We start from the raw sequence: 144,179 nt of genomic DNA on the forward strand, positions 1-144,179 counted from the left end.
TATTAGGCTATTTTTTTCTAGGAAAATACCTCATTATGGCCACTGGATGGTGCTGGCGACCCATGGGAAATAATTGGTGTAAGTGCTATCGTCAGCTCCATCTAGTGGCCATAAATAAATCCTGCAAAATGCTATCGTGAGCTCCATCTAGTGGCCTTAAATGCTACTCTCAGCCCCATCTAGTAGCCATAAATAAATCCTACAAATGTTATCATCCCCATCTAGTGGCCATAAATAAATCCTTCAAATGCTATCTTCATCTCCATCTAGTGGCCATAAATAAATCCTGCAACATGTTATCCTCATCCCCATCTAGTGGCCATAAATAAATCCTGCAACATGTTATCCTCATCCCCATCTAGTGGCCATAAATAAATCCTGCAAATGCTATCGTCATCCCCATCTAGTGGCCATAAATAAATCCTGCAACATGTTATCCTCATCCCCATCTAGTGGCCATAAATAAATCCTGCAAATGTTATCTTCATCCCCATCTAGTGGCAATAAATAAATCCTGCAACATGTTATCATCATCCCCATCTAGTGGCCATAAATAAATCCAGCAACATGTTATCCTCATCCCCATCTAGTGGCCATAAATAAATCCAGCAACATGTTATCCTCATCCCCATCTAGTGGCCATAAATAAATCCTGCAACATGTTATTGTCATCCCCATCTAGTGGCCATAAATAAATCCTGCAAATGCTATCATCAGCCCCATCTAGTGGCCATAAATATTGTTATTATTATACAGGACTTATATCGCTCCAACAGTTTGCTCAGCGCTTTACAATATAACGGGAGACAATACAGCAACAATACAGTTCAATACAAGAGGGTTAGGAGGGCCCTGATCCTGGGAGCTTACAATCTAAGAGGGAGGGGCTAGTGGTACAAAAGGTAGTAACTGTGGGGGATGGACTGGTTGGAAGAGTAGAAGTTTCCATTATTAGCTGAGGGCAGGATAGGCTTCCCTGGAGAGATAGGTTTTCAGAGATCACCTAAAAGTGGGCAGAGTAGGCGATAGTCAGATAAACTGGGGTATAGAGTTCCAGAGGATGGGGGAAGCTCTGGAGAAGTCCTGGAGATGAGCATGGGAGAGTAGGAGGTTGTGCGAGGAGAGGACAATTTGGGTGATATTTGGAGACAAGATTGGTGATAAAATTTGGGGCGGAGTTATAAATGGCTTTATATGTTATTGTTAATGTTTTGCATTTTATCCATTGGGCAACGGGAAGCCAGTGGAGGGATTGGCAGAGAGGGGTGGAGGACACTGAATGGAGGCCAGTGGAGGGATTGGCAGAGAGGAGTGGAGGACACTGAATGGAGGCCAGTGGAGGGATTGGCAGAGAGGAGTGGAGGACACTGAATGGAGGCCAGTGGAGGGATTGGCAGAGAGGAGTGGAGGCCAGTGGAGGGATTGGCAGAGAGGGATGGAGGCCAGTGGAGGGATTGGCAGAGTGGGTGGAGGCCAGTGGAGGGATTGGCAGAGAGGGGTGGCAGATACAGAATGGTTAGTAAGGTGGATGAGTCTAGCAGCAGCATTCATGATAGACTGAATAGGGGATAGCCTGCGATGAGGTCGGCCAATGAGGAGGGAGTTACAATAGTCAAGGCGAGATATAACAAGGGAGGGAATACGTTTCTCAGTGGTTTCCGAGGTTAAGAACGGGCGTATCTTGGAGATGTTGCGGAGGTGAAGTCTACAAGATTTGGACAGCGATTGGATTTGGGGCTGAAAGGACAGATAGGAGTCTAGGATTACACCTAGTACCCTGGTATGAGGGGAGGGACTGATGGACGTATTATTGATCTTGATGTAGAAGTCAGGGGAGGGGCCACGGGCTGGGGGGGATACTAAGAGCTCAGTTTTGGAAAGATTGAGTTTGAGGAAGTGGAGTGACATCCATGCCGATATGTCACTTAGTAGGATAGTAATGCGAGAGGAGACTGAAGGGGTGAGGTGAGGAGGAGACTGAAGGGGTGAGGTGAGGAGGAGACTGAAGGGGTGAGGTGAGGAGGAGACTGAAGGGGTGAGGTGAGGGGTAGAAAGATAGATTTGTGTGTCATCAGCATGGAGATGGTACTTAAGGCCATGGGAGTTTATCAAGTGACCAAGGGAGGAGGTGTAGATGTAGAAGAGTAGGGGTCCAAGGACAGAACCTTGAGGGACCCCTACAGAAAGAGGGAGTGGAGAGGAGGAGCCAGAGTTATAGGTAACGCTGAAGGAATGCTGCGATAGGTAGGAGGAGAACCAGGAGAGAGTAGAGTCTCACAGGCCAAGAGAGTGAAGTTTTTTGAGGAGGGGATGGTCAACAGTATCAAAAGCCGCAGAGAGGTCAAGTAGTAAGAGTACAGAGTATTGGCCATTGGTAGGGATGAGAACGGGGTAGTGGCCATTGGTTGGGATGAGTACGGAGTAGTGGCCATTGGTTGGGATGAGTACGGAGTAGTGGCCATTGGATGGGATGAGTACGGAGTAGTGGCCATTGGCTGGGATGAGCATGGAGCAGTGGCCATTGGATGGGATGAGTACGGAGTAGTGGCCATTGGTTGGGATGAGTACGGAGTAGAGGCCATTGGTTGGGATGAGTACGGAGTAGTGGTCATTGGTTGGGATGAGTACGGAGTAGTGGCCATTGGTTGGGATGAGTACCGAGCAGTGGCCATTGGTTGGGATGAGTACGGGGTATTGACCATTGGTTGGGATGAGTACGGAGTAGTGGCCATTGGCTGGGATGAGTACGGAGCAGTGGCCATTGGTTGGGATGAGTACGGAAAAGTGACCATTGGTTGGGATTAGTACGGAGCAGTGGCCATTGGTTGGGATGAGTACGGAGTAGAGGCCATTGGTTGGGATGAGTATGGAGCAGTGACCATTGGTTGGGATTAGTACGGAGTAGAGGCCATTGGTTGGGATTAGTACGGAGTAGTGACCATTGGTTGGGATGAGTACGGAGTAGTGACCATTGGTTGGGATTAGTGCGGAGTAGTGGCCATTGGTTGGGATGAGTACAGAGTAGTCACCATTGGTTGGGATTAGTGCGGAGTAGTGACCATTGGTTGGGATTAGTGCGGAGTAGTGACCATTGGTTGGGATGAGTGCGGAGTAGTGGCCATTGGTTGGGATGAGTACGGAGCAGTGGCCATTGGTTGGGATGAGTACGGAGCAGTGGCCATTGGTTGGGATGAGAACGGAGTAGTGGCCATTGGTTGGGATTAGTACGGAGTAGTGGCCATCGGTTAGGATGAGTACGGAGTAATGGCCATCGGTTGGGATGAGTACGGAGCAGTGGCCATTGGTTGGGATGAGTATGGAATAGTGGCCATTGGTTGGGATGAGTACGGAGCAGTGGCCATTGGTTGGGATTAGTACGGAGTAGTGGCCATCGGTTAGGATGAGTACGGAGTAATGGCCATCGGTTGGGATGAGTACGGAGCAGTGGCCATTGGTTGGGATGAGTATGGAATAGTGGCCATTGGTTGGGATGAGTACGGAGCAGTGGCCATTGGTTGGGATGAGTACGGAGTAGTGGCCATCGGTTAGGATGAGTACGGAGTAATGGCCATCGGTTGGGATGAGTACGGAGCAGTGGCCATTGGTTGGGATGAGTATGGAGTAGTGGCCATTGGTTGGGATGAGTACGGAGCAGTGGCCATCGGTTGGGATGAGTACGGAGCAGTGGCCATCGGTTGGGATGAGTACGGAGCAGTGGCCATCGGTTGGGATGAGTACGGAGTAGTGGCCATCGGTTGTGATGAGTACGGAGCAGTGGCCATTGGTTGGGATGAGTACGGAGCAGTGGCCATTGGTTGGGATGAGTACGGAGTAGTGGCCATTGGTTGGGATGAGTACGGAGTAGTAGCCATTGGTTTTAGCAGTTAGTAGATCATTAGTGAGGTTTAGTAGGGCAATGTCAGTGGTGTGGAGTGGGCGAAAGCCAGACTGTGAAGGGTGAAGAAGGTTGTTGTCGGTGAGGGAGGAGCTCAGGCGATTGTAGACTAAGAGTTCTAAGAGTTTAGAGGTAAATGGCAGCAGGGAGATGGGTCTTCAGTTGTTCAGGTTGGTGGGGTCCAGGGAGGGCTTGTTAAGTATGGGAGTGATGTGTGCGTGCATTAGAGGGGAGGGGAAGGCACCAGTAGAGAGGGAAAGATTGAAAATGTGAGTGAGGAAGCATAGGATGGAAGAGGAGGGTGACCGTAGTAGTTGTGAGGGGACAGGATCCAGGGGGCACATGGTGAGACGGGCCCCATCCAATGGCCATAAATAAATCCTGCAAAATACTATAGTCAGCTCCATCTAGTGGCCATAATGCAGACCACTCTATTTCAATGAAGGAATATCTTCGACCCGCAGAGACGGTAGCCTAATAACATGAAATTTTGCTCCGATTCGCACAGATGGAATGTACATGCAGGACAGACAGCTCTGTATTTTTTTTTATCAATGCACCCCCTATGTTGAGCCTGCGTTCATCAATGCTGATCATTGCAGTTTTACAGACCTGGTGAGAATGAACCCCCAAAAGCTAAGGGCTCGTTCACACAGTTGGCAGTAAATATAGGCAGTTAAACTTTGATTCAACCGCCCCACTTAAGCTGCAAAGGCATCTAGATGGGGTTGTGCACTTGCTGGGGTTGTGGTTCCCTGTTGCAAAAATCACACGCTCTGTCGTATTTGGTGGTGGTGCTGCACGTGTATGGGACCGTGCTGTAGCCCCATGCATTGCCTGCAGTTGTAGCGTGGTGGTGTGGGGTTTTAGGGGTTCCCAGACGCTCTCTGAAAAGCGACCCACCACCCTACCATTTAGGTACATAGTTAGTCTGGCTGAAAAAAGACAAAAGTCCATCCAGTTCAACCATAAAAAAAAGTTATAATCCTACACCCACAGTTGATCCAGAGGAAGGCAAAAAAAAAAAAAAATATGCCATACATAAAATAGATAAACGGTCACAGCAAGGGTCTCAATCTGGGGGCGCACTCTAAAAATCATCCATGCGACTCTACTTATCGACCAGAGCACATCACCACAAGAGCAATGAGGGGGTTACGCTGGTCAGACGCATGTCATGTAGTTTGGATTGGGGACGTGCAACCCCGGGTGACAACTGTGCATCAGTTAAAGGGCCGGTGTCACCCGGGCAAAGGACGCATGGACAGGTGTTGGTATCCAGTCAGGAGGTGTGCAAAGCAGACAGCATTGACTGTAAGGGGTACAGCGGGACAAGAAAACATATTCATGATATACGCTTTAAGAAGCCGCCATATTTCCGTAGGCAATGAGAGGCTCCCTGGCTGTCTGTGCCTTTACACAGCCCCTATCTGCCGGTGCCCCCTAGTGACTGGTAGGGGCATCTCACCCGTGTATAGACCGGCATCCCAGCTATGTGTCACATGATCAGGGTAAATGCCATTCCCTGTGTACAGTAAACACGTTGTATCACCCTGGGGTTTGTGTCCAAACACCGAAACTGCTTCCACCTGTCACAATATTCCACCCGTCACCCAGACCGCCATCACGCTTCTTTATTTACTACTCCTGTCACCAGAAATTGGGACTTTAATGCCAGAGGACCACCCGGGGACCCCACCGAAGGGGAGAGAACGGGAGCCGCCCAGCCACCCGAAATCTGTGCCGGCATCCATAAAAAGGCTTCGTTCTGTATACGGATTACTGCATGAAATTTTATATATATATTTAAAAACTTAAAAAAAACTTTTTTTAAAAAAAATATAAAAAAAGAGTAAAAAAATAAACGAAACAAATATATAATTATAACAAACATATAAACAAATAAAACACAACAATGCAAACGAGTAAATAATACAAAAAAGAAAATAAATGCATAAAATCATTAAGAAAAATAATTAAAAATTAAAAAAATACACAAATAATACAATAAAAAAGAAAAAAACAAATTCATAAATAAATAATATAATAAATAATTCAATGAATAAAATAAAACACGTGCTCTGTATATACAGACACTATATATAATCCATCTCTGTATATACAGACACTACATATAATCCATCTCTGTATATACAGACACTACATATAATCCATCTCTGTATATACAGACACTACATATAATCCATCTCTCTATATACAGACACTACATATAATCCATCTCTGTATATACAGACACTACATATAATCCATCTCTGTATATACAGACACTACATATAATCCATCTCTGTATATACAGACACTACATATAATCCCGGCTCTGTATATACAGACACTACATATAATCCATCTCTGTATATACAGACAATATATATAATCCATCTCTGTATATACAGACACTATATATAATCCCGGCTCTGTATATACAGACACTACATATAATCCATCTCTGTATATACAGACACTACATATAATCCATCTCTGTATATACAGACACTATATATAATCCCGGCTCTGTATATACAGACACTACATATAATCCATCTCTGTATATACAGACACTACATATAATCCATCTCTGTATATACAGACACTATATATAATCCATCTCTGTATATACAGACACTACATATAATCCATCTCTGTATATACAGACACTACATATAATCCCGGCTCTGTATATACAGACACTACATATAATCCATCTCTGTATATACAGACACTACATATAATCCCGGCTCTGTATATACAGACACTATATATAATCCATCTCTGTATATACAGACACTACATATAATCCCGGCTCTGTATATACAGACACTACATATAATCCCGGCTCTGTATATACAGACACTACATATAATCCCGGCTCTGTATATACAGACACTTTATATAATCCATCTCTGTATATACAGACACTACATATAATCCATCTCTGTATATACAGACACTACATATAATCCATCTCTGTATATACAGACACTACATATAATCCATCTCTGTATATACAGACACTACATATAATCCCGACTCTGTATATACAGACACTACATATAATCCCGGCTCTGTATATACAGACACTACATATAATCCATCTCTGTATATACAGACACTACATATAATCCATCTCTCTATATACAGACACTACATATAATCCATCTCTGTATATACAGACACTATATATAATCCATCTCTGTATATACAGACACTACATATAATCCCGACTCTGTATATACAGACACTACATATAATCCATCTCTGTATATACAGACACTATATATAATCCATCTCTGTATATACAGACACTACATATAATCCATCTCTGTATATACAGACACTACATATAATCCATCTCTGTATATACAGACACTATATATAATCCATCTCTGTATATACAGACACTACATATAATCCCGGCTCTGTATATACAGACACTATATATAATCCATCTCTGTATATACAGACACTACATATAATCCCGGCTCTGTATATACAGACACTACATATAATCCCGGCTCTGTATATACAGACACTTTATATAATCCATCTCTGTATATACAGACACTACATATAATCCATCTCTGTATATACAGACACTACATATAATCCATCTCTGTATATACAGACACTACATATAATCCATCTCTGTATATACAGACACTACATATAATCCCGACTCTGTATATACAGACACTACATATAATCCCGGCTCTGTATATACAGACACTACATATAATCCATCTCTGTATATACAGACACTACATATAATCCATCTCTCTATATACAGACACTACATATAATCCATCTCTGTATATACAGACACTACATATAATCCATCTCTCTATATACAGACACTACATATAATCCATCTCTGTATATACAGACACTACATATAATCCATCTCTCTATATACAGACACTACATATAATCCATCTCTGTATATACAGACACTACATATAATCCCGACTCTGTATATACAGACACTACATATAATCCATCTCTGTATATACAGACACTACATATAATCCATCTCTGTATATACAGACACTATATATAATCCATCTCTGTATATACAGACACTACATATAATCCATCTCTGTATATACAGACACTACATATAATCCATCTCTGTATATACAGACACTATATATAATCCATCTCTGTATATACAGACACTACATATAATCCATCTCTGTATATACAGACACTATATATAATCCATCTCTGTATATACAGACACTACATATAATCCATCTCTGTATATACAGACACTATATATAATCCATCTCTGTATATACAGACACTACATATAATCCCGGCTCTGTATATACAGACACTATATATAATCCATCTCTGTATATACAGACACTATATATAATCCATCTCTGTATATACAGACACTACATATAATCCATCTCTGTATATACAGACTCTATATATAATCCATCTCTGTATATACAGACTCTATATATAATCCATCTCTGTATATACAGACACTACATATAATCCATCTCTGTATATACAGACACTACATATAATCCCGGCTCTGTATATACAGACACTATATATAATCCATCTCTGTATATACAGACACTACATATAATCCATCTCTGTATATACAGACACTATATATAATCCATCTCTGTATATACAGACACTACATATAATCCATCTCTGTATATACAGACACTACATATAATCCTGTGTATTAATCTGGATTTGGGATCTCTGATCCCTGCAGTCGATGGCCCGGCATGTTGTTTGTCCGGCTCCTCTCACGCGGTGGGGGAGGGGCCAACGCTCTTATCACGTTTTGTGTTGATAATAAACTTTTCTCTGTTTTACCAACAAAAACTGTTTCTGTTTGAAGTTTATTTTCCTGTAAAAACGTCGATCGCTCAGATCGGATCTTCCATGATCTCCGGTGTCAGTATGAGACAAGTCGGCTGGATTGTTCGCTTCACCTTTGTACGTCTTTATTGTCGGCGGTTTTAGTTTCTTTTTTTTTTTCACCATTTCCTCGAGTGTCAAGAAAAGCAAATATTGTGCGTTTGTGTGAAATCACTCGACCCGAAAGCGTCATTTCTATTGCGGCAAAACAGAAAAAACTGAAAGTAACAAAAAAAATAGAAGCACCCAGTAATGGCGCCGAGGCCTCTGACAGGTCCAGCAGTTCCCCTCTGCTCTGTAGAGCCAATCACATTCATGAGTTCTAGTGCGGTACCTGAACATACGCACCTGTGTTGGTTCAGGGGGCCCATGGGGGCCTCTTCAAACCATCCCACATAGTGACCCATGGGGGCCTCTTCACACCATCCCACATTGTGACCCATGGAGGTCTCTTCACGCCATCCCACATTGTGACCCATGGAGGTCTCTTCACGCCATCCCACATTGTGACCCATGGAGGTCTCTTCACGCCATCCCACATTGTGACCCATGGGGGCCTCTTCACACCATCCCACATTGTGACCCATGGAGGTCTCTTCACACCATCCCACATTGTGACCCATGGAGGTCTCTTCACACCATCCCACATTGTGACCCATGGAGGTCTCTTCACGCCATCCCACATTGTGACCCATGGAGGTCTCTTCACGCCATCCCACATTGTGACCCATGGAGGTCTCTTCACGCCAACCCACATTGTGACCCATGGAGGTCTCTTCACGCCATCCCACATTGTGACCCATGGAGGTCTCTTCACGCCATCCCACATTGTGACCCATGGAGGTCTCTTCACGTCATCCCACATTGTGACCCATGGAGGTCTCTTCACGCCATCCCACATTGTGACCCATGGAGGTCTCTTCACGCCATCCCACATTGTGACCCATGGGGGCCTCTTCACACCATCCCACATTGTGACCCATGGAGGTCTCTTCACGCCATCCCACATTGTGACCCATGGAGGTCTCTTCACGTTAACATCCCACATTGTGACCCATGGAGGTCTCTTCACGCCATCCCACATTGTGACCCATGGAGGTCTCTTCACGCCATCCCACATTGTGACCCATGGAGGTCTCTTCACGCCATCCCACATTCTGACCCATGGGGGCCTCTTCACACCATCCCACATTGTGACCCATGGAGGTCTCTTCACGCCATCCCACATTGTGACCCATGGAGGTCTCTTCACGCCATCCCACATTGTGACCCATGGGGGCCTCTTCACACCATCCCACATTGTGACCCATGGAGGTCTCTTCACACCATCCCACATTGTGACCCATGGAGGTCTCTTCACACCATCCCACATTGTGACCCATGGAGGTCTCTTCACGCCATCCCACATTGTGACCCATGGAGGTCTCTTCACGCCATCCCACATTGTGACCCATGGAGGTCTCTTCACGCCAACCCACATTGTGACCCATGGAGGTCTCTTCATGCCATCCCACATTGTGACCCATGGAGGTCTCTTCACGCCATCCCACATTGTGACCCATGGAGGTCTCTTCACGTCATCCCACATTGTGACCCATGGAGGTCTCTTCACGCCATCCCACATTGTGACCCATGGAGGTCTCCTCACGCCATCCCACATTCTGACCCATGGGGGCCTCTTCACACCATCCCACATTGTGACCCATGGAGGTCTCTTCACGCCATCCCACATTGTGACCCATGGGGCCTCTTCACGCCATCCCACATTGTGACCCATGGAGGTCTCTTCACACCATCCCACATTGTGACCCATGGAGGTCTCTTCACACCATCCCACATTGTGACCCATGGAGGTCTCTTCACACCATCCAACATTGTGACTCATGGAGGTCTCTTCACACCATCCCACATTGTGACCCATGGAGGTCTCTTCACACCATCCCACATTGTGACCCATGGGGGCCTCTTCACGCCATCCCACATTGTGACCCTTGGAGGTCTCTTCACACCATCCCACATTGTGACCCATGGAGGTCTCTTCACACCATCCCACATTGTGGCCCATGGGGGCCTTTCACACCAAGAGCCAAGAAACCGACCAACCACCAACTCTGCTAGAGCCAGGAAACCAACCAACCACCAAATCTGCAAGAGCCAGGAAACCGACCAACCACCAGTTCTGCTAGAGCTAAGAAAATGACTGACCACCATCACTGCTAGAGCCAGGTAACCACCAGACCACCAGCTCTGCTAGAGATAAGATACCAACCAACCACTAACTCTGCCAGAGAACTGACCAATCACTAACTCTGCTATAGCCACGGAACAAACCGGCCACCAACTCTGCTAGAGCCAGGGAACCGACCAACCACCAGCTCTGCTAGAGCCAGGAAAATGACCGATCACCATCACTGCTAGAGCCAGGTAAACAACAGACTACCACCTCTGCTAGAGCTAAGATACCAACCAACAACCAACTCTGCTAAAGCCAGGAAATCAACCAACCAACAACTCTGTTAGAGCTAGGGAACCGACCAACCACCAGCTCTGCTAGTGCCAGGAAAATGACCGACCACCATCACTGCTAGAGCCAGGTAACTGACCAACCACAAACTGCTAGAGCCCAGTAAATTAACAACTGCCAGTGCTTCTGGAACAATGAAACTGACCAATTACCAACTCGGCTAAAGCCAGGAAACCAACTGACCATCAGCTCTGCTAGATACAAGAAACCAAATGACCACCAACACTGCTAGAGCCAGGTAACCGACTGACCACCATCACTGCTAGAGCCAGGTAACCAACCGACCACCAAATCTGCTAGAGATAGGATGCCAACCACCAACACTGCTGGAGCCAGGTAACCGACTGACCACCATCACTGCTATAGCCAGGTAACCAACTGACCACCAACTCTCGTAGAGATGGGATGCCAACCACCAACACTGCTGGAGCCAGGTAACCGACCGACCACCAACTCTGCTAGAGATGGGATGCCAACCACCAACACTACTAGAGACAGATAACCGACCACCAACACTGCTAGAGACAGATAACCGACCACCAACACTGCTAGAGATAAGATACCAACCAACCACCAACTCTGCTAGAGCCAGGAAACCAACAAACCACCAGCTCTGCTAGAGACAAGAAAATTAATGACCATAACCCTGCCAGGGTCAAGAAACCAACCGACCACCAACTCTGCTAGAGCCAAGAAGCCAATTGAGTGCCAACACTAGAACCTGGAAACTGACCAACCACCAGCTCTGCTAGAACCTGGAAAATGAACAACTACCGGCTCTGCTAGAACCAGGGAACCAACCAACCACCAGCTATGCTAGAACCAGGGAACCGACCAACCACCAGCTCTGCTAGCACCAGGGAACCAACCAACCACCCGCTCTGCAAGAACGAGGGAACCGACCAACCACTAGCTCTGCTAGAAACAGGAAACCGACCAACCACCAGCTCTGCAAGAGCCAGGGAACCAATCAACCACCAGCTCTGCTACAATCAGGGAACCGACCAACCACCAGCTCTGCTAGAACACGGAAACCAAACAACCACCAGCTCTGCCAGAACCAGGAAACCCACCAACCACCAGTTATGCTAGATCCAGGCAAATGAATGACTGCCAGCTCTGCTAGAGCCAGGAAATTGACCAACCAGCAACTCTGCTAGAACCAGGGAACCAACCAACTAGCAGCTCTGCTAGGACCAGGGAACCGACCAACCACCAGCTCTGCTAGGAACAGGGAACTGACCAACTACCAGCTCTGCTAGAACCAGGGAACCGACCAACCACCAGCACTGCTAGAACCAGGGAACCAACAAACCACCAGCTCTGCTAGAGCCAAGAAAATAAAAGACCAGAACCCTGCCAGGGTCAAGAAACTGACCAACCACTAAGTCTGCTAGAGCCAAAAAACAATTGAGTGCCAACACTAGAACCTGGAAACTGACCAACCACCAGCTCTGCTAGAACAAGGGAACCGACCAACTACCAGCTTTGCTAGAACGAGGGAACCAACCAACCACCAGCTCTGCTAGAACCAGGGAACCGACCAACCACCAGCACTGCTAGAACCAGGGAACCAACAAACCACCAGCTCTGCTAGAGCCAAGAAAATAAAAGACCAGAACCCTGCCAGGGTCAAGAAACTGACCAACCACTAAGTCTGCTAGAGCCAAAAAAACAATTGAGTGCCAACACTAGAACCTGGAAACTGACCAACCACCAGCTCTGCTAGAACAAGGGAACCGACCAACTACCAGCTTTGCTAGAACGAGGGAACCAACCAACCACCAGCTCTGCTAGAACCAGGGAACCGACCAACCACCAGCTCTGCTAGCACCAGGGAACCAACCAACCACCCGCTCTGCAAGAACGAGGGAACCGACCAACCACTAGCTCTGCTAGAATCAGGAAACCGACCAACCACCAGCTCTGCAAGAGCCAGGGAACCAATCAACCACCAGCTCTGCTACAATCAGGGAACCGACGAACCACCAGTTATGCTAGATCCAGGCAAATGAATGACTGCCAGCTCTGCTAGAGCCAGGAAACTGACCAACCAGCAATTCTGCTAGAACCAGGGAACCAACCAACCACCAGCTCTGCTAGGACCAAGGAACCGACCAACTTCCAGCTCTGCTAGGAAAAGGGAACTGACCAACTACCAGCTCTGCTAGAACCAGGGAACAGACCAACTACCAGCACTGCTAGAACCAGGAAACTGACCAACCACCAGCTCTGATAGAGCCAAGAAAAATAACTGACTACCAATTCTGATAGAGCCAGGTAACCCAACTGACCAACAGCTCTGCTAGACATAAGATACCAACCAACCACCAGCTCTGCTAGAGCCAGGTAACTGACCAACCACAAACTCTGCTAGAGCCAAGTAAATGAACAACTGACAGTGCTTCTGGAACAAAGAAACAGACCAATTACCAACTCTGCTAAAGCCAGGAAACCAACAGATTGTCAGCTCTGCTAGACCCAAGAAACCAACTGATCATCAGCTCTGCTGCAGCCAGGTAATCAACCGACCACCAACTCTGCTAGAGATAGGATGCCAACCACCAACACTGCTGGAGCAAGGTAACCGACCGACCACCAACTCTGCTAGAGATAGGATGCCAACCATCAACACTGCTGGAGCCAGGTAACCGACCGACCACCATCACTGCTAGAGCCAGGTAACCAACTAACCACCAACTTTGCTAGAGATGGGATGCCAAGCACCAACTCTGCTAGAGCCAGATAATCAACTAACCACCAACTTTGCTAGAGATGGGATGCCAACCACCAACACTGCTAGAGACAGATAACCGACCACCAACTCTGCTAGAGATAAGATACCAACCAACCACCAGCTCTGCTAGAGCCAAGAAAATGAATGACCATAACCCTGCCAGGGTCAAGAAACCAACCGACCACCAACTCTGCTAGAGATAGGATGCCAACCACCATCACTGCTAGAGCCAGGTTACCAACCAACAACCAAATCTGCTAGAGATGGGATGTCAACCACCAACACTGCTGGAGCCAGGTAACCGACCGAACACCATCACTGCTAGAGCTAGGTAACTGACCAACCACCATCTCTGCTAGAGATGGGATGCCAACCACCAACACTGCTAGAGCCAGATAACCAACCGACCACCAACTCTGCTAGAGATAACATACCAACCAACCACAAGCTCTGCTAGAGCCAGGAAATCGACCAACCACCAGCTCTGCTAGAGCCAAGAAAATTAATGACCACAACCCTGCCAGGGTCAAGAAACCGACCAACCACTAACTCTGCTAGAGCAAAGAAACCAACTGAGTGCCAACACTAGAGCCTGGAAACTGACCAACCACCAGCTCTGCTAGAACCAGGGAACCGACCAACCACCAGCTCTGCTAGAAATAGGGAACTGACCAACCACCAGCTCTGCTAGAACCAGGGAACCAACCAACCACCAGCTCTGCTAGAACCAGGGAACCGACTAACCACCCGCTCTGCAAGAACGAGGGAACTGACCAACCACAAGCTCTGCTAGGACCAGGAAATCGACCAACCACCAGCTCTGCTAGAACAAGGGAACCGACCAACTACCAGCTTTGCTAGAACGAGGGAACCGACCAACCACCAGCTCTGCTAGGAGCTAGGAAACTGACCAACCACCAGCTCTGCTAGAGCCAGGTAACCAACTGACCAACAGCTCTGCTAGAGATAAGATACCAACCAACCACCAACTCTGCAAGAGGCAGAAAACAGACCAATCACCAGCTCTGCTAGAACCAAGGAAAACGACCAACCACCAGCTCTGCTAGAACCAGGGAACCGACCAACCACCAGCTCTGCTAGAACCAGGGAACCGACCAACCACCAGCTCTGCAAGAGCCAGGGAATCAACCAACCAGCAGCTCTGCTACAATTGGGGAACCGACCAACCACCAGCTCTGCTAGAACCAGGAAACAAACCACCAGTTCTGCTAGAACCAGGAAACCGACCAACCATCAGCTCTGCTAGAACCAGGGAACTGACCAACCACCAGCTCTGCTAGAACCAGGGAACCGACCAACCACCAGCTCTGCTAAAACCAGGGAACCAACGAACCACCAGCTCTGCTAGAACCAGGGAACCGACCAACCACAAGCTCTGCTAGGACCAGGGAATCGACCAACCACCAGCTCTGCTAGAACCAGGGAACCGACCAACCACAAGCTCTGCTAGGACCAGGGAATCGACCAACCACCAGCTCTGCTAGAACAAGGGAATCGACCAACCACCAGCTCTGCTAGAACAAGGGAACCGACCAACTACCAGCTTTGCTAGAACGAGGGAACCGACCAACCACCAGCACTGCTAGAACCAGGGACCGACCAACCACCAGCTCTGCTAGGAGCCAGGAAACTGACCAACCACCAGCTCTGCTAGAGCCAGGTAACCAACTGACCAACAGCTCTGCTGGAGATAAGATACCAACCAACCACCAACTCTGCAAGAGGCAGAAACAGACCAACCACCAGTTCTGCTAGTACCAGGGAACCGACCAAATACCAGCTCTGCTAGAACCAAGGAAAACGACCAACCACCAGCTCTGCTAGAACCAGAAAACCGACCAACCACCAGCTCTGCTAGAACCAGGGAACCGACCAACCACCAGCTCTGCTAGAACCAGGGAACTGACCAACCACCAGCTCTGCTAGAACCAGGGAACCGACCAACCACCAGCACTGCTAGAACCGGGGAACCGATGAACCACCAGCTCTGCTAGAACCAGGGAACCAACCAATCACCAGCTCTGCTAGAATCGGGGAACCGACCAACCACCAGCTCTGCAAGAGCCAGGGAATTGACCAACCACCAGCTCTGCTAGAATCGGGGAACCGACCAACCACCAGCTCTGCTAGAACCAGGGAACCGACCAACCACCAGCTCTGCTAGAATCGGGGAACCGACCAACCACCAGCTCTGCAAGAGCCAGGGAATCGACCAACCACCAGCTCTGCTAGAATCGGGGAACCGACCAACCACCAGCTCTGCTAGAACCAGGAAACCAACCACCAGTTCTGCTAGAACCAGGAAACCAAAAAACCATCAGCTCTGCTAGAACCAGGGAACCGACCAACCACCAGCTCTGCTAGAACCAGGGAACTGACCCACTATCAGCTCTGCTAGAACCATGGAAGGGATCAACCTCCAGCTCTGCTAGAACCAGGGAAGGGGCCAACCACCAGCTCTGCAAGAGCCAGGAAACTGACCAACCATTAGCTCTGCTAGAACCAGGGAACCGACCAACTACCAGCTCTGCTAGAACCAAGGAAAACGACCAACCACCAGCTCTGCTAGAACCAGGGAACCGACCAACCACCAGCTCTGCTAGAACCAGGGAACAGATCAACCACCAGCTCTGCTAGAACCAGGGAACCGACCAACCACCAGCTCTGCAAGAGCCAGGGAATTGACCAACCACCAGCTCTGCTAGAATCGGGGAACCGACCAACCACCAGCTCTGCTAGAACCAGGGAACCGACCAACCACCAGCTCTGCAAGAGCCAGGGAATTGACCAACCACCAGCTCTGCTAGAATCGGGGAACCGACCAACCACCAGCTCTGCTAGAACCAGGGAACCGACCAACCACCAGCTCTGCTAGAATCGGGGAACCGACCAACCACCAGCTCTGCAAGAGCCAGGGAATCGACCAACCACCAGCTCTGCTAGAATCGGGGAACCGACCAACCACCAGCTCTGCTAGAACCAGGAAACCAACCAACCATCAGCTCTGCTAGAACCAGGGAACCGACCAACCACCAGCTCTGCTAGAACCAGGGAACTGACCCACTATCAGCTCTGCTAGAACCATGGAAGGGATCAACCTCCAGCTCTGCTAGAACCAGGGAAGGGGCCAACCACCAGCTCTGCAAGAGCCAGGAAACTGACCAACCATTAGCTCTGCTAGAACCAGGGAACCGACCAACTACCAGCTCTGCTAGAACCAAGGAAAACGACCAACCACCAGCTCTGCTTGAACCAGGGAACCGACCAACCACCAGCTCTGCTAGAACCAGGGAACCGACCAACCAGCAACTCTGCTAGAACCAGGGAATCGACCAACCACCAGCTCTGCTAGGACCAGGGAACCGACCAATCACCAGCACTGCTAGAACCAGGGAACCGACCAACTACCAGCTCTGCTAGAACCAGGGAAGGGATCAACCACCAGCTCTGCAAGTGCCAGGAAACTGACCAACCACCAGCTCTGCTAGGACCAGGGACCTGACCAACTACCAGCTCTGCTAGAACCAGGGAACCGACCAACCACCAGCTCTGCTAGAACCAGAAAACTGACCAACCACCAGCTCTGCTAGGACCAGGGAACCTACCAACTCTGCTAGAACCAGGGAACCAAGCAACCACCAGCTCTGCTAGAATCGGGGAACCGACCAACCACCAGCTCTGCAAGAGCCAGGGAATTGACCAACCACCAGCTCTGCTAGAATCGGGGAACCGACCAACCACCAGCTCTGCTAGAACCAGGGAACCGACCAACCACCAGCTCTGCTAGAATCGGGGAACCGACCAACCACCAGCTCTGCAAGAGCCAGGGAATCGACCAACCACCAGCTCTGCTAGAATCGGGGAACCGACCAACCACCAGCTCTGCTAGAACCAGGAAACCAACCAACCATCAGCTCTGCTAGAACCAGGGAACCGACCAACCACCAGCTCTGCAAGAACCAGGGAACTGACCCACTATCAGCTCTGCTAGAACCATGGAAGGGATCAACCTCCAGCTCTGCTAGAACCAGGGAAGGGGCCAACCACCAGCTCTGCAAGAGCCAGGAAACTGACCAACCATTAGCTCTGCTAGAACCAGGGAACCGACCAACTACCAGCTCTGCTAGAACCAAGGAAAACGACCAACCACCAGCTCTGCTAGAAGCAGGGAACCGACCAACCACCAGCTCTGCTAGAACCAGGGAACCGACCAACCACCAGCTCTGCTAGAACCAGAGAACCGACCAACCACCAGCTCTGCTAGAACCAGGGAACCGACCAACCACCAGCTCTGCTAGAACCAGGAAACCAACCAACCACCAGTTCTGCTAGATCCAGGCAAATGAATGACTGCAAGCTCTGCTAGGGCCAGGAAACTGACCAACCATTAGCTCTGCTAGAACCAGGGAACCGACCAACTACCAGCTCTGCTAGAACCAAGGAAAACGACCAACCACCAGCTCTGCTAGAAGCAGGGAACCGACCAACCACCAGCTCTGCTAGAACCAGGGAACCGACCAACCACCAGCTCTGCTAAAACCAGGGAACCAACGAACCACCAGCTCTGCTAGAACCAGGGAACCGACCAACCACAAGCTCTGCTAGGACCAGGGAATCGACCAACCACCAGCTCTGCTAGAACCAGGGAACCGACCAACCACAAGCTCTGCTAGGACCAGGGAATCGACCAACCACCAGCTCTGCTAGAACAAGGGAATCGACCAACCACCAGCTCTGCTAGAACAAGGGAACCGACCAACTACCAGCTTTGCTAGAACGAGGGAACCGACCAACCACCAGCACTGCTAGAACCAGGGACCGACCAACCACCAGCTCTGCTAGGAGCCAGGAAACTGACCAACCACCAGCTCTGCTAGAGCCAGGTAACCAACTGACCAACAGCTCTGCTGGAGATAAGATACCAACCAACCACCAACTCTGCAAGAGGCAGAAACAGACCAACCACCAGTTCTGCTAGTACCAGGGAACCGACCAAATACCAGCTCTGCTAGAACCAAGGAAAACGACCAACCACCAGCTCTGCTAGAACCAGAAAACCGACCAACCACCAGCTCTGCTAGAACCAGGGAACCGACCAACCACCAGCTCTGCTAGAACCAGGGAACTGACCAACCACCAGCTCTGCTAGAACCAGGGAACCGACCAACCACCAGCACTGCTAGAACCGGGGAACCGATGAACCACCAGCTCTGCTAGAACCAGGGAACCGACCAATCACCAGCTCTGCTAGAATCGGGGAACCGACCAACCACCAGCTCTGCAAGAGCCAGGGAATTGACCAACCACCAGCTCTGCTAGAATCGGGGAACCGACCAACCACCAGCTCTGCTAGAACCAGGGAACTGACCAACCACCAGCTCTGCTAGAATCGGGGAACCGACCAACCACCAGCTCTGCAAGAGCCAGGGAATCGACCAACCACCAGCTCTGCTAGAATCGGGGAACCGACCAACCACCAGCTCTGCTAGAACCAGGAAACCAACCACCAGTTCTGCTAGAACCAGGAAACCAAAAAACCATCAGCTCTGCTAGAACCAGGGAACCGACCAACCACCAGCTCTGCTAGAACCAGGGAACTGACCCACTATCAGCTCTGCTAGAACCATGGAAGGGATCAACCTCCAGCTCTGCTAGAACCAGGGAAGGGGCCAACCACCAGCTCTGCAAGAGCCAGGAAACTGACCAACCATTAGCTCTGCTAGAACCAGGGAACCGACCAACTACCAGCTCTGCTAGAACCAAGGAAAACGACCAACCACCAGCTCTGCTAGAACCAGGGAACCGACCAACCACCAGCTCTGCTAGAACCAGAAAACTGACCAACCACCAGCTCTGCTAGGACCAGGGAACCTACCAACTCTGCTAGAACCAGGGAACCAAGCAACCACCAGCTCTGCTAGAATTGGGGAACCGACCAACCACCAGCTCTGCAAGAGCCAGGGAATTGACCAACCACCAGCTCTGCTAGAATCGGGGAACCGACCAACCACCAGCTCTGCTAGAACCAGGGAACCGACCAACCACCAGCTCTGCTAGAATCGGGGAACCGACCAACCACCAGCTCTACAAGAGCAAGGGAATCGACCAACCACCAGCTCTGCTAGAATCGGGGAACCGACCAACCACCAGCTCTGCTAGAACCAGGAAACCAACCAACCATCAGCTCTGCTGGAACCAGGGAACCGACCAACCACCAGCTCTGCTAGAACCAGGGAACTGACCCACTATCAGCTCTGCTAGAACCATGGAAGGGATCAACCTCCAGCTCTGCTAGAACCAGGGAAGGGGCCAACCACCAGCTCTGCAAGAGCCAGGAAACTGACCAACCATTAGCTCTGCTAGAACTAGGGAACCGACCAACTACCAGCTCTGCTAGAACCAAGGAAAACGACCAACCACCAGCTCTGCTAGAACCAGGGAACCGACCAACCACCAGCTCTGCTAGAACCAGAGAACCGACCAACCACCAGCTCTGCTAGAACCAGGGAACCGACCAACCACCAGCTCTGCTAGAACCAGGGAACCGACCAACCACCAGCTCTGCTAGAATCAGGGAACCGACCAACCACCAGCTCTGCTAGAACCAGGGAACTGACCAACTACCAGCTCTGCTAGAACCATGGAAGGGATCAACCTCCAGCTCTGCTAGAAACAGGGAAGGGACCAACCACCAGCTCTGCAAGAGCCAGGAAACCAACCAACCACCAGCTCTGCTAGAACCAGGGAACCGACCAACCACCAGCTCTGCTAGAACCAGAAAACCGACCAACCACCAGCTCTGCTAGGACCAGGGAACAGATCAACCACCAGCTCTGCTAGAACCAGGGAACCGACCAACCACCAGTTCTGCTAGATCCAGGCAAATGAATGACTGCAAGCTCTGCTAGGGCCAGGAAACCGACCAACCAGCAACTCTGCTAGAACCAGGGAACCGACCAACCACCAGCTCTGCTAGGACCAGGGAACCGACCAATCACCAGCACTGCTAGAACCAGGGAACCGACCAACTACCAGCTCTGCTAGAATCCTTTACACCATTGTGTTTTACATACACTACAACACGTCACAGGTCACTACAACGCCTCACAGGTCACTACAACGCATCACAGGTCACTACAACGCATCACGGCTCACTACAACGCATCACACATCACTACAACGCATCACGGCTCACTACAACGCATCACAGCTCACTACAACGCATCACAGGTCACTACAACGCATCACGGCTCACTACAACGCATCACATATCACTACAACGCATCACACATCATTACAACGCATCACGGCTCACTACAACGCATCACAGGTCACTACAACGCATCGCGGCTCACTACAACGCATCAGAGATAACTACAACGCATCACAGCTCACTACAACGCATCACAGCTCACTACAACGCATCACAGGTCACAACAACGCATCACGGCTCACTACAACACATCAGAGATCACTACAACGCATCGGAGATCACTACAACGCATCACAGCTCACTACAACGCATCACGGCTCACTACAACGCATCGGAGATCACTACAACGCATCACAGCTCACTACAACACATCAGAGATCACTACAATGCATCAGAGATCACTACAATGCATCACAGCTCACTACAACGCATCACGGCTCACTACAACGCATCACACATCACTACAACGCATCGGAGATCACTACAACGCATCACACATCACTACAACGCATCACGGCTCACTACAACGCATCACACATCACTACAACGCATCACACATCACTACAACGCATCACAGCTCACTACAACGCATCACAGCTCACTACAACGCATCACGGCTCACTACAACGCATCAGAGATCACTACAACGCATCACAGCTCACTACAACGCATAACGGCTCACTACAACGCATCACAGATCACTACAACGCATCGCAGATCACTATAATGCATCACGCATCACAAATCACTACAACGCATCACAGCTCACTACAACGCATCACGGCTCACTACAACGCATCACGGCTCACTACAACGCATCACAGCTCACTACAACGCATCACAGCTCACTACAACGCATCAGAGATCACTACAACGCATCACACATCACTACAACGCATCACGGCTCACTACAACGCATCACGGCTCACTACAACGCATCACAGCTCACTACAACGCATCACACATCACTACAACGCATCACGGCTCACTACAACGCATCACGGCTCACTACAACGCATCACGGCTCACTACAACGCATCACAGATCACTACAACGCATCGCAGATCACTATAATGCATCACGCATCACAAATCACTACAACGCATCACAAATCACTACAACGCATCACAGCTCACTACAACGCATCACAGCTCGCTACAACGCATCACAGATCGCTACAACGCATCACAGCTCACTACAACGCATCACAGCTCGCTACAACGCATCACAGATCGCTACAACGCGTCACAGCTCGCTACAACGCATCACAGCTCACTACAACGCATCACGGATCACTACAACGCATCACGGATCACTACAACGCATCACGGATCACTACAACGCATCGCAGATCGCTCGCTACAACGCATCACAGATCACTAGCCTTGCACTCTCTCTGTACAGTGACAGTTGTAGGTCGCTAGCCTTGCACTCTCTCTGTACAGTGAAGGTTGTAGGCCGGTGTTGCACTCTCTCTCTCTGTACAGTGACGGTTGTAGGCCGGTGTTTCACTCTCTCTCTCTGTACAGTGACAATTGTAGGCCGGTTTTGCACTCTCTCTCTGTACAGTGACAGTTGTAGGTCGGTGTTGCACTCTCTCTCTCTGTACAGTGACAGTTGTAGGCCGGTGTTGCACTCTCTCTCTCTGTACAGTGACAGTTGTAGGCCGGTGTTGCACTCTCTCTCTGTACAGTGACAGTTGTAGGCCGGTGTTGCACTCTCTCTCTCTCTGTACAGTGACAGTTGTAGGCCGGTGTTGCACTCTCTCTCTCTGTACAGTGACAGTTGTAGGCCGGTGTTGCACTCTCTCTCTCTGTACAGTGACAGTTGTAGGCCGGTGTTGCACTCTCTCTCTCTCTGTACAGTGACAGTTGTAGGCCGGTGTTGCACTCTCTCTCTCTGTACAGTGACAGTTGTAGGCCGGTGTTGCACTCTCTCTCTCTGTACAGTGACAGTTGTAGGCCGGTGTTGCACTCTCTCTCTGTACAGTGACAGTTGTAGGTCGGTGTTGCACTCTCTCTCTCTGTACAGTGACAGTTGTAGGCCAGTGTTGCACTCTCTCTGTGTACAGTGACGGTTGTAGGTCGGTGTTGCACTCTCTCTGTACAGTGACAGTTGTAGGCCAGTGTTGCACTCTCTCTGTGTACAGTGACGGTTGTAGGCCAGTGTTGCACTCTCTCTGTACAGTGACAGTTGTTTGCAGGCCACAGCCCACTCCCTCTAGGACCCAGGGCTCTCCTGCAGCATTGGTCTGACCATGGGAGGAGATAGAGGGAAGTAGTGGAGGAGTGTGGCTGTGTGCGGCGCCCCCCCTGCACCCATCGCCCCCTAATGTCCCCTCTCACCCCGAATCCAGCTACACCCACCAGAGGACAGCCCCCCTTCTCCTCCTGGGGTCCCCTGCTGCATGAATGAGGAGCGCCCCCCCTCCTCTACACCCAGCCACGCTGCATGCATTGCAACCCAGGTATTTCCTTCCCTCCTGCAAGACCCCCCCCCCCCCCCACCGCCATGTGCCAGCCTGTCCCTCTGCCAGAGCACATGGGCAGGTGGTAATGGTGGCCCCCCTGCACCCACTCCGCTGACTCCTCATCGGGGCCAAAGGACAACGACTGCTATTGCAAAAGCGTGAAAACAGCAAAAAAAAAAATCCAGCAGGAGCCGGAGCGCAAACACGCACGCACACTGCCCGGCATGCACGTCCCGACCGCCCCGGGGGGGTGACTGCCAACCTTTCTCCCCGCAGAGGAAAACAAAAACACACAACAAGCAACACGAGGGCCAATCTGACGCCCGGATCGGGGCCGGTGCAGGAGGAAATCGGCGCAACCGAGGGCTGAAAAATCCATGCCACTATTCACAAGAAGAGTTTTTGCAGGATTTCTCCTTGGTGGAGGGGGGGGGGGGGGGTAGGCCTGCCCTTTAAATGCTGCAAGCAGAGCTACGTTGCAGCAGTAGTGACCTCCCCAGATCCTAAAAACATTGCAAACTTTATTTATTGATTTTTTTTTTCTTTTTTTATTCCGTTGCAGAAAAAATAATAACGAGCAGCTGTTACGTTGCAAAATACTTTGAAAGTTTCTCTATTTTTTGTTTTGTTTTTTTGATTCACATTTACTTTCAGAGAAATACATTTTGCCTTGGAGTTTTTTTTTTGATCCATATTTACTCTCAGAGAAATAAATGTATCCTTGAATTTTTTTTGATCCATATTTAGTCTTGGATTTTTTTTTACCCATATAAATTTATTCTTGACTTTTTTTTTTTTTTGATCCAAATTTACTCTTGGAGAAATAAATTTTAGCTTTGGATTTTCTTTTTCATCCGTATACATTTTTCTGGATTTTTTCTTTTCTTGTAATCCGTATTTACTCTCGGAGAAAGTTATACTTGAATTTTTTTTTGATCCATATTTCCTCTTGGAGAAATACATTTGTCCTTGGATTTTTTTTGTTTTATCAACATAAATTTATTCTTGGATTTTTTTTTTTTTAACCATATTTCCTCTCGGAGAAATAAATGTATTCTTGAATCTTTTTTGATCCATATTTCCTCTTGGAGAAATAAATTGATCCTTGGATTTTTTTTTGTTTTATCAACATAAATTTATCCTTGGATTTTTTTGATCCATATCTACTCTCTGAGAAATAAATTTATCCTTGAAATTTTTTGATCCATATTTACTCTCGGAGAAATAAATTTATCCTTGAAATTTTTTGATCCATATTTACTCTGAGAAATAAATTTATCCTTGAAATTTTTATGATCCATATTTACTCTCGGAGAAATAAATTTATCCTTGAAATTTTTTGATCCATATTTACTCTCGGAGAAATAAATTTATCCTTGAAATTTTTTGTTACATATTTACTCTCTGAGAAATAAATTTATCCTTGAATTTTTTTTGATCCATATTTACTCTCTGAGAAATAAATTTATCCTTGGATTTTTTTTGATCCATATTTACTCTCGGAGAAATAAATTTATCCTTGAAATTTTTTGTTACATATTTACTCTCTGAGAAATAAATTTATCCTTGAATTTTTTTGATCCATATTTACTCTCTGAGAAATAAATTTATCCTTGAATTTTTTTTGATCCATATTTACTCTCTGAGAAATAAATTTATCCTTGAATTTTTTTTGATCCATATTTACTCTCTGAGAAATAAATTTATCCTTGGATTTTTTTCATTTTATCAACATAAATTTATCCTTGAATTTTTTTTTGATCCATATTTACTCTCGGAGAAATAAATGTATCCTTGATATTTTTTTAAGCTAAAGACAAAGTTATTTTTTTTTGTTGCATTTTTTTTCCTCAGGTGCAGAACATATATATTAATCATTAATTTGCTGGTACTTGAATGTCGGTTTGAAAACAAAAAAGGAACACACCCGGTGCTCTTGGACCTGTGGCCTGGAAGTGGACGAGGAAGGCAATCTGAAGTGTGTGGATGTTGGGTGAACAGACCGGTCATTAATGCTCACTTATTTTTGCTGCTGCATGTGGACCTCGCCTTACTTTGCAAATATTTTTTTTTTTGCTGAATGTGCAGATTTTGTGTGACTTTTTTTTTTTTCTTCTTCTTAAAGGGATACTAACCTTTGTTTTTTCATCTTGAGTTGAACAGAGAACATATAATCTGGCAAACACTTTTTTTTTTTTTTTTCGTTTTTTTTTCTTTTTTTTTTCAGCATTTCCAAAGATCGTCTGAGCCTCACACAGCTACGAGTGTATTAATTTTTTTTTTTCCTGAAATCCAAAGAGAGTGACAAGCCTGAATAGCTAAATAGATTGTTCTAAAGTAACGCCGTGCCTTTTCCTAGTCTAAATCCTGTAAGCTTTCTTTTTATCCCCCCCCCCCTCCCCCTTGAGGGGAAAAATTATTTTGCACATAAAAGTATATATATTTTTCTTTGCTGCATTTTATTTTACAGCTGATAAATTAGTATTTTCAGGAAATTTAAAAAAAAATTATATATATATATATCGGATGCACTACAGTTCTGCTGGTCTATTTAAATTATTTTTGTAGCACCCTTAAAAAAGAAAAAAAAGTCACTTTATTTTTTTGCATTATAAAAAAAAAAACTTGAGAAGCCCCAGACCAGTTGTAAACAACAAAAAAAAGTCACTTTATTTTTTTGCATTATAAAAAAAAAAATTGAGAAGCCCCAGACCAGTTGTAAACAACAAAAAAAAAATCACTTTATTTTTTTGCATTATAAAAAAAAAAACTTGAGAAGCCCCAGACCAGTTGTAATCAACAAAAAAAAAAGTCACTTTATTTTTTTGCATTATAAAAAAAAAAAACTTGAGAAGCCCCAGACCAGTTGTAAACAACAACAAAAAAATCACTTTATTTTTTTGCATTATAAAAAAAAAAATTGAGAAGCCCCAGACCAGTTGTAAACAACAACAAAAAAATCACTTTATTTTTTTGCATTATAAAAAAAAAAACTTGAGAAGCCCCAGACCAGTTGTAAACAAAAAAAAAAGAATCACTTTATTTTTTTGCATTATAAAAAAAAAACTTGAGAAGCCCCAAACCAGTTGTAAACAACAAAAAAAAAAGTCACTTTATTTTTTTGCATTATAAAAAAAAAAACTTGAGAAGCCCCAGACCAGTTGTAAACAAAAAAAAAAAAGTTGCTTTATTTTTTTGCATTATAAAAAAAAAAAAAAAACTTGAGAAGCGCCAGACCAGTTGAAAACAAACAAAAAAAAAAGTCACTTTATTTTTTTGCATTATAATAAAAAAATACTTGAGAAGCCCCAGACCAGTTGTAAACAGAAAAAAAAAAAATAAATAAAAAAAACAAATTGAGCTGCTTAAAAATCTACTGAATAGCTTTCCTTTGGATACAAGTGCCAAAAAAAAAAAAAAAAGTTGATTTAAAGGTCTCCATTGTTTAAGGAAGTGGCCTCATTCATTGGCTGTCAGCGGTCTGTTGCACAATCCGATTAGTATAATAAAACCTAGTAATTTGTGCCCTTGAGGCACGCTGAAAGTATTCCTCGGTTTATTTTTATTTTTTTTTTTTGAGCTTTTGTTGTCAAAATATTTTATTTTATTTTTTTTCAGGAATAATATATAATGTGCCAATGAACTCTCTGAACTGGAGCGATGGTGCATTGATCTAAAACAAAATACTTTTTTTTTTTTTTTTTCCTGAATATTTCAGTGTGTGGAAAACTTGAATAGTGTTCATTATCTCAAGAAGCTTCAAGGTACTTATGGGGAAAAAATTGCTGCGTTAGCACTTTTTTTTTTTTTTTTTTTTTTTAAATATATTGCATAATTTCAGACAATTAAGAAAAAAAAAAAAATAGATATTTGAGATTTTGTGAATATTTTTTCTGCATGGCATCATTGAATTCAGGAAGACAGGAACCGGACGATACAGTCCTAGCGGTACTGGAAAATTAAATAGCACTTTTTTTTTTTTTTTTTTGTGGAAAGAAGGGCAAATGAACATTAAGTAATCGGCTTAGCAAATCTCTTGTGAAACCTGGACAGTTCAGCAAATTTTTTTGCTAGCTCATCTAAAATTAAAAAAAAAAACATTTCTCAAATATTTATTCTTGAAATTAAAAAAAAAACAAAAAAAACTTATATTTCAAATACTTGGAGGAACTTTTTTTTTTTTTTTTTTTTTTTTTTTTTGGCCCTGGGGGTAAACCTAAGACGAGGATAATGTAATTTTTTTTTTTTTAAGGAAAAAAAAAAATCCAGCTGAATGTTTTTGAAATTTTTGGATGACTTTTTTTTTTTTTCTTTTTTTTTCTTTTAAGTTCATGGACAGAATGTTTTTGATCATATCCACAGAAATTTAAGGAGGAGATCTCTGAGATGGAGGACATCAAGAAGTCGGGGTATCTGCGCAAGCAGAAGTCCATGAGGAAGAGGTACTTTGTACTACGTGGCCCCGGGCCCCGGGGTGCGGCCCGGCTGGAGTACTACGAGAACGAGAAGAAGTTCAGGCTGGCGGATGGGTCCGGCGAACCCCGCGGTACGGTCAACCTGGAGGAGGCGTTTGGCGTCAACAAGAGGGCGGATGCCAAGAGGAGACACCTGCTGGTCATGTACACGCGTGACGGCGGCCTGTGCGTGTCTGCGGACGGGGAGGAGGAGCAGGAGGCCTGGTACCAAGCCATACTGGAGCTGCAGGCGCAGGGTAATGACCAACGCACAATCGCCACATTGTCTTTACTGTAACTTGTTACATTGTATCGCCTCCAAATAGAACATTTATATTGATACACCAAAAACAAGAGAGCGCCCCCTAGGGAAACTAAATGGGATCTGCACCATGTGTGTGTATAGGCCATGATGGTGACATGGTGTACTGGGTGTGTGAATGTGTGTTTATGCTGTGTCATGGGGGGGGGGGGGGGTGCATGTTACAGTGTGATGGTGTGTGTGTCTGCCAGTCATGGTGTATTGGCTGGTGTGTGACTACCTATGTGTGTGTGTGTTGTGGTGTAGACACATATGTGTGTCATGGTGTGGCAGTGTGTGTTTTGTGGCATAGCAGGCTGTGCGTGTCACCATAGGGTGTGTGTATCTCATGGCATAGCAGGGGGTGTGTGTCAGTGTAGTGGGGTTTGTATGCGTGTCTTATGGTGTAGTGGGGTATGTGTTGCAGTGTGGCGGGTTGTGTGTGTTGCAGGTTGTGTGTCTAGCAGAGTGTGTGTAGCGGGTTGCGTGTCTAGCAGAGTGTGTGTAGCGGGTTGCGTGTCTAGCAGAGTGTGTGTAGCGGGTTGCGTGTCTAGCAGAGTGTGTGTAGCGGGTTGCGTGTCTAGCAGAGTGTGTGTAGCGGGTTGCGTGTGTAGCAGAGTGTGTGTAGCGGGTTGTGTGAGTAGCGGGTTGTGTGTGGGGGGGTTGTGTGTCTAGCAGAGTGTGTGTAGCGGGTTGCGTGTGTAGCAGAGTGTGTGTGTGTGTGTGGGGGGGGGTTGTGTGTCTAGTAGAGTGTGTGTGTGGGGGGGGGGGGTTGTGCTTCTAGCAGAGTGTGTGTAGCGGGTTGCGTGTGTAGCAGAGTGTGTGTGTGTGTGGGGGGGGGGGGGATGTGTGTCTAGTGGGTTGCATGTGTGTGCAGCGGATTGTGTGTGTTTTGGGGGGTTGTGTGTCTAGCAGAGTGTGTGTAGCGGGTTGCGTGTCTAGCAGAGTGTGTGTAGCGGGTTGCGTGTCTAGCAGAGTGTGTGTAGCGGGTTGCGTGTCTAGCAGAGTGTGTGTAGCGGGTTGCGTGTCTAGCAGAGTGTGTGTAGCGGGTTGCGTGTGTAGCAGAGTGTGTGTAGCGGGTTGCGTGTGTAGCAGAGTGTGTGTAGCGGGTTGTGTGAGTAGCGGGTTGTGTGTGGGGGGGTTGTGTGTCTAGCAGAGTGTGTGTGTGTGTGGGGGGGGGGGGGTTGTGCTTCTAGCAGAGTGTGTGTAGCGGGTTGCGTGTGTAGCAGAGTGTGTGTGTGTGTGGGGGGGGGGGGATGTGTGTCTAGTGGGTTGCATGTGTGTGCAGCGGATTGTGTGTGTTTTGGGGGGTTGTGTGTCTAGCAGAGTGTGTGTAGCGGGTTGTGTGTGTGTGTGTGTGTGTGTGTGTGTGTGTGTGTGTGGGGGGGGGGGGTTGTGTGTCTAGTAGAGTGTGTGTGTGTGGGGGGGTTGTGCGTCTAGCAGAGTGTGTGTAGCGGGTTGTGTGTGTGTGGGTGGGGGGGGTTGTGTGTCTGGTTGTGTGTGTGTGGGTGGGGGGGGGTTGTGTGTAGCGGGTTGTGTGTGTGTGGGGGGGGGGTTGTGCGTCTAGCAGACTGTGTGTAGCGGGTTGTGTGCGTGTGTGGGGGGGGTTGTGTGTAGCGGGGTTGTGTGTGTGTGTGGGGGTTGTGCGTCTAGCAGAGTGTGTGTAGCGGGTTGTGTGTGTGTGTGTGGGGGGGGGGTTGTGTGTCTAGTAGAGTGTGTGTGTGTGTGTGTGGGGGGGGTTGTGTGTCTAGCAGAGTGTGTGTGGGGGGGTTGTGTGTCTAGCAGAGTGTGTGTGTGTGTTGGGGGGGGGGGGTTGTGTGTCTAGCAGAGTGTGTGTGTGTGGGGGGGGGTTGTGTGTCTAGCAGAGTGTGTGTGTGTGGGGGGGGTTGTATGTCTAGCAGAGTGTGTGTGAGGGGGGGGGTTGTGTGTTTGTGTAGCGGGTTGTGTGTGGGGGGGTTGTGTGTCTAGCAGAGTGTGTGTGTGTGGGGGGGGGTTGTGTGTCTAGCAGAGTGTGTGTGAGGGGGGGGGGGTTGTGTGTTTGTGTAGTGGGTTGTGTGTGGGGGGTTGTGTGTCTAGCAGAGTGTGTGTGTGTAGGGGGGGGGGGATGTGTGTCTAGTGGGTTGCATGTGTGTGCAGCGGGTTGTGTGTGTTTTTGGGGGGTTGTTTGTCTAGCAGAGTGTGTGTGTGTGGGGGGGGGGGGGGTTGTGCGTCTAGCAGAGCGTGTGTAGCGGGTTGCGTGTGTAGCAGAGTGTGTGTAGGGGGGGGGGGGTGTCTAGTGGGTTGCATGTGTGTGCAGCGGATTGTGTGTATTTTGGGGGGTTGTTTGTCTAGCAGAGTGTGTGTAGTGGGTTGCGTGTGTGTGTGTGTGTGTGTGGGGGGGGGGGGGTTGTGTGTGTGTCTAGCAGAGTGTGTGTAGCGGGTGTGTGTGTGTGTGGGGGGGGGGTTGTGCGTCTAGCAGAGTGTGTGTAGTGGGTTGCGTGTGTGTGTGTGTGTGTGTGGGGGGGGGGGGTTGTGTGTGTGTCTAGCAGAGTGTGTGTAGCGGGTGTGTGTGTGTGTGGGGGGGGGGGGTTGTGCGTCTAGCAGAGTGTGTGTAGCGGGTTGTGTGTGTGTGTGTGTGGGGGTTGTGTGTCTAGTAGAGTGTGTGTGTGTGGGGGGGTTGTACGTCTAGCAGAGTTGTGTTGTGTGTGTGGGGGGGGGGGGGTTGTGCATCTAGCAGAGTGTGTGTAGCGGGTTGTGTGTGTGTGTGGGGGGGGTTTGTGTGTCTAGCAGAGTGTGTGTGGGGGGGGATTGTGTGTCTAGCAGAGTGTTTGTGTGTAACCCCCCCCCCCCCCCACACACACACACACACTCTGATAGACACACAACCCCTCAAAACAACACACACACACAACCCGCTACACACAAACGCTCTGCTAGACACACAACCCCCCCCACACACAACCCGTTAGCACAATCTGCTAGACACATAACCCCCCCCCCCCCGCACACACACTCTGCTGGACACATAAACCCCCCCCCACACACACACTCTGCTGGACACATAACCCCCCCCCCCACACACACACTCTGCTGGACACATAACCCCCCCCCCACACACACACTCTGCTGGACACATAACCCCCCCCCCCACACACACTCTGCTGGACACATAACCCCCCCCCCCCCACACACACACACTCTGCTGGACACATAACCCCCCCCCACACACACACACTCTGCTAGACACACAACCCCCCCACACACACACTCTGCTAGACACACAACCCCCCCACACACACACCCCCGCTAGACACACAACCCCCCCCCCCCGCTAGACACACAACCCCCCCCCCGCTAGACACACAACCCCCCCCCCCGCTAGACACACAACCCCCCCGCTAGACACACAACCCCCCCCCCGCTAGACACACAACCCCCCCCCTACACACACACACACACACACACCCCGCTAGAACACAAACCCCCCCCCCACACACACACCCCGCTAGACACACACCCCCCCCCCCCACACACACACACACTCTGCTTGACACACAACCCCCCCCCACACACACAACTCCCCCCCCCCACAAACACACACCCCGCTACACACAGAGTGTGTGTAGCGGGGTGGTGTGTGTGTGTGTGTGTGGGGGGGTGTGTGTGTGTGTGTGTGTGTGTGTGTGTGGGGGGGGGGGTTGTGTGTCTAGCGGGGTGTGTGTGTGTGTGTGTGGGGGGGGTTGTGTGTCTAGCGGGGTGTGTGTGTGTGTGTGTGTGGGGGGGGTTGTGTGTCTAGCGGGGTGTGTGTGTGTGGGGGGGGGTTGTGTGTCTAGCGGGGTGTGTGTGTGTGTGTGTGGGGGGGGGTGTGTGTCTAGCGGGGTGTGTGTGTGTGTGTGTGGGGGGGGTTGTGTGTCTAGCGGGGTGTGTGTGTGGGGGGGGGGGTTGTGTGTCTAGTGGGGGGGGTTGTGTGTCTAGCGGGGTGTGTGTGTGTGTGGGGGGGGTTGTGTGTCTAGCGGGTTGTGTGTCTAGCGGGGGGGTTGTGTGTGTGTGGGGGGGTGTTGTCAGTCCATTCTCGGTGTGCCCCGGCTGTGTTGTGTTCTGTGGACGTTGTCTCCCCCCGGCCCCAGGAGAACACTGATGACAGAAGTAAAGCCGTCACTGACTGGCTTCTTCAGGATTCGGGCTCCGGGTTGGCCCCGGTCTGCAGTGTGGGCTCCGTATTTCTGCCATCACAGACTGACTCCGACATACAGCCGGCTTTTCTGATTGACAGCCACCCCGTCCACTCAGGACAGACCAGTTGCAGGGAATAGACGGGACAACGATCTTTGTAGAAATGTGGTGGAATGTAGAGGAATAGTGCCCCATCATTGGTGTCAGTGGGAGGAATAGTGCCCCATCATTGGTGTCAGTGGGAGGAATAGTGTCCCATCATTGGTGTCAGTGGGAGGAATAGTGTCCCATCATGGTGTCAGTGGGAGGAATAGTGCCCCATCATTGGTGTCAGTGGGAGGAATAGTGTCCCATCATTGGTGTCAGTGGGAGGAATAGTGTCCCATCATGGTGTCAGTGGGAGGAATAGTGCCCCATCATTGGTGTCAGTGGGAGGAATAGTGCCCCATCATTGGTATCAGTGGGAGGAATAGTGCCCCATCATTGGTGTCAGTGGGAGGAATAGTGTCCCATCATTGGTGTCAGTGGGAGGAATAGTGCCCCATCATTGGTATCAGTGGGAGGAATAGTGCCCCATCATTGGTGTCAGTGGGAGGAATAGTGTCCCATCATTGGTGTCAGTGGGAGGAATAGTGCCCCATCATTGGTGTCAGTGGGGAGGAATAGTGTCCCATCATTGGTGTCAGTGGGAGGAATAGTGTCCCATCATTGGTGTCAGTGGGAAGGAATAGTGCCCATCATTGGTGTCAGTGGGAGGAATAGTGCCCCATCATTGGTGTCAGTGGGAGGAATAGTGTCCCATCATTGGTGTCAGTGGGAGGAATAGTGCCCCATCATTGGTGTCAGTGGGAGGAATAGTGCCCCATCATTGGTGTCAGTGGGAGGAATAGTGCCCCATCATTGTGTCAGTGGGAGGAATAGTGCCCCATCATTGGTGTCAGTGGGAGGAATAGTGCCCCATTATTGGTGTCAGTGGGAGGAATAGTGCCCCATCATTGGTGTCAGTGGGAGGAATAGTGCCCCATCATTGGTGTCAGTGGGAGGAATAGTGCCCCATCATTGGTGTCAGTGGAAGGAATAGTGCCCCATCATTGGTGTCAGTGGAAGGAATAGTGCCCCATCATTGGTATCAGTGGGAGGAATAGTGCCCCATCATTGGTGTCAGTGGGAGGAATAGTGCCCCATCATTGGTGTCAGTGGGAGGAATAGTGCCCCATCATTGGTGTCAGTGGGAGGAATAGTGCCCCATCATTGGTGTCAGTGGAAGGAATAGTGCCCCATCATTGGTGTCAGTGGAAGGAATAGTGCCCCATCATTGGTGTCAGTGGAAGGAATAGTGCCCCATCATTGGTGTCAGTGGAAGGAATAGTGCCCCATCATTGGTGTCAGTGGGAGGAATAGTGCCCCATCATTGGTGTCAGTGGGAGGAAATTGCTAGACCATTGGTGTCAGTGGGCAGAATAACTCCCTTCTTTGGTGTCAGTGGGAGGAATAGTGCCCCATCATTGGTGTCAGTGGGAGGAATAGTGCCCCATCATTGGTGTCAGTGGGAGGAATAGTGCCCCATCATTGGTGTCAGTGGGAGGAAATTGCTAGACCATTGGTGTCAGTGGGCAGAATAACTCCCTTCTTTGGTGTCAGTGGGAGGAATAGTGCCCCATCATTGGTGTCAGTGGGAGGAATAGTGCCCCATCATTGGTGTCAGTGGGAGGAATAGTGCCCCATCATTGGTGTCAGTGGAAGGAATAGTGCCCCATCATTGGTGTCAGTGGGAGGAATAGTGCCCCATCATTGGTGTCAGTGGGAGGAATAGTGCCCCATCATTGGTGTCAGTGGGAGGAATAGTGCCCCATCATTGGTGTCAGTGGGAGGAAATTGCTAGACCATTGGTGTCAGTGGGCAGAATAACTCCCTTCTTTGGTGTCAGTGGAAGGAATAGTGCCCTAAGGACCAGATAAAGGCAAGCAAGTGGCCACATCCGGTCTGTGGGCCGCAGTTTGGAGAACACTGGGCTAGATGATGCTGGATGTCCTCCGGCCAGGAAATGGGGCGGAGCTCTCTCTGACTGCAGCTTCTAGTGCACATTGTGAGACGCTCGCAGTGTGCAGTGACATCAGAGGAAGACGTTCCAGTCCAGGAGAGGAGAGGGTACAACTGGGGGGGGGGGGGGGGGGAGGCCGGGGGCAGCGCTGGGAGTGGTCCTTACATCATCTTACACTCCTCTCCCCTGCAAAGCTGCCATTACCCCCCCCCAAAGTCCGAACGCCTGGCGCAGTGTTGCCACGGTAACCAAAACCAGCATGCGGGAGGAAAAAAAAAAAAGTGCGTTTCTATGGCGATTCTGGCGTCAGCTCTCTTGTTTTTCCTGCGCAGCGTCACACCTTAACCCCTCACCCCCCACACAGCTGCATCCAGACGGTTTAACCCCCGCTGTGCTGCAGGACTACAACGTGGCCCCCGTTTGTTCTACAGCGGCGAAACATGCCGCCATCCGATCGTGCCGTCCGTCGTTTGATCCCCATCCCGGCCGCACGTGTTACGATCATCAATCACAGATCTGAAATCCAGTTGCTCGTGTTCTCCCCTTGCCATGCTGGCGCACTCCACTTTTTTTTTTTTTCTTTCATAAGTTGGAACTTTTCGAAAAGCTTTAAATTACCAGAGAAGGAAAAATCATCCAATGCGTGCGGACTGCCGACGCGAGAATCCCCGAACGGTTGTCCAACTGCGCCACGCACGTCGATATATACTTTCTGACGGAACACAATCACCATGGGAACCGCCGACTTTCTCGTGGCGTGGCCAGAAAGTTTAGTGTAGCCCAGAGGCAGGCTGTAGTGAGACTACAAATCCCATCATGCCCCTGTCTCTGGAAGTCTCATGGGACTTGTAGTTCCACAACACCTGGTGTGCCAAGTCCCCCCCCCCATGGAACATGCAAAACCTCCAACGCCAAATAATGGCTACCGCGTTTGTCATGTGTTTGTACAACTGCGCATTTCCGCTCACGTTTCAACTGCGCTCACGTGTGGACCTGGGACTGTGGCTGTCCTTTAAGTGGAATCGATTGGAATTCAGAAAATTGTATCAAATTGTATCTCTCTAATCTGTGTATATCAAATGTTGCAACTGTCTCATATTTGTTACATGTTACAAGTAGGGAACATTATATAGCTCTGACATATACCGCGGAGCAGGGGCGGACTGACAACTCATGGGGGCCCCCAGGCAATAGGGGATCATGGGGCCCCTGTGTCCTTGCCCAAACTCAAAAATGGCCCCCTACTGACCCCAGGCCCTCGGGCAGTGCCCGAGTTTCCAAATGGTCAGTCCGCCCCTGCCGCTGAGCTGTACAGAGATCACTGAGCCAGTCCCATCAGTCTCTGTACCAGAGGAGCTAACGCTCTAATGTCCCCTCCCCCGCAGTCCCATCAGTCTCTGTACAGAGGAGCTTACGCTCTAATGTCCCCTCCCCCGCAGTCACATCAGTCTCTGTACCAGAGGAGCTTACGCTCTAATGTCCCCTCCCCCGCAGTCACATCAGTCTCTGTACCAGAGGAGCTTACGCTCTAATGTCCCCTCCCCCGCAGTCACATCAGTCTCTGTACCAGAGGAGCTTACGCTCTAATGTCCCCTCCCCCGCAGTCACATCAGTCTCTGTACCAGAGGAGCTTACGCTCTAATGTCCCCTCCCCCGCAGTCACATCAGTCTCTGTACCAGAGGAGCTTACGCTCTAATGTCCCCTCCCCCGCAGTCACATCAGTCTCTGTACCAGAGGAGCTTACGCTCTAATGTCCCCTCCCCCGCAGTCACATCAGTCTCTGTACCAGAGGAGCTTACGCTCTAATGTCCCCTCCCCCGCAGTCACATCAGTCTCTGTACCAGAGGAGCTTACGCTCTAATGTCCCCTCCCCCGCAGTCACATCAGTCTCTGTACCAGAGGAGCTTACGCTCTAATGTCCCCTCCCCCGCAGTCACATCAGTCTCTGTACCAGAGGAGCTTACGCTCTAATGTCCCCTCCCCCGCAGTCACATCAGTCTCTGTACCAGAGGAGCTTACGCTCTAATGTCCCCTCCCCGCAGTCCCATCAGTCTCTGTACCAGAGGAGCTTACGCTCTAATGTCCCCTCCCCCGCAGTCACATCAGTCCTCTGTACCAGAGGAGCTTACGCTCTAATGTCCCCTCCCCCGCAGTCCCATCAGTCTCTGTACCAGAGGAGCTTACGCTCTAATGTACCCTCCCCCACAGTCCCATCAGTCCTCTGTACCAGAGGTGCTTACGCTCTAATGTCTCCTCCCCCACATTCCCATCAGTCTCTGCACCAGAGGAGCTTACACTCTAATGTCTCCTCCCCCACATTCCCATCAGTCTCTGCACCAGAGGTGCTTACGCTCTAATGTCTCCTCCCCCACATTCCCATCAGTCTCTGCACCAGAGGAGCTTACACTCTAATGTCCCCTCCCCCCACAGTCACACTATTATTATTATACATTTATATAGCTCTGACATATACCGCAGTGCTGTACAGGGAACACTGAGCCAGTCCCATCAGTCTCTGTACCTGAGGAGCTCACGCTCTAATGTCCCCTCCCCCACAGTCCCATCAGTCTCTGTACCAGAGGAGCTTACACTCTAATGTCCCCTCCCCCACAGTCCCATCAGTCTCTGTACCAGAGAATCTTACACTGTAATTGCCCCCCTTTCCTGATACATATTTTTTTTGCATATTTGTCACACATAAATGATTCAGATCATCAAACAAATGTTAATCTCACACAAATATAACCCAAATAAATACAAAATGCAGTTTTTAAATAATGATTTCATTTATTAAGGGAAAAAAGCTGTCCAAACCTGTCTGGCCCTGTGTGAAAAACTAATTGCCCCCCCGTTGCTATATCATGAATGAACTGTGATTAACCACATTTTTTTTAAAAGTTAAGTTAAATTTAACTTGCCACACCCAGGCCTGATTACTGCCAGACCTGTTGAATCAAGAAATCCCTTAAATAGAAGCTGTCTGACAAAGTAAAGCCGCTAAAGGATCTAAAAAAACAACACATTGTGCTGCGATCTAAAAAAAATCCAAGATTAGATGAGAAACAAAGTAATTGACATGGAAAGGGTTTCAAAGCCATTTCTAAGGTTTGGGACTCCAGCGAACCACGGTGAGAGCCATTATCCACAAATGGAGAAAACTTGGAACAGTGGTGAACCTTCCCAGGAGTGGCCAGAATGACTCCAAGAGCACAACAACGACTCATCCAGGAGGTCAAAAAGAACCGAGAACAACATCTAAAGGACTGCAGGCCTCACTTGCCTCAGGTAAGGTCCGTAATCATGACTCAACAAGAAGAAAGAGACCGGGCAAAAATGGCCTCCATGGGAGAGTTCCAAGGCCAAAGCCACTGCTGACCAAAGAGAACACAAAGGCTCGTCTCACATTTGCCAAAAACATCTGGATTATCCCCAAGACTTCTGGGCGAATATTCTGTGGACTGAGACAAAAGTTGAACTTTTTGGAAGGTGTACATCCGGCATAAAACAAACACAGCAGTTCATAAAAAGAACATCATACCAACAGTGAGACATGGTGGTGGTAGTGTGATGGTCTGGGTTCAGGATCTGGATGACTTGCCATAATTGATGGAACTATGCGCTCTACCAGAAAGTCCTGAAGGAGAATGTCCGGCCAACAGTTCTTGACCTCAAGCGCACTTGGGTTAGGCAGCAGGGCAATGATCCAAAACGCGCCAGCAAGTCCACCTCTAAATGACTCAAACCCCCCCCCCCCTCCAAAATGAAGGTTTTGGAGTGGCCTAGTCAAAGTCCGGACTTAAATCTGATTGAGATGCTGTGCCATGACCTTAAACAGGCCGTTCATGCTGGAAAACCCTCCAATGTGGCTGAATTCTAACATTTCTGCAACGAGGGGCCAAAATCCCTCCACGGTGATGTGAAAGACGCGTTGCCAGTTACCGCAAACGCCCGATGGCAGCTGTTGTCGCCAAGGGTGGGCCAAGACGTTACTAGGTTTAGGGGGCAATTATTATTATTATACAGGATTTATGGCGCCAACAGTTTGCTCAGCGCTCTACAATATAACGGGAGACAATACAGTTCAATACAAGAGGGATAGGAGGGCCCTGATCCTGGGAGCTTACAATCTAGGAGGGAGGGGCTAGTGGTACAAAAGGTAGTAACTGTGGGGGATGGAGTGGTTGGAAGAGTAGAAGATTCCATTATTAGCTGAGGGCAGGATAGGCTTCCTTGTCTTTTTCACATGGGCCTAGGCAGGCTGGGACAGCTTTTTTTCCCTTTAATAAATAGATTGCGGCATGACGTGTTGCTTTTTGAGATCTTTTAGCGTGCTTCACTTTGTCAGGTTCTGTTTAAGGGATTTCTTGATTCAACAGCTCTGGCAGTAATCGGGCCTGGGTGTGGCAAGTGAAATGTAACTTTGCTTTCCAAAAAATGTGGTTAATCACAGTTCATTCATGATTTAGCAACGGAGGGGGGAGGGGCAATGACTTTTTCACATAGGGCCGGGCAGATTGAGACAGGTTTTTTTTTTTTTTTCCCCTTAATAAATGAAATCCTCATTTTAAAAACTGCATTTTGTATTTAGTCGGGTTATCTTTGTGTAATATTAACCTCTTCACGCCGGCCGCACACAAATGTGTGCGTCTGGGCCTAGACACCGAGCGGCCGCACATTTGCGTTCAGGTAAGAAAAAACATATGTGCTGAGAGCGTGCTCCCAGCACACACGTCTGGTACTCATGGAGAGGTCCTGATCTCCTCTTTCGATCGGGACCTTTCCCGATCATGTGACCGCCGTGACGACGCGTTACAACGGTCACATGATCCCTAAACCCCGTCCGTCTCGGCTTCTGAAACTCTTAAAGGGCCGGGAGGCGCCGGCGTGAAGGGGTTAAAATTCGTTTGATCTGAATCCTTTTAAATGTGACAAATATGCACAAAAAAATAAAAATCAGGAAGAGGAAAATACTTAGTGACATCACTGTAGCTCTGACATATACCGCAGTGCTGTACACAGAACACTGAACCAGCCACATTAATGCCAACAGTATACCGATAACGGATCAATAATTCATAACAATGATCAGTGAAATCAGTGCTGGTCTTGTTGCGCTCCCCGGGGGAATGAATGCAGCCGGCGTCCTATGCAGGAATGTAATCGGTGTAATTATAGTCGTTAAATATTAATGGATGTCATGTAGTATTTATGTGGATGATGTCATACGGTTTAAAGGGAAGGCGCGCTGTATTGCCGGTGAGCGCCTTTTTTTTTTTTTTGTTCCTTGCCGTTTTATCGTGACGTTTACCTTGTATAGCCGAAGCGCATGTTGACAAACTTCCACATACTGATTTGTGTGTTAAATATGGAGATTTTTAGATCGGCAGCTAGGGGGAGCTCACTAGCCAAATATCTCTGTTACTAGCCACAGGGGGAGAGCATTGTTTTAATGCAATCGGCTACTAGACTTTCCTTGTGGGAAGGAGCAGCAAATCGCAACTAGTTATGTATCTGTACAAATATGTAAGCAGAGGCTGTGTATGTAATGAGCAGGCATGACTGCCTCCATATGTGTGTGTATGTATGTGTGTGTGTGTGTGTGTGTGTGTGTGTGTATATGTGTGTGTGATTATATATATATATATTACAGTATCTGTGTGTGTATATATAGGGGTATATGAAATATTTTATATATATATATATATATATATATATATATATACACACACACCTATACACTATATTGCCAAAAGTATTGGCCCCGCCCTCCCAATCATGTGATTCAGGTGTTCCAATCCCCTCCCAATCATGTGATTCAGGTGCTCCAATCCCTCCCAATCATGTGATTCAGGTGCTCCAATCCCCTCCCAATCATGTGATTCAGGTGCTCCAATCCCCTCCCAATCATGTGATTCAGGTGTTCCAATCCCCTCCCAATCACATGATTCAGGTGTTCCAATCCCCTCCATGGACACAGGTGCATACAATCAAGCCCCTAGGCATGCAGACGGCTTCTACAAACATTGGTGAAAGAATGGGTCGCTCTCAGGAGCTCAGTGACTCCAAGCGTGGTCCCGTGATAGGTGGCCACCTGGGCAATAAGTCCATCCGTGACATTTCCCGGGCTACTAAATATTCCACGCTCAACTGTTAGTGGGATTATAACAAAGTTAAGCCACTGGGAACAACAGCCACTCAGCCACCAAGTGGTAGGCCATGTCACATGACAGGGCGGGGTCAGCGCAAGCTGAAGCACACAGTGCGCAGAAGTCACCAACTGTCTGCAGAGTCGATAGCTAAAGACCTCCAAACTTGGTGTGGCCTTCAGATGAGCCCAACAACAGTGCGTAGAGAGCTTCATGGAATGGGTTTCCATGGCCGAGCAGCTGCATCCAAGCCTTCCATCACCAAGTGCAATGCAAAGCGTCGGATGCCGTGGTGTAAAGCACGCTGCCACTGGACTCTAGAACATGGAGACATGTTCTCTGGAGGGGCCAATTACTCTTCTTTGTCTGGCAATCCAATGGATTTGTCTGGGTTTGGCGGTTGCCAGGAGAACGGTACTTGCCTGACTGCATTGTGCCAAGTGTAAAGTTTGATGGAGGGGGGGTTATGGTGTGGGGTTGTTTTTCAGGGGTTGGGCTTGGCCCCCTAGTTCCAGTGAAGGGAAACTCTTAAGGCATCAGCATACCAAGACATTTTGGATAATTTCATTCTCCCAACTTTGTATGAAGTTTGGGGATGGCCCCTTCCTGTTCCAACATGACTGCCCACCAGTGCACAAAGCAAGGTCCATAAAGACATGGAGGAGCCAGTTTGGGGTGGAGGAACTTGACTGTCCTGCACAGAGTCCTGACCTCAACCCCATAGAACACCTTTGGGATGAATTAGAGCAGAGACTGCGAGCCAGGCCTCCTCCCCCGACATCAGTGCCTGACCTGACAAATGTGCTTCTGGAAGAATGGTCCAACCTTCCCATAGACACCCTCCTAAACCTTGTGGACGGCCTTCCCAGAAGAGTTGAAGCTGTTATAGCTGCAAAGGGCGGGGCCAACTCAATATTGAACCCTACGGACTAAGACTGGGGGGCCATTAAAGGTCGTGTGTGGAAAGGGCGGGGCCAACTCAATATTGAACCCTATGGACTAAGACTGGGGGGCCATTAAAGGTCATGTGTGTGGAAAGGGCGGGGCCAACTCAATATTGAACCCTATGGACTAAGACTGGGGGGCCATTAAAGGTCATGTGTGTGGAAAGGGTGGGGCCAACTCAATATTGAACCCTACGGAGTAAGACTGGGGGGACATTAAAGGTCATGTGCGGGGGAAAGGCCGGCGGCCCAATACTTGGGGCAATATAGTTTTGTCTGTGTGTGTGTGTATGTGTGTGTATGTGTATGTATATGTATATATATGTATATATATATATATATATTACACCCACCAAGCTGATCTCTGGGCTGAAATTACATTGCTGGCCTGCTGCAGGCAGGAAGCAGTATTTCCTTGGTCTCCTGTCCCCTGGTGATCAGACTGTACATTGTAACTTTGTAGCAAGGGGAGAGGCAGCAGCAGAGGGCTGATCTACATCAGGCATTTGTGGATACAGCCAAGACCCACACAGACAGCTAGATGTGAGTCATCTTTGATCCGGCATCTAGGTGCAGGAAGTAGATGGATGATGCCTGAACAAAGATGGTGCCATTCTTCTGGAGAGAAAGGCATGAAGGCATTGTTGGAGGGGGTAAGGTGAATACCAGGAAACTTTACACTGACAAATACTTTACATGAAAAATGTATCCAATGACAGGTCTCCTTGTAAGCAATGGCCTTCTAAGGAACCCCTGCTGGAACACCAATAAATTGGGCTTCAGCCTGGGGTGGAGCAATAACCAGTTCCTAATCTGTAAAGCACATAAGTTTTTTTTTTTTTGTCTGTATTTATATATGTATATATATATATATATATATATATATATATATATATATATATATATATATATATAATGTTTGGTGTTTTTTTTTATATTTTTGGTCAATATTTCAGATGGTGGCGGTGACCTGTTCAGTAGAAGTAATTGCCCTCAGCGGGTTGGAGGTGATTGGATGGTGGCCTCCTGTGGATGGTTGTCACTTTGAGATATTTTGTAGAGGTTTTTCTCGGGATTGGTTGACCATGGGGGAGATTTTAATCTGCACCGTGCTATGATTGAAACCTTTTCCATCGACAGTAGCTCAGTGCTTACCATGACAAACCGTTTGCTGCGCATTCAGGGATCAGATGTCAGGATGTTACAATGTATCGAAAGCCAAAACTTTTTGTTTTTTGCTTTAAAAGGTGTGTGGAAGGTTTAACTCCAACATAGGTATATGTGGTGGCGCGGTGGTGGGTTGGACTTGCTGTTTTGCATTGATAGGGCATCATCACTATGACAGCCAATCGCTGTGATCTCATAATCATGAAGATCATAGGGCAGTGGGAGCCGGTGGAAAGGGGTTATGAGAAGTCAACTAACTTTTTGTAAAAATGAGTTTCATTGGATAGTGGCTTGGATGCTGAGCTACCATGATTGACGGTGCCCATGTCTGAGCTACCATGTCTGACCACGCTACTCATAAGGCCGTACTGCCACATATAGTCTAACAGCCAGTGTCATTGGTTTAAACTAGTAGTGCCCTCGCTTGACACCCCCAGCACTGTGACTGTTGTCACTAACAGAGCCTGGTCTTTGTTTACGATCGGGGTCACCAATCACGTCATCACTATGACTTTGATCAGATGATTAGGATGGGATTAAAGTCTCACCAGAAAGAACTTGGTTTCCTCTAGTTCCTCCCGTAGTACAAAGTGCATGTAGCCCTGCTTATGATTGTGGCTTGGATTTTGAGCAGGCATGGTTGACAGCACCCTTGCTCCCCCCCCCCCCCTCCCCAACCGCCACTCAAACACACTGCTCGCAAGAAGGCGAATACCTACTGAGTTCTGAGTGACCGTAAGGAGAGGGGGTGGTGACTCCGCAAATTTCATTCCCATGATCTGTCACCAGCCTGATGAGGCAGCACCTACCGGTAGTTTTAGGCTGGCCCATGAATGGGGATAAGGAAGAGGACGTGGTTCCTAGTACTGTGCTGGTAAATTAATGGAGAGAAGGAAGTATAGTAGGTGACTACAGTGCTGTTAGCTCCTCCATGGGAAAATCAATAAATTTGGTCTTCGGCCTAGGGAGGAGCATGGTTTCAAGTGCTGTGCTGGCTCATGTATGAGGAGAAGGAAGAGGGCATGGTTTCCAATGCTGCGCTGGCTCATGTATGAGGAGAAGGACGAGGGCATGGTTCCTAGCACTGTGCTGGCTCATGAATGTGGATAAGGAGAAGGGCATGGTTACTAGTGCTGTGCTGGCTCAGGAATGGGGAGAAGGAAGAGGGCATAGGCCCTAGTACCATGTTGTCTCATCAAAGGGTACAAGGAAGAGGGCATGGTTCCTAGTACCATGGTGGCTCATGAATGGGGGTAAGGAAGAGGGCATAGTTCCCAGTACCATGCTGGCTCATGAATGGGGGTAAGGAAGAGGGCATGGTTCCCAGTACCATGCTTACTCATGAATGGGGGTAAGGAAGAGGGCATAGTTCCCAGTACCATGCTGGCTCATGAATGGGGGTAAGGAAGAGGGCATGGTTCCCAGTACCATGCTGGCTCATGAATGGGGGTAAGGAAGAGGGCATGGTTTCCAATGCTGTGCTGGCTCATGTATGAGGAGAAGGAAAAGGGCATGGTTTCTAGTACTGTCCGGGCTCATGAATAGGGAGAACGAAGAGGGCATGGTTCCTAGTACTGTGCTGGTTCATGAATGGAGAGAAGGAAGAGGACATGGTTCCTAGTGCTGCACTGGTCTATGAATGGGGGGGGGGGGGGAAGGATATGGTTCCTAGTACTGGTTAATAAATGGGAAGAGGGAAGTGTAGTAGGTTACTACAGCGCTGTGCTGTTAGCTCCCCCATAGGAAAACCAATAAATGGGTCTTCGGCCTAGGGAGGAGCATGGTTCCTAGTACTGGTTAATAAATGGGAAGAAGGAAGTGTAGTAGGTTACTACAGCGCTGTGCTGTTAGCTCCCCCATAGGAAAACCAATAAATGGGTCTTCGGCCTAGGGAGGAGCATGGTTCCTAGTACTGTGCTGGCTCATGAATGGGGAGAAGGAAGAGGGCATGGTTTCTAGTACTGTGCTGGCTCATGAATGGGGAGAAGGAAGAGGGCATGGTTACTAGTGCTGTGCTGGCTCATGAATAGGGCGAAGGAAGAGGACATGGTTCCTAGCACCATGCTTGCTCATTAATGGGGAGAAGAAAGAGGGCATAGTCCCTAGTACCATGCTGGCCCATGAATGGGGAGAAGGAAGAGGGCATGGTTCCTAGCACTGTGCTGGTTTATGAATGGGGAGAAGGAAGAGGACATGGTTCCTAGTACTGCGCTGGTAATAAATGGGAAGAAGGAAGTGTAGTAGGTTACTACAGTGCTGTGGGCTCCCCATAGGAAAACCAATAATTTGGGCTTCAGCCTAGGGAGAAGCAATAACCATTTCCTAATCCATAAATGAAAATAACGTTTAGGTCCACTTACATGGCTCTTACTGGCATCAGATTTTTATTCCATTTTTATGTGGTTTATGAGACGCTCTGTGGACGATACATTTTTGTTGCTTGTGGAGCAGAGTTCTTCAGATCTTCAGAATGGAAAGTTGGCAGGATACATGAGCATTTGATTTTTTTTTCTTTAATTACATTTTGACAGTCGGTTTTCAAGGTATTAAAATAATTCTCATCTCTTGTGTCTCTCTCCTTTTCCTCTTTTCCAGCTCGTTCCCTGTCCACCTCTGCTGACACCTCGACTTGGCCTGTTCCACCATTCAGGGAGGTATGGCAGGTGAGCGTACGCCCCCGCGGACTCGGTCAAACCCGCAACCTCTCAGGAACCTACCGCCTGTGTCTGACGGATCGTACTCTGGGACTCCTGCGCCTCCGCTGTGACAACCCATCTGTCACCCTTCAGCTTATGAATGTGCGCCGCTGTGGCCATTCCGACAACTATTTCTTCGTGGAAGTGGGGCGCTCGGCGGTGACCGGCCCGGGAGAGTTATGGATGCAGGTAAGAAATATGGCCCGGCACTTGGCCAATGCAATGTGGCTTTCCAAACCTAATGAACTTATTGGACAACTTTTATCTCCAGATGAAAATGTCTACATTTCTTAGTATGTTTGCATGTACTGTAGGTGCCTCAGCTGTGGGTCAGGACTCCACTGGGGTTTTACTGTGAATTTTTGTCTAGGTTGTCTAGGTGTCCAAGATGTTGGTACAGACTCCAGTTGAGTCTTATTTTGAAAGTTTGGGGTCCCCTCGGCTAGATGCATCAGCCATGGGGCAGGACTGCAATGGTGACTTTTTGTGAATTTTTTGGGCCCCCCTTCCCTGCATGTTGTGGGTCAAAGTTCCAGTAGGTTCCAATTGTAAAATTTTGCTGTGAGTTTTTGGGGTCCCCTGTCTAGGTGTGCCAGGACTCCAGTTAGGGTCTTACTGTGGATTTTTGAGATCCTTGTCTAGATGTTTTTGTGTTGAGTCTGGACTCTAGTGGGTTTTTAATGTGAATTTTTAGGGTCCCCTCTCCTTAGTGTGCTGGCTGTGGATCAAGATTCCATTAGAGACTTATTGTGAATTTTTGGGGTCCCTTTTCTAGGTGCTTCAGCACTCCAATGAGGTTCTATTGTGAACTTTCTGAGACCCTCTTCTAGGTATGTTAGTTGTGGGTCAGAACTTTACAGTAGGGTCCTATTGTCAAATTTTGTGATTCCTCTTCTAGAGACATCAGCTGAAGGTCTGGTCTCCATTGGGTCCATATTGTGAATTTGTAGGGTCTCCTCACTTAGGTGGGGTTGTAGTTTTGAGTCAGGACTCCAGTGGGGTCTTATTGTGAGTTTTTAGGGTTCCCTCACTTAGGTGTGTCAGCCATGAGTCAGGATTCCAATGGGGTCTTATTTTGACTTTTTAGGTCTCCTCGCTTAGGTGTGTCAGCTATGAGTCAGGATTCCATGGGGGTCCCCCTCGAAGTATGCTGTGAATCATAATTCAGTGATGTCTTATTGTGAACATTTGGGGTCCCCCACCTAGGTGCATCAGCTGTGGCTTCGGCCTCCAGTAAGGTCTTATTGTGAATATTTGAGATCCCCAGATTTTTAAAACCCCAACTCCCAGCCAAATCTTTAAGTACAGTCCCCACTGGGGAGATTTTTACCCATTTCATTTCTAGACAGGAAGTGCTGATAAACCCAGATCCTGCCAGTACATCAGTTATTTCTCCACTTCCTCTAACAGGGTGACAACACTGTTTCTTCTGCTTTGGAATTGCACAGCAGCGTTGTCACCCTGTTGACAGGATAGTCTTGGATGGACATATGGTGGTAAATAGACTTTGAGGAGACAAATTAAAGTCCAACTTTAGTCAACTTTTTAACCCCTTCCTGCCGACCCTGTAAGAAAATGTAATGCCGGAGGCTTTTCATGGGCTTCCCAATCACGTGACCTCTCCTATTGGCTGTCTCAGTGATCCCTTTGATTGGGAACCCGTCCTACCAGTTTCCGATCTTTGCTATGTAACTGGGAACTGTTGGTGACAAGTATTGTATGCCTATATGTGACAGCAAGGCCTACCTCTGTGCTGCCACATTTGCGCACAGCCAGCAAGGAGGAGGTAAGCAGTTACAGCAGCAGTTGCTCAAGCCATATGGATTAAAGGCACCTCCTCCAAGCAGTGTTGTATGGTCTGTTCCAATCCTTGTAGCTCATGCATTTCCTGGCCAGCTTGACCTGCCAGCCAATGACCAGTGGAAACAGCTGATTACATAGGTTGGATATCCTGAACTGGTCGCTCACTATGGCAGCACCTGAGGCAATGGTTCAGGTAGCAATTATCCACGTGGCTCATCCCCTCCCACCTTTGTTAATATTGACAGAACAATGGGGTCTGCTTAGTGAATGTCTCAAGCATTCGCACAGCAGTCATGAAAAACCTCTATATTTGCCTAATATGTTTATTTCCTATGATCGTCGGCTCCATCTAGTGGCCGTAATGTGGTATTGTGATTGAGGTACGTCAGGAAAATACTGCACTATGGCCACTAGATGGAACTGACGATCATAGGAAATAGATTGGGCAGAAAAAAGATTATTTGAGACAGCTGTGCGAATTCTTGAGACATCTGCACAGCAATTTAAAAAAAAAAATGAACCCCAGTTCATGAACCCAACAAATAATCCTCAGATCACACATACATTTCCAACTGATGAGCCTCAAAATAGAGCGATATAGGGTTCATACCCCCCTGGGTGAGCAAACTGAGAGGATCATGCTGCAGCAAAACCGGTACAAAGCAACCTAAAGGACGTAGTCACTCATACAAGACAACCTAAAGGACGTAGTCACTCATACAAAGCAACCTAAAGGACGTAGTCACTCATACAAGACCACCTAAAGGACGTAGTCACTTATACAAAACAACTTCAAGGACGTAGTCACTCATACAAAACCGCCTAAAGGACGTAGTCACTCATATAAAACCGCCTAAAGGACGTAGTCACTCATACAAAACTGCCTAAAGGACGTAGTCACTCATACAAAACAACCTAAAGGACGTAGTCACTCATACAAGACAACCTAAAGGACGTAGTCACTCATACAAAACAACTTCAAGGACGTAGTCACTCCTACAAGACAACCTAAAGGACGTAGTCACTCCTACAAGACAACCTAAAGGACGTAGTCACTCCTACAAGACAACCTAAAGGACGTAGTCACTCCTACAAGACAACCTAAAGGACGTAGTCACTCATACAAAACAACCTAAAGGACGTAGTCACTCATACAAGACAACCTAAAGGACGTAGTCACTCATACAAAACCACCTAAAGGACGTAGTCACTCATACAAGACAACCTAAAGGACGTAGTCACTCATACAAGACAACCTAAAGGACGTAGTCACTCATACAAACCACCTAAAGGACGTAGTCACTCATACAAGACAACCTAAAGGACGTAGTCACTCATACAAAGCAACCTAAAGGACGTAGTCACTCATACAAAACCGCCTAAAGGACGTAGTCACTCATACAAAACCGCCTAAAGGACGTAGTCACTCATACAAAGCAACCTAAAGGACGTAGTCACTCATACAAAGCAACCTAAAGGACGTAGTCACTCATACAAAGCAACCTAAAGGACGTAGTCACTCATACAAAACCACCTAAAAGACGTAGTCACTCATACAAAACCACCTAAAGGACGTAGTCACTCATACAAAGCCACCTAAAGGACGTAGTCACTCATACAAAGCAACCTAAAGGACGTAGTCACTCATACAACAACCTAAAGGACGTAGTCACTCATACAACAACCTAAAGGACGTAGTCACTCATACAACAACCTAAAGGACGTAGTCACTCATACAACAACCTAAAGGACGTAGTCACTCATACAACAACCTAAAGGACGTAGTCACTCATACAACAACCTAAAGGACGTAGTCACTCATACAAAACCACCTAAAGGATGTAGTCACTCATACAAAACCACCTAAAGGACGTAGTCACTCATACAAAGCAACCTAAAGGACGTAGTCACTCATACAAAGCAACCTAAAGGACGTAGTCACTCATACAAAGCAACCTAAAGGACGTAGTCACTCATACAAAGCAACCTAAAGGACGTAGTCACTCATACAAGACAACCTAAAGGACGTAGTCACTCATACAAGACAACCTAAAGGACGTAGTCACTCATACAATAACCTAAAGGACGTAGTCACTCATACAATAACCTAAAGGACGTAGTCACTCATACAAAACCACCTAAAGGACGTAGTCACTCATACAAAGCAACCTAAAGGACGTAGTCACTCATACAAGACAACCTAAAGGACGTAGTCACTCATACAAAACCGCCTAAAGGACGTAGTCACTCATACAAGACAACCTAAAGGACGTAGTCACTCATACAAGACAACCTAAAGGACGTAGTCACTCATACAACAACCTAAAGGACGTAGTCACTCATACAACAACCTAAAGGACGTAGTCACTCATACAACCACCTAAAGGACGTAGTCACTCATTCAAAGCAACCTAAAGGACGTAGTCACTCATACAAAGCCACCTAAAGGACGTAGTCACTCATACAAAACCACCTAAAGGACGTAGTCACTCATACAAAACCACCTAAAGGACGTAGTCACTCATACAAAACAACCTAAAGGACGTAGTCACTCATACAAAGCCACCTAAAGGACGTAGTCACTCATACAAAACAACCTAAAGGACGTAGTCACTCATACAAAGCAACCTAAAGGACGTAGTCACTCATACAAAGCAACCTAAAGGACGTAGTCACTCATACAAAGCAACCTAAAGGACGTAGTCACTCATACAAGACAACCTAAAGGACGTAGTCACTCATACAAGACAACCTAAAGGACGTAGTCACTCATACAAGACAACCTAAAGGACGTAGTCACTCATACAATAACCTAAAGGACGTAGTCACTCATACAAAACCACCTAAAGGACGTAGTCACTCATACAAAGCAACCTAAAGGACGTAGTCACTCATACAAGACAACCTAAAGGACGTAGTCACTCATACAAGACAACCTAAAGGACGTAGTCACTCATACAACAACCTAAAGGACGTAGTCACTCATACAACAACCTAAAGGACGTAGTCACTCATACAACCACCTAAAGGACGTAGTCACTCATACAACCACCTAAAGGACGTAGTCACTCATTCAAAGCAACCTAAAGGACGTAGTCACTCATACAAAACCACCTAAAGGACGTAGTCACTCATACAAAACCACCTAAAGGACGTAGTCACTCATACAAAACCACCTAAAGGACGTAGTCACTCATACAAAACCACCTAAAGGACGTAGTCACTCATACAAAGCCACCTAAAGGACGTAGTCACTCATACAAAACAACCTAAAGGACGTAGTCACTCATACAACAACCTAAAGGACGTAGTCACTCATACAAGACAACCTAAAGGACGTAGTCACTCATACATAGCAACCTAAAGGACGTAGTCACTCATACAAGACAACCTAAAGGACGTAGTCACTCATACAAAACAACCTAAAGGACGTAGTCACTCATACAAAACAAAGGATCACGGATGTCTAAATATTTTAGAATAGCAGACCTTACATAGTGTAGTGCAATCTACAGTCTATACACCACGGGGTCCTCCCCATCCACAGACATGTCTACATATAGCATCTGGTCTAAAGCCCCCATGGCATCTATTCAAATGTTGCATTGTCTCATTATATATGATGACAGATAGCTACCATATGTTCTGTGTGTGTGAGCGTTCGCATTCCCCGACCCTTGATCTGGCCCCGTATCTTGTATGTATACAATCTCATGAATATATTGTATGGTAGGGTAGAGAGCCTATGGTAGTCTGCATTTAGGAATCCTAAATATAATGTATGGCAAGGGGCATATATTAATCATCAACGTATGGTGGGGTGTATATAGGAGTCATGAATAGAACACATGGGAGGGTGCATACATAAATCATGTATATAACTTATGTTGGGGTGTATATAGGAATGATTATTAGAACGTATGGTGGGGTGCATATATGTCATGTATTTAATGTATGGTGGGGTGCATATAGGAATCATGAATATATTGTATGGTGGGGTGCATATAGGAATCATGTATATATTGTATGGTGGGGTGTATATAGGAATCATGAATATATTGTATGGTGGGGTGTATATAGGAATCATGAATATATTGTATGGTGGGGTGTATATAGGAATCATGAATATATTGTATGGTGGGGTGCATATAGGAATCATGAATATATTGTATGGTGGGGTGTATATAGGAATCATGTATATAATGTATGGTGGGGTGTATATAGGAATCATGTATATATTGTATGGTGGGGTGTATATATGAATCACGAATATAATGTATGGTGGGGTGTATATAGGAATCATGAATATAATGTATGGTGGGGTGTATATAGGAATCATGTATATATTGTATGGTGGGGTGCATATAGGAATCATGAATATAATGTATGGTGGGGTGTATATAGGAATCATGAATATAATGTATGGTGGGGTGTATATAGGAATCATGAATATAATGTATGGTGGGGTGCATATATAAATCACGTATATAATGTATGTTGGGGTATATATAGGAATCATGTATATATTGTATGGTGGGGTGCATATAGGAATCATGAATATAATGTATGGTGGGGTGTATATAGAAATCACGAATATAATGTATGGTGGGGTGTATATAGGAATCATGAATATAATGTATGGTGGGGTGTATATAGAAATCACGAATATAATGTATGGTGGGGTGTATATAGGAATCATGAATATAATGTATGGTGGGGTGTATATAGGAATCACGAATATAATGTATGGTGGGGTATATATAGGAATCACGTATATAATGTATGGTGGGGTGTATATAGGAATCACGTATATAATGTATGGTGGGGTGTATATATAAATCACGAATATAATGTATGGTGGGGTGTATATAGAAATCATGAATATAATGTATGGTGGGGTATATATAGGAATCACGTATATAATGTATGGTAGGGTATATATAGAAATCATGAATATAATGTATGGTGGGGTGTATATAGAAATCATGAATATAATGTATGGTGGGGTATATATAGGAATCACGTATATAATGTATGGTGGGGTATATATAGGAATCACGTATATAATGTATGGTGGGGTGTATATATAAATCATGAATATAATGTATGGTGGGGTGTATATAGGAATCACGAATATAATGTACTCCTAATTCTGAAGTAATGGTAAGTGAGTGTGAATCCAGGAACAATACAATATATTCCCTTACAGAAGGAGGATGTCTTCTCACATCAGCACATACAGTACATCCAGTTACATTTTCAGGGCTGATCCCTGGCAAACATCATGCAGTAATTATCCCATCATTACAATAATTACAATATCCATCCACACGGATTTAGAAAGCATTTACTGACATACAAGATATGGGGCCAGAAAAAACTAAATTGGTGTTTGTTAAGAAATGTGACTCACGTGACCTAGGTTGTCATCTGTCCCCATCTGACGGGGACAGTCCCTGTTTGGCATCCCCCTGCAAACAGACCTCCCCAGTGGGGTAGTCCTCCTCCCCTGCTACCTTGCGCTCCTCCCCTGCTACCTTGCGTTCCTCCCCTGATACTTTGCGCCCCTGGGCATTAATGGCATGTAGGACGTCGGTAAGAATCGTAAGCGCCACCCCAATATGGATGAGCGCTGGAGCCAGTCACGCATGTGCGGCAATTGTCTCTTGAGCCAGCTTTCTTACGTACTGCGCAATCCTATTGATGTTGTGGGTGTGTTTACCAATGGGGGAGTGGTTTTGTGGGTGTGGTTAAAAAGTGAGTGTGGTCAGTAGGGTTTTCAGACTTAATTTTGAAAATTTTGAAAATCTAACGCGACCTCTAATCTTAGTGCATCGCATGTCAAATCAACTATTATCTCACAGAAGATATCGTTTATTTGGCGTCACCCAATATTAACAAAACTCTTTCCTGTACCATTTATTTGGCACAGATTGGGGGACTTTTTGTGCAAGTTTTTTTTTTTTGTTTTTGTTTTTTTGTTTGTGTTTTTTTGTTTTTTTTGGGCAATCTACTCGCCTCAATTTCAAAGCCTTCAAATTGAACTGACATATTGTGCGCCTACAATCATTTATCTGGCTCACTGTGTTTTTGTTACTATACCCTTTTCAGGTTTTTGCTCCAGTTTTAAGTCAAGGATAGGGGTGGACTGACCATTTGGAAACTCGGGCACTGCCCGAGGTCAGTAGGGGGCCCCATGAGATGCCCCTTGTACCTTTTCCATAGGCTTTTTTGAGTTTGGGCAAGGACACAGGGGCCCCATGATCCCCTATTGCCTAGGGGCCCCATGAGTTGTCAGTCCGCCCCTGGTCAAGAACCAGCATAATGGGCACATCACATAATTATTACTCAGGGCACCTTGCCTTCATTGTCTATATGTAACTTCCACAGTTTCTGCCATACCTAGTGATCATTTAGCAGATCAGGAGTTAAAAAAGCCGCCAATGACCAACATTGATTTTCAGAATATTCTCTACAGTAGAGCAGGTGGTGTTTTAATGTAGACTTCTCGTCATGATGAGGATAAGCCCCCTGGGGGAACGTTGGTTAAAGTGCAGTAAATTCTCATTGATCTAGTCTAGTCTCTATGGCCCAGGATCCACATCCTTACAGCCCTTCAGCCAATGGCCAGATAGGACTCCTTATGAGTCTGACAAACGAGGAGGTGAACTAGATCACTGAAGGCTCTTCCCAGTCATTCAGACGTAGATCTATAAATCGGAGGACAATGTGCTAAACTGATTAACCAAAATGGTTCTCCGGTCTAGAAATCTGGCAACCTTTTGGTCAAAATGGTGGTCATTTCCTTTCTCTCAAATACCATAGAGCTACTATACAATAATAAATGGCTCATAATAAATTTGGACGTGTTCCAAAAGCTGGACATCACATTGTTGCTGAATGAAAAAGCATCTGTTTCCAGTAATTGAAACATATATCTATAATTCTGAGAACAATGTGCTATTATTGCCTGTGTTGCACTACCCCCTTGGGGGCCACTGGATTTGTTTTGGGTCCCCCTATGCTCTGCACAGCCAGGCAGCACACATTTTCCACACTTGTACCTCCAGAGTCAGTAAAACAGCCCTTAAGCTGGTTTTTATTTTTTTTATTTTTTTTTTTATTAAGGGGTTAACAACTTGGATGGGGTCAAGTGGTATTAGGGATGCCCAAGGAACTGTAGAACTTGAGGACAAACTTCTTAGCAACTATGTACAAAAAAAATGTGGACTAGCAAAAATATAGCACTGTCCCTTTTTGGTGTACCTCCTCAAACCCCAGATGAATCCTCCACGTCAACTAGCTGTACTGAGGGGTATCCCTGAGCAAGGGGGTCCCAAGAGCTTCCAGTTAAGCAGTCCTGGGTGAAGACTAGTTTGGTATTGCAGCTGACTGCCCTCTCCCCCTCTCTGACCCAGGGGGTGTAAGAGTACTCACACTGTCCTTGCCAACTAGCTTGGTGTGTTGCTGGCTGCCTTCAGGCCTTATGCTTGGCTGGCTCCTTTCCTGCCACAGGTTGTCCTCCCAGGGAAGCGCTGAGGCAATAGAGATCCTCCCATCCAGCATCCTGCCTGTAGGTAGTCTCTCCTTCCTGGGGCCCCCTCCCAGGCTCCACACTCCAGCCTTCCTCTCAGTCCATCTTCCACCTTGCTCCCTTTGCTCCCCAGGCTCTGTCATATTTGAGGGTTGCCCTGGTCACCATGCGCTGTCTCCTGCTAGGAGACTGGCTAAGGTCTCTCAAACATGCAGATCTGGCCCTCCTCCACCCCTCTTCCAGAAAGTTCTCCAGTTTCTGGAACGGTGGGAGGCCTCCAGAAACCCTGACCTGTAGAGCCTTACCACCTGTCCTGAGGTGTACTCCTGCCTCACTCCCAGGCTGACTCATCCCAGGCTGCTACTCGGCCTCTGTTTAAAAATAAAAAAATAAAAACAACAAACCTATCTAACCTAGAGGACATTACATCTCTAACCATTAACACCTGTGCTAAAAGAATCCCTATACTCCAGCAGCTGTATTTCACACATGTGCTGAAATCATTATTACTCAGTGTACAACACTCCTATATCCAATCATATGCAAATAAATCTACTTTACATAAAAAATAAAATACATAATTCACAAACTCATTTAAAGTGCCAAAAAAGTCCACATAAAGTGCAACTTCTCTTCTCCCATATAAAGTGCTTCATCCAAAAATGTGCAATCTAGAACTTCTTTTCATCCATATAATATAAAAGTGCTCCGTGTAGAATAGTGCAAACAATTATCTGATTTCAGTGCTTCCTTCAGTGCTATATGAGCTTACACTGCACCCAGGAATCCAGTTCTTCTTGTTCACAGTATCACCAGGGCCAAAATCTGAGGGGAAGGAGACTCCAACAGTGTAAAACCCTTTTTATTAAAACCAATTTATACAAATGTATTTAAAAAAAAAATCCGTTTAGGCGCTTTCAATAATCTGTGCATTCCACCCCGTGCCCGTGTTAAACAGCTTACTATCATGATGGACTGGCTCTACTGTTCTAATCTCACTGGCCGAAATGGTTCTCCAATCTAAAAATCTGAGGACATTGTGACGACACTGGCTGAAATGGTTCTTCGACCTATAAATCTGAGGATGTTGTATTATCATTGACTAAAATGGTTCTCTGATCTATAAATCTGAGGATATTGTTCTGACATAATTGGTCGAAATGATTCTCCGATCTATAATTCTTGAGCATATTCTAATATCATTGGTCAAAATGATTCTCCGATCTATAAGTCTTGAGGATATTGTGATAATATCATTGGCCAAAATGGTTCTCCAATCTATAAATTTGAGAACGTTGTAATAAAATCATTGGCTGAAAAAGTTCTCCGATTTATAAATCTGAGGATATTGTATTAATATCAATTGGCTGATATGGTTCTCTGATTTATAAACCTGAGAACATTGTTCTAATATCATTAGTGAAAAGTGTTCTCTAGTCTATAAATCTGAGGACACTGTGTGATAATATTATTGGCTGAAATGGTTCTCTAATCTATAAATCTGAGGAGGTTGTGATATTTATCATTGGTGGAAATGGTTCTCCGATCAATAAATCTGAGAATGTTGTGAGAAGATCATTGGCCAAAATAGTTCTCCGATTTATAAATCTGAGGATATTGTATTAACATCATTGGCTGAGTTGGTTCTCTGATTTTTAAACCTGAGATCATTTTTATAATATCCTTAGTGAAAATGGTTTCTGGGTCTATAAATTTGAGGATGCTGTGATCATATCATTGGCCAAACTGGTTCTCTGATCTATAAATCTGAGGATGTTGTGATCATAACATTGGCCGAAATGGTTCTCCGATCTCTAAATCTTGAAAATGTTGTTCTAATATCATTCTCTGATCTATAAATCTGAGAATATTGTGACATCAATGGCCAAAATGGTTCTCTGATCTTTAAACCTGAAAACATTGTGATAAAATTATTGGCCGACATGGTTCTCTGATCTATAAATCTTGAAGATGTTGTGATATCGTTGGCCGAAATGGTTCTCTGACCTATAAATCTGAGAATGTTGTGAGAAGATCATTGGCCTAAATAGTTTTCTAATTAATAAATCTGAGGATATTTTATTAATATTATTTGGCTGATATAGTTCTCTGATTTATAAACCTGGGAACATTGTTCTAATATCATTAGTGAAAAGTGTTCTCTGATCTATAAATTTGAAGACATGGTGGTAATATCATTGGCCAAAATGGTTCTCTGATCTATAAATCTGAACACATTGCAGTAATATCATTGGCCAAAATGGTTCTCTAAGCTATAAATCTGAGGACGTTGTTCTAATATCATTCTCTGATCTGTAAATCTGAGAATATTGTGATATCATTGGCCGAAATGGTTCTCCGATCTATAAACCTGAGGACATTGTGAAAAATTTATTGGCCGAAACGGTTCTCCAATCTGTTGAGACCGTTGTTTTCATATCCTTGGCTGATATGGTTCTCTGGTCTATAAATCTGAGAACATTGTCATAATATCATTGGCCGAAATGGTTCTCCGATCTATAAATCTTGAAGATGTTGTTCTAATATCCTTCTCTGATCTAGAAATCTGAGAATATTATGATAAAATTGGCCGACATGGTTCTCTGATCTATATATCTTGAGGATGTTGTGATATCATTGGCCGAAATGGTTCTCCAATCCTATAAATCTGAAAATGTTGAGAAGATCATTGGCCAAAATAGTTCTCCAATGTATAAATCTGAGGATATTGTATTAACATCATTGGCTGAGTTGGTTCTCTGATTTTTAAACCTGAGATCATTGTTATAATATCCTTAGTGAAAATGGTTTCTGGGTCTATAAATTTGAGAATGCTGTGATCATATCATTGGTCAAACTGGTTCTCTGATCTATAAATCTGAGGATGTTGTGATCATATCATTGGCCAGAATGGTTCTCCGATCTATAAATCTGAGGATGTTGTTCTAATATCATTCTTTGATCTATAAATCTGAGAATATTGTGATGTACTGTAATTGGCCGAAATGGTTCTCTGATCTTGAAACCTGAAAACATTGTGATAAAATTATTGGCCGACATGGTTCTCTGATCTATAAGTCTGAGGATATTGTGAAAACATTGGCCGAAATGGTTCTCCAATCTATAAATCTGAGGATGTTGTGATAATATCATTCTTTGATCTATAAATCTGAGAATATTGTGATGTAATTGGCCGAAATGGTTCTCTGATCTTGAAACCTGAAAACATTGTGATAAAATTATTGGCCGACATGGTTCTCTGATCTATAAGTCTGAGGATATTGTGAAAACATTGGCCGAAATGGTTCTCCAATCTATAAATCTGAGGATGTTGTGATAATATCATTGGTAAAATTGGTTCTCCAATCTATAAATCTGAGGATGTTGTGAGAAGATCATTGGCCAAAAATAGTTCTCCGATGTATAAATCTGAGGATATTGTATTAACATCATTGGCTGATATTATAAACCTGAGATCATTATTCAAATATCCTTAGTGAAAATGGTTCTCTGATCTATAAATCTGAAGATGTTGTGATCATATCAATGGCCGAAATGGTTCTCTGATCTTTAAACCTGAGAACATTGTGATAAAATTATTGGCCGACCTGGTTCTCTGATCTATAGATCTTGAGGATATTGTAATAATATCATTGGCTGAAATGGTTCTCCGATCTAATAAATCTTGAAGATGTTGTGATATCATTGGCTAAAAAATGGTTCTCCGACCTGAAAATTAGAGAATGTTGTGAGAAGATCATTGGCCAACGTAGTTCTCCAATTTATAAATCTGAGGATATTGTATTATCATTGATTGATATATAGTTCTCTGATTTAAAAACCGAAGAACATTTTTCTGATATCATTAGTGAAAATTGTTCTTTGGTCTGTAAATCTGAGGACATTATGATATCATTTGCCGAAATGGTTCCCCAATCTACAAATATAAGCATGTTGTTCTAATATTCTCTGATCTAAAAATCTGAGAATATTGTGACATCAATGGCCAAAATGGTTGTCTGATCTTTAAACCTGAGAACATTGTGATAAAATTATTGGCCAACTTGGTTCTCTGATCTATAAATCTTGAGGATATTGTGATATCATTGGCTGAAATGGTTCTCAAATCTATAAATCTGAGGATGTTGTGATAATACCATTGGTGGAAATGGTTCTCCCATCAATAAATCTGAGGATGTTGTGAGAGGATCATTGGCCAAAAATAGCTCTCCGATTTTATAAATCTGAGGATAATGTTTTAACATCATTGGCTGAGTTGGTTCTCTGATTTCTAGACCTGAGCTCATTGTTCAAATATCCTTAGTGAAAATGGTTCTTTGATCTATAAATCTGAGGATGTTGTGATCATATCATTAGCCGAAATGGTTCTCCGATCTATAAATCTTGAAGATGTTGTTCTAATATTCTCTAATCTATAAATCTGAGAATATTGTGACATCAATGGCCAAAATGGGTGTCTGATCTTTAAACCTGAGAACATTGTGATAAAAGTATTGGCTGACATGGTTCTCTGATCTATAAATATTGAGGATGTTGTGATATCATTGGCCAAAATGGTTTTCTGACCTATAAATCTGAGAATGTTGTGAGAAGATCATTTGCCAAAATAGTTTTTCAATTAATAAATCTGAGGATATTGTATTAATATCATTTGGCTGATATAGTTCTCTGATTTATAAACCTGGGAACATTGTTCTAATATCATTAGTGAAAAGTGTTCTCTGATCTATAAATCTGAAGACATTGCGGTAATATCATTGGCCAAAATGGTTCTCTGATCTATAAATCTGAAGACATTGTGGTAATATCATTGGCCGAAATGGTTCTCTGATCTATAAATCTCAGGACGTTGTTCTAATATCATTCTCTGATCTATAAATCTGAGAATATTGTGATATCATTGGCCGAAATGGTTCTCCGATCTATAAACCTGAGGACATTGTGAAAAATGTATTGGCTGAAATGGTTCTCCAATCCATTGAGACCGTTGTTTTCATATCATTGACTGATATGGTTCTCTGGTCTATAAATCTGAGAACATTGTCATAATATCATTGGCCGAAATGGTTCTCCGATCTATAAACCTGAGGACATTGGAGAACCATTATGGCCAATACATTTTTCATAATGTCTTCAGGTTTATAGAGCGGAGAACCATTTCGGCCAATAAATTTTTCACAATGTCCTCAGGTTTATAGATCGGAGAACCATTTCGGCCAATGATATCACAATATTCTCAGATTTATAGATCAGAGAATATTAGAACAACATCCTGAGATTTATAGCTTAGAGAACCATTTTGGCCAATGATATTACCGCAATGTCTTCAGATTTATAGATCAGAGAACACTTTTCACTAATGATATTAGAACAATGTTCCCAGGTTTATAAATCGGAGAACCATAATAGCCAATAATATGAAAACAACGGTCTCAATAGATTGGAGAACCATTTTGGCCAATGATATTACCGCAATGTCTTCAGATTTATAGATCAGAGAACCATTTTCACTAATGATATTAGAACAATGCTCCCAGGTTTATTAATCAGAGAACCATAATAGCCAATAATATGAAAACAACGGTCTCAATAGATTGGAGAACCATTTTGGCCAATAGATTTTTCACAATCTATTGAGACCGTTGTTTTCATATTATTGGCTATTATGGTTCTCTGATTAATAAACCTGGGAGCATTGTTCTAATATCATTAGTGAAAATGGTTCTCTGATCTATAAATCTGAGAACATTGCCATAATATCATTGGCCGAAACGGTTCTCCGATCTATAAACCAATATATCATTTGGCTGATATAGTTCTCTGATTTATAAACCTGGGAACATTGTTCTAATATCATTAGTGAAAAGTGTTCTCTGATCTATAAATCTGAAGACATTGCGGTAATATCATTGGCCAAAATGGTTCTCTAAGCTATAAATCTCAGGATGTTGTTCTAATATTCTCTGATCTATAAATCTGAGAATATTGTGATATCATTGGCCGAAATGGTTCTCCGATCTATAAACCTGAGGACATTGTGAAAAATTTATTGGCCGAAATGGGTCTCCAATCCATTGAGACCGTTGTTTTCATATCATGACCGTTGTTTTCATATCCTTGGCTGATATGGTTCTCTGGTCTATAAATCTGAGAGCATTGTCATAATATCATTGGCCGAAATGGTTCTCCAATCTATTAATCTGAGAACATTGTCATTGGTCGAAATAGTGGTACTGGTGATTATGCAAATTTCAAAGTATGTAAATATTTGCATAACCCCTCCCAAGAGCCAGCTCCCTGCTTGTATCAGATCTGAGGACTCCTGAGAGGAGTAGTGAGGCAGCCTGCTGTGATGTTTTAAGGAAGCTATGCACGGCACCCTGCCAGCCCCTCCTACCAGCCATAATCTGCCCGCATTGCATTTGAGAAGCACAGAGAGACAGTGATGTGCTCGCCAGATATAAAATAAGATGTGTAATGAACACAAGGCTTTTTTTTTTTTATTTTAAGGTCATGATCATGTTGATAAGTGGGGGAGGGGAGGAACCAGGGAAGGCAAAATATAAGCAGTTCAAACTTCGGCTTTCAAGGATAACATCTGCTTTTGCAAGTTTTGCTTAAAAACTGGGTTTGTGATCTGTAATGCATTTGCATACGCTGGCAACGTTTTACAAATGTTTACCACTTGTTAATTGGATACACGGCTACCTAGAGAATTCTCCAACTCACACTTGGCTTAGTTGCTAATTCTTACACTAAACACTTCTGTGCCCTGGGAATGCAATTAGCATTTTTACTAAGCGTGTGCATGGATATGTCGTTTCTCAAAATGGAGCATTCCCTCTTAGAACCGCTGTAATAGGTTCCCATTATTCTGCTGAAATGGGTCCTATCATGAAAAATTCACTTCTCATGAAGCAATAGAGCACTTGTCAGCATTACCCAATCACCTAATTATTTTGAATTGAAAAAAAACCCCAAAGAAAAAACTCATGTGTGCCTTGAAATCAAAAAAGAAACTCTTTGTGAGCTTCCTTAGTTGGCCTGATTAATACCGATTGTCAAGAGAACTAGAGAGCACACGGAGACAGATTGCACGGAACCCGAGGTGCAGGCGTTTATTGGGGAGGTTCTTGGGGCACAGACAACAGTTCCGTTAGTCCACAGATCGACACCAGACACAGCAACACCATAAAGTTCTCTGGAAGGCAATATGAAACGACAGGGGTATGTTAATCCACAGGGTTAATCCACACAGGAAGCTCCAGGCAGGGAAGGGTTAAATCCAGGCAGATTCACGGAGAGCAAGGGGTTAAGTCTAGGCAGATTCATGGAGAACCAAGGAGTTAAGTCTAGGCAGATTCACAGGGACAGCAGAAGATTCCTCCACAGTGAAGGGATTCCAGGCAGCATGGACAGTCAGGTCAGCCAGGGAGAGGAGAAAGGGACGGGGGATGGTCGGCTGAGAGAAACTGGCCCTCAGCACAGCCTTCTCTCACCCACAGCTAGCCAAAAGACCAGAAGATGGGTTGCCCTGCTCTCTCAAGTACAGAGCTGGGCGCCTTGCTGCTGCAGTGGTAACACGAGACTTCCTGTCAGGTTACCGTGGCAACAGGCCCTGTCCCCCAGGTCTCCGGACCGCCGAGGGAACATGGAGCCTGGGAAGACCTGCATGAGGGGGAAGGGAGGGGACCTGTTTGTGAAGTCCCTCAGTAGGGGGCTAGACTGCAGGCAACAGGGGGGTGAGGGGCTGCTGGGGGCTGCCTGTGTCAGTGACATGAAGGACTAGAAGTCCCAGCATGGATGGTACAGAAGAGTGAGGGGTGGGGGTTGGCAGGCAGCAAGCCTAGAGGATGGGGGGGGGGGGGAAGGGCCAGCTCCGTGACACCGATATACTATGCAGTGTATAGAAACTGCATGTAAATTCTTTCTGTGGGGAAAAATCAAACGTTCTTAGGCAATATTCTCTGCAGATCAAAGGTGTAAATGGGGGAGGGAAAATACTGCATTACGACCACTGGATGGGGTCGATGAGCATACTTGATACACAGTGCCATCTAGTAGCCATGTTGTGAAGTTGTCAGACAGGAATTCATTGCCAAGATATCAAAATTTCCATCCAAAATCACCGACACATGCTAGTCCAGTGGTGAGAGTAGATAAAATCATGACGAATCCCAATAGAAAGAAAAGAATGTGGGATAGGAGGGGTTATCCCCCGAAGATCCTTGATTCAACTGGGTAACCTTGTGTGAAGTCTGGGCACGGGCACTCCAACCTGAGTGAATAGCAGGCAGGTCTAGCATTGCCTGTAGTAGGCCTGCTGGTACTATGCCCCGCCCCCCAGAGTTTAATACCCAAAACTATAGACTGACTGTAGACTATCACTAGTGGACCCAAAGTCGAAGAGAGTAGACGGACCGTACAATGACAGGAGGAACACAATGGAAGACACTCTGGAGGAGTCAAGGCTGGCAGCTAGCAGCACGCCTTCCTTTATAAGCATAGCAACGGTCAGAGGAGGTTGCTGACAGTAGAGCTGTTAGATAATGTAGCAAAGGTCTGGGCAGGGAGCAGGCAATAGAGGAATCTGAGAAACGTGGTAGAGGGCAGGCAGTAAAGGAATCTGAGAATGTGGCAAAGGTTAGGGCAGGCTGTAGAGGAATCCAAGAATGTGGCAAAGGTCAGGACATGCAGTAGAGGAATCTGAGAATATAGGAAGGTCAGGACCGGCAGTAGAGGTATCTGAGAACATAGCAAAGGTCAGGACATGCAGTAGAGGAGTCCAAAAATGCAGCAAAGGTCAGAACAGGCAGCAGCGGAATCTGAGAACATAGGGAAGGTCGGGAAAGGCAGCAGAAGAATCTGAGAATATAGCAAAGGTCAGAACAGGCAATAGAGAAATCTGAGAACATAGGGAAGGTCGGGAAAGGCAGCAGAAGAATCTGAGAATATAACAAAGGTCAGAACAGGCAATAGAGATATCTCAGAACATGGCAAAGGTCAAGACTGGCAGTAGAGGTATCTGAGAATATAGGAAGGTCAGGACCGGCAGTAGAGGTATCTGAGAACATAGCAAAGGTCAGGACATGCAGTAGAGGAGTCCAAGAATACAGAAAAGGTCAGAACAGGCAGTAGAGGAATCTGAGAACATGACAAGGATCAAGGCAGGCAGAGGAGGAATCTGAGAATGTAGCAAAGGTCAGAGCAGGCAGTAGACGAATCTGAGAAAATGGCAAGGATCAAAGCAGGCAGTGAAGGAATCTGAGAATGTAGCAAAGGTCAGAGCAGGCAATATACAGTGGATATAAAAAGTCTACACACCCCTGTTATAATGTCAAGTTTCTGTGATATAAAAAAAATGAGACAAAGATAAATCATTCCAGAACTCTTTCCACCTTTTAATTTGACCTATAATCTGTACAACTCAGCTGAACAACAAACTGAAATCTTTTAGGTGGAGGGGGAGTAAAAGTAAAGAACTAAAATAATCTGGTTGCATAAGTGTTCACACCCGTCAACTAATACTTTGTTGAAGCCCCTTTTGATGTGATTCCGGCACTCAGTCTTTTTGGGGCGGAGTCTATCAGGACGGCACATCCTGACTTGACAATATTTGCCCGTTCTTCCTTGCAAAAACACTCCAAATCTGTCAGATTGCGTGTCATCTCCTGCACACAGCCCTCTTCAGATCACCGCACAGATCTTCCATCGGATTCAGGTCTGGGCTCTGGCTGGGACATTCCACAACTTTCCTCTTCTCCTGGTGAAGCCATTCCTTTGTGGATTTGGATGGATGCTTTGGGTCGTTGTCATGCTGAGAGATGAAGCTCCTCTTCATGTTCAGCTTTCTAGCAGAAGCCTGAAGGTTTTGTGCCGATATTGACCGGTATTTGGGACTGTTCATAATTCCCTCTACATGGACTAAGGCCCCAGCTCCAGCTGAAGGAAAACAGCCCCAAAGCATGATGCTGCCACCACCATTCTTCACAGTGGGTATGGTGTTGTTCTGGTGATGGGCAGTGTTGTTTTTGCGCCAAACATATCTTTTGTAATTATGGCCAAAAAGTTCCACCTTGGTGTCATCAGACCAGAACACATTTCCCACATGATTTTGGGAGACTTCAGATGTGTTTTTGCCAAATTTAGCCGGACTTGGATGTATTTCTCCATAAGAAAAGTCTTCCACTCTCCCCCATAGCCCAGACATATGAAGAATATGGGAGATTGTTGTCACATGGACCACACAGCCAGGACTGGCCACATATTCCTGAAGCTCCTTTCATGTTGCTGTAGGCCTCTTGGCAGCCACCCACACCTGTTTTCTCCTCGTCATTTTGTCAATTTTGGAGGGACGTCCAGTTCTTGGTGATGTCACTGTTGGGGAGGTCACCGTTGCGCCATATTTTCTCCACTTGATGACTATCTTCACTGTGTTCCATCTAGTGCCTTGGAAATTCTTTTGTACCCTTCTCCTGACTTGATACCTTTTTAACAATGAGATCCCTCTGATGCTTTGGAAGCTCTTTATGGACCATGGCTGTTGCTGTAGGATGCGACTAAAAAAAAATGTCAGGAAAGATCTACTGGAATATCTGAACTTTATTTGGGGTTAATCAGAGACACTTTAAATGATGGCCGGTGTGTACTAACTCCTATTTAACATGATTTTGTATGTGATTGCTTCATTCTGAACACAGGTACAGCTGTGTTCAAAATAATAGCAGTCAGACATCACTAACCGGATCAATCACTGTTTTTGGTGGAAATGATATTTCTACATGGCAAATAATTTCCTAGCAGGTGTAGTAGAGTAATAGAAATCCAACAGACCCAACAGTCATGACATGCATGCTGCTGATTCTGTTTCATTGAATCACTCATTGAAAGGGGCGTGTTCACAATAATAGCAGTGTGGAGTTCTATTAGTGAGGTCATTCATTCTATGAAAAACAGGTGGCAATTATTGCCCTTATTTAAGGAAGGAAGGCAGCAAATGTTGGACATGCTGGTTACAGTGCATTTCTCTCTGATATTCTGAGGAAAATGGGTCGTTCCAGACATTGTTCAGAAGAACAGCGTACCTTGATTAAAAAGTTGATTGGAGAGGGGAAAACATATAAAAAAGTACAGAAAATGATCGGCTGCTCAGCTAAAATGATCGCAAATGCTTTAAAATGGCAACCAAAACCTGAAAGACGTGGAAGAAAGAGAAAAACTACCATTGGAATGGATAGAAGAATAGCCAAAATGGGGCGGACTCAGCCAACAATCAGCTCCAGGAAGATGAAAGAAGGTGTGACGTTCCCTGTGAGGACTGTTACAATTAGAAGACGCCGATGTGAAGCCAAGCTATCTGCAAGAAGTCCCCGCAAAGTCCCACTGTTGGGAAAAAGACGTGTGCTGAAGAGGTTACAATCTGCCAAAGAGCACATTGACTGGCCTAAAGAGAAATGGCCCAACATTTTGTGGACTGATGAAAGTAAGATTGTTCTTTTTGGGTCTAGTGGGCGGAGACAGTTTGTCAGACGACCCTCAAACACTGAATTCAAGCCACAGTACACTGTGAAGACCGTGAAGCATGGTGGTGCAAGCATCATGATATGGGGATGTTTCTCATACTACGGTGTTGGGCCTATTTATCGCATACCAGGGATCATGGATCAGTTTGAATACATCAGAATACTTGAATAGGTCATGCTGCCTTATGCTGAAGAGGAAATGCCCTTGAAATGGGTGTTCCAACAAGACAACGACCCCAAACACACCAGTAAACGTGCAACATCTTGGTTCCAGACCAACAAGATGGACGTTATGGAGTGGCCAGCCCAATCCCCGGATCTTCATCCAATAGAAAACTTGTGGGGTGACATCAAAAATGCCGTTTCTGAGGCAAAACCAAGAAATCGAGAAGAACTGTGGAATGTGGTCCAATCATCCTGGGCTGGAATACCTGATCACAGGGGCCAGAAGTTGGGGGACTCCATGCAACACAGATGTACAGCAGTTCTCAGAAACAGTGCGACTACAACCAAATATTCATGAAGTCATTCAAAGGAAAGTAAAATCTTCAAACATTTCTCAGTTTATATAGTGAATGTTTGAGTTTGTAAAGAAGAATACAAACACGGCCATTTTTTTGAACCGTCTAATATTCACTTTTCTTCCATTTTTTTTAGAGGAACAACACAAATTTGATGTATTTTTCTTTATGTTGTGATTTGGAATAGAATGTGTCGTGTTCCCAATGCATTTGTGTGGATGGAAATAAAAGCTATTAGAAGGATTTTCCGCTTTATTCACTTTTTTCAACACACTGCTATTATTTTGAACACAACTGTACATCCCCAGTTATAAGAGGGTGTGCACACTTATGCAACCACATTATTTTAGTTTGTTTACTCCCCCCTAAAAGATTTGCAATTGAGTTGTACAGTTTATAGGTCACATTAAAGGTGGAAAATGTTCTGAAATGATTTATCTTTTTCTCCTTTTTCTTACATCATGGAAACCTGACATTTTAACAGGGGTGTGTAGACTTTTTATATCCGCTGCAGAAATCTGAGAACGTTGCAAAGTGAAGGAGAAGCAGTGGAGGAATACAAGAATGTAGCAAAAGTCAAAGATGACAGCAAGCAGTAGTGGAAACAGAGAATGCAGAAAAGGTCAAGACCGTAATGGAGTCTGAGAGCGTAGCAAAGGTTGGGGCAAGCAGCAGAGGAATCTGAGAATAAAGCAAAGGTCAGAACAGGCAGCCAATAGAAGAGGTATCGGGTAACGCTGCAAAAGTCGGTGAAGACAGCAAGCAATGGAGGAATCCGAGAATGTAGCAAAAGTCAAGGCAGGCAGCAGACAGTAGAGGAGCTCAAGAACGTAGCAAAGTTCAGCAAAAAAAGTAAACAAACTGTCCGGTGTGTGTGGTCAGCAGGAAAATAAGGTGCCTTCTGTGCGATTTACCAGTCATAGGGATGGGGGGCATGTGGCCAAACTCATTACCCCGCATTTGACAATGGAGTCGGGGCAGGAATAGTGCTGCAACCCATAACCTGGGAGGCTGTATTTCATTGGCCAGCAACCAGGACTCTAGCTGAGTAGAGGAGGAGAGGTATGTAGCAAACTAGCTCATCAGAGTTGGATGCGGAGTTCCCCCCTTTTTCTTTTCTTTGTATTGGAAGTATTCCTCTCATTCCCTACCCCCTCCCTTCCTGAGAGGCAAAAGGTATCTCCTGACAGATGGTGTGGGTCAACCAGGTTAAAACATCCTGAGTCCAGGTGCCAGGCAGTCTGCTGAAGTGTAACCTTCGTCACCCAAAACTGTGTAGGCCCACACATCATAAAACTGACCAGCAATTAATTGAACATTCCTCAGGTCAACTGTATGTTTCATATCATGGAGTATGAAGCTGTTAGTTTTAATTCAGAGTTCCACTGACTCCTCCCAAAACAGCGTAGTCAGAGCAACCCCCCCTTTCAGAGGGATTTTTTTAAAAAGGAGACAGGCTAGCAAGCCTGCAAGTTAGAGTTTAACACACATCTCCTGAGTGTAACAACGTAACAGAGGAGATCAAAGACCCTTCCTGCTCTGCACTTGGATCTGCTTACAAACCAAGGCATATTGGCAAGTAACTTAACTCTTTAATTCCCTTCCTAGTATCTCTTTGCTATACCTTTTTATATGCATATATATAGTTCCATTTTCTTTGTAAATATTTTATTGCACCTGTTTGACTCTTTTAGTAATAAATCTTTTTTTCTGAAAGTGTTAAACTGTTTCTAAGCGCTTACTTGCAATTCACGAATTCCTGCCTTTGAAGAGCCGCTACTGTGTTTGTTTAATCCTCTGCCCAATCGGCCTGCGGTGACCATATTGGACAGGCGACTTTTCAATCATTATAGTGTATATTTGATAACGGGAGTTTCCCAGTCTCCGACAAAAGTGGTGGTGGCAGTAGAGGGTTAGTTGCGTAATTAACCCGACCCAGTAACAAGCGCATTCAGGCTGCAGGCACTGATTGTAGCCCATTAGCTGGACAATCGCTGTGCAGGGTGCAGCTGGGTGGGGCCTTGTTATGCGCGTCACACCGCGGTTTTAGATCGGCCGGTCCTTTGGTCACGAGTTTGGTGAGAAGGTCTGGGGTCTGACGCCGCGGGCGTGACAAATTACTGTTAGTCACGGTCGTGCGATTGTTGCATGTTGGTGGCGGCGACCGTGCGATCGTGACAAGGTACTGTGCCCCATTGCCTACCAACTAGGATGGAAACCACCACTTGGAGCCGAAAGAAGACAGCGAGGGCTGGAGGTGGGCAGGTAAGCATATAGGCTGCCTAACACCTTGATATAGGTAGCGGACAAAACTGATAGGATCCCGTTTTTGTCTCTTAATAAAATCTTTTGCTTTCCCATATTAGTATTTAAAATTGGTGGAAAACTAGAAGGGTTTTTCTTCAAAGTTTAGATGTAATCTTACGATTTCATATAAAAGGGCTCCACCTTCATTAGTGAAGGCATATGTTGGCCCTAGGAAGGAGGGAATCTGGCCAATGATGAGCGCCGATAAAATCGCGATGAATCCTAATAAAAAAGGAGAATATGTGATATGAGGGATTGGTTCAAGTGGTTCAAGAGGAGGGGGTTATCCCCCAAAGCTCCTTGATTCAGCTTTGGTGAACCTTGTGCGAAGTTTGAACACCGACACTCCTATCGAAGTACATAGTGGGCTGGCCGACAGTAGAGGTGTTGGGTAATGTTGCAAAGGTCTGGGCAGGTAGCAGGCAGTAGAGGAATCTGAGAATGTGACAAAGGTCAGAGCAGGCTGTAGATGAATCTCCAAAAATGGAGCAGAGATTCTAACTTTTCACTATGATTTAAGTCTTGGGCTATTGTATATTATGGAAATTGCCGAGTTTCTGTTTCCATGGGTTAGATCAGATGCTTTAGAGGCCACTATATGGTGAGGGCTCAGTTCCATAGAACAGGGGTGGGCAACTGTGGACCTCTAGCTATTGGTGAACTACAAGTCCCATCATGCCTCTGCCTTTGGGAGTCATGCTTGTAACAGTTTTGCAATGCCTAATGGGACTTGTAGTTCTACAACAGCTGGAGGGCCACAGTTGCCCACCCCTGCCCTAGAAGGTCTGTTTGACAACCAGTAAGTGTGGCGTGTTCCTCTGTTTTTGAATATTGTTTTGTATTACACTCTTGCGTGGGTTGGGTGGGTATGATGTTGTAATGCAATCAGGTTTAGCCACCCCCTTCTGCTCCATTGGAGCAATATGGTGAATTTCATTGGGTCTTAGGTTGTTCTTACAAGAGAGGCTGTCTCTTTGCTGTAGATAAAAAAAGTAAGAGTTTCTGTAAACCTGTACTTCCTAAAAAGCTTGATCTTTCGTTTGGTCATCAACATAAATTTACAAAATCATAATTTCTATTCCTCCAGGTTGATGACTCTGTCGTAGCCCAGAACATGCACGAGACCATCTTGGAAGCTATGAAGTCTTTAAGTGAAGAGTTTCGTCCACGGACCAAGAGTCAGTCTCTTTCCTCGACACCCATCACTGTCCCATCCAGAAGACACCTACCCAACCCACCACCACCTAGCCAAGTTGGCTTGTCTCGCCGCTCCAGAATTGAAGTTTCGATGGACAGTTCACCAGCTCCAAAGCCTCACTCTCTGCCTAGGGATCACAGTCCACGTTCCCCCGAGGAAGAGGAGAAGAGGCCAAGAGTAGAAGCTGCTCACTCTCTAGTAGACTATGGTTCTGCTTCTTCAGATGAGTATGGCTCAAGTCCTAGTCTACATGAGCCAATATTTTTGCCACCATCTCCAGTTACAGGAGAAACCAATTACATCTCCATGAGCCTGCTTGGTAGAAGGTCTGTAGCGCTGGACCTTGGGTCAGTTCCCACCACACCAAATGAAGAAGATGGAGGAAAAGCTATTAAACTGGAACATGAAGACGATTATGCCATGATGGGAAAATGCGAGCCACGCCCAGAAGCAGGTTATATGCCCATGCTTCCTGGCAGCCGATCCCAAGATTACATGCCCATGACACCAAACAGTATCTCTCCACCAGCCCCAATAGAATTGGCAGGTTATGTCTTGATGTCCCCACTGGGTAGCTGTTCACCAGAGCAAGAGAGGACCAGCTGGCCACCTTCTGGAGATATGTCAGTGGGCAGTGCAGACAGCCAAGTTTCAGATTACATGAACATGTGGCCACTAAGCCGCTCGGCCTCTAGTACCCCCCCACCAACAGAAAATTCATTAAAACTGAGCAATGGGCCTACAAGAATTCCTGCCTCCTACCGTTCACTTCCTCGTTCTTATAAACTGGACCCTCCTGCTCAGAACTCTTGCTCATCGTCCTCTGACAGCCTTGAAGAAGTCAGCAGTGGAAGGAGTCGGAGGCCACTCAGTATGTCTGTGGACACTTGGAGGGCAAACACATTGCCAGGAAACTACCGTAGACCACCCAGCCCAGGGGAATATGTCAGCATCAACTTCAGGGCCAAACAGGAAAAGACAAGAAAGGACTTAAATGTTCCCCAGGCGGAATACATTGCCATGGATACACAGCATCCAGATGTGGCCAATGGAGACTATACCAAAATGACTTTTGAACCAGAGACATGGCGCTCACAACCTCCATCGGTTGCCAACCAAAAAGTTGAGAAGGCTTCAAAGACAATTGAAAGTGTGTCTGGCCTGCTAACTGCAGAAGTGAACTCAAAGCCAGTTTCAAAAAAGGCATCACAGCCTACCTCAACTATAGAAAAGACTCTGAAGCCATCAGCAGAAGACGATCCCTGGCCCATGGTGGTCAGCGATAACACATTCAGGCCCATAGCGCCTGCAGATAACAAGCTAAGCCTTACTGCCAAGGTACCAACAGAGGCCCAAGCGGACAGTGTGTTGGGTCTTGCCGAGAAGACTACAGCAACAAAGCCTCCATCCGAAGACTTGGAATTGAGGGGCTTGCTAGCCGCAGTAGCTGGCTGCAGTCTTTACAACGGGCAGGATCGTAACAAGTTTGTGAGGGGCGATCACCCGCCCCGAATGAGGCACTGCTCTGATAATGTGTCCCTCAGTGCTGCTTCCTCTTGCAATGGAAACCGGACACAATCCAAGGAATCTGGGCTCAATTACATTGATCTGGACCTTGTAAAAGACGTGGGTACTAGCCCACTGACTGCCTATCTGGTGAGTGCTAATGTGCCACAGCCAATGAAGAGCGGAACCCTGGGAGCCAATCCGTGCATCAACACCTATGCCAGTATCGACTTCCAGATGTCAGGAGAACTGAGAAGAGGTAGCAGAGATGGAACAGGTAAATAAACGGATAGTGCAGGCAATGTGGTACAGGAAAAGAATAGCAGATGGAGGTGTAGTCATGGAGCTCTCTGATGGAGAACCTGTCACCACACCATTCATTTCAACAGCGATGTTCCCATGGGGCTCTGTGTGATGTATGTAATAAATTCTGGAATATAATAATATATGAAATACATTCTAGAATATATAATATTTAATGTATTCTATTCATGTTATTTAACTGTAAAAGCCTCTCTTGGGTAGACTTCCAAAAGGCCTGAGATTGCTTCTGGGTGCTGCCATCTTGAATGTAAGGTCAATAGTCTTCGCAAACTCAGAACTGTCACTAAAGTCACTCTATGATGGTTCCCTCTATTCCTCCCACAGCTTATACATAGTAGGTATTGTAGGAAAGGGAAAGAAGGGAAGAGGAGCTGGGCCAGCACTAACAGTAGTTAGTCACTCCAGGTTCAGAAGTATTGCTAAACTTAACAAAGCTGTGTTTCCCGGGTTCTGTGCGCCGACACCGCCTGTAGGTCTCAGTCCATAGATACTGGGACCATTGTCTGGTGTGTTCCTTATAGTACAGTGGGGCATTATGCTGATTTTGGTGGGCGGGTTGCATTTTAATCCCCACCATTAATTCCAGCTGATGCTACATGACAGTGGTTACAGACTATCGATCAGACATTCTCCTTGGAGCTGTTAGGTTCCTCTAGGGCAGGGGTCTCCAAAATTTCTAAACAAAGGGCCAGTTTACTATCCTTCTGACTTTAGGGGGTGGGGGCTGGACTGTCACTGAGAGTAAAAGAACCCATCTTTTGGATTAGGAGGAGGAACAGTGCCCCATCATTGATGTCAGTGGGAGGAATAGTGCCCCATCATTGGTGTCAGTGGGAGGAATAGTACCCCATCATTGGTGTCAGTGGGAGGAATAGTGCCCCATCCTTGGTGTCAGTGGGAGGAATAGTGCCCCATCCTTGGTATCAGTGGGAGGAATAGTGCCCCATCATTGGTATCAGTGGGAGGAATAGTGCCCCATCATTGGTGTCAGTGGGAGGAATAGTGCCCCATCATTGGTGTCAGTGGGAGGAATAGTGCCCCATCATTGGTGTCAGTGGGAGGAATAGTGCCCCATCATTGGTGTCAGTGGGAGGAATAGTACCCCATCATTGGTGTCAGTGGGAGGAATAGTGCCCCATCATTGGTATCAGTGGGAGGAATAGTGCCCCATCATTGGTATCAGTGGGAGGAATCGTTCCCCATCGTTGGTGTCAATGGGTGAAATAGTGCCCCATTGTTGATGCCAGAAGCAGGAATTATGCCCCATTGTTGGTGTCAGTGGGAGGAATAGTGTCTTGAATCAGTGGGAGAAAAACAACCCCAAGGACCAGAGAAAGGCAAGCAGAGGGCCACACCCAGCCCCTGGGCCTCAGTTTGGAGACAACTGTTCTAGGGGTTTCCAGGAGTTCCTTGAGGACTAATGGATTAATCTGCCTGACCGTAGATCTGCAGTTCCAGCACCAACTTTACTTGGCAGAACCGTAGACTTGAGACCATTGATTATCAGTATAAGAGGACACTACACTGACCACTAATATAACGGGGCATTCTTTCCACTTATCACGAATATGTCCTTCCATAGGCCACCAATATGGAAGGACCTTCAGCCACTGACCGCCTAGGTTAGGAGGCACTCTTCCACCAACCATCAATGTAAAGAAACACTTCAATTTTCATTGTCTCGGCTTTCATTTATGACCATTGTAAATCTAATTGCGTTGTAGAGCCTAGGAGTTAGGGAAATGGTCCACCATGGGTGTCGAACATGCTACGTGAGCCCTACATTTCTTTACAGGTTCCTACATTTACAACATACTGACCGTGCGAATGTACACTGAGGCGTTGACGTTTTTTAAGCAGGGGCTCCTTGAGAATTGAACATTCATTCAAGGGTTCCTCCATGATGAGGGGTTCCTCGATAATGAGGCGTTCCTTCATGATGAGGGGTTCCTCCATGATGTGAGAGGCTGAGATAGATAAACCCAGCCAGTTCTACTTGGTGAGCCTCCTATCCATATTATTAGCACCCAAGGGACTCATGCTGGCGTTGCTCGCTCTGTCTGAGTGTTTGCTGCAGAAACGGGTTGCTTGGCGCAGCGGTACCAGTCATGTGACTGCGCAGATAGCCCCTACCGGGGATGGACAGGCAGGATCTTTGGGTGGGTGTACGGAAAACCTTCATTGTGGGCTTTGCCTTCCATACTGACATGGGAATATTACAATGGCAAATATTTGCAAAAATGTTATGCAGGGTCAACGCCATTACTGAGGTTGAAAATTTTCCTGGTTGTTTGAGCCCCCCCCCCCCTTCTACTGTGGCGTGACATCAGGCGTTGCGCAAATGCGCCCTTCATGTGTAGGACTTCCCATTCATTTCCATTGGGACAACTGCGGCAAAGAAGCTCACACACCTCTTTGTGCACGTTCACAAAATGTATAGGGAGAAAAAAACGCACACCATAAGACGTGCCAAGCAAAACGCGCTAAACTCAGAGATCGCGCGGGCTTTTGTGCGTTTTTGTCGCGCTTAAGGCAGCTCCATTGAAATGAATAGGCTACCCAACGCATGAAGCAGGAGGGCGCCTGCTATTACGATGCTTTGAATGGGGGGCTGAACTTTGAGCGCGGCATGTTCTCGCCTACACAAAAGCGCAGTTCTTCCTTAGTGTGTCTGGGGTGCCGTTAACCATGAACTTTTTGTGCGTTTCATGAACGCAAATAAAACAAACAAGAGATCCCTGTGCTCAAATCCATACAGCTAGTGCATGCATTTATCCATCAGGTGCTAAAGGGGTGTAACCACATTAACTCTAGAAATTCTGAAGGACCCTCTGCACACTGGTATATACCCTTTCAAGCAAACTATGCAACAAATAGGGATATTTGGTTCACACATATTGCAATACATGTTTAAGCTGGCCAACTGCGTCAAAGTAATCCCTCTATGGCCAGTCCTACTCTGCCCTGCCTACGCAAGTGCTACTGTGGACACAATGCTAGCATAGGGGAAAAGACACAATGGGGAGAGCTACAAGGTTCAGGTCTGGCTACTGACCCAACAATACAACAAACAAGAGATCCCTGTGCTCAAATCCATACAGCTAGTGCATGCATTTATCCATCAGGTGCTAAAGGGGTCATGAACGCAAATAAAAGTCGCACTATTTTTGCACACATTTGTGATGAATGCAGGCTGAGTGTGTAAGCACATGACTGCTTTTGATCATTTTTGGGGGCCACCAGCAAGGAGATCTCCCCATAAGAATTCCTAGTCCCGCCCAACGGCCGCCACCAATGAACTAAAACCATATTACTGGTTAATGAATGGGGAGTCCAGCTGGCCTTCGCTAGTTCCTCGTGGGCGGGGCAGAGACACACATGGCAGCCCATGAAGTTTCTTCCCTGGGAATAATCTTGGGATGCTTTGAGCAGAAGTTGGCAGCTTCTTCAGACCACCGGCCTGAAATAAGACCGCCGAGTATATTCTAGGATCATTTTTCTCCTTTTTTAACTGAATTTTTTTTTTGTAAAGAGAAAAGAAAAAATCACCAGTTTTGGGGGTCTTTGTATAAAGACTTTCAGTGGGCACTTCCACAGAAGCTCAATGGGATTCGAGTCGTGTGGAGGAATATAAAACATTGCGAGACGTTGGTGCAAGGCGCGTAGGGAGGGTTACCTAATCACAGCGTGCCGAGGTGCAGCGGGGACAGACTGTGTCCCAGAATAATGGCCGAGCAAATATTTGCGCAAAAACAGCGAGCATTGTTGGAGAGTCACGCAGGGCTGCCGTCATTCTAGGAGTGTTCCGGGGCTGTGTACACGTTTAAAGTCCTCTCGTTTTATCGTTTAAAGGGGATGTGCACCGGGATTGTATATATTTAAATTAAAAAAAAAAAAAATTCTAAATATTCTCATGTAGTACTTTATATATCTTACTATAACTTACATTAGAGTCCCCTTAACTTCTTTGGTTTCTCCCTGGACCCCGCATTCACTATATCCGGTCTCCCCGGACCCCGCATTCACTATATCCGCTCTCCCCGGACCCCGCATTCACTATATCCGCTCTCCCCGGACCCCGCATTCACTATATCCGCTCTCCCCGGACCCCGCATTCACTATATCCGCTCTCTCCGGACCCCGCATTCACTATATCCGCTCTCCCTGGACCCTGCAGTCACTATATCCGGTCTTCCCGGACCCTGCAGTCACTATATCCGCTCTCCCCGGACCCCGCATTCACTATATCCGCTCTCCCCGGACCCCGCATTCCCTATATCCGCTCTCCTCGGACCCTGCATTCACTATATCCGCTCTCCCCGGACCCTGCATTCACTATATCCGCTCTCCCCGGACCCCGCATTCACTATATCCGCTCTCCTCGGACCCCGCATTCACTATATCCGCTCTCCCCGGACCCCGCATTCACTATATCCGCTCTCCCCGGACCCTGCATTCCCTATATCCGCTCTCCTCGGACCCTGCATTCACTATATCCGCTCTCCCCGGACCCTGCATTCACTATATCCGCTCTCCCCGGACCCCGCATTCACTATATCCGCTCTCCCCGGACCCCGCATTCACTATATCCGGTCTCCCCGGACCCCGCATTCACTATATCCGGTCTCCCCGGACCCCGCATTCACTATATCCGCTCTCCCCTGACCCCGCATTCACTATATCCGCTCTCCCCGGACCCCGCATTCACTATATCCGCTCTCCCCGGACCCCGCATTCACTATATCCGCTCTCCCCGGACCCCGCATTCACTATATCCGCTCTCCCCGGACCCCGCATCCACTATATCCGCTCTCCTCGGACCCCGCATTCACTATATCCGCTCTCCCCGGACCCCGCATTCACTATATCCGCTCTCCTCGGACCCCGCATTCACTATATCCGCTCTCCCCGGACTCCGCATCCACTATATCCGCTCTCCCCGGACCCCGCATCCACTATATCCGCTCTCCCCGGACCCCGCATCCACTATATCCGCTCTCCCCGGACCCCGCATTCACTATATCCGCTCTCCCCGGACCCCGCATTCACTATATCCGCTCTCCCCGGACCCCGCATTCACTATATCCGCTCTCCCCGGACCCTGCATTCACTATATCTGATCTCCCACAGTACACATAACATGGAAATGCAATTATTTTAGTAAATATAAACTGCTAAATACCTTTTCCCACCAGCAGTATATAGCAGTCTTGTGACTTCTAACAGTGTCCAGCAGAGCACATGTTAAAGCTTGTAGGAGGAGTTTTCGTTCTGCTCTAGGAGGACCCCTGACCTCTGTTTGGAGAGCGCTGATTGTCCCTGTGCTAATCACATGCACTCTCACAAGAAAAAAATAATATCCTCTCTAGTAATACACACCAAACTGAGCATGTGCATACCTATGCTTCAGTCTGGAAATAAGAGGTGGTTGCTTGAAAAAGAGGAGGAACAGAGAAGATGGGAATCAAACAGCCTTTTTGCACAATGCAGAGGATTAACTAGTTCTGTTCCACAGTGAGTATAACAAGCACGCTTTACTGTATATACAGACTGATTGGACTGTTGTGGGTTCAGGAACACTTTAAGTCTTATGGGCACATCCACACATCGGGCAAACATGAGTGTTCACAGCAGCCAAACACATGGCGTGAACGAGCTCTAAGCCGCCATTTTTGTCCTGATAACTTTTTATCTCTTTTACATATGTTGTATCATCTTAGACCTTTTACATACGTTGTATCATCTTAGACCTTTTACATACGTTGTATCTTCTTAGGCCTTTTACATACGTTGTATCTTCTTAGACCTTTTACATACGTTGTATCATCTTAGACCTTTTACATACGTTGTACCTTCTTAGGCCTTTTACATATGTTGTACCTTCTTAGACCTTTTACATACGTTGTATCCTCTTAGACCTTTTACATATGTTGTACCTTCTTAGACCTTTTACATACGTTGTATCCTCTTAGACCTTTTACATACGTTGTATCTTCTTAGGCCTTTTACATACGTTGTATCCTCTTAGACCTTTTACATACGTTGTATCTTCTTAGGCCTTTTACATACGTTGTATCTTCTTAGACCTTTTACATACGTTGTACCTTCTTAGGCCTTTTACATATGTTGTACCTTCTTAGACCTTTTACATACGTTGTATCCTCTTAGACCTTTTACATACGTTGTATCTTCTTAGGCCTTTTACATACGTTGTATCCTCTTAGACCTTTTACATACGTTGTATCTTCTTAGGCCTTTTACATATGTTGTATCTTCTTAGACCTTTTACATACGTTGTACCTTCTTAGGCCTTTTACATATGTTGTACCTTCTTAGACCTTTTACATACGTTGTATCCTCTTAGACCTTTTACATATGTTGTACCTTCTTAGACCTTTTACATACGTTGTATCCTCTTAGACCTTTTACATACGTTGTATCATCTTAGACCTTTTACATATGTTGTACCTTCTTAGGCCTTTTACATACGTTGCATCTTCTTAGGTCTTTTACATACGTTGTATCCTCTTCTTAGGCCTTTTACATACGTTGTATCCTCTTCTTAGGCCTTTTACATACGTTGTATCATCTTAGGCCTTTTACATACGTTGTACCTTCTTAGGCCTTTTACATACGTTGTATCATCTTAGGCCTTTTACATACGTTGTATCATCTTAGGCCTTTTACATACGTTGTATCTTCTTAGGTCTTTTACATACGTTGTATCCTCTTCTTAGGCCTTTTACATACGTTGTATCCTCTTCTTAGGCCTTTTACATACGTTGTATCATCTTAGACCTTTTACATACGTTGTATCATCTTAGGCCTTTTACATACGTTGTATCATCTTAGGCCTTTTACATACGTTGTATCATCTTAGGCCTTTTACATACGTTGTATCTTCTTAGACCTTTTACATACGTTGTATCATCTTAGACCTTTTACATACGTTGTATCATCTTAGATCTTTTACATACGTTGTATCATCTTAGATCTTTTACATACGTTGTATCTTCTTAGGCCTTTTACATACGTTGTATCATCTTAGATCTTTTACATACGTTGTATCTTCTTAGGCCTTTTACATACGTTGTATTTTCTTAGGCCTTTTACATACGTTGTATGTTCTTAGGCCTTTTACATACGTTGTATCATCTTAGGCCTTTTACATACGTTGTATTTTCTTAGGCCTTTTACATACGTTGTATCTTCTTAGGCCTTTTACATACGTTGTATCATCTTAGGCCTTTTACATACGTTGTATCTTCTTAGACCTTTTACATACGTTGTATCTTCTTAGACCTTTTACATACGTTGTATCCTCTTAGGCCTTTTACATACATGATATCAGGGGTCGGTAACCCCTGACACACATGCCAGACATGACACGTGGCCACATTTATGTTGGCACACGAAGGTTGGGACACCAGATGCATGAACACAGCCAGTCACCTGATGCTTGTGGTTGGCTACACAGGTAGGATCCCCGCTGCCTCTCTCCCGGCTCCGGTCCCATGCACCTCCATTCCCGGAGACACCCGACATATCCTCAAAGCTGACCTCCTGATCCTTGCGGCTGGCTGCCTCTCTCCCACCTCCGGTCCATCTCGTTCGGCTTGCCCTCCTTTTAACTGACATGTTGCTGTGTTGAGCCGGTAAGGCATGCTGCACCTCTGCTGAACCATGTTAGTTGTATGAGTGTGAAGGTGCAGGAATTGGGGTGATCTGAGGGGTGAAGGTGCAGGAATTGGGGTGATCTGGAGTCTGAAAGTGTAGGAATGGAGATGATCTGAGGTGTAGAGATTGGGGTGATCTGAGGTGTGGAGGTGCAGGAGTTGGGGGGGGAGGGGGATCTAGCATGTGCAGGTGCAGGAATTGGGGTGATCTGAGGGGTGAAGGTGCAGGAATTGGGGTGATCTGAGGTGTGAAGATGCAGGAATTGGGGTGATCTGAGGTGTGGAGGTGCAGGAGTTGGGGGGGGGGGGATCTGGCATGTGCAGGTGCAGGAATTGGGGTGATCTGAGTGAGGGGTGAAGGTGCAGGAATTGGGGGGGATCTGGCGTGTGAAGGTGAAGGAACTGGGGGGGATCTGGCGTGTGAAGGTGCAGGAACTGGGGGGGGGGGGGGATTTGACGGCTGAAGGTGCAGAAATTGGGAGGGATTTGATGGTTGAAATTGCAGGAATTGGGGGGGATCTGGGGGGTGAAGGTGCAGGAATTGGGGATCTGAGGGGTGAAGGTGCAGGAATTGGGGTTGATCTGAGGGGTGAAGGTGCAGGAATTGGGGGGGATCTGGGGGGTGAAGGTGCAGGAATTGGGGGGGATCTGAGGGTTGAAGTTGCAGGATTTGGGGTGATCTGAGGGGTGAAGGTGCAGTAATTGGGGGGGGGGGGGGGAATCTGTGGGGGGGAAGGTGCAGGAATTGGGGGGGGGGGGTGCAAAGCTGAATATTTCCTCCTATTTCCCGGTCCCTCCAGCACACTGTGTACAGATTCCAGGTCTCTCGTGGCTGGAAGTGTGGAGATGACATTTTCTATGTATTCGTCGCTCTCCATTCCTTGCAGACACCCCCCCCCCCCCACCCCATCCCCCACCCCCCTGAATTCTGTCTTTCTATCTCTTTTTCATACATTTGTACCCTTTTTTCGAACACTTTATGAAGATTTAGTGCCGACCCCCCCATGATTTCTTTCTCCTGACCGCGGATCCTTCCTCCTCCGGGGCTCAGTGTTACGGGTCAGCGGCGGCCCTGAGACGGAGGGGCGAGTAGGGCGAGTGGGGCGATAGCTGCCATCATCCTCACTGCGCCATTTTTTTTTTCTTTTATTAAAAGCAAAATCCCAGTAGCTGAGGGTGAAAGCTGAACCTCCCCCCTCCCCCCCCCCCTGACTCGTAAAACCGCCACTCTGGGGTCACTGGGCTCCCTTTCATGTGTGGCTGTTATTTATGGAGGCGGCAGATGGGATGACGGGGCGAGAGAAGCGGGCACAGCTGCGGGTTCATCTGGGGGGGGGGGTCGTGGCGGGGGGGGGGGGGGGGCGACACATGCGGCCCATAGATTCTGTATATATTCTATGAATTATTCTCGTTTTATCACCTTTACCCCATAAATGAGATGCCCCTCCCCTGGTGGCCCCCCGCTGGGTGTGGCTTTTATATTTTACACGGTTTACGTGTTTTTTTGCGTCTATAATGGACGTCGATGTATTATTGTCACGTCGGGACGCCCTGAACTCGCTCTGCACTCCATTCCCCTCCCCCCACCTCCTCTATGAGAAGAGGGTGACCCCCGCCTGGAAGCTGCGCTGTTGTGTCCCTTTTATAAAGACAAAAAAAAGCAGCTGTGAAGACATGGCAACCCTCATAACTCAGCGCAGGGATGGTGGGAACCCCTCATAATGATCCCAATAGGTATACAGCCTGGGAACTCAGCGCAGGGATGGTGGGAACCCCCCATAATGATCCCAATAGGTATACAGGCCCGGGAACTCTGCACAGGGATGGTGGGAACCCCTCATAATGATCCCAATAGGTATACAGCCCAGGAACTCGGCGCAGGGATGGTGGGAACCCCTCATAATGATCCCAATAGGTATAGAGGCCCGGGAGCTTGGTGCAGGGATGGTGGGAACCCCTCATAATGATCCCAATATGGTATACAGCCCGGGAACTCGGCACAGGGATGGTGGGAACCCCTCATAATGATTCCAGTAGGTATACAGCCCCGGGAACTCAGCACAGGGATGGTGGGAACCCCTCATAATAGGCACAGCAGGTATGTAGACCTGGGAACTCAGCACACGGATGGTGGGAACCCCTCATAATGATCCCAATAGGTATACAGCCCAGGAACTCAGCGCAGGGATGGTGGAAACCCCTCATAATAGGCACAGCAGGTATGTAGACCTAGGAACGCAGCACAGGGATGGTGGGAACCTCTCATAATGGGCACAGCGGGTGTACAGACCCGTGAACTCAGCACAGGGATGGTGGGAACCCTTCATAATGATCCCAATAGGTATACAGCCCCAGGAACTCTGTACAGGGATGGTGGTGACCCCTCATAATAATCTCAATAGGTATACAGCCCTGGGAACTCAGTGCAGGGATGGTGGAAACCCCTCATAATGGGCACAGCAGGTATGTAGACCTGGCAACTCAACACAGGGATGGTGGGAACCCCTCACAATGCGCACAGCTGGTGTACAGACCCGGGAACTCAGCACAGGGATGGTGGGAACCCCTCATAATGGGCACAGCGGGTGTACAGACCCAGGGATGGTGGGACCCCTTGTAATGGGCACAGCAGGGAATGTGGACCAGTGAGCACAGCGGTACACAAAGCTAGGAGGGAAGTTATATGATACACATACATGCATGCTATGACAACACTTTACTGCCTCAGCACACGCTACATGTATGGAATTGTTTAGAGTATGTAATGTAGAGCAGTCAGGAACATACAACATAGTACACAGGGTGCAGTGGTCAGTATTCTAGAACATAGTACACAGGGTGCAGTGGTCAGTATTCTAGAACATGGTGCACAGGGTGCAGTGGTCGGTATTCTAGAACATGGTGCACAGGGTGCAGACATGACATGGAGCCCAGACATCACAGGTTGGTATTCCAGAACATGGTGCTCCTTGCTTTGCTGGGTCAATAGGGAAAATAAATGCCCCAAAACTGGCGGTCAGTAGCAGAAAATCTGCCCTGATGGTACTGCCATTGGGAGTAGGAAATGCTGTGGGGGGGGGGGGGGTCATCGGGAGAAAAATGTCCCAGAAATGGCAGCCAGTGGCGGGAGACATTACCCCGTTGTCATTGGGAGGAAACAATGGCTCATGTTGTGCGTCACGGGGAGGAGACGGGCCTCAGAAGGGGTGGGCAACCACAAGAAAACATGCCTTCGTGTTGTCATTAGGAGGAAGTTATGCCCTGGAGGATAAACATTGGAAGGAGAAATGCCCTGGTGGGGGGTCATTGGGAGCAGAAAGGCCCTCGGTGTGGTGGGCAGTGGCAGGAAAAAGCTCCAGTGTTATGGTGAGGGAAAAAATGCCTCTGCGATGGGTCATTAAGAGGAAAAGGGTCCCAGAAGTGAGGGAAAGTGACAGGAATAATGCATTGATGTTGTCCTTAGGAGGACAATATGCCAGGAATGGTGGTCCATGACAGGAAAAAAGTTGTTGTCCCTTGGAAGCAAAAATTGGCCCAGAAGTGGTGGGCAGTGGCTGGAGAAGAAAATGCCCTGGTGTCATTGGGAGGAAAAAAAAACCTCAGTGGTGGGGCACTTGGAAAAAAAACCTCAGTGGTGGGTCACTTGGAGGAAAAATACCTTGGTGGTGGGTCACTGGGGGGAAAAATACCTTGGTGGTGGGTCACTGGGGGGAAAAATACCTTGGTGGTGGGTCACTGGGGGGAAAAATACCTTGGTGGTGGGTCACTGGGGGGAAAAATACCTTGGTGGTGGGTCACTGGGGGGAAAAATACCTTGGTGGTGGGTCACTTGGAGGAAAAATACCTTGGTGGTGGGTCACTGGGGGGAAAAATACCTTGGTGGTGGGTCACTGGGGGGAAAAATACCTTGGTGGTGGGTCACTGGGGGGAAAAATACCTTGGTGGTGGGTCACTGGGGGGAAAAATACCTTGGTGGTGGGTCACTGGGAGGAAAAATACCTTGGTGGTGGGTCACTTGGAGGAAAAATACCTTGGTGGTGGGTCACTGGGGGGAAAAATACCTTGGTGGTGGGTCACTGGGGGGAAAAAAAAATAGGGAGGAGACAATACCCCAGAAATGGTGTTCAATGGCAGGAAAAAAGGTCCTAGTGTCTCTGGTGCATGGTGGTGGGTCATTGGGAAGTAACGGCCCCAGAAGTGGTGGTTAGTGGCAGAAAAAAAGTGCCCTGGTATCATTGGGAGGGAAATCTAGCTCGGTGGTGGGTCATTGAGAGGAGATGATACCCCAGAGGTGGTTTTCGATGGCAGAAAGAAATGTCCTAGCGTCACTGGTGCACCGGTGTTGGGTCGTTGGAAGGAGAGAGGCCCCAGAAGTGGCAGTTAGTGACAGGAAAACGATATGCTTTGTTGTCTGTCATAAGGAGGAATCAATGCTTCATGTTGGTGGACCTTCATGGGATTAACCAATCCGTGTTTGCGTATCCATTATTTGCGCTCCATATTATAGGTGCAAGTTAGGGGGCGTGTCCTTTTGGATACATATTTGTTGCCTTTTCCTTTTATAACGCTCATTTTTTTTTTCCCCCTCACTAGAATGCTAAGAATTGTATCCAGACCCGGCTGGACTCTTCTCATGAAATCCAAGATGGCTGAACTGGCGTACTATGCACAACACGATTACCGTTTTCTCGATTTGCACTTTCTGTAAATTTCGCATCTGCCTGAAGCTTCAGGATCGGTCTTTTCGAAAAGGGGGGAAAAAAGTGCCTTTTTTTTTTCTTTTGCGAAATGGGATTTTTTTTTTCTCTCTGGGATTGCAGTTGACAATGTTGGGATCTTGGCCGCCATCACGCCCTACTCGCTATTGAAACAGGAATGGAGGCCCAACACACGGGGAGGGAACCTTTGCCCTGAGAGGCCACGTTTACGTAAGGGACAACATATAGGATGTTTTTTTTGGCCAAAAAATAGCCTATATTTTTGGTGCTTGCAATGAGGTGCTTCGTGGGGTGAGTGCTGGTTTTTTTCCGGTGAGTTGGCCATTTTGAGACGTGTTTGAAATTCCTACCTGAACGTCTGAGGCTCCGTATGCCTTAGCGAGTATATCTGACCGCCTTGTTGACATCTCCCAAAATGGCCGCCCACACAGACCCTGTGGAGTCTTTTCGACTGGGATTTTTTTTTTTTTTAACCATAGAAATGGATATTGGTACTCAAAGAACGGACATCCCATCAAGCCGAAACGTAGAAGATACGATGTGGACATCCCATCCAGCCGAAACGTAGAAGATACGATGTGGACATCCCATCAAGCCGAAACGTAGAAGATACGATGTAGAAGAAGGGGGGGGGCCACCATGGTATCAAAACCATTTTGCTGCCCGATTCCCAGAGCCACATGTAGCTGGCGCCAAATGGTGACAGACCGCCATTCCGTACAACATGGCTGCTTGCCCCCCCCCCCCATTCATCTGTGTGGTGGGGGGACAATTTTTGCATTTTGAATACTTTTCTGGTACTACAGTCCCTCTTGTGGGGATGTTTATGATCTAAGGGTCGTGCGCCCGCCAGCGACGCGGCCTTAAGGCAGCCATATTGTATCTGTAACCAATACGTGAGGGCTCGGGCCTGCTTCACCAGAGACGTTCCCGTAGGTACAAGATACTCAATCTCAATGAACTGGTCCTCTAGGGCGGGTACTTGGTCCTCTAGGGCGGGTACTTAGTCCTCTAGGGCGGGTACTTAGTCCTCTAGGGCGGGTACTTAGTCCTCTAGGGCGGGTACTTAGTCCTCTAGGGCGGGTACTTAGTCCTCTAGGGCGGGTACTTAGTCCTCTAGGGCGGGTACTTGGTTCTCTAGGGGGGGTACTTGGTTCTCTAGGGGGGGTACTTAGTCCTCTAAGGCGGGTACTTGGTTCTCTAGGGGGGGTACTTGGTTCTCTAGGGGGGGTACTTGGTTCTCTAGGGGGGGTACTTAGTCCTCTAAGGCGGGTACTTGGTTCTCTAGGGGGGGTACTTGGTTCTCTAGGGGGGGTACTTAGTCCTCTAGGGCGGGTACTTGGTTCTCTAGGGGGGGTACTTAGTCCTCTAAGGCGGGTACTTGGTCCTCTAGGGCGGGGTACTTGGTTCTCTAGGGGGGGTACTTAGTATAAGCGTGGGTCGACCTTGGACTCATTTTAGATCAACTTACTTTTTTGAAACCAAAAGGAAAATAAAAAATATATATATATGTATAGATGTTTATGCAGATGATATAATATATAGTAAGATGAAAGTATTACGGGGGGTGGACGCAGGAATCTGAAAGGACGGAGTGGCGTATTATCCAGGTGATGCTCAATGGGCGTGGTTCGGCACCAGGTTACGGTAAAACCTCCATGATGGTAATCCTGGGGCTCGGGGGGGGGGGACCTATTATTGGACCTGATGTGTCAGTATATGCAAGAGACCGTTTTATACCCCCCTCAATGCGCTGCTTTATACCTGGATAGTACCAAAAAGAAATGGTGTTTAACTTACAAGCGTGTCTTGCCCCCCCCCCCCCATATTTAGTGGGTAAATGGAACATTCCAAGATTTGATGGTGCTGCGGGGGTGGGGCAGAGTAAGAAATGGGGAATCTGAGCCAATGTGAATGCTCGCTTTGCCATAAGGGCGTCGTGGGTTTGGCTAGCGATCTATTTCCAACACCGATGAGGGGGGGGGGTGCTTGACAGACGGGAGGGGGGGGAGGTGCTTGACAGACGGGAGGGGGGGAGGTGCTCGACAGACGGGAGCCGCCAGAAGCCGGGAAGTTTGCCTTGTATAAGCTAAGTCTATTAATAAAGTGTTTTCAAACACCATTTTGTTGTGTGGTTTTGTTTTTTTTGGATTGTTTTTTTTTTTTGGGGGGGGGGGGCTTCCTTACAATAGGTATTCTATATCTCTATTTTGGAGGTGGGGGGGGCTTCCTTACAATAGATATTTCATATCTCTGTTTTGGGGGGGGGCTTCCTTACAATAGGTATTCCATATCTCTATTTTTATTGGGGGGGGGGGCTTCCTTACAATAGGTATTCCATATCTCTATTTTTATTGGGGGGGGGGCTTCCTTACAATAGGTATTCCATATCTCTATTTTTATTGGGGGGGGCTTCCTTACAATAGGTATTCCATATCTTTGTTTTGGGGGGGGGGCTTCCTTACAATAGGTATTCCATATCTTTGTTTTGGGGGGGGGGGGCTTCCTTACAATAGGTATTCCATATCTCTATTTTGGAGGTGGAGGGGCTTCCTTACAATAGGTATTCCATATCTTTGTTTTTTGGGGGGGGGGGGCTTCCTTACAATAGGTATTCCATATCTCTATTTTTATTGGGGGGGCTTCCTTACAATAGGTATTCCATATCTCTATTTTGGAGGTGGGGGGACTTCCTTACAATAGGTATTCCATATCTCTATTTTTATGGGGGGGGGGCTTCCTTACAATAGGTATTCCATATCTCTATTGTGGGGGGGCGGGCTTCCTTACAATAGGTATTCCATATCTCTATTTTGGAGGTGGGGGGGCTTCCTTACAATAGGTATTCCATATCTCTATTGTGGGGGGGCGGCTTCCTTACAATAGGTATTCCATATCTCTATATTGGGGGGGGGGCTTCCTTACAATAGGTATTCCATATCTCTATATTGGGGGGGGGCTTCCTTACAATAGGTATTCCATATCTCTATATGGGGGGGGGGGGCTTCCTTACAATAGGTATTCCATATCTCTATATTGGGGGGGGGCGGGCTTCCTTACAATAGGTATTCCATATCTCTGGGGGAGGAAAAGACTTCTATAGATTTTGATACTTTTGGAACATTTGTATAACTGTGGGTGGGTTCCTTGGGGGACCCCCATCTTTTGTACTGGTGTCACCTGAAACATTACCTCTTAATGGGGGGGGGGCAGAGAGCTCATTATTTATTTCTACTCCTTTTTCCAAACCTTTGCACATCTCTGGGGGGGAAAAAAAAAATTATAATTTGCTGTCTGAATGTCACAGCAATCGTGAATAATCCCAGGAAGGTGTCTAATTCTGATCGTCGCCTCCATCTAGTGGCCATCATGTGATATTTTGCTGGTTAAAGTATTTCAGGAAAATATTGCATAATGGCCACTAGATGGAGCAGGTGATCATATGGAATTTTGATGATTGTTTTTGTACAATGTTATGTTGCAGCCGAATACTACAGTTATTTAAATTCCTTTTTTCCCTCATTAATCTACACCTCGGACCCCATAATGACAGAGTGAAAACTATTAGAAATGTCTGTAAATTTATTAAAAAGGAAAAACTGCAACATCACATGTACTTAAGGGGGAAGATAAAGAGGGGGGGGGGGGTGAGAGAATAGGGAGGTGAGAGAGGGAGGGAGTGGGGGGGGGGGATGAGAGGGGGGTCAGTGTGTCTATTAGAACTTCTGCTGACAAATGGTTCACCTTGTATCACCATCAATACCCAGCACATCCCCTACCACACAGAACACCTAGTGGTGGAGAAGGTGGAAGGTGGAGCCCGACACTCTGGTCGGGTCTCTTCAGCCTTGCCAGGCAGAGAGAGCCTATCAGGAGGCTGCAAGGTATAATCCCCACCCATATTCTCTCCCAGGTGCAGCGCTCGGCTACTGGGGGAGGTGGGCGAAGTTTGCCAGCTACAATGAAAGTGGGGGAAGCAAGGTGTTGGGGGGACAAGCATGGCTTAATTGAGCAAATGGGGTGCATGTCTGGTGCACCATTAGCACTTAACTTTTGCCCACCCTGGGCCCCATTAGCGCCTAACTTCCACCCACGCTGGGCCCCGTTGGCGCCTAAATTTCACCCACCCTGGGCCCCGTTGGCGCCTAACTTCTACCCGCCTTGGGCCCCGTTGGCGCCTAACTTCCACCCGCCCTGGGCCCCGTTGGCGCCTAACTTCCACCCGCCCTGGGCCCCGTTGGCGCCTAACTTCCACCCGCCCTGGGCCCCGTTGGCGCCTAACTTCCACCCGCCCTGGGCCCCGTTGGCGCCTAACTTCCACCCGCCCTGGGCCCCGTTGGCGCCTAACTTCCACCCGCCCTGGGCCCCGTTGGCGCCTAACCACCGCCCACCCTGGACCCCATTAGCGCCTAACCACCGCCCACCCTTGGCCCCATTAGCTCCTAACTTTGGCTCACCCTGGGCCCCATTAGCTCCAAACTTCTGCCCAACCTGGGCCCCATTAGCGCCTACCTTTCACGCACCCTAGGCCCTATTAGCGCCTACCTTCCGCCCACCCTGCGCCTACTTTCTCCCTACAACTGGCAAACCCCACTCACCACCTGTAGAACTAGAAAACCACCCCAAATGACTTTTAGTGAATCAGGATGTGGAAGGAACCTCTGCCCAGTTCAATCCTAGGGGCAGATCTCAGCTCTAAAGGTGGTGGGCAGGGTTTATCAGCTACAGTGGGAGAAGGGAGATGGGGTGCTAGAGGCACAAATTAGCTGCAGCCTCTTTTGGGCTGCTGGGCCTATATTAAGGTAGGGGCCTGGAGCTGCAGCTCCAATAGGCCCTACGTTAATCCTTCCCTGATGCTGCCACCACCATGCTTCACTGGTGGGGTGGTATTGGGCAGGTTATGAACGCTGCCTGGTTTCCTCTAGGCATAACTTTTAGAAATGAGGCCAAACAGTTCAATCTTGGTTTCATCAGACCAGAGAATCTTGTTTCTCACAGTCGGAGCATCCTTCAGCTGCTTTTTTTATACAGACATCAAGAGGGCTTTCATGTGTCTTGCACAATGTCTAGCCCCTCTGCCATAAAGGGCTGCAGGGTGATGGTTGTACTTCTGGAACTTTGTCCCATCTCCACACAGGGTCGCTGGAGCTCAGTCAGAGTGATCATTGGGTTCTTGGTCACCTCTCTTCCTAAGGTCCTTCTCCTCCGATTGCTCAGTTTGGCTGGACGACCAGCTCTTGGAAGATTCCTGGTTGTGCCAAACTTCTTTCATTATATATTAATGGAGGCCATTATGCTCTTGGGAACCTTCAGTGAAGCAGACATTTTTTTGTAGCCATCCCAAGACCTGTGCCTTGCAATAATCCTGTCTCTGAGCTCTGCAGGCAGTTCCTCTGGCCTCATGGCTTGTGCTCTGATACAGTATACATTGTCAGCTGTGAGACTTTTTATACAGAGGTGCACACCTTTCCAAATCATGTTCCATCAACTGCATTTACCACAGATGGCCTGCAATCGAGGTGTAGAAACATCTCCGCAATGATCAAGAGAAATGGGAGGCACCTGAGCTAAATTTAACGTGTTGGTGCAAAGGGTCTGAATACTTATTCCAATGTGAGATTTCAGCTTTTCCTTTTTCATACACCTGCAAACATTTCTAAAATTCTGTTTTCACTTTGTTATTTTGGGGTACTAAGTGTAGATTAATGAGAAAAAAAAAATCAATTCAAAACAAAAGTGGTATCAGACTGCAACATAACATTGAAAAAAGTGAAAGGGGTCTGAATACTTTCTGAATGCTCACTCATTATTTGGGCATTGGCAAATATTATTTTTAATATATTATTTAACATGGTTTATCACATCTAACTCTGTGGTCCTGCTGCTGTATTCCTAGATGACAGGAATGGCTGCTAAGTCCCTCCCCTTGTTTTAAGGGGGAGTGGTTAGTAGCAGTGAATGCCTCTTATGCAGGGGCGGACTGACCATTTGGAAATTCGGTCACTGCCCGGGGCAGTAGAGGGCCCCATGAGATGCCCCTGGAACCTTTTTCATAAACTTTTTTGAGTTTGGGCAAGGACACAGGGGCCCCATGATCCCCTATTGCCCGGGGGCCCCATGAGTTGTCAGTCCGCCCCTGCTCTTACGCAAACATTTTTCAATCCAATCCCCCCCACCAATAAAAAAAAATCACTGATACATCACCCAAGTGCAGTAGCATGGTACGCTGTTAGCAGGAAGGGGCAAGATGGCGCAATAAAGAAACCTTTACCAAGAACTATATCTCCTCCTGGAGACCCATTTTTGAAGACCTGTTTCACCACAACTGCTGCAGTTGCAGCATGGTCCCAATCTAAGCATTGCTACTGTGGCCCATATTGGCTGCCATCTTAGGTAAAGAGGGTTAGCTCAATGGCCGATTTTGAATGCACCCTTTTTTCTTAATACAAAGCCACACCCCAGTTAGGGGTTGAATTTCTGAAATTCAATAGTCATAACCACCCCATCTATGAAAACACTCCAAATTTTGTATCCTCATAAAAAGGATGAAAAATCCCTCAGACGTTCATATCTTCTCTTTGGAACATGGAACAAGAAATCCTTTGCAGTCTCGTTGTATGCTGATGTTCATCCAACATGTTCCTTGGACCAAAGTCCACTTTTTCAAGGATGCGCATGCAAATCAAACAATGAAGAGGATCTCATGTGATGGATCATGCAGATTTGTTAAACAATCCACTATAGTCATTGGTAAAATGCCAAGAGAGCAGAAGGCACCAGAGATTGAGATCCACACTGGTCCAGGAGATCCTCTGGAAAGGGTAGGTCCCATGTGAAGGGTAGGATCTCGTGTGATGAATTATAGTAGATGGTTCAACAAATCTATATCAAGGGACACTAACTAAATGGGGAAAGATCAGAAGGTACCAGAGATTATGGACCACACGTCTAAGAGATGATCCTCATAAAAGGGTTGGCTCTGTGTCAAGGGTAGGATCTCAGGTAATGGCCATAGTAGATGGTTCAACAAATTGATAGCAAGGGTCTTTAGTAAAATTCTGAGAGATCAGAAGGCACTCAGAAAGGAAAACCATACATGTCTAGAAGATCCTCAGGGAAGGGTAGACACCATGTGAAGGGAAGGATCTCAGGCAATAAACTGTAATTCCTCAAGAAATTTATATCAAGGATCAGAAAACACTAGATATCAAAAGGACCACAGGTGTCTAGAAGAGGATCCATATAAAAGGCTAGGCCCCATGTGAAAGGTGAGATCTCGTGATGGATCATTGTGTATTGTTCAACAAACCTGCATTCATTTTCATTAGTAAAATGTTGAAAATTCAGAAGGCACCTGGTATGGAGGCCCACACATGCCCAGAAGATCCTCGGGAAAGGGTAGGCACCATACAAAGGGACTGCTGTCACCCACCATTGAGATCCTCTTCAATGTTTGAATTGCAAAAGTTCCCTTTTTTAAGGCTGCATGTACAGTTTAAAAATTGATGATGATCTCATGTGCTGGATCATTGCAGATTGTTAAACAAATCTGTATGAATGGTCATTAGTAAAATGTTGAGCATTCAGAAGGCACCAGAGATCGAAGACCACACATTTCTATGAGAGGATCTTCAGAAAAGGGTAGGCCCCATGTGTATAATAGGATTTCAGATGATGGGTCAACAAATTGATATCAATGGTATGTAGTAAAATGCCGAGAGATCAGAAGGCACCCAGAATGGAGAACCACACATGTCCAGGAGAAGATCCTCATGGAAGGGTAGGATCTCAGTGGATGGTTTCTAATCATTCAACAAATTTATAGCAGTCATTAGAAAAATATTGAGAAGACGTAATATCCAGATATCTAGGACACACATGTCCAGAAGAAGTTCCAAAGGAAATGGTAAGCCCCACAGTAAAGGAGTCACCTGGCCTGCTACTGCCCACCTTTGAGATCCTCTTCAATGTTTAAATTGCAAAAGTCCACATGTTAAGGGCACACATACAATTCACACTTTGAAGAGGATCTCTTGTTTTGGATCACAGTACATTGTTCAACATATCTGCATTGTCAAGTGATCAGGAAGTACCCAGTATCAAGGACCAAGCATGTCCAGGACAAGATCCTCAAGAAGGATACATACAAATGGGCCGCCCAGCCTGCTGCCACTTACCTCAAAGATCGTCTTCAAGGTTTGCAGTTAGGGCATACACTTTCCTGATGATCTGGGCATATGTAGTCCTTGATACAGAGTATTATAATACGTAGTCCTGCGCTCAGTGGAGTCCCTATACCAATCAAAGTGCTACAGAGTGCCTTCCCATCTGTCAACATTTTATTAACTATTGATATAGATTTGATCAACAATGTACTACTGTCCACCACATGAGATCCTCTTCAATGTGTGACTTCCATGTGTATCCTTGAAAAAGTGGACAGTATTCCAAGTAACACGTGAAAAATCAGCATACAACTATGAGATTGCAAAGGATCTCTTGTTCCATGTTCCAATGAGGGGAAGTCATTAACAGCTGATGGAATTTGTAATGAGAATACAAAATTTGAGTGTTTTCATAGGTGGTTTGGTTTGACTATTACATTTCAGAAAGACCCCACCCTGCAATGTATAACCATGGGATTGCAGTGCATCTCTTGTCCTGTGGACTTCTGAAGTCATGAATGTCAGATGTACTTTTTCTATGAAAAAATAAAAATTTAAGCTTTTTATATACCTTCATAGCCAAAAATATTGGCACCCCGGCATTTCTGTCAGATAATACACCTCCTCGCCCAGAAAATTGTTGCAATGACTAATGTTTAGGCATTCTCATGTTTATTTCTTTGGTTTGTATTGGTATGACACAAAAAAGTGGAGAAACAAAAAGCCAAATCTGACACATTCCATGTAAAACCCCAAAGATGGACCGGACAAAATTATTTGCACCCTCAATTTAACATTTAGTAGCACACCTCTTGGAAAAAATAACTGAAATCAATGGCCTCCTGTAACCATCAATGAGTTTCTTTCACCTCTCTACTGGAATTTTGGAGCGCTCTACTTTTGCCAACTGCTCCAGATCTCTCAGATTGGAAGGTTCCTTTTCCCAACTGCTGTACCGAGATCTCTCCACAGGAGCTCTATGGGATTGAGATCTGGACTCGTTGCTGGCCAGTTCAGTCATCTCCAGCACTTTGTCTGAAACCATTTCTGGAGCTTTTTGACATGTGCTTTGAGGTCATTGTCCTGCTATAAGACCCATGCCCTCTGACGGAGACCCAACTTTCTGACACCGGGCCCTACATTGCACCCCAGAATTCTTTGGTAGTCTTCAGATTTCAGAATGCCATGCACACTATCAAGACATCCAGTGCCTGAAGCAGCAAAGCAACCCCAAAACATCAGTGACCCCCCCACCATGTGTGACTATATGGACTGGATTCTTTTCTGTAAAGGCCTCATTGCTTTTACTGCAAACAGTAGAATGATGGGCTTTACCAAAAAGCTGCCATTTTGTTTCGTCTGTCCACAGCACATTCTCCCAAAACGAATTTGGTTTCTTCAGGTAAGTTTTGGTAAACTCCAATCTGGCTTTTTCATGTTCCTGTGTCAGCGGTGGGGTCCTTCTGGGTCTCCTACCATATTTCTGTGTCAGCGGTGGGGTCCTCCTGGGTCTCCTACCATATTTCTGTGTCAGCGGTGGGGTCCTCCTGGGTCTCCTCCCATATTTCTGTGTCAGCGGTGGGGTCCTCCTGGGTCTCCCACCATATTTCTGTGTCAGCGGTGGGGTCCTCCTGGGTCTCCCCCCATATTTCTGTGTCAGCGGTGGGGTCCTCCTGGGTCTCCCACCATATTTCTGTGTCAGCGGTGGGGTCCTCCTGGGTCTCCTACCATATTTCTGTGTCAGCGGTGGAGTCCTCCTGGGTCTCCTACCATATTTCTGTGTCAGCGGTGGGGTCCTCCTGGGTCTCCTCCCATATTTCTGTGTCAGCGGTGGGGTCCTCCTGGGTCTCCTCCCATATTTCTGTGTCAGCGGTGGGGTCCTCCTGGGTCTCCTCCCATATTTCTGTGTCAGCGGTGGGGTCCTCCTGGGTCTCCTCCCATATTTCTGTGTCAGCGGTGGGGTCCTCCTGGGTCTCCCCCCATATTTCTGTGTCAGCAGTGGGGTCCTCCTGGGTCTCCCCCCATATTTCTGTGTCAGCAGTGGGGTCCTCCTGGGTCTCCTACCATATTTCTGTGTCAGCGGTGGAGTCCTCCTGGGTCTCCTACCATATTTCTGTGTCAGCGGTGGGGTCCTCCTGGGTCTCCTCCCATATTTCTGTGTCAGCAGTGGGGTCCTCCTGGGTCTCCTCCCATATTTCTGTGTCAGCGGTGGGGTCCTCCTGGGTCTCCTCCCATATTTCTGTGTCAGCAGTGGGGTCCTCCTGGGTCTCCTCCCATATTTCTGTGTCAGCGGTGGGGTCCTCCTGGGTCTCCTACCATATTTCTGTGTCAGCAGTGGGGTCCTCCTGGGTCTCCTACCATATTTCTGTGTCAGTAGTGGGGTCCTCCTGGGTCTCCCACCATAGCGTCCCTGTTCATTCAGATGGTGACGTATACTGCGAGCGGACACAGTTGTACCCTGTGCCTGGAGGTCAGCTTGAATTTGTCTGGAAGTTGATGGAGGTTCTTTAGCCCCCATTCCAACAATCCTTCGTTGCAATCTTTGATCAATTTTTCTCTTTTGTCCACATCCAGGGAGATTAGCTACAGTGCCACGGGCTGTAAACTTCTTGACAATGTTGTGCACAGTGGACACAGGAACATTAAGATCTGTTAATTGATACAGGGGAGTTTAATGACAAATTACAGGAACATCACAAACTTGGAATGCAATTATTTCTTACAATTTTGAGAAGAATTTTGTGTCCAGTCCATTTTTGGGGTTTTGCGTGGCATGTGTCAGATTTGGCTTTTTGTTTTTTTTTGTGTCATACCAATACAAACCAAAGAAATAAACACGGGAAACATTTGTCTTTGCAACAATTTCCTGGGCGAAGTGGTGCGTTATCTGACAGAAATGCCGGGGAACAATATTTTTGGCCAGAACTGTATGTGGAGTTTTTTTTTTTACTATTACACATCAGAAATCCTCCTTTTTTATGATTTGGGGTGTTATTGTATGGAAGAAAACGTCTACCTCGTGATCATGACAACTGTTTCCCAGAATCCTTTTTCCTCCGAATTCTATAATCGGCTCACCACCGCTCCTGCAAGTCTGTACCCAAGCTGGATTTTAGATTCCAGGCGGCCTGTGCAGTGGAACGTGGCATCCCCAGCAACGACCTTGGCGTTGATTCACCGGGCATCTAATCTCCAGCTTCGGTGTTGGATGTCAGAGATGAAATCTAAGTCCGATGATGTGCGTATGATAATGGCCATCCATCAGGCGCTCATTTTGAAAGATTTCGGCAGCTGCGGTGGAATAACTGATATCACTGAAGGGTCTCCGGTTCAGTGTGGTGAAATGCATGCGACATGCAGGACAGGCTCAGAGGAAATTGTTTTTCTTCTTTTTCAACAATACTGGAATCCAAGCCTAGCGAGAGCGGAAGATACATGGTATGTAATAACTTATATACTGTACATATCCACAACTATAATTATAGGTAATGGACGCCAGCAAAAATACGCTGCCCACAAACTGGCGTACGCAAGATATAAAGAGCAGCCATTTAGCGAGAGATGGAAGACCGAAGAAGAGGCCCTGAATGGGGGTCATAGACTGCATGTACTAGAATGTCGCAGTCTGAGAAGTTCACTTCTTCGATTCTTAAAGGACAACACCCCTAGGTTAGCACTGCAGAGTGTTCCAGAGACTTACCTTGGCATATCCCACAATGGGGAGATTTCCCCCCAGTAGTTTGTGTCTCTGCCCCTCCCACAATGGGGAGATTTCCCTGCAGTAGTTTGTGCCTCTGCCCCTCCCACAATGTGGAGGTTTCCTGCAGTAGTTTGTGTCTCTGCCCCTCCCACAACGGAGAAGTTTCCTGCAGTAGTTTGTGTCTCTGCCCCTCCCACAACGGAGAGGTTTCCTGCAGTAGTTTGTGTCTCTGCCCCTCCCACAACGGAGAGGTTTCCTGCAGTAGTTTGTGTCTCTGCCCCTCCCACAACGGAGAAGTTTCCTGCAGTAGTTTGTGTCTCTGCCCCTCCCACAACGGAGAGGTTTCCTGCAGTAGTTTGTGTCTCTGCCCCTCCCACAACGGAGAGGTTTCCTGCAGTAGTTTGTGTCTCTGCCCCTCCCACAACGGGGAGATTTCCCTCCAGTAGTTTTTGTCTGCCCCTCCCGCAACGGGGAGATTTCCCTCCAGTAGTTTTTGTCTGCCCCTCCCGCAACGGGGAGATTTCCCTCCAGTAGTTTTTGTCTGCCCCTCCCACAACGGGGAGATTTCCCTCCAGTAGTTTTTGTCTGCCCCTCCCACAACGGGGAGATTTCCCTCCAGTAGTTTTTGTCTGCCCCTCCCACAACGGGGAGATTTCCCTCCAGTAGTTTTTGTCTGCCCCTCCCACAACGGGGAGATTTCCCTCCAGTAGTTTGTCTGCCCCTCCCACAACGGGGAGATTTCCCTGCAGTAGTTTGTGTCTCTGCCACTCCCACAATGGGGAGATTTCTTGGCAGTACTCTGTCTCTGCCCCTCCCACAACGGGGAGATTTTCCTCCAGTAGTTTGTGTCTCTGCCCCTCCCACAACGGGGAGATTTTCCTCCAGTAGTTTTTGTCTGCCCCTCCCACAACGGGGAGATTTTCCTCCAGTAGTTTGTGTCTCTGCCCCTCCCACAACGGGGAGATTTCCCTCAGTAGTTTGTGTCTCTGCCCCTCCCACAACAGGGAGATTTCCCTCAGTAGTTTGTGTCTCTGCCCCTCCCACAATGGGGAGGAAACTATTACACAGTCAGGCCATGCATCGAATCCGCCATCACAAAAATCTCCCCCACTCTGAAAATAATTTTTTTATTGCACAACTGACCATTAGTGTATAAAAAAATATAACACGGAATTAAAAATCTATGAAACATAAGAATACAAGGTGTGCAGTGCAAAAATCTGTCACAAACAAGTGCAAAACTTTATCAGGAAATAAATACTGAACGGAAATAACAGGGGCGGTATAAAACAGTCCCGAGGAACACTGCCCCCTACTGGCTGCCATTGGGAGGGTAACTAGCAGATAGATGGAGAAGGCCAGACACCGCCTCCAGCTCAGACAGCGTGTATGGACCATTCCTGGAAATCACACTGCCAGTGCACGCTGACTCAGGGGGGCTCCTCCCACTCTCCACAGTGTGCACCAACTCCGGGAGGCTGCTCCCACTCTCCACAGTGTGCACCAACTCTGGGAGGCTCCTCCCACTCTCCACAGTGTGCACCATCTCCGGGAGGCCCCTCCCACTCTCCACAGTGTGCACCATATCCGGGAAGCCCCTCCCACTCTCCACAGTAAGCGCAGACTCCAGGAGGCTCCTCCCACTCTCCACAGTGTGCACCATCTCTGGGAGGCCCCTCCCACTCTCCACAGTGAGTGCAGACTCCAGGAGGCTTCTCCCACTCTCCACAGTGTGCACCATCTCCGTGAGACCCCTCCCACTCTCCACAGTGAGTGCAGACTCCAGGAGGCTCCTCCCACTCTCCACAGTGCGTGCCAACTCCGGGAGGCTCCTCCTGCTCTCCACAGTGCGCACCATCTCCAGGAAGCCCCTCCCACTCTCCACAGTGAGCGCAGACTCTACAAAGCTCCTCCCACTCTCCACAGTGCGTGCCAACTCAGGGAGGCTCCTCCTACTCTCCACAGTGCGCACCATCTCCGGGAGGCCCCTCCCACTCTCCACAGTGAGCGCAGACTCTACGAGGCTCCTCCCACTCTCCACAGTGCACGCAGACTCTACAAAGCTCCTCCCACTCTCCACAGTGCGTGCCAACTCAGGGAGGCTCCTCCTACTCTCCACAGTGCGCACCATCTCCGGGAGGCCCCTCCCACTCTCCACAGTGAGCACAGACTCCAAGAGGCTCCTCCCACTCTCCACAGTGCATGCCAACTCCGGGAGGCTCCTCCTACTCTCCACAGTGCGTGCCATCCACGGGAGGCTTCCCCCACTCTCCACAGTGCGTGCCATCTCCGGGAGGCTCCTCCCACTCTCCATAGTGAGCGCAGACTCCGGGAGGCTCCTCCTACTCTCCACAGTACGCGCCATCTCCGGGAGACTCCTCCTACTCTCCACGGTGCACACCATCTTTGGGAGGCTCCCCCCACTCTCCACAGTGAGCGCAGACTCCAGGAGGCTCCTCTCACTCTCCACAGTGCGTGCAGACTCCAGAAGGCTCCTCCTACTCTCCACAGTGCGTACCATCTTTGGGAGGCTCCTCCTACTCTCCACAGTGAGCGCACACTCGAGTAGGCTCCTCCCACTCTCCACAGTGAGTGCAGACTCCAGGAGGCTCCTCCCACTCTCCACAGTGCGCACCATCTCCGGAAGGCTCCTCCCACTCTCCACAGTGAGCACAGACTCCTGGAGGCTGCTTCCACTCTCCACAGTGCGCACCATCTCTGGGAGGCTCCTCCTACTCCACACAGTGCGCACCATCTCCGGGAGGCTCCTCTTGCTCTCCACAGTGTGTACCATCTCTGGGAGGCTCCTCCCACTCTCTACAGTGCGCATCATCTCTGGGAGGCTCCTCCCACTCTCCACAGTGCGCATAGACTTCAGAAGGCTGCTTCCACTCTCCACAGTGCACACTGACTTCGGGAGGCCCTGCCCACTTTCTGCAGTGCATGGGGATTCAGGGAGGGTCCTCCCACTCTCCGCAGTGCACACTGCCTTAGGAAGGCCCTTACCGCTCTCTACAGGGCACAAGGACTCAGGCAGGCTTCTCCAACTTCCTGTAGTGAACACTGGCTCAATGAGGCTCCCCCTATTTCCTGAAGGGCACAATGGCTCAAGGAGGCTCCTGCCATTTCCTGAAGGGTATACTGGTGCAAGGAGGTTCCTCCTGCCTCCCGAAAGGTAAACTGGCTCAATGGGGACCCCTCTACTTCCTGAAGTAGACACTGGCTTAAAGATGCTCCTCCCACTGCTCGAAGAGCACACTGGCCTAAAGGCGCTTCTCCAACTGCCAAAAGTGCCCTCACGGGTGTGTACAGCTTGAGCTTCACCAGATGAACCAGGGTTAGGCTGCTTTGACTCTCCTGAAAAGTCCATCTCCGAGGTCTTCGGTGTCCCTTCTTGGTTGGCAGGCAATGCAGGATTTGGCTCTTCTCGGTTGGCCGAGGCCTGTGACCCTTCAAAGCTTGGAACAAATATTCCAGGAGAAACTATGGGAGGAGGAGTGACCAGCCTGAAGACCCTGAGCATCTGAAAAAAAAAAAAAAAAAAAAAAAAGAAAGAGAGAAAGTCATTAGGAAAAAGTCCAGCCTGAGAGTCTGTCCTCAGATAGAAGAGGAACCAGATGGCTGTCTTAAGAGTTCACATTCACTTATTGCAGATCAAAATGTGACCACAGGGAAGAAGTTGACCAACACGTTTCGGGGCTGACAACCCCCCTTCATCAGGGCTCAAATGCGTATGCTTTCTACTAGGTTGGTATCTAAAAACTCCTGGGATGTGTTCAATAATGGTCGCCATAGACGCATGCGGAAGGAAGAATTTTCCCTTTAGCATAGAAGTCAATCATGACCATGATAGAACGTTCCCAGTGAGGCTCAGGAGGACAGTCCTACAGGAACCATGAGTACGGACTACGAGGAACCGTTCCCTCAAACACCAAGGATATTTTCATTTTTCTCCTTGATGAAGGGAAGCCGTGTTAGACATTTTAATTTCAGACCACATGAAAGTGGAATGTCGGCCCCCACATTGGTAATTTGCACTTGAACCCTGATAAGGGGGATTGTTGGACCCTGAAAACACATTGCGCGTAAAAAAGTGGGACTTTGCCCCAAAAAGAGTGGGTCATTCAATTTCAGTCCTTTCTGCCCTTGAAAACAAGTTGGCAATTTTAATTTCAGTCCTTATAAAAAGGGAGAGGGGGATTGCTGCCCCCAGAAACGTGTTGGTAACATTCATTGCAAACCTTATAAAAAAGGGGAGGGGGATTGCTACCCCTGGAAACATGTCGGCAATTTTCATTTCAGTCCATATGAAGGGGGGGATGCTACCCCTGGAAACGTGTTAGTAATTCTGCATTTCAGTCCTTATGAAGCGGAGGGATTGCGGTCCCTGGAAATGTGTGTTAGTAATTTCCATTTCAGACCTTACAATGGGGGGGATTGTCGTCCCCCAAAACGTGTTGGTAATTTCCATTTCAGACCTTCTGATGGGGGGGGATTGTCGTCCCCCAAAACGTGTTGGTAATTTCCATTTCAGACCTTCTGATGGGGGGGGGGAGGGGATTGTCGTCCCCCAAAACGTGTTGGTAATTTCCATTTCAGACCTTATGATGGGGGGATTGTTGCCCTCAAAACATGTTGGTAATTTCCATTTCAGACCTTAAGATGGGGGGACTGTCGCCCCCCAAAACGCGTTGGTAATTTCCATGTCAGACCTTATGATGGGGGGATTGTTGCCCCCCAAAACATGTTGGTAATTTTCATTTCAGACCTTATGTAGGGAAGGACTGCCACTCTTGGAAACGCGTTGGCAGTTTTCATTTCAGTCCTTATAAAAGGGGGGTGGATTGCTGACCCCGGAAACGTGTTGGTAACTTTCAATGCAAACTTTATAAAAGGGGGGAGGATTGCTGCCCCTGGAAACACATCAGCAATTTTCATTTCAGTCCTTATAAAAGGGGATTGTCGCCCATGGCAACATGTTGGTCTCGTTTATTTCAGTCCTATGAAGGAGGGATGGCCGCCCCAGGAAACATCAGAGTCGTTTTCATTTGAACCCTGATGAAGGGAGACTGTCAGCCCCGAAACATGTTGCTAATTTTTTTTTTTCTTTTAACTGGAGTCCTGCAGAGCGGGGACTGTCGGCTTCGAAACATGTTGCCTATTTTCACTGGATGTGAATTGTTGGCATGGATGGTGGATTGTTGGCCTCTGAAACGCGATGGCTGCCTTTTAGACATTTTGATCTGCAATAAATGGAGACGGACTCTTTGGATGACTATTTGATGCGCCATTTCTCCATTTTGGTTGGATTTCTCAGTCTGGGAGGCCCCAGTGTTGTGGAGGAGCTGCTGAGGTCCAGTAGTCACCCAACCAGCAGCTTCTGTTCTGGGGGACAAAAAAATATCTAAGTGCAGCGCCTCACATCTGTCTGTTCAGGTACTGCTCCTGCAGGGGGCACTTACATTGTAGGCAGTGGGGGACAGGCAGTTGTACACTCTGTGGCCGGGGGGCTGCAACGGGTCCGAGTAGAAATATTCTCCATTGTGGACGAGGAATCCTGGAGGAGAAGGGGAGGATCAGAAGACAGCATGGACATGTGACTAACGTAGGTATATCTACGGGGGGGGGAGATCTCCCCATTGTGGGAGGGGCAGAGACACAAACTACTGCAGAGAAATATCCCCATTGTGGGAGGGGCAGAGACAACCTACTGGGGGAATCTCCCCATTGAGGTAGGGGCAGAGACACAAACTACTGCCGGAGAATCTCCCCATTGTGGGAGGGGCAGAGAGACAAACTACTGGAGGGAAATCTCCCCATTGTGGGAAGAGCAGAGACACAAACTAGTGCTGGGAAATCTCCCCATTGTGGGAGGGGCAGAGACACAAACTAATGCAGGGAAATCTCCCCATTGTGGGAGGGGCAGAGACAACCTACTGGGGGAATCTCCCCATTGTGGTAGGGGCAGAGACACAAACTACTGCCGGAGAATCTCCCCATTGTGGGAGGGGCAGAGAGACAAACTACTGGAGGGAAATCTCCCCATTGTGGGAAGAGCAGAGACACAAACTAGTGCTGGGAAATCTCCCCATTGTGGGAGGGGCAGAGACACAAACTAGTGCAGGGAAATCTCCCCATTGTGGGAGGGGCAGAGACACAAACTACTGCAGGAGAATCTCCCCATTGTGGGAGGGGCAGAGACAACCTACTGGGGGAATCTCCCCATTGTGGGAGGGGCAGAGACACAAACTACTGCAGGAGAATCTCCCCATTGTGGGAGGGGCAGAGACAACCTACTGGGGAAATCTCCCCATTGTGGGAGGGGCAGAGACAACCTACTGGGGAAATATCCCCATTGTGGGAGGGGCAGAGACAACCTACTGGGGGAATCTCCCCAGCTCAGTACTTTACCTTGATCCCTCCGGAGCTGCATTTGGGGCGTCTCTGACTTGTGAAGTGCAGCCACGGCAGCGTAGTAAGCCTCAAAACTAGGGTGATAGAGAGTGCGGGGGTGATAGGACATGGGGTGACCCGCCGCCACAAAGTGCCCTGTACAGTGAAGGGGAAAGTTTACAGACATTGGTCACTGCTTATCCATGCAATCCTTTCAGTGATACACAAGAGGAGACAGACGGACTCACCTACCCGGTACTGCACAGGTGGGTACATGTCTGCTCCATGGTGTCGGCACTGCAGCATCTTCCACCGACCTCCCCGACTCGTTGGACGGCCTGGGCAACAGAGTGCGGCCAATCAGCACACAGATGGAGGATGAGACAGGAAAAGGCGCAACGCTCCCACCCGCACACTGCAAGCCTCACCTGAAACTCTCGCGGCTTTGGGACTCCTCCTCGTCCTCCTCATCCTCGTCCTCGGAAGAGTTGGAATCGGACTCGGGCTGCTCAGAGAACATCTTCTGCTGTCAAGAGGCAACTTGCTACAATCTAAAAACGCTGCCACCCTGTGGCTGAAACACAAAGTGATGGCGCAGGTAAGAAAATTCTATTAGATAGAGCCAACAAAACACATTATTATTATACAGGATTTATATGTCGCCAACAGTCTGCGCAGCGCAGTACAATATAAAGGGGGACATTCCAATCACAATACAGTTCAGTACAGAAGGAATAGGAGGGCTCGGATCATGGTGCTTCTAAAGGAAGGGGGAAGGGATACAAAAATGTTATAAATTGAGTTCCAGCTCAGTGGGTAAAATAAGTATTTGATCCCCGAGTACAGCATGACTTAGTACTTGGTGGAGAAACCCTTCTTGGCCAGCACAGAGGTAAGACGTTCCTTGTAGTGGGTTCCCAGGTTTGCAGACATCTCAGGAGGGATTTTGGTCCACTCTTCTTTACAGATCTTCTCTAAATCTTTAAGGTTACTTGGTTGTCACTTGGCAACCAGAAGTTTCAGCTCCCTTCAAACATTTTCTATAGGATGAAGGTCTGGAGACTGGCTAGGCAACTCCATGACCTTAATGTGCTTCTTCTTGTTGAACCAATCCTTTGTTGCTTGGCGGTATGTTTTGGGTTATTGTCATGCTGGAAGACCTATCCATGACCCATCTTCAGTGTTCTGGCTGAGGGAAGAAGGTTCTAATCCAAGATTTTACAATACATGGCCCCCTTAATACGGCAAGGTTGGTCTGTACCTTTAGCAGAGAAACAGCCCCAAAGCATAATGTTTCCACCTTCGTGCTTTACTGTAGGGATGGTGTTCTTGGGGTCATAGTCAGCATTTTTCTTCCTCCAAACACAGCGATCGAGTTAATGCCAAACAGCTCAATTTTGGTCTCATCTGACCACAGCACTCTCTCCCAATCCTTCTCTGAATCATTAGATATTCATTGGCAAACTTCAGACGGGCTGGACATGGGCCTTCTTGAGGAGGGGGACCTTATGGGTGATGCAGGATTTCAATCCATGGTGGCGTATTGTGTTACTAATGGCTTGTTTGGTGACTGGCCACAACTGCCTTGAGATCATTCACAAGCTCCTCCCGTGCAGTTCTGGGATGATCCCACACTTTTCTCACAATCATCCTTACCCCACGAGGTGAAATCTTGCATGGTGCTCCAGACCGAGGGCGATGGATGGATATTTTGTATTTCTTCCATTTGTGAATAATCGCTCCAATAGTTCTTTCCTTCTCACCAAGATTCTGGCTGATGGTCTTGTAGCCCATTCCAGCCTTGTGCAGGTCTACAATCTTGTCCCTGATGTCCTTAGACAGCTCTTTGGTCTGGCCCACGGTGGTGAGGTGGAAGAAAGATTCTGTGGACAGTTGTCTTTTATATACATAACGAGTTTTCGTCAGGAGCTCCTTCCAAAAAATTGGCAGAACCAATCTGTGTACCCCATTAGCACAGAGCCAGAATCATTGTTGGCTGGTAGGGGATCAAATACTTATTTTACTCACTGAACTGCAACTGAATTTATAACATTTGTATCGTGGTTTTTTTTCTGGATTTTTGGTTGATATTGTGTCTCTATCATTTAAAATACACCTATGATAAAAAAATATAGGCACTTCATTTCTGTGTAAGTGGGCAAACTGACAAAATCTGCAGGGGATAAAAAAATAAAAATAAATTAATTATATATACGGTGTATATAATAAATAATAATGTAAAAAAAGAAAAAAAAAATTATATATATAAATTTTTAATTCTCATATTTTTTACACACACACTATATTATATATATATAGTGTGTGTGTGTAAAAAATATGAGAATTAAAAATGTATATATATATAATTTTGTTTTTCATTTTTTTTACATTATTATATATATAAATTTTTACACACACACACACACACACACACACACACCAAAAGAAATTAGAAAAAAAAAATATATATTTTATTTTTTTCTAATTTTTTTACTATATATATATATATATATATATATATATATATATATATATATATATATATATATATATATATATACATACACACACACACACACACACACACATATACATATATATACATATATACACAAACATATATATTTTTAATTTATTTTTTTTACATTATTATATATATAAATTTTTAATTCTCATATTTTTTACACACACACTATATTATATATATAGTGTGTGTGTAAAAAATATGAGAATTAAAAATGTATATATATAATTTTGTTTTTCATTTTTTTTACATTATTATATATATAAATTTTTACACACACACACACACACACACACACACACACACACACACCAAAAGAAATTAGAAAAAAAAAAAATATATTATATAATTTTATTTTTTTCTAATTTTTTTAATATATATATATATATATATATATATATATATATATATATATATATATATATATATATATATATATACACACACACACACACACACATATATTTTTAATTTATTTTTTTTACATTATTATATATATAAATTTTTAATTCTCATATTTTTTACACACACTATATTATATATATAGTGTGTGTGTGTAAAAAATATGAGAATTAAAAATGTATATATATAATTTTGTTTTTCATTTTTTTTACATTATTACATATATAAATTTTTACACACACACACACACCAAAAGAAACTAGAAAAAAAAATATATTATATATTTATATATTTTATTTTTTTCTAATTTTTTTTACTATATATATATACATACACACACATACACATATATATTTTTTATTTTTTTTTTTTACATTATTATATATATAAATTTTTAATTCTCATATTTTTTACACACACACACATATATATATATAGTGTGTGTGTGTAAAAAATGTGTGTTATATATAATTTTTTTTTTTTTTTAATTCTCTTTTTTTTACATTATTATGTATACACACGTACACATATACACACACACGTACACTTCTGCCTGGCAGTAATTGGGTCATGGGTTCGATTCCCAACCATGGCGCCTCCTGCATGGAGTTTGCATGTTCTCCCTGTGTTTGCTTGGGTTTCCTCTGGGTGCTCCGGTTTCCTCCCACACTCCAAGGACATGCTGGTAGGTTAATTGGCTCCTGTCTAAATTGTAATAGTTTCATCCCTGGCCATGCGGGATCTCCTGCATGGTAGGGGTTGGGGAAAGACCTGACATCCTACCCTGTAAAAATAATTCATGGAAAAAGTCTCTTGCGAGTGATGGTCCATGCAAATCACCAAGAGTCGGATACAACTGAATAGATATACAGTATGTATGTAATATATATATATAATTTTTTTCCCCTCTCTCCTTTTTTATTGTTTGATTACCATGAAATCCATTTCTTGAAGTTCATTGAGGGACACAGGCATAAGGTTGGGTTATACCGTCACCTACAGAAGTACTGGACACTGGCAACCAGGACGATCACAGGCAGGATTCCAGTACAACTTCTCAACCCAGTTTTGTTTTAATATCAGCACTAAGGGGCATGAACATAAAACAGAGAGAGGCGGGACTTCTGTCCCTTCATGGACACCAAGAAACGGACTTTACGGCAACTACAAAACCCCCCATCTTCACGACACCCCTAGGTGACCCTGGGTCCTTTAGAAAAAAGTTGCAGAATTTACCTATCCTTGACCAACCCTGGGAAGAAAAAACACATGAACCCTCCAGGTCCACTGAGGCCTCCACAGCCATGAAATGAAAGGCAAGAATAAAAACCGAAACCCAAGAACATTTACCCAGTTGAGGACATGATTGGGAAAGGATTCATGAAGACCTTCCTCAGGAAACTGATAATCAGTCAAGGAGGGAGGCCCAAGCTCTAAGTAAGGAGGTCCTCTGAACATACATGTTCCTCCAATGTATAGGTTGGCATTATGAGGCACAACTGGTGTTCTCCGACAGCAATGAGGATTCAGGGCTTCATGCAAAAGGGGGACTGCTAGAGCTGGACCTGGTCTACCTTGCAGATTAGGGGGTTCCTCCGAAGAATAAGAACCTTGAAAGGAGTTCAAAAGTACTGCAAGAGGCCACATAGGACCAGACAGAAGGCCCTCTGGAGAAAGGGATTGGAGGCCCACATGCGGCACAGCTCCAGAAGACAGGATAGGACAAGGGCTGGAGTAAGAGGTCCCAGGTAGGGAAGGACTTGGATAGGGGAAACTGTAGAACCATATGAAGTAACATAGCAACATCTGAGAGGGGCCCAGGATGCAAAGGATTAGTCTTTGAGCTGCCTGCTCCCAAATGCTGCAGAGGGAAGCTGTCCAAGGACCTGCCTGGATGCAGAGACAACCCCTTACATCTAAAAGTGGGGCATGACTTTATGGGGAGGGCTTAGTAGACCTCTGGGACTAAGCCCTGTGGGTTCATGGATTAGTGGGCCTCACGATCAACTGCTGAAAAAGTATGAAGGGGGAGCAGGGAGATTCAACCAAACACACCCCAAGATGCGTGTGCAGCAGGAACCTGCTATGACCTTCCGTGGCATTGCTGGTCATAATGTCCAGCACGGGGCCAAGAAGACAACACCCCTTGGAAGCCAAATTGACGGAATGGTCTCTGGATTGGCCATCGGTGCCCCACCTGCATAGGACTAAAGACACTCAGCCCACCCCGGGCCTCGCCCGCATAGGACCACAGTCACTCAGCCCACCCCGGGGCCTCGCCCGCATAGGACCACAGTCACTCAGCCCACCCCGGGCCTCGCCCGCATAGGACCACAGTCACTCAGCCCACCCCGGGGCCTCGCCCGCATAGGACCACAGTCACTCAGCCCACCCCGGGCCTCGCCCACATAGGACTACAGACACTATAGACACCCCCGATGCCCCACCTGCATAGGACTACAGTAACTCCGCCCACCCCCGATGCCCCACTTGCACAGGTCTACAGTCACTCCGCTCATCCCCGGGGGCCCACCCGCACAGGTCTAAAGTCACTCCGCTCATCCCCGGGGGCCCACCCGCACAGGTCTAAAGTCACTCCGCCCACCCCCGGGGGCCCACCCGCACAGGTCTACAGTCACTCCGCCCACCCCCGGGGGGCCCACCAACATAGGACTACAGTCACTCCGCCCACCCCCGATGCCCCACTCGCACAGATCTACAGTCACTCCGCCCACCCCCGGGGGCCCACCCGCACAGGTCTACAGTCACTCCGCCCACCCCCGGGGGGCCCACCAACATAGGACTACAGTCACTCCGCCCACCCCCGATGCCCCACTCGCACAGATCTACAGTCACTCCGCCCACCCCCGGGGGCCCACCCGCACAGATCTACAGTCACTCCGCCCACCCCCGGGGGCCCACCCGCACAGGTCTACAGTCACTCCGCCCACCCCCGGGGGGCCCACCAACATAGGACTACAGTCACTCCGCCCACCCCCGATGCCCCACTCGCATAGGACTACAGACACTCTACCCACCCCCGCTGAGGAGAGACCCCTCTGGAGAGAAGGCGTGCACTCAAAGGAAAGAACAAAGAGGGCGCACAGGCCCCTCAAACATGGCTCCACAGAGGAAGTCACTGCAAGAAGAGGCCGGGAGGAGAACCAGACAGTTCAACTGCACAGTACAGCCTCCCTACCCCTGTAGTAGCACCAGGCACAGTACAGCCTCCCTACCCCTGTAGTAGCACCAGGCACAGTACAGCCTCCCTACCCCTGCAGTAGCACCATGCAGAGTACAATCCTCCCCCCTTCCTCCTGTAGTAGCACCATGCACAGTACAATCTTCCCTCCTCCACTTGTAGTAGAACCATGCACAGTACAACCTCCCCCCCCCCCCCCTGTAGTAGCACCAGGCACAGTACAATCCTCCCCTCCTGTAGTAGCACCAGGCACAGTACAATCCTCCCCTCCTGTAGTAGCACCATGCACAGTATAACCCTCCCCCTCCTTGTGTAATAGCACCATACACAGTACAATCCTCGCCCCCTCCTCCTGTAGTAGCACCATGCACAGTACAATCCTCCCCCCTTGTAGTAGCACCATGCACAGTACAATCCTCCCCCCCCCCCCCCCGTAGTAGCGCCATGCACAGTACAATCCTCCCCTCCCCCCTGTAATAGCGCCATACACAGTACAATCCTCCCCCTTGTAGTAGCGCCATACACAGTATAATCCTCCCCCTGTAGTAGCACCATACACAGTACAATCCTCCCCCCTCCTCCTGTAGTAGCACCATGCACAGTACAATCTTCCCCTCCCCCCCCCCCCGTGGTAGCGCCATGCACAGTAAAATCCTCCCCCCCCGTAGTAGCGCCATGCACAGTACAATCTTCCCTCCTCCACTTGTAGTAGAACCATGCACAGTACAACCTCCCTCCCCCCTGTAGTAGCACCAGGCACAGTACAATCCTCCCCTCCTGTAGTAGCACCATGCACAGTATAACCCTCCCCCTCTAGTAGCACCATACACAGTACAATCCTCCCCCCTCCTCCTGTAGTAGCACCATGCACAGTACAATCCTCCCCCCTCCTCCTGTAGTAGCACCAGGCACAGTACAGCCTCCCTACCCCTGTAGTAGCACCAGGCACAGTACAGCCTCCCTACCCCTGTAGTAGCACCAGGCACAGTACAGCCTCCCTACCCCTGCAGTAGCACCAGGCACAGTACAATCCTCCCCCCTTCCTCCTGTAGTAGCACCATGCACAGTACAATCTTCCCTCCTCCACTTGTAGTAGAACCATGCACAGTACAACCTCCCCCCCCCCCTGTAGTAGCACCAGGCACAGTACAATCCTCCCCTCCTGTAGTAGCACCAGGCACAGTACAATCCTCCCCTCCTGTAGTAGCACCATGCACAGTATAACCCTCCCCCTCCTTGTGTAATAGCACCATACACAGTACAATCCTCGCCCCCTCCTCCTGTAGTAGCACCATGCACAGTACAATCCTCCCCCCTTGTAGTAGCACCATGCACAGTACAATCCTCCCCCCCCCGTAGTAGCGCCATGCACAGTACAATCCTCCCCTCCCCCCTGTAATAGCGCCATGCACAGTACAATCCTCCCCCTTGTAGTAGCGCCATACACAGTATAATCCTCCCCCTGTAGTAGCACCATACACAGTACAATCCTCCCCCCTCCTCCTGTAGTAGCACCATGCACAGTACAATCTTCCCCTCCCCCCCCCCGTGGTAGCGCCATGCACAGTAAAATCCTCCCCCCCCGTAGTAGCGCCATGCACAGTACAATCTTCCCTCCTCCACTTGTAGTAGAACCATGCACAGTACAACCTCCCTCCCCCCTGTAGTAGCACCAGGCACAGTACAATCCTCCCCTCCTGTAGTAGCACCATGCACAGTATAACCCTCCCCCTCTAGTAGCACCATACACAGTACAATCCTCCCCCCTCCTCCTGTAGTAGCACCATGCACAGTACAATCCTCCCCCCTCCTCCTGTAGTAGCACCATGCACAGTACAATCCTCCCCCCTCCTCCTGTAGTAGCACCATGCACAGTACAATCCTCCCCCCTCCTCCTGTATTAGCACCATGCACAGTACAATCCTCCCCTCCCCCCTTGTAGTAGCGCCATGCACACTATAATCCTCCCCTCCCCCCTGTAGTAGCGCCATGCACAGTACAATCCTCCCCCCTGTAGTAGCGCCATGCACAGTACAATCCTCCCCCCTTGTAGTAGCACCATGCACAGTACAATCCTCCCCCCCCGTAGTAGCGCCATGCACAGTACAATCCTCCCCCCCCCCGTAGTAGCGCCATGCACAGTACAATCCTCCCCTCCCCCCTTGTAGTAGCGCCATGCACAGTACAATCCTCCCCTCCCCCCTGTAGTAGCACCATGCACAGTACAATCCTCCCCCCTGTAGTAGCGCCATGCACAGTACAATCCTCCCCTCCCCCCTTGTAATAGCGCCATGCACACTATAATCCTCCCCTCCCCCCTGTAGTAGCACCATGCACAGTACAATCCTCCCCCCTGTAGTAGCGCCATGCACAGTATAATCCTCCCCCTGTAGTAGCACCATGCACAGTACAATCCTCCCCCCTTGTAGTAGCACCATGCACAGTACAATCCTCCCCCCCCCCCCCCGTAGTAGCGCCATGCACAGTACAATCCTCCCCTCCCCCCTGTAATAGCGCCATGCACAGTACAATCCTCCCCCTTGTAGTAGCGCCATACACAGTATAATCCTCCCCCTGTAGTAGCACCATACACAGTACAATCCTCCCCCCTCCTCCTGTAGTAGCACCATGCACAGTACAATCTTCCCCTCCCCCCCCCGTGGTAGCGCCATGCACAGTACAATCTTCCCTCCCCCCTGTAGTAGCACCAGGCACAGTACAATCCTCCCCCCTCTAGTAGCACCATACGCAGTACAATCCTCCCCCCTCCTCCTGTAGTAGCACCATGCACAGTACAATCCTCCCCCCTCCTCCTGTAGTAGCACCATGCACAGTACAATCCTCCCCCCTTGTAGTAGCACCATGCACAGTACAATCCCCCCCCCCCCCCCGTAGTAGCGCCATGCACAGTACAATCCTCCCCTCCCCCCCCCGTAGTAGCGCCATGCACAGTACAATCCTCCCCTCCCCCCTTGTAGTAGCGCCATGCACACTATAATCCTCCCCTCCCCCCTGTAGTAGCACCATGCACAGTACAATCCTCCCCCCTGTAGTAGCGCCATGCACAGTACAATCCTCCCCCCTGTAGTAGCGCCATGCACAGTACAATCCTCCCCCCTGTAGTAGCGCCATGCACAGTACAATCCTCCCCCCTGTAGTAGCGCCATGCACAGTATAATCCTCCCCCTGTAGTAGCACCATGCACGGTGCAATCCTCCCCCCCCCCGTAGTAGCGCCATGCACGGTATAATCCTCCCCCCTGTAGTAGCATCATGCACAGTACAATCCTCCCCTCCCCCCTGTAGTACAGCCATGCACAGTACAATCCTCCCTTCCCCCCCTGTAGTAGCGCCATGCACAGTACAATCCTCCCCTCCCCCCCTGTAGTAGCGCCATGCACAGTACAATCCTCCCCTCCCCCCCTGTAGTAGCGCCATGCACAGTACAATCCTCCCCTCCCCCCTGTAGTAGCGCCATGCACACTATAATCCTCCCCTCCCCCCTGTAGTAGCACCATGCACAGTACAATCCTCCCCTCCCCCCTGTAGTAGCGCCATGCACAGTACAATCCTCCCCTCCCCCCTGTAGTAGCGCCATGCACAGTACAATCCTCCCCTCCCCCCTGTAGTAGCGCCATGCACAGTACAATACCAGGAATGTCTTTTCAGGCGCCAGGAGGAAGTCACGTGTCTCTCCCGCACTCAGTTACATTTCACCTCCCAGTGCGCTGCACTTACTCCTCCTGCAGTGTGGGCGCTCGGCCAGTAGAGGTCACTGTGCGCCTCCCTCCTCTACACCAGCACAGCGCCTTGTAAGTTCGGCGGAGACACACCGCCATCTAGTGTCCGCTAAGCGCTATTACAACCCAATGTTTCTGGATCGTCTCTTCATACCAATCTCATGGTCTAGATCGCAGGAACCATTACAGGGAGCACGTGATACGGTCCATCCAATGTGGAGGAACCCTGACGGGGAGCGCGTGATACGGCCCAACCAATGTGCAGGAACCATTACAGGGAGCACGTGATCCGGCCCAACCAATGCGCAGGAACCCTGACGGGGAGCGCGTGATCCGGTCCAACCAATGCGCAGGAACCCTGACGGGGAGCGCGTGACGGGGAGCGCGTGACGCGGCCCAACCAATGCGCAGGAACCCTGACGGGGAGCGCATGACACGGCCCAACCAATCCGCAGGAACCCTGACAGGGAGCGCGTGATACAGTCAAACCAATGCGCAGGAACCCTGACGAGGAGCGCGTGATATGGCCCAACCAATGCGCAAGAACCCTGACGGGGAGCGCGCGATACAGTCAAACCAATGCGCAGGAACCCTGACGAGGAGCGCGTGATACAGCCCAACCAATGCGCAGGAACCCTGACGGGGAGCGCGTGATACAGCCCAACCAATGCGCAGGAACCCTGACGGGGAGCGCGTGATACAGTCAAACCAATGCGCAGGAACCCTGACGAGGAGCGCGTGATACGGCCCAACCAATGCGCAGGAACCCTGGCGGGGAGCGCGCGATACAGTCAAACCAATGCGCAGGAACCCTGACGGGGAGCGCGTGATACGGCCCAACCAATGTGCAGGAACCATTACAGGGAGCACGTGATCCGGCCCAACCAATGCGCAGGAACCCTGACGGGGAGCGCGTGATCCGGTCCAACCAATGCGCAGGAACCCTGACGGGGAGCGCGTGATGCGGCCCAACCAATGCGCAGGAACCCTGATGGGGAGCGCGTGACGCGGCCCAACCAATGCGCAGGAACCCTGACGGGGAGCGCGTGACGCGGCCCAACCAATGCGCAGGAACCCTGACGGGGAGCGCGTGACGCGGCCCAACCAATGCGCAGGAAACCTGACGGGGAGCGCGTGATACAGTCAAACCAATGCGCAGGAACCCTGACGGGGAGCACGTGATACATTCCAACCAATGCGCAGGAACCCTGACGGGGAGCACGTGATACATTCCAACCAATGCGCAGGAAACCTGACGGGGAGCACGTGTTAGCGTTCCAAAGTATCTGCAGTCAAAAATAGCAGTTTTTTAAATGAACAAATTAAAGTTAAAAGAAATAATTATTCCGTTGGACTTTGAAATCTGATATTCACAATAAAAACCATCGCTACCACAAAGCAAAGACATTCCAATATAATACATGAGAGTCCCCATCAGAGTATCCCCATACATCAGAGCCCCCCTTACACAAGAGTCCCTATCAAAGCCCCCTTTATATCAGAGTCTCCCCTTACATGAGAGTCCCTATCAAAGCCCCCTTTATATCAGAGTCTCCCCTTACATGAGAGTCCCTATCATTGCCCCCTTTATATCACAGTGTTCCCTTACACGAGAGTCCCTATCAATGTCCCCTTAAATGAAAGCACCAGTCAAAATTCCCATTACATAGAGTCCCCCCTTGAATATGAGCCCCCATCAGAGCCGTCCCCTATGTAGTGCTCACCCCATAGAGGGCCTGCTGGTTGGCTCCCAAGGTTCTTTCCCCAGTAAGTGAACCAGCAGCCAGGCACACAGTCTCATGAACTCTTCCGGCTCAGTGATTAGGTGAACGCCTACCTGAGGCTTTATTCAGAACTCTCCTTTAAGTGCATGCCAGCTCTCTGGTGTTCCTCCTCAGACCCCAGATGAATCTTCCTCTTCACCTAGCTGCCTGAGGGAATCCCTGGGCAAGGGGGCTCAGAAACTGCCAATTTAGCACAGCAGCCCTGGATGAGAAGCACCTGACCGCCCTCTCCCCTTATCTGGCCCAGGGGATGTAGGAGTCCTCACACTGTCCTCTCCTGATAGTTTGGTCGGTGGCTGCCTTCGGGCCTTTCGCTGGGCTGGCTTCTTCCCTACTGTTCAGGTTGTCCTCCCTTGGAGATGATGGCGCAGTGGAGATCCTCTTCTCCAGCACCTGCTTGTAGGTAGGCCCCTTTCCTGGACCCCCTCCCAGGCTCCACACTCCAGTCTCTCACTCCATCTTCCACCTGAGGCCGATTCTTTCTCCCAGGCTTTGCGATACTTAAGGGTTGCCTTGGTCACCATGCCCAGCATCCTGCCAGGGGATTGGCCAAGGTCCCTCAAGTATGCAGATCCAAGATTCCTCACCTCCTCCATCCCTCCTCCAGAAAGCTCTCAGGTTTCTGGAGAGGTGAGAGGGTTCCAGAAGTCCTGACCTTCAGAACCTCCCTTGCCTGTCCTGAGGCGACCTCTCAACCTCATTCCCAGACTGACTCATCCCAGGCTGCTACTGAGCCTCTGCAAAAATAATAAATAAAACAACAATCTTTCTCTGGCCAAGATAGAGGGCGTTACATCAGCCATATCCACTCTCAAACACAGGCCTACTCTGATACAAGAGGGATAGCAGCATCACACAGTCCCTGGGATCATACACCCTGGTCTGTATTTACTAATATACTTACCAATATCCTCGGATAGTTGGATGCCTCCTTCCAATAACAGCCAGACAAATCTCTCGTCAGACCAGATCCCCAAAAATCCCCCCCCCCCCTCCCCCGAGCTAGCACAGCTTGGACCTTGATGAGCAAATGAAGAAACACAGCTGGTCCTTCAGACTGGGATATCCCTTTCCTGGACAAGAAGATTTCTGCTTCAGGTCTCGAGCTATTTATGCTCACTCCCAGCCACCTTCTGGGCACCTTTTCCCAGAGATTGGCTGGAACCACATAAATATTCAGGTTGATAATTTGACTCTCCCAGCCCACTACATTCCAGAACCCTTCAGATGGCAATGGAAGCAGTCTAACCTGCAACCAGCGAGGCACGGAATGGCCTGAAATAATCACAAGCTGATTACGGTGAGCTAAACAACTACATTTGCTTAGTCTAACCAGCAACCAAACTAGGAAGGTGCTTCACCTACATGAGATTGACCATCAGTCCACTCCTATGTGAGAGTCCCCAATAAAGTCCCTTTTATGTCGAAGTCCCCCCTGACATGATTACCCATTAGATTCTCCTCTTATATGGGAGCCCCAAACAAAGCTCCCCTTACATCAGGGTACCCCTTGCATCAGAGGCTCCCCTTAAGTGAGAATGCCCATCAGAATCCCCTCTTACATGGGAGTCACCATCATATTCTACCCCCCCCATCCTCCTTTCCCAGTTCCCTCTTACATCAAAGCCCATATTGTAAATCTACATTTCTCAACCAGGGTTCCTCAAGAGGTTGCTTGGGGGTCCTTGTCCAAGGAGCAATGTTTGCCTAAAAGTTACTTCTGACATCAATGATCTTCTTAACTATCATTAAGGGGGAATTCTTTCCACTGACCAATATTGTAAGGAGCAATATTAATAGTGAACACCATAGAAGGAGTGCCCTTCCAGCAGTGACCCCCAGTGTTTGTGGGTTCTTTTCCCATGGACCACAAGTTTAATGGGGCCCTTCTGACATCGGCCATTTATGTAAGGGGACCTTCCTCCATTGACTCCCAGTGTAAAGGGGCCATGTTCTCAATGACCAGAAGTGGAAGAGTGCCCTTCTAATATTGACCACTAGCTTAAGAAGGGCCTTCTCCCATTGACCACCATTGTGCGGGGGTCATTCTCCCATTGACCACCAGTGTGCAAGGGTCATTCTCCCATTGACCACCAGTGTGCGGGGTCATTCTCCCACTGACCACCAGTGTGCGGGGTCATTCTCCCATTGACCACCAGTGTGTGGGGGTCATTCTCCCATTGACCACCAGTGTGCGGAGGTCATACTCCCATTGACTACCAGTGTGCGGGAGTCATTCTCCCATTAACTACTACTGATCTTCTGGTGCTGACCTCGGCTCGCCTCTGACTATTCTCTGCCTGATCTCCTGGTGCTGACCTCGGCTCGCCTCTGACTACTCTCTGCTTGATCTCCTGGTGCTGACCTTCACTTGCCGCTGACTACTCTCTGCCTGATCTCCTGGTGCTGACCTTCACTTGCCGCTGACTACTCTCTGCCTGATCTCCTGGTGCTGACCTTCACTTGCCGCTGACTACTCTCTGCCTGATCTCCTGGTGATGACCTCAGCTCTCCTCTGACTATTCTCTGCCTGATGTCCTGGTGCTGACCTCAGCTCTCCTCTGACTATTCTCTGCCTGACCTCCTGGTGCTGACCTCAGCTTGGCTCTGACTATTCTCTGCCTGGTCTCCCGGTGCTGACCTCGGCTTGCCTCTGGCTATTCTTTGCCTAATCTCCTGGTGCTGACCTCGGCTTGCCTCTGGCTATTCTTTGCCTAATCTCCTGGTGCTGACCTCAGCTCGCCTCTGACTGATCTCCTGGAGCTGACCTTGGCTTGCCTTTGACTATTCTCTGCCTGGTCTCCTGGTGCTGACCTCGGCTTGGCTCTGACTATTCTCTGCCTGGTCTCCTGGTGCTGACCTCGGCTCGCCTCTGACTGATCTCCTGGAGCTGACCTTGGCTTGCCTTTGACTATTCTCTGCCTAATCTCCTGGTGCTGACCTCGGCTTGCCTCTGACTATATTCTGCCTGATCTCCTGGTGCTGACCTCGGCTTGTCTCTGACTATTCTCTGCCTGATCTCCTGGTGCTGACCTCGGCTTGTCTCTGACTATTCTCTGCCTGATCTCCTGGTGCTGACCTCGGCTTGCCGTAGACTACTCTCTGCCTGATCTCCTGGAGCTCATCTCGGCTCGCCTCTGACTATTCTCTGCCTGATCTCCTGGTGCTGACCTTGGCTCGCCTCTGACTATTCTCTGCCTGATCTTCTGGTGCTGACCTCGGCTTGCCACTGACTACTCTCTACCTGATCTTGTGGTACTGTCTGCGACTTGCCTCTGACTATTCTCTGCCTGATCTCGTGCTGACCTCGGCTTGCCGTTGACTACTCTCTGCTTGATCTCTTGGTGCTGACCTTCGCTTGCCGCTGACTACTCTCTGCCTGATCTCCTGGTGATGACCTTGGCTCGCCTCTGACTATTCTCTGCCTGATCTCCTGGTGCTGACCTCGGCTCGCCTCTGATTATTCTCTGTCTGATCTCCTGGAGCTGACCTCGGCTTGTCTCTGACTATTCTCTGCCTGATCTCCTGGTGCTGACCTCGGCTTGTCTCTGACTATTCTCTGCCTGATCTCCTGGCGCTGACCTCGGCTCGCCTCTGACTATTCTCTGCCTGTTCTCCTGGCGCTGACCTCGGCTCGCCTCTGACTATTCTCTGCCTGATCTCCTGGCGCTGACCTCGGCTCGCCTCTGACTATTCTCGGCCTGATCTCCTGGTGCTGACCTCGGCTCGCCTCTGACTATATTCTGCCTGATCTCCTGGTGCTGACCTCGGCTTGCCTCTGACTACCTCTGACTATTCTCTTCCTGATCTCCTTGTGCTGACCTTGGCTTGCCGTTGACTACTCTCTGCCTGATCTCCTGGTGCTGACCTCGGCTCGCCTCTGACTATTCTCTGCCTGATCTCCTTGTGCTGACCTTGGCTTGCCGTTGACTACTCTCTGCCTGATCTCCTGGTGCTGACCTCGGCTCACCTCTGACTATTCTCTGCCTGATCTCCTGGTGATGACCTCAGCTCGCCTCTGACTATTGTCTTCCTGATCTCCTGGTGCTGACCTCGGCTCGCCTCTGCCTGTTCTCTGCCTGATCTCCTGGTGCTGACCTCGGCTCTCCTCTGACCACTCTCTGCCTGATTTCCTGGTGCTGACCTCAGCTTGCCTCTGACTACTCTCTGCCTGATCTGATGCTGACCTTGGCTTGCCTCTGACTATTCTCTGCCTGATCTCCTGGTGCTGACCTCGACTTGCCTTAGACTATTCTCTGCTTGATCTCCTGGTTCTGACCTTGGTTTGCTACCAGACCTCACTCTGCTTGCCAACCTGGTACTGACCCCAGCCAGCCTCCTGACCATGCTGCTGTCTCACTGAGTATGACCCCGGCTCACCCTGACTACATCCCTGACCGTGGCAGTCACCTGCTATCGGCACCCATGTTTCTTTGAGCCTTGTACCTCTGTCATCACATTCAGGGGTGCTCGGATCAGAGCCACAAGGGAAGCCCTCTCGTCAACTCGACCTTCCATCAAGGTACGTGACACCCATTGACCACCAGTGTGTGGGGTTCAACCCACTGACTGAATGAAAAAAAAAATATTAAAATGATCTTACTAGGGTAAAAGGGCCCTTCTCCCATTGACAACCAATGGAAGGGGACAAACCTCCCCCTGACCACCAGTGTAAGACAACCCTTTTCCCATTCACCACTAGTATAAGGAGGGATGTCTTTCATTATCAACCAATGTAAGGGAGGAAAGGGGTCCTCTCTCACTGATCACAAATCTAAAGCTGGCCAAACATGGACCAGTGCAGCAGGGATCAGCCGAATTTTGATCCAAGTATGGGCAGGCTGGTAGTACAGAAGTTGATCTACTGATCGATTTCCGTACAACCAGCCTGTTGGGTTGTTCCCAAACGATCGGTGCCGCCTGCTACAGCTGGCAGCATTGATCATTGTACTCAAACAGCGGGGAAGCCTACCCTCTGTCAAAACACAATAGCACAGTGAGAGTGATCCCCCCATCATTTTCAAGTGTGTGGATGAGGGAATTGGTTCAATTTTTTTTCATTCAACCTGCTAGTTGAACAACAACAGCAAAAAAAGATTCATGTGTAATGTCCTCTAGTGCAGTTCATGTTTTTTATAGTTAAAGGCTTGATAGAAGCCTGGGTGTGAGTCAGCAAGGTTACTTAGGTTAGGGCTGGAGGGCTCTGAAGATCAGTCCTCTGGGACCTCCCCTTGCTCTAGAAACTTAGAGAAGTTTCTAGAAGCCAGTGGAGGTGAGGAGGGGCTGATCTGCATATTTATGGGAGTCTGACCAATCCCAGGCAGGGGGCCAGGCATTGTGGGAGATCAGCCCATAACCATGACAGAGACAGTCCAACAAGGGGAGTCGGGTGGAAGATGGAGTCAGGATTCTACATTACTCCTCTAGTGTAAGGTGCAGATATAGTAATTATGAGCAGAGGATCCCCAAGACCTGAAACTTATTTCAAAATGTTGAGAAGAATTGTAATAAATGTTACATAGATGTTATTATTGAGAACTTAGTGGCTAGTAAAGAAGACATCATTTTGTAATAAATCCTGACCTGAACCCTACTGAACTCGTTTGGGGTGGATTGGAACATCAATTGGCAGCTGGGTGTTGTCATTCAACACCAGTAGTGGGCCCTTACAAATGTTCTTTTGCCTGAAAGTGCACAAATTCCTGAAAATACTTTGAAATATTCTGGAAAGCCTTCCCAGGATAAAGACGTGGTTTGACTAAATTGGTCTGGAGGAACCTGCATGTCCTGCAGAGAGCCCTGATCTCAACCTTACTGAACACCTTTGGAATGAATTAGGACCCTGATCATGAGCCATGTCTTCACCGACATTTGTATGCGATCTAACAGCTGTTCTTTTGGCTGATTGGAAACAAATTCCCAGAGATACGCTCCAAAATGATGTGGGAAGCCTTCCCAAGGGAGAGATGTGGTTTGATGAGTTTGGTGTGATGGTACTGGAGTTTCCTGCACAGAACACTGACCCCAACCCTACTGAACATCTTTGGAATGCTGATTGTGAGCCAGGTCTTCTCATCCAATATGATTGTCTCACCGCACAAATAGAGACGAATACCCAGACACATTCCAAAATCTTGTGGAAAGTCTTCACAGTAGGGTTTTTTGTGGAGTAACCTAAGTGTCCTGCACAGAGCTCTGACCTAGACCCTACTGAACACCTTTGAGATTAATTGGAATGCTGATTGTGAGCCATGTCTTCGCCGACATTTGTATGTGATCTAACAGATGTTCTTATGGCTGATTGGAAACAAATTCCCACAGATACGCTCCAAAATGATGTAGGAAGCCCTCCCAAGTGAGTGGAGTCAGTTCCTTAGAGATGTGGTTTGGTGAGTTTGGTGTGATGGTACTGGGGTTTCCTGCACAGAACACTGACCCCAACCCTACTGAACATCTTTGGAATGCTGATTGTGAGCCAGGTCTTCTCATCAAATATGATTGTCTCACTGCTTAGAGACAAATATCCACAGATACATTCCAAAATCTTGTGGAAAGTCTTCACAGTAGGGTTTGTTGTGGAGTAACCTGAGTGTCCTGCACAGAGCTCTGACCTAGACCCCTGTGAACACCTTTGGAATGATTTGGAATGCTGATTGTGAGCCAGGTCTTCTCATCCAATATGATTGTCTCACCACACAAATACCCACAGACACATTCCAATATATTGTGGAAAGTCTTCACGGTAGGGTTTGTTGTGGACTAACCTGACTGTCCTGCACAGATCTCTGACCTAGACCCCTGTGAACACCTTTGGAATGATTTGGAATGCTGATTGTGAGCCAGGTCTTCTCATCCAATATCATTATCTAACCCAACAAATAGAGAAACAAATCACAGACACCCTCCAAAATCATGTGGAAAGCCTTCACTTTAGGGTTTGGTGTGGAGTAACCTGAGTGTCCTGCACAGAGCTCTGACCTCGACTCTACTGGACACCTTTGGGATGAATTGGAGCTCTGATGGTAGCCAGGTCTTCTGATCCAGCATCAATACGTGACCTCAGAAATGAGTACCAATTCCCACAGACACACTCCAAAATCTTGTGGATGGCCTTCTCAGAAGAGTGGATGCATTGGTGCCCTGCGGTGTCATTCATTGTAGGTTTAGATATGCTTTAAACATATCGAACACATTTTTAATGTTGGGTAGAGTAGAGAACAGTTAGAAGATGTCCCTTCACTTCCTGTCCCAAACACAAAACAAGACAGTGGGAGGTTCTCTCCCCAAAATGAGGGAAAATACCATCCAGTTGTCACTAGAACAGATGTTCCTCTTGGCAGATTTTCCACTAGTTCCTGTTTCAGTGGCAGGCGTAACATTTTGGATTTCCTGGTGACACCGAGACAAGAGCGAGTAAATCTCCCCAGCGGTCCTACCTTCCCAGGTTTAGGAGTGCAAAGCTTTCTTACTTGTCAGTCAGTGTAAGTGGATCTTGAATGGTCACTGTTCGTGACATTTTGGGGGGTGTTTATGAAATATCCACCCTGAGAAACTGAGTGTACGTTCATTCGGTGTGAATGGGGGGCAAAATCGAATGTTATTTATTCATAAAGCCTAGAAACCCACATGGAAGAAAAATATACTTTAAAAATATTCTTCCCAAATATATTGATATATATTTGAAATACTACAAATTTGGCCATATTCAAAATATTTCAAAATATATTTCTATAAATATATATATATACTGTATGTTGAAATGCTTTTTGTTTTTATTACAAAATATATGAAAAATATTTTTAAAAATACAATTTTCAAATACACTGTATGTCTTTAAGAATACATTTATTCTACATTTTTTAGAATGCATTTACAAATATATGTAAAAAATGTATGTTAAAATGACTTTTATTGGTTGAAAAAAAAAATCTGAAGAATATATTTTAAAAAATATATATTTTTAAAAATATTTTTCATATATTTTGTAATATATAAAAAAACGCATTTCAACATGCAGTATATACAAATATAGATATTGAAATATATTTTGAAATATATTGAATACGGCCAAAAATTGTAATAGTTCAAATATATATTTCTTCCATGTGGGAAGGATCAGGAAAAGACTGTATCATGGCCGGCAAATAGATCTGATGACAACGGGAAATAAATACTTACTTTCTATGATAGATCCATCTGGTGGCCATCATGGTAAATAAATACTTATTCGCTATGACCGTCAGCTCTATCCAGTGGCCATCGCAGAGAATTAAACACTTATTACGATGGTCAGCAACATCTAGTGCTCATAATGCAGAATTTCCTGAATTCACTTTATTCTATATATAAAAAAAAATAACATTCGACCTGTCCAAGAAATAGAAGGAGAACATTCGATCTTGCCCCGTTTGCAGTGTTGCAGGACGAATAACTGGATTTAATTTTTTAATTAAAAAAAAACACACCTTTGATTCAGGAACTCCAAAAAGACATCTCCATGGCTCTGATACGGCTGCTCATGTGAAACAAGGCCCCCCTCTGACTGGTACCCAGAATGTGACTCAAAACATAAAGAGGAACGCCAAACCATGTGGTGAAAGATTCCAAATCACTGTAATGGCTCTTAGTATACACAGGGCTTCTTTTCAGCAGGAACACAGGAGGACGCAGTACTGAATGTATGTAATGGCAAGGAGTGCTGGAGGGTCTATTTATGATGGCTGCTGGGGGATCTATGGTCACTGGTGGGTATATTTTTGCACGAGGGTCTATTGTTGCTGGGGGGTCTTATCTTGCCGGGGGGGGTTAATTGTTACTGGGAGGGGTCTACTGTTGAGGAAGGGGTATATTATTACTCGCTGCTGGCTGCTAGGAGTCTATTGTTGCTGGGGTGATCTACTTTTGCCAGGGTGGTATTATGTTGACGGGGGGGTCCATTATTGTGAGGGGGATCTATTTTTACTGAGGGGGTCTACTGTTGAGGGAGGGGTATATTGCTGGAGGATCTATTGATGCTGGCTGCTAGGAATCTATTGTTGCTGGGGTGGATCTACTGGGGTGGTATTTTGTTGACAGGGGGTCCATTATTGCTGGGGGTAGGTCTATTATTGTGTGGGGGATCTATTTTTACTGAGGGGGGTCTGATGTTGCTCACTGCTGGAGGATCTATGGATGCTGGCTGTTAGGAGTCTATTGTTGCTGGGGTAGATCTACTTTTGCTGGGCTGGTATTTTGTTGACAGACGGGTCCATTTTTGCGGGGGGTGGGTCTATTATTGTGTGGTGGATCTATTTTTACTGAGTGGGGGGTCTACTGTTGAGGGAGGGGTATATTGTTGCTCGCTGCTGGAGGATCTATTGATGCTGGCTGCAAGGAGTCTATTGCTGGGGTGGATCTACTTTTTTGGGGTGGTATTTTGTTGTCCGTTATTGCTGGGGGTAGGTCTATTATTGTGGGGGTATATATTTTTACTGGGGGGGGGGGATCTACTGTTACTGTGGAGGTATTTTGTTGCTTGTGGATCTATTGTTCCTAGGGGGATCTTTGTTGCTGACTTCAGAGGATCTAATTTACTGCTTTTTTTGTTATCATTAACAAACTCCATGCAAATTATTTGGCACCAGAAAATGACACTTGGTTCTGTATTCTCTAAAAGGGGTGGTACTGGGAGGTCGGTAGGGGGTGGAACCAAAGAAGGGTGCTCGGAGGTGGGTAGGGGGTGGAACCAAAGGAGGGTACTCGGAGGTGGGTAGGGGGCGGAACCAAAGGAGGGTGCTCGGAGGTGGGTAGGGGGTGGAACCAAAGGAGGGTGCTCGGAGGTGGGTAGGGGGCGGAACAAAAGGAGGGAGCTCGGAGGTGGGTAGGGGGCGGAGAGAAGGGATGACTAGGAAGGGGGAAGTTCCTGCACCTATTCTCTGAGAAAAAAAAGGCCCTGAGTATATAAAACAGCCAACGCCTTCTAGAATTCTAGATTAGAATAGAATGAAATAGATTAGAAAATAAAGGAATAGAATAGAAAAGAAGATTGGGAAGACGGAGTGAGTGATACAAGAGTCGGGAAAATGCAGAAATGGAAAATTGGGGTTTGTTTCCTATCTGGGGCAATATGATGAGGTCAGAATCCACAGGGTTTAGGTTTCCTTGACTTTTATATAATCCATTGCAGCCGGTACCAGTGTAAGAATCCAGCATGCTGGCCGTAGAACGGTCGAATCGGGTCCAATCAGCCTGCTGAACCAGCACAGATTCGAACCATCTATGACCATCTTAAGGTAGAACTATGACAGACCCAACCAGGACAGGGGCCTTTGGAGGGGACTGCAGGCTAGCCTCTTGCCTACTGACCATGGGCCCTGGCATCTGAGGGGGCTCTATTTTTGGGAGGTGTGTGCCTGGGGGGACCTTTGGAGTAGTTTTACTTTGGATGCAAGTCCATGTCTCCCCAAAATACACAGACTGAGAACTGGAGGACCAGGATAAAGATTTGGGATCTCTCTGCCCAAACCAGCATTGACTGCTTGAACCCCCCCCCCCTCCTTCCTAGATTCAGAGCAAATGTCAATATAATCAGCTCAAAACAACCCGATGCTGAGATCTCTTGCTGTAATCTGTTTATTGAGGTGTGATGTGTTTACTGGTGCGTCTTTGTCCCATTAGTAATTGATTTGGGTCACCTATTGTTTCTGTCTGTTGGCTAGTCCTCCTGGAGGTTCCTGCATGATGGGATTAGTCTGGTGTTTATTGAGGTGTGATGTGTTTACTGTTGTGTATTTGTCCCATTATTAATTGATTTGGGTCACCTATTGTTTCTGTTTGTTGGCTAGTCCTCCTGGAGGTTCCTGCATGATGGGATTAGTCTGGTGTTTATTGAGGTGTCATGTGTTTACTGTTGAGTCTTTGTCCCATTGTTAATTGAATTGGGTCACCTATTGTTTCTGTCTGTTGGCTAGTCCTCCTGGAGGTTCCTGCATGATAGGATTAGTCTGGGGTTAATATACGTGTGATGTGTATGTATGAATGTGAGTTAGGGACCTTAGATTGTACGCTCCTTGAGGGTTAGGGACTGATGTGAATGTTCAATATATGTGTAAAGCGTGGCGTAAATTGACGGCGCTATACAAGTACTTGAAATAAATAAATGTGTTTACTGTTGTGTCTTTGCCCCATTATTGAGTTGGGTCACCTATTGTTTGTCGGCTAGTCCTCCTGGAGGTTCCTGCATGATGAGATTAGTCCGATGTTAATATAGGTGTGATGTGTTTACTGTTTTGTCTTTGTCCCATTATTAATTGATTTGGGTCACCTATTGTTCCTGTATGTTGGCTAGTCCTCCTGGAGGTTCCTGAATGAAGGGAATAGTCTGGTGTCAACTTTACCTCATTACTTATGTGAAATATTTGTTTTTATTGTTCATGTGGGGACTGCTCCTATTTCTGAAGTGTATAAAAAACTGTATTTCTGTTCAATAAAGAGTTCCCGTTTCCACTAAGCTAGTTTCGTCTAGTTCTTGGGTGCAACGCTCAGCTATAATACCTTGTTCCTGTGTCCCAGTGGTGAGAAAGCAGTTCTCTGATGGAAGAGACCAAGGCGGGGTGCTAGGCGGTCCGTCACAAGAACTATAGGCAATTTTTTTTTCCATTTTGGAAAGACTAAGAGAAGGACATAACCCAAGTCAGTTTATTATTTGTGCCCTGTGTCCCGTTGGGGAGAATTCCCTTCACTTCCTGTCCCATAACCAAAACAGGAAGTGATGGGAAATCCCTGCAAACTATGGGAATCCCTAGGCCCTCCCCCCAAGTCACTAGAACTAGTGTCCCCGTTGGAAGATTTCCCCTCTATTACTTTTCTAGAGACAACCCAAAATGTGGGATTTTCCTTTCCTTTTACTTTCAACAGTAATGACAAACGGGACAAATAGAGCAGGGGAATCTCCCTAACGGAGCGCAGAGAGCAATAAAAACTGACAGGGGTTCTAATCTATCTCCACTTTGTCCAAAAAAAAGACAGTTTTGCCTTTGGTTGTACTTTAAGGATGGGTCTGCAACCTCTCAACATATGATTCTCCAGTCTAAAAACTATGGGGGAGGGGGTAGGACTTGGGAGCTAGAAATGTCCAAAGGGCAGCCAGAGAACCACCAGCCCTGGCCACCACCTGAGGATGAAATGTGCTGAAGATAGATGAAGCCGTTGTCACTGGACCTGCAGTTGATGTTCTGCCCGGGACTGGAATCCCCAACAGCACTGTAGACACATGTGCTACACACACGGGATTTGTTTTGTAGCCAGACAGCTTCTTCACCAGCCTGGAGCCTTATTGAGGATAAGATTCAGCTGTGGAACCATCGGGCGCCTTATCATCCTCGTCAGTGAGCAGCACTATGTGTCTTACTCCATGCTAGTTGCACCCTATGGTCCTCCAAGATGTATTTAAAGTGAAGGATGGCCCAGCATAGACAGGCTGATGGAGAAGCTGCCTGGCTTCGAAACACATCCCGTGCCTACAGCAACGTTGGGGATTCCAATCCCGGGATGGGCACTGATTGCAGTAGCAGTGACAGAGGCTTCCTCCATCTTCTGCAAGCTTCTTCCTCAGACGATGGCGAAGACTGGTGGTTCTTGAGCAGAGCAGGTGAACAGGAGATGAAGAATGCCAGGATGAAAATGTGTTCTGGATCTTTAAAAAAAATCCATATATAATTACATACAGGTATTTATTACCAGAATATCGCTTTAATCATTTCTCCATCTGTTCTCTGTCGGGCAACTTAGTTGTCCCATGAAACAGGTGCTCCTCTGTGCTTGGCTAACTGGCACCATAGATAGCCAATGGATGGTGGAGGGAAGGTAGGAGGGTTGTACCCTCCAGATAGCTAACAACTAATGAGTTGCACCTGTTTTCAGAGAAAGAAATGTGAGTGATGAGGGAACTTCATTGGCAACCCATCCTTTATGAATTCCATTTGCTTGGCTGTCATGCTGATGCACTGACCTGCATGGGATTCTGACTTCTCTCCATCTTTCCTTCAGCAGATTTCGGGTCAGTACCTGCACCCACTAAGCACTTGCTTTTTCTGGAACGTGATCCACCACACCTCTTGTTTTACACAAATAAATAAAATGTCAACATTGCTCTAAAGGTAAATTCAACCTCCCTTTAGACATTGATCCTGGAGAAACCCTTTAAAATGGTTCCCCTGGAGGAACTTGAGTGATCTTTTCTTGGAGGCAACCCTTGCTGGTCCGCCTGTCCTTCTGGCTTCAAAAACGTGCGAGTCGCTGACCTGGAACAAGCAGGCAGGTTGAGAAAGTCAGCTGTCCTCGTTTGTATACCTCTTTCAGGAAAGTGTTTTCAAATATTGAGGGCTTTGTAATGACTGAGCTGTTACATAAAACCAGCCTGGGCTGGGACTAAATCATGGGTAGCTAAGCAGTTGGACTTTGGCCTGACAATTGTCTCATTGTCTGATCTCAGATATTGGCTCAAACTTCGTTCAACCCTGGGCTCACCAGTGGAAGATTATCATTCGATACTTACCCTAATTTTCTTTTTCTGGCCTATCTTCTTGTCAGCTCTCCCTCCTCTAACCCTCATAGGTCCCCCCATAACTAGCACATACAAACTAAGTTGATTCCATCTTTGTTCTGTCACTTGCAACAGAACACAAAATGGCAGAATCACATGCCAACATCGATAGGCCAGGAAAGGTAAGTGAAAATGTTGGTAAGTACCTAATGACTGTATTCCATATTAATGGCGGCTTCAGGTTGGCATACTACAGGACATAGCAAGCCATAAATCCATGGGAAGTCAAGGCTACAATGTGGCTCAAAACGTATTAATAAGTTCTGCAGCGAAGACAAATGAATGTAGGAGGAATCTACCATCTCTATTTTATTAGCTAGTTATGGGTGGTAATATGGGGGTCAAAAGTGGTGGAGCGGACCTGTAGTATGGCAACGTCAAGTGCCTAATAAAATAACCTGAGGGCTTAAGTCGTCTACTAGAAATGAACTTTCTTCTGTTGACCTCCCCTAAAATAAAAACGGTTTTCCCATACTTACTGTAATTTTTTTTCCTGGCCAATCTTCATGTCAGCATGCTACAAGTTAGCTCCGCCCTTGGACCTCCAATAGGACCACCTCCTATAACCTGAAGATGTGAGCTTGGTTCAGCCACTTAACGTTCCATAGGTTTCAAGACAGGAAACCAGAGAGGGAATCTTATGCCGACAGAAAGACTGGCCAGGAAAAAAAAAAACTAGAATACGTATTAGAAACCAATTTTCCTTTTTCATGGCCTCCTCCAATTATTTATTTCAGGTACTTCTATAGCGCATCAATTTACGCAGCACTTTACATATATATTGTACATTCACATCAGTCCCTAACCCTCAAGGGGCGTACAATCTAAGGTCCCTAACCCTCAAGGGGCGTACAATCTAAGGTCCCTAACCCTCAAGGGGCGTACAATCTAAGGTCCCTAACTCACATTCATACATACACATACTAGGGACAATTTAGACAGGAGCCAATTCACCTACCAGCATGTCTTTGGAGTGTGGGAGGAAACCGGAGTACCATTAGCATACTATGGGATTTAGCTAGCAATAATAATTTGGTGGGAACTGAAGATTGCTAACAAACAGCAATATATAACATATCAACCAGAAGCAAGGACACGAAGAGAACATTGTGTGGGTGGCCTACACTCAAATCCAGTGTCAAAGACCATAAAAGAGGTCCTATTGGAGTTCAAAGGGTGAAGTTAAACCGTAGTATGCTGACATGAGTAGGTCAGGGAAGTGTAGCCAAAATCCTTAAAAAAAAAACGTGGAGGGGTTTTATTTCTTGGCTACAAAATACAAAACCAAAACCTTTTGGGCGTGGATACACCTTAACTTTTCACAATGGTGTCCAAGGCCAGTAAGTTACTATGGAGAGTCAAGATGACTTTTCCCAAAGACGAGACACATAAACGTTGCTTGTTCTGCATGTTGGGCATATCAGGCTTCACCTCCAATTGTTGACAACACCCTGATAAAGGGTAAAAAAAAAAAGATGGCGTCTGTTAACATGGCCGTACATAACCCAATTTGCTCTTCTTGCTCTGCTGTATGTGTTGCAGTCCGATGGTTTTGAAGATGACCAGTTCATAGGTGCTGGATTGTCCATTCTAGAGTGGAAGGGGGTCACGGTTTGGGGGACATGGTTCTCCGCAGCAGGAGTGACTGTACAGTAACGTGTAGACGGCCCAGTCCATCACAGTCCAGGATGTCATGAGGAGAACAGAGGTCTTCCTGTGGGAGGAGGGAAGACCAAGCAGTGTGGAGGATAAAGACAGGACAAAGGCAGAGGACATAAGGATAGGGGTGGTGTCCAGGCATGGTGACACAAGAGGATGGGGTGGAACAGTGCAAAAAAAGATGGAAAACATGAGAGAGAAGAGACAGTGAAAGAGAGAATATGAGTGATGGTGATGGAATTGTCTTTACAGGTCTCCATGAATACATTCTTGAAATATCACAATATACAGCAGTGCTCTCCAAAATGCAGCCCTTTGCTAGCATTTATCTGGCCCTTTGGCCACTATTCCATCTACTGACAACACCAATGGTGGGGCACTAATCCTCCCACTGACACCAACAATGGGGATATATTTTCCCACTGACACCAATGATGGGGCACTATTTCTCCCACTGACACCAACGATGGGAAAGTATTCCTCCCCGACACCAATGATGGGGCACTATTCCTCCCACTGACACCAACGATGGGCACTATTCCTCCCACTGACACCAATGATTGGAAAGTATTCCTCCCCGACACCAATGATGGGGCACTATTCCTCCCACTGACACCAACAATGGGGATATATTCTTCCCACTGACACCAACGATGGGGCACTAATCCTCCCACTGACACCAATGATGAAGCACTATTCCTCCCACTGATACCAATGATGGGGCACTATTCCTCCCACTGACACCAATGATGGGGCACTATTCCTCCCACTGACACCAATGATGGGGCACTATTCCTCCCACTGACACCAATAATGTGGCACTATTCCTCCCACTGACACCAATGATGGGGCACTATTCCTCCCACTGACACCAATGATGGGGCACTATTCCTCCCACTGACACTAATGATGGGGCACTTATCCTCCCACTGACACCAACAATGGGGATATATTCCTCCCACTGACACCAATGATGGGACAGTATTCCTCCCCCAGTGCACTGGGATTTTTTTTTTTTTTTGAAGGGGGGAGAGAAGAGCAGTAAAGCAAACCTTCTAATTTCTTGGTGCAGCGTCAAGAGAATGTTTTACAGCGATTACAATATCCCACACATTGGAAGCACTCAATGGTAATACACTAACTTCTCTTTAAAGAGACCCTGTCACCATAAAAATTAAGTAGAAGCACAGAAAGATCGAGTATTGAAAATGGTTACTTGCAGCATTTCCCTAGCCCAGCCCCTTCCTCTCTTGCATGCCACAGCCCTCTTGGAGTGCCTAATTACTTTCTGTGCTGGCCCAGCTCCTCTACCCATCAAATCCTTTACATAACCTTTTATGGGGCAGCAAGGAACAGGAAAATTTGAAACACTTGAGTGCCAGCTGAGCCTGCTGACATCATATCCAAGATGGCGGTGCCAAGGAGAAGACTCAAGGCTTTTGGTTGTCTACACAAGGGAGGATTTCACTGGCAAATACCATATAATCGTAGGGATAGATTTTTGTTGATAAGGTATGGGGACAGGGTCTCTTTAAGAGCGCTGAACTGAGCAGGAGGTGCGTTGGGGATGATGAGGTAAGTCGTACGCCCATATCAGCAGTGCCAATCCCCTCCCCCCCCCCCCAAATCAGTCACCAGACAAGACACTGAACTGCTGTCAGTCTTTAATAACCATAAATAACCATTTACAGATTCTCCTGGTCACTGTACAGTGCAGCATGTTGTCAGTGTCGGTTGTGTATATACAGTGTGTACATTGCGATTGGTCATGGGTGCAGCTATAATTCAGGCACTAGAGGTTCTCAATGTTTCTGTATTACAAACTAAATTTCCTAGAAAATATATTAAACCTAATCCTTCTAGTATCACTCTATATAAAGGCAGATCCATATACAGCATATATTACTATATAGAGGTGTAACAGACCGGGGGAGGGGAGCGGAAGGGCGTGGCTTTGGAGCACAGCGTATAGTTAAGGCTTCGCAATAAGGTCCTTGGGTTGGGGGGCCTCACAAAGGGGCTGTTGGAATTTCCTGAAGGGGATTGTTCACATTTGGGTGGATGTGGGCTGAGATGCCCACTAGCCGCTTATGATTTTCAGGGATTCCAGGCTGGAATTTCCATCTACATCTTTCATGAAGTCTCACTTCTGTTGCAGAAGGTCTCTCAAGTGTCCTGCTGCATTATGCATGAGGGAAAATAAAACAAATCTTTGGCCAGGAAGGTGGGACGCTTTGTAATGGCCATAGAGGAGCAGGTAAGAAAGAAAAACAAAAAAACTTGTTACTGATTGTGCAGGATTTGGGACTGATCTGAGGTGTGAAGGTTCAGAAATTGGGGCTCATCATAAGTCTGGGGTTGAATGGATTGAGGCTGATCTGAGGTGTGAAGGTTCAGGAATTGGGGCTGATCGAAAGTCTGGGGTTGAATGGATTCAGGCTGATCTGAGGTGTGAAGGTTCAGGAATTGGGGCTGATCGAAAGTCTGGGGTTGCATTGATTGGGGCTGATTTGAGGTGTGAAGGTTCAGGAATTGGGGCTGATCGAAAGTCTGGGGTTGTATTGATTGGGGCTGATCTGAGGTGTGAAGGTTCAGGAATTGGGGCTGATCGAAAGTCTGGGGTTGTATTGATTGGGGCTGATCTGAGGTGTGAAGGTTCAGGAATTGGGGCTGATCGAAAAGTCTGGGGTTGAATGGATTGAGGCTGATCTGAGGTGTGAAGGTTCAGGAATTGGGGCTCATCATAAGTCTGGGGTTGAATGGATTGGGGCTGAGCTGAGGTGTGAAGGTTCAGGAATTAGGGAAGATTGAAAGTCTGAGGTTGATCTGAGGGTGAATGGATTGGGGCTGATCTGAGGTGTGAAGGTTCAGGAATTGGGGTGTTCACAGGTCTGAAGGTGAATGAATTTGGATGGATCAGGGGTTCTAAGGCATAGAAATTGGGGCTGATTTGAGGTCAAAAGGTGCAGAAATTGGTGCTAATTTGAGGTATGAAGGTGGAGGAATTAGGGCTGATCTGAGGTCTGAGGCTCCATTCACACTTGTAGGACTCCAAAGTTACCCGACTTTGGAGTGCAACTTTGGATGGGTGCGACTTGAATGTGACTTATCCCCTGCAAAGTCGGACCCCACTGTTGCCTATAAAACATTCATGTGATACTTTATGAGGGTTAACATTGAAGTCTATGGCCCTCAAGTTGCATGAAAGTCAGACCAAATTAGTAATGAACTCTGAAGTCGCTGCAGTTGCACATATATTAATGGTTATCATTGGAAAACATGGGGTACGACTTGTCATCCAACTATGATGTCCAAAGTCGCATGTCTGAGGGTAAATGGCTTGGGGCTGATCTGAGGTCTGAAGATGCTGAAATTGGGGCTGATCTGAGATCTGACAGTGACGAAATCAGGACTGATCTGAGGTCTGAAGGTGCAGAAATTGGGGCTGATTTTAGGTCCTAAGCTGCAGAAATTGGGGTTAAAATGAAGTCTGAAGGTGGTAGAATTAGGGCTGATTTGAGGTCTGAAGGTGCAGGAATTTGGACCTGATCAAAGTCTGAGGGTGCATGGATTGGGGTTGATCTGAGGTGTAAAGGGGTGGGAGTTGGGGCTGATTAAAGATCTGAGGGTAAATGGATTGGGGCTGACCTGACGTCTGAAGATGCTGGAATTGGGGCTGATCTGAGGTCTGACAGTGAAGAAATCAGGACTGATCTGAGGTCAGAAAATGCACAAATTGGGACAGATTTGAGGTCCTAAGGTGCAGAAATGGTGTTAATCTGAGGTCTGAAGGTGGTGGAATTAGGGCTGATTTGAGGTCTGAAGGTGCAGGAATTTGGGGCTGATCAAGGTCTGAGGGTGCATGGATTGGGGTTGATCTGTGGTGTAAAGGTGTGGGAGTTGGGGCTGATTAAAGGTCTAAGGGTAAATGGATTGGGGCTGATCTAAGGTCTGATGATGAAGGAATTGGGTCTGATTAGAGATGTGAAGGTATAGAAATTGGTATTAATCTGAGGTCTGAAAGTGGTGGAATTGTGGCTAATCTGTGGTCTGAAGCTAAAGAAATGAGGGTGATCTGAGGTCTGAAGGTGATGGAACTGGGGCTGATCTGAGGGTACAGGAGCTGATATGATTCAATTGTGATGAAATTGGGGCTCATCTGGGGTCTGAAGGTGCAGAAATTGAGGTCAATCTGAAATCTGAGGGTGCAGAAATTGGGGCTGAGCTGAGGTCTATGGCATGCTATTGTTCACTGGCACACAAGTTTTCTCATGCTTGTAAATTGGCACAGCTTAGAACATGGGTCAGAAACCTTCACTACACTGTGTCAGAGGCAATCAGGAGGAGCTATCCAACAAGGCCAAAAAAACAAACTTGAACCTGTGCTTTGAGTATCATTAAGAACTGTGGTTATCCATGGAGATTTTTTTTTTAATTGAACAGAGGCACAAATATTGGGGGATGGACAATGGCATGACCTTATGTAGGATGATCCATATACAGCATGAGTGTAAGGTGGGGTTTGTAATAAGAAGGGTCAGCACCGGCTTCTTGGCCACAGGTTTGGGTCTCTAGTGGTAGAGCTGTAGAGATTGGGGTTGTATAAGGCACATAGCTCAAGGCATGCATAAAAATAAGGAACGAGATATATTTCTGTATATCTGGAAAAGGTTGTGCTATTGCTTTCAAAGCTCTTATGAACGATGACTTACATGGACTGGTCAGCATCTAATTAAAACAAAACATGGATGCTCGTAGTTTGAACCTCTGTACTAATTTGTGATATTTGTTGGCAGGATTACTTGTGCAATGACCTCTAACAGTAATTGTAGAGTGCACCAAACATAAAGCCTCTCACCCCTGGTTGCTCATAGTCCAAATTACCAAAAAGTCATCAGCTCATCTATGGAATACAACTAGCTCTTTATTTCAGCATCATGCAATCCAATAAGGTGGACTATATGATAGATGATGATCAATGGCCACCAATGGACTGGACTAAAACTGAGAACAGATCATCCAGGATTAGATTTGCCTGGCATGTCGCTTTAGATCTGGGTTGAGACATTCTACCTATATGGATAAGTATATAAACCCCACGTAAAAGCCTCATAAAGACATAGTTTGACCAGTATGCTGCAGAGTGGCCTGCACAAAGCTCTGACCTCAACCCTACAGAAAGTCTTTGGGATGAATTAGAAAGCAGATTGGGTCTCAACCACCATATCCAACTTTGCAAAAGCTTATTTGACTACATGGGCACCAATTCCCACACACACTCTGAAATCTTATAGAAAGAAGACTGGGGGCTGGTATAGCTGAAAATTGTCTCCCTATTAATACTCGTGGTTTAGCAAAGGAAGCTCACACAAGTGGGAGGAGTCAGGTGTTTAACACCTTAGGACCGCAGTATACAGAGGTGCCTTGACATGGGCACTGCGGCTTTGCCCTTCCGTGTGTACCTTCATGCAAAGGCTAGTTATAGACCGAGGTGGTTGACAACTTTTTGTATAGCTTGTTTGCTGATTTGGTGTTGGGACACATTTGATGCCTTCAGCTACCATTGTGCTCCTGCTGGGCGTCCAATGTGGCCCTGAGCCTTTAAGGAGGAGTGGGCTCCCTTCAAGCAAACCTGCCCTTAACTTATCCACTGCAATATATATGCTCCAGATTGGAGACTCCCAAAAATATCAAGTTAGGACTGCAGTATGCAGAGGAGCCTTGACGTGGGCGCTGCCGCTTCCAAATACATTTTGCAAATGTTTGCAACAAAACCCTATTTTTAACATGACCTGTTAGGATCGATTTGGTTTGTTTGCAGGCTAGCTAGTAAGTGTGCTGGGAAATTTTTGTTTGTTTTTGGTTTACCGCCTTTTGACCATGTAGTATATGCTGCTGTATTGCTTGATGCTGAAATAAACGTCATTACAAGAGGCTCAATTGATGTGCTGGACATTTTTTGGCAATAACGATCTCTTTCTTGGTGCAAGCACCTGCCTAGACCATGGATTAAAAATGGGTCTGGCTCTTAGGATTGGTTTAATTCTTGGTGCCAGCATTCACCAAGACTATTGAGTAATAGAGGGGTCTGGCTCTTATGATTGGTTTACTTCTTGGTGCCAGCATTCACCAAGACTATTGAGTAATAGGGGGGTCTGGCTCTTATGATTGGTTTAATTCTTGGTGCCAGCATTCACCAAGACTATTGAGTAATAGGGGGGTCTGGCTCTTATGACTGGTTTAATTCTTGGTGCCAGCACTCACCAAGACTATTGAGTAATAGAGGGGTCTGGCTCTTATGATTGGTTTACTTCTTGGTGGCAGCATCTGCCATGACTATTGAGTAATAGGGGGGGTCTGGCTGTTATGATTGGTTTACTTCTTGGTGGCAGCATCTGCCATGACTATTGAGTAATAGAGGGGTCTGGCTCTTATGATTGGTTTACTTCTTGGTGGCAGCATCTGCCATGACTATTGAGTAATAGAGGGGTCTGGCTCTTATGATTGGTGTACTTCTTCGTACTAGCACCTGCCACGACTACTGGATAATAAGAGGTATAGCTCTTATGATTGGTTTAGTTACTGGTGACAACATTCGTTAAGGCTATTGAAAAATAAGGGGTCTAGCACTTATGATTGGTTTAATCCTTGGTGCCAAAACCTGCCAGCGCCATGAATTAATTAGATTTCTGGCTCCGATGTTTGGCACCTGCCAAGTCCATGGATTATGAAGGGGTCTGGCTGTTTTGTTCCGTTTAGTTCTTAGTGCCAGCAATTGCCACAGCTATGGATAATAAGAGGAATGATTGGGTTAGTCCTTGGTGCCAAGACCATGTATTAGGAAGAGGTCTATCTCTTATGTTTTGTTGAGTTTTTAAATCCAGCACCAGGCAAGGCCATGAATTACAAATGGGGTCTGGCTGTTATGTTTGGTTTAGTTATTAGTGCCAGCAACTGCAATGGATGAAGAAGGGATCTGGCTCTTCTGATTGGTTTAGTCCTTGGTGCCAAGGCCATGTATTAAGAAGAGGTCTAGCGCTTATGTTTGGCTACGTTTTTCATTCCAGCACCAGGCAAGGCCATGGATTACAAATGGGGTCTGGCTGTTATGTTTGGTTTAGTTATTAGTGCCAGCACCTGCCATGGATGAAGAAGGGATCTGGCTCTTCTGATTGGTTTAGTCCTTGGTGCCAAGACCATGTATTAGGAAGAGGTCTAGCTCTTATGTTTTGTTGAGTTTTTAAATCCAGCACCAGGCAAGGCCATGAATTACAAATGGGGTCTGGCTGTTATGTTTGGTTTAGTTATTAGTGCCAGCAACTGCAATGGATGAAGAAGGGATCTGGCTCTTCTGATTGGTTTAGTCCTTGGTGCCAAGGCCATGTATTAAGAAGAGGTCTAGCTCTTATGTTTGGCTACGTTTTTCATTCCAGCACCAGGCAAGGCCATGGATTACAAATGGGGTCTGGCTGTTATGTTTGGTTTAGTTATTAGTGCCAGCACCTGCCATGGATTAAGAAGGGATCTGACTCTTCTGATTGGTTTAGTCCTTGGTGCCAAGACCATGTATTAGGAAGAGGTCTAGCTCTTATGTTTTGTTGAGTTTTTAAATCCAGCACCAGGCAAGGCCATGAATTACAAATGGGGTCTGGCTGTTATGTTTGGTTTAGTTATTAGTGCCAGCAACTGCAATGGATGAAGAAGGGATCTGGCTCTTCTGATTGGTTTAGTCCTTGGTGCCAAGACCATGTATTAAGAAGAGGTCCAGCTCTTATGTTTGGTTACGTGTTTAATTCCAGCACCAGCCAAGGCCATAGATTAAGAAGGGGTCTGGCTGTTATGACTGATTTAGTTTACCCTACAAAGAATGCAGCAGATGCAATGAGACATCCCTGGAATGTCTTCCTAACAGGCATTACCAGTACCCCAAAATGAAGATCTCACAACTGGCATTCCTGACCGATACAAGATATGGAGGCTACAGCCCTACATACATTATTATGCAATTTAACGTCTATTTCAAAATGAACATCCTATAGCTAAGTGAAAATATGTATAAAATAATTCTCGAGTAACCCTTCATCTTACCATGTCTCCACCTATATAGTCACTTTCTGTTGTCAAGGTCAACTCCACCCAAAATGCCCCACTTTGAGTTCTGTCCTCAACATTAGTTCTAATGGCACGCCGCCTGCACTGCAAAAGGCAACCGTACTGGGAACCTCGGCTGCATTTTCAGAAGTGCAGGGACTTCTTCCCTGCGTGTCACGGGGCACTGGAGTCCATTCAAATGAATGGGCTCTCGTGCTCTCACAAAACATGGCCGCATATATGTGAACCTAGAGTTAAAGGGATTTAAAAAAATTTAAAGGGACAGTGTAAAAATAAAAAATTAAAAAATGAAAGGAGCCCCCTCCCTGGCAAAGGCAAACACATACGTAGGTCACGCATATGTAATCAGTGGTCACATGAGGCATCGCCACAAAGTTATAGCAAGAGCAATAGTTCTATCACTGGACCTCCTGAGCAACTCTAAACTGGTAATCTGAAAGGCTTTTAAAGCGACAACTATTATCAATTTTTTTGTACCGTACTTTGGCGCCGTTCTATAGGCGTACGCAAATTTTTAAACGTGACATGCTAGGCATCCATTTACTGGGCGTAACATCTTTTATATTTTACAAAAAAAAAAATGGGTATTTTAATCGTGCATGTGTGAACTAAAATTCTTTACATTGTATTTTTTGCTTTTTAAAAACTGCTGTTCAGATACTGTGTAAAATAAAAAACTACAAAACCCACCATTTTATTCTCTAGGGGCCTGTGCAAAACAAAATAAAAATTATATATATATATATACACACACACACACACACACAGGCGTACTTCGGTTTACGAACACCTCGGTTAATGTAATTTTCAGTTAACGAATGAAAATCCATTGAAAATAATGCCTCGGTTTACTAATTGTTTTTGCAATATAGATTAATTGGTTTTCAATGCATTTATATATATATATTTTTTAACCATGTCCCTGTACAGTATTTATGCCTTTAAAGTGCACTTTATAAAGAGTTTTGAACAGAAGACTTTTTTGGACTTTCTTCTGACCTCCGGAATGGATTAATTGGTTTTCAGTGCATTTACGAATCAATTTTTAATCATGTCCCTGTACAGTATTTGCCATTAAAGTGCACTTTATAGTGTTTTGAACAGATAAGACTTTTTTTTTTTACTTTCTTCTGACCACCGGAATGGATTAATTGGTTTTCAACGCATTTACGTTTTTTTTTTTTTTAAATCATATCCCTGTACAGTATTTATGCCTTTAAAGTGAACTTTATAAAGCGTTTTGAACAGATAAAACTTTTTTTTTTTACTTTTTTCTGACCGTCGGAATGGATTAATTGGTTTTCAGTGCATTTACAATTTTTTTTTTTAATCATGTCCCTGTACAGTATTTATGCCTTTAAAGTGCACTTTATAAAGAGTTTTGAACAGATAAAAGACTTTTTTTTTTTACTTTCTTCTGACCTCCGGAACAGATTAATTGGTTTTCAATGCATTTACGTTTTTTTTTTTAAATCATATCCCTGTACAGTATTTATGCCTTTAAAGTGAACTTTATAAAGAGTTTTGAACAGATAAAACTTTTTTTTTTTTACTTTTTTCTGACCATCGGAATGGATTAATTGGTTTTCAATGCATTTACAATTTGTTTTTTTAATCGTGTCCCTGTACAGTATTTATGCCTTTAAAGTGCACTTTATAGAGTTTTGAACAGAAGACTTTTTTGGACTTTCTTCTGACCTCCGGAATGGATTAATTGGTTTTCAATGCATTTACGAATCAATTTTTAATCATGTCCCTGTACAGTATTTATGCCTTTAAAATGCACTTTATAAAGAGTTTTGAACAGATAAAACTTTTTTCTGACCTCCGGAACGGATTAATTGGTTTTCAATGCATTCCTATGGGAAACCACGTTTCAGTTTACGCAATACGTAAACTGCAATTTTTCACAATACGAAAAGTCCTGCAGAAGACATTAAATTCATAAACCGAGGTACGCCTGTGTATGTATATATATATATATATATAAATAAAATATTTGGGAGTTCTAAACAATTTTCTAGCAAAAAAAATGTTTTACACGTAGGAGAGAAATGTCAGAATTGGCCAGGTAGGAAGTAGCTGGAGTAGCTTCCATGTATATGGCTCAGAGGGGAAGATTTACTAAAACTGGAGCACTCCAATCTGGTGCAGCTGTGCATGGGAGCCAATCAGCTTTTAACTTCAGCTTGTTCAATTAAGCTTTGGCAATATAACCTGGAAGCGGATTGGTTCTGTGCACAGCTGTTTCAGTAAATCTCTCCCAGAGCATCCAATCACCAGGCCCGAACACTGTCATGTGGGCAGGTGCGTTGACGTGAACCTCTAAGCTCAGAGACCAGCTGACACTGGAGCTTAGGAAGGGATCTTGGCTGAGCGCAGAGCTTGTGGTCTATGGGCACAGGGACAGTATCTGTGTGGACTTTAAAGCCCACCTCTGACCAGATCATCCTTACCAGATTTAAAGCAGTAAAACATTTTTTTTTCCTCAACAGGAACCTCCTGTGATGCCAACTTCCTCCTATGTCCGGCCTCTTCTCATTCACAACACACACCCGGGTTGATTTACTATAGTGCACTTGTTCCAGAGCTTGGTAAAAGCTTTATTCTGCAAAGAATACCCAATCATGTAATGAAAACAAAAAACCCAGCATTTTTGCTTGCGCATGATTGGATGATAAAAGTCGGCAGAGCTTCTGCCCATTTACTATGTTCTGGAGCAACTGCACTGGATTCATTTTGTAAATGGTGAGGGAGGTGAAGGAACAACTGTAGTCCCGGGGTCTATAAGACCTGCAGCTTGGAAGCACAGCATGAATCCCGGCATGGACATAGAAGGAAGCCTGCATGATGGGGGGGTTCAAAATAGAAAAGTGCAGCGCTAAAATTATAAAAGTATGATAAAATATCCCACATAAAAAGCGATATACAGTGAAGGAAATGTGTATTTGCTCCCCGGCTGATGCTGAATGTTCGCCCCTCACACAGAAATGATCGGTCTAACAATGGAATGTTCGCCCCTCACACAGAAATGATCGGTCTAACAATGGAATGTTCGGTGTAACACTGAGAGACAGAATACAACAACAAATTCAGCAGAAATGCGTCTAACAAATGATGACGGATCTGCATGTTCATGAGGGAAAGAAGGATTTGATCCCCTATCATTCAGCAGGATTTCTGGCTCCCAGGTGTCTCTCATACAGGTAACAAGCTGAGATTAGAAGCAGTCTCTTAAAGGGAGTGCTGCTAATCTCATTGTGTTAAAAGACACCTGTCCACAGGAGCCATCAAACCATCAGATTCCAAACTCTCCACCATGGCAAAGACCAAAGAGCTGTCCAAGGATGTCAGGGACAAGATGGTAGACCTACACAAGGCTGGACTGGGCTACCAAACTATGGCCAAGCAGCTTGGTGAGAAGGTGACAACAGTTGGTGCAATCATTCACAAATGGAAGAAACACAAAACAAGTGTCAGTCTCCCTAGGTCTGGTGCACCATGCAAGATCTCACCTCGTGGAGTGTCAATGATCATGAGAACAGTGAGGAATCATCCCAGAACTACACGTGAGGATCTTGTCAATGATCTCCAGGCAGCTGGGACCACAGTCACCAAGAAAACAATTGGTAACACACTACGCCGACAAGGACTGAAATCCTGCAGTGCCCGCAAGGTCCCTCTGCTCAAGAAAGCACATGTCCAGGCCCGTCTGAAGTCTGCCACTGAACATCTGAAGGATGCAGAGGAGGACTGGTGGGAAGTGTTGTGGTCAGATGGGACCAAAATCCAGCTCTTTGGCATCAACTCAACTCGCCGTGTTTGGAGGAGGAGGAATGCTGCCTATGACCCCAAGAACACCATCCCAACTGTGAAACATGGTGGTGGAAACATTCTGCTTTGGGGGTGTTTTTCTGCTAAGGGGACAGGACAACTGCACCGCATCAAAGGGACGATGGACGGGCAATGTACCCTCAAATCTTGGGTGAGAACCTTCTTCCCTCAGCCAGGACATTGAAAATGGGTGGTGGATGGGTGTTCCAGCATGACAGTGACCCAAAACACACGGCCAAGGCAACAAAGGAGCGGCTCAAGAAGAAGCACATTAAGGTCCTGGAGTGGCCTAGCCAGTCTCCAGACCTTAATCCAATTGAAAATCTGTGGAGGGAGCTGAAAATTCGAGTTGCCAAACATCAGCCACCAAACCTTAATGACTTGGAAAGGATCTGCCAAGAGGAGTGGGCCAAAATCCCTCCTGAGATGTGTGTGAACCTGGGGGCCAACTCCAGGAAACGTCTGATCTCTGTGATTGCCAACAAGGGATTGGCCACCAAGTACTAAGTCATGTTTTGTGAAGGGGATCAAATCCTCATTTCCCTCATAAACATGCAGATCAGTCATCATTTGTTAGACGCATTTCTGCTGAATTTGTTGTTGTATTCTGTCTCTCAGAGTTACAATACACAGAATTCGATTTTTAGACCGATCATTTCTGTGTGAGGGGCGAACATTCAACATCAGCCGGGGAGCAAATACTTATTTCCTTCACTGTATATACGGTAGATAACAATAATAATAATTGAGGATTATATAAAAGTTCAGTATTGGTGACAGTCTATGTGGATATAAGGTGCAGATTGGTAATATAATCCAGTGGTGGTGCTCTAAAAGATGTGATAAAAGTACGCACTCACCAGATGCGTAATTTGAGTATGCATTAAATGTAACATCAAGGGTCTCCTTAACGGATAAAGGTCTGGTCAGGGGCACCACAATAGTGATGTTATAAGCCCAGCGAAGAGAAAATAAATCCAGGTAGCCGGAGGTCCCTTTAAGGCAGTGGTTCTCAACCTGTGGGTCGCGACCCCTTTGGGGGTCGAACGACCCTTTCACAGGGGTCCCCTAAGACCATCAGAAAACACATATTTCCGATGTGTAAAGAGCAGCTGCTGTGTTGAAAGCAGCTACTGTGTTGAAAGCAGCTACTGTGTTGAAAGCAGCTACTGTGTTGAAAGCAGCTACTGTGTAGAAAGCAGCAGTATTGGAGGTAAAAGGACACTCATGAATTATAATTACTGGGTAAATAATTTTATGGTTGGGGGTCACCACAACATGAGGAACTGTATTAAAGGGTCACGGCATTAGGAAGGTTGAGAACCACTGCTTTAAGGGATGAGTAGGTGAGGATGCCTGCTTACAGGGAGTCTCTGGACTCAAAGGATGGATGGATGGATGGCTGGATCAAAAAACAGGCTCTGTAAACAAAATGCTCCTCAAGGGAGACCATGAAGGGTGCCCGTAGTGTAGTATTTGGAAAATAATTTATTATTTGTCAAAAACGAGTGTTTGCAAACATAAGAATCGATAAAATCAGTGTATCAGCGTCAGGATTGAAGAGATAACTAACCCTCCAGAAACTAAGATGGCCGCCGGGCCTCCACGTGGCACCGGCGGTGTGACGTCACGACGTCCTGGGTCCTCCTCATAGACTGCCACCAATACTGAACTTTTATATAATAATCTATTATTATGTACCGTATATATCGCTTTTTATGTGAGATATTTATCATACTATTGATAATTTTAGTGCTGCACTTTTCTATTTTGAGGTTTACGATAAGGTTTTTATTTTGGTTACCTTGAGTGTTCAGCTGCTGACTGGATAGCGCTCACTTTTACATTTTTCTATTTAATGATGGGGGGGTTGCTTTTGAAAAAAAAAAAAAAAGTGAGGCGTTCCTGTATTAAACCCGAGTAGGTCATTGCACCTTGTACTGAACATTGAACCATCCACCAATCCTCAGGAGTCTTCTATTAAATACATAGTCTTGTGTCCCCAGGGGCCACCAGTTTCATTGAGACAACCCTGTATTGCAGTGTGAAATCAAGTTCATTGTATGGTGTGGTGTGTAAAGCATCCATTCGGACAGGAGAAAAAAAAAAAAAAAAAAAATCACATTCCAAAGAAGTTAATACATCAGAGTCCCTGAGCCCTCAATCATCAAGGATCTTCTAAAGGAGTAGGTCTGCTTCCTCCTCATTGGCTGGCTGAATGAATCCAGGACTGTCAAGGCAGCTATTGGTGATCCCCTGACACCATGCGGACTGAAAGGCACA

At 46.8% G+C, this 144,179-nt stretch overlaps 3 protein-coding genes across 4 annotated transcripts in view; 1 reads left to right on the forward strand and 2 right to left on the reverse strand.

Annotated features, from left to right (window-relative positions):
• Nucleotides 1–23,581: 23,581 nt before the first annotated feature.
• LOC149428695 (insulin receptor substrate 1-like) lies at nucleotides 23,582–85,895 on the forward strand. The gene is made up of 5 exons (XM_089667105.1): nucleotides 23,582–23,765; nucleotides 28,131–28,479; nucleotides 45,570–45,859; nucleotides 70,466–72,359; nucleotides 84,676–85,895. The coding sequence occupies exons 1-5, from the start codon at nucleotides 23,706–23,708 to the stop codon at nucleotides 84,681–84,683; spliced, it is 2,601 nt and encodes an 866-aa protein (XP_089523231.1). The 5' UTR covers nucleotides 23,582–23,705; the 3' UTR covers nucleotides 84,684–85,895.
• Nucleotides 85,896–97,778: 11,883 nt separating this feature from the next.
• Nucleotides 97,779–105,053, reverse strand: SAP25 (Sin3A associated protein 25). Of its 2 annotated transcripts, none has more exons than XM_089667103.1 (5): nucleotides 103,487–105,053; nucleotides 103,311–103,396; nucleotides 103,077–103,214; nucleotides 102,128–102,222; nucleotides 97,779–100,188 (listed from the first exon to the last, which is right to left on the reverse strand). In XM_089667103.1, exons 1-5 carry the CDS (start codon nucleotides 103,576–103,578, stop codon nucleotides 97,978–97,980), a joined length of 2,622 nt encoding a protein of 873 aa, XP_089523229.1. In that variant the 5' UTR covers nucleotides 103,579–105,053; the 3' UTR covers nucleotides 97,779–97,977. The 2 variants fall into 2 exon arrangements, with proteins under 2 accessions (XP_089523229.1, XP_089523230.1); XM_089667104.1 differs by having other exon boundaries at nucleotides 103,307–103,396.
• Nucleotides 105,054–143,731: 38,678 nt separating this feature from the next.
• The window catches only part of LOC149428697 (leucine-rich repeat and calponin homology domain-containing protein 4-like), a 9,654-nt gene continuing 9,206 nt past the window's right edge, over nucleotides 143,732–144,179 (reverse strand). The window contains exon 7 of the mRNA XM_089667102.1: nucleotides 143,732–144,179. This exon is cut by the window's right edge and continues 663 nt beyond it. The gene's annotated coding sequence lies outside the window, so the exon portion shown is untranslated.

The sequence above is a fragment of the Staurois parvus genome, unplaced genomic scaffold, assembly GCF_062004578.1.
Source record: "Staurois parvus isolate SC_StPar_1 unplaced genomic scaffold, SC_StPar_1.0 ptg003027l, whole genome shotgun sequence".
NCBI classification, from domain to species: Eukaryota; Metazoa; Chordata; class Amphibia; order Anura; family Ranidae; genus Staurois; species Staurois parvus.

Bases quoted from the DNA above. Each gene is read 5' to 3' on its own strand.
- LOC149428695 (XM_089667105.1), top strand. From the start codon at position 23,706: ATGAATGAGGAGCGCCCCCCCTCCTCTACACCCAGCCACGCTGCATGC. The intron at 23,766-28,130 runs GTATTTCCTTCC...TCATATCCACAG, and splicing joins CTGCATGCATTGCAACCCAG to AAATTTAAGGAGGAGATCTC. The intron at 45,860-70,465 runs GTAAGAAATATG...CTATTCCTCCAG, and splicing joins CGGGAGAGTTATGGATGCAG to GTTGATGACTCTGTCGTAGC.
- SAP25 (XM_089667103.1), bottom strand. From the start codon at position 103,578: ATGTTCTCTGAGCAGCCCGAGTCCGATTCCAACTCTTCCGAGGACGAG. The intron at 103,215-103,310 runs GTAGGTGAGTCC...TTCACTGTACAG, and splicing joins ACCCACCTGTGCAGTACCGG to GGCACTTTGTGGCGGCGGGT. The intron at 102,223-103,076 runs GTAAAGTACTGA...CTTCTCCTCCAG, and splicing joins GCAGCTCCGGAGGGATCAAG to GATTCCTCGTCCACAATGGA.